This window comes from Aotus nancymaae, unplaced genomic scaffold, assembly GCF_030222135.1.
Source record: "Aotus nancymaae isolate 86718 unplaced genomic scaffold, 86718_ANA_hifiasm-v0.15.2.pri h1tg000022l_1, whole genome shotgun sequence".
Lineage (NCBI taxonomy): Eukaryota > Metazoa > Chordata > Mammalia > Primates > Aotidae > Aotus > Aotus nancymaae.
This window is the reverse complement of record NW_026988435.1, coordinates 19,211,123-19,355,301: the sequence shown is the minus strand read 5'-3', so window position 1 is coordinate 19,355,301 and position 144,179 is coordinate 19,211,123. Positions and strand designations below refer to the sequence as shown.

The 144,179-nt window shown below is 35.2% G+C and overlaps 2 protein-coding genes across 5 annotated transcripts; one reads left to right on the top strand and one right to left on the bottom strand.

Annotated features, from left to right (window-relative positions):
- Positions 1 to 26,036: 26,036 nt before the first annotated feature.
- Positions 26,037 to 39,921, bottom strand: RBM11 (RNA binding motif protein 11). Its single transcript, XM_012444776.2, has 5 exons — positions 39,792 to 39,921; positions 36,075 to 36,237; positions 34,326 to 34,398; positions 29,641 to 29,737; positions 26,037 to 27,412 (listed from the first exon to the last, which is right to left on the bottom strand). The coding sequence occupies exons 1-5, from the start codon at positions 39,885 to 39,887 to the stop codon at positions 27,125 to 27,127; spliced, it is 717 nt and encodes a 238-aa protein (XP_012300199.1). The 5' UTR covers positions 39,888 to 39,921; the 3' UTR covers positions 26,037 to 27,124.
- Positions 39,922 to 50,071: 10,150 nt separating this feature from the next.
- LIPI (lipase I) lies at positions 50,072 to 97,913 on the top strand. 4 transcript variants are annotated; one of them, XM_012444737.2, is made up of 9 exons: positions 50,072 to 50,383; positions 51,422 to 51,530; positions 53,651 to 53,752; positions 59,991 to 60,080; positions 61,183 to 61,245; positions 62,947 to 63,051; positions 71,798 to 71,909; positions 80,054 to 80,230; positions 97,792 to 97,879. In XM_012444737.2, the coding sequence occupies exons 1-9, from the start codon at positions 50,087 to 50,089 to the stop codon at positions 97,877 to 97,879; spliced, it is 1,143 nt and encodes a 380-aa protein (XP_012300160.2). In that variant the 5' UTR covers positions 50,072 to 50,086. The 4 variants fall into 4 exon arrangements, with proteins under 4 accessions (XP_012300160.2, XP_012300158.2, XP_012300157.2 ...); XM_012444735.2 differs by having other exon boundaries at positions 61,078 to 61,245; positions 62,947 to 63,033; XM_012444734.2 differs by having other exon boundaries at positions 61,078 to 61,245.
- Positions 97,914 to 144,179: the final 46,266 nt, after the last annotated feature.

The window sequence follows — 144,179 nt, the reverse complement described above, 5'->3', positions numbered from 1 at the left end:
TGCAGGGAGAGAATCTGTAATGAAAGCAATCAAGACATCAATGATAGACTGTGTAAAGAAAATGTGGCACATATACACCATGGAATACTATGCAGCCACAAAAAAAAACATGAGTTCGTGTCCTTTGCAGGGACATGGATGAAGCTGGAAACCATCATTCTCAGCAAACTAACCCAAGAACAGAAAACCAAACGCTGCATGGTCTCATAAGTGGGAGTTGAACAATGTGAACACATGGACACAGGGAGGGAAATATCATACACCAGGGACTGTTGGGCGGTGCAGGGCTAGGGGAGGGATAGCATTAGGAGAAATACCTAATATAGAAGGCAGGGTGATGGATGCAGCCAACCACCGTGGCATATGTATATCTATGTAACAAACCTGCATGTTCTGCACATGTACCTCAGAACTTAAAAGTACAATAAAAAAATTAAAAATAAAAGCAATCAGGAATGACCCAGTGAGGGACATGAAGCTGCACCACCCATACCACCTTCAAGGAAGGATTTGCCACCCAGTTGGTGGGATAGGCACCAGCAGAGAGCCTTTAGTTGCCAAGTCCTCCCAAGCTTGCCTCAGCTGCTGAGAGCAGCCTGGCCCAAGGCCACACACTTCAGTGGTAGCCTACTGTAAATGACTGGTAGAGTTGGGGTATGAAGACCAGACCATTTCAGTCCAAAACAGGATAGCTCCGATTGTGAGGAGGAAGTGGTCTCTTCACTTTTCCCTCTGTCCATTGCTGCTCACATCTCTTCCTTGTCACTGGTGTTGATCCCAAGAGCATTCTCTAGGAAATAGCCTACACACTGAACTCCATCATAGAGTCTACTTCCTGTAGAAACTGACCTGTGATACACACCTTAAAGAGTGAGAGAGCAATACCAAAGGGTTGTATAAAGTATGGGCAAATGTGACGGTGGAAGGATAATAAGATCAGTAGTGTATTCATCCGTGTTCTCTGGAGAAATAGAATCAATAGGATATATGTGTACGAATATAAATCTACTATGTAATTATTAAATGTCTATTTATTAACATATTTATATTTACTTATGTAAATCTACTATGATATAAATTATTAGGTAAATCTAATATAATATAAATTTATATATATTTATGTTATAAATTATATTATACAAATTTAATGTAATATAAATCTACATAAATATAAATCTACTATGTAGATTTAATTATATATAGTATAAATAAATATAAATAAATTTATATCTATTAATATAAATTCTGAACAAAAAGCTCACAAATCACCAGTAAAGAACTAACTCATATAACCAAATGCCACCCATTCCCCCAAAAACTTATGGAAATAAAAAAAAATTTTTTTAATCCCTTTTGAGACATCCACAGAGTAGAAACATGAGCAGAGGGACCAACATATTCCTTGTAACATCTCTAGGCCTTGTGTTCTCTTAACCCACTGTGCTTAACCATTAGTTCAGTGGCCAAATAGGAACAAGATAGTCCCCTTGAGAGGAAGAGATCAGCACTGTCTCAGGGTGAATAGCTTCCACCTTTAAAAGCAAATTCCTCCAAAACCAAACACTACTCTTGGATTTCCTCCTAATCCTATTGGTAACCAGTTTATATTTTCTTCCCAGGAAGCCATAAAATGGGACAGAATGCTGAAGCAAGATGCCATGAACCCAAAAGTGAGTTTCAAGGTGACAGAGAATTGCCCCAACTCTGAGAGACAGACTTCCTATTTCCAAGGAAGTTCTCTAAGGGAAAGCACAAAGTATCACCCAAGTGCTTTGTGGTATACTGACTTCCCTAACTTACAAGGGAAGTTAGCAACCCTTTAGATATGTTAGAAATTTTGTAAGGTGAAGACTACAGCAATCAAAACAGCATGGTACTGGTGCAGAAACAGACACATAGACCAATGGAACAGGATAGAGAACTCAGAAATAAGACCAAATACCTACAACCATCTGAGCTTCAACAAACCTGGAAAAAAAAAACAAACAAGCATTTGGGAAATAATTTTCTATTTATTAAGTGGTGTTGAGATAACTGGCTAACACCAGTTGAAAAACTGAAACTGTATCCCTTCCTTACACATTATACAAAAATTACAAGATAGATTAAAGACTGAAATGTAAAATCCAAAATCACAAAAACCCTAAAAGAAAACCTATGCAATAGGCAATACCATTCAGGACATAGTCATGGGCAAAAATTTTAAGATGTAAATGCCAAAAGTGATTGTAACAAAAGCAAAAATTGAAAATTGGATCTAATTAAACTAGAAAGCGTCTTCACAGCTAAAGAAACTATCATCAGAGTGAACAGACAGCCTTCAGAATAAGAGGAAATTTTAGTAATCTATCCATCTGACAAAGTTCTAGTATCCAGAGTCTACAAGGAACTTAAACAAATTTACAAGAAAAAAAAAACTTCATTAAAAAGCGAGCAAAGGACATGAACAGACACTTCTCAAAAGAAGACATTCATGCAACCAACAAACATGAAAAAAAGCTCAACATCGATTGTTAGAGAAATGCAAATCAAAACCACAATGAGATACAGTCTCATGCCAGTCAAAATGACAATTATTAAAAAGTCAAGAAACAACAGATGCTGACAATATTGTGGAGAAAAAGGAACACCTTTACACTGTTGATGGGAATGTAAACTAGTTCAGCCATTGTGGAAGACAGTGTGGCAATTCCTCAAAGATCTAGAAGCAGAAATACCATTTGACCCAGCAAACTCATTACTGGATATATATACCCAAAGGAATATAAATCAATCTGTTATAAAGATACATGCAAGCTTATGTTCACTGCAGCACTATTCACAATAGCAAAGACATGGAATCAACCTAAATGCCCATCAATGATAGACTGGATAAAGAAAATGTGGTACATATACCATGGAATACTATGGAGCCATAAAAAGGAATGAGATCATGTCCTTTGCTGGAACATGGGTGGAGCTGGAAGCCATTATCCTCAGCAAACTAATGCAGGAACATAAAATCACACACAGCATGGTTTCACTTACAAGTGAGAGCTGAAAGATGTGAATATATGGACGCATGGCGGGGAACAACACACACTAGGGTCTGTCTGGGGTGAATGAAGGGAGGGAGAGCATGAGGGAGAATAGCTAATGAATGCTAGGCTTAATACCTAGTCATCTAAAGACGGGTTGTTCTGTGCAGCAAACGTCCATGGCACATGTTTACCTATGTAACAAACCTGCACATCCTCTGCATGTACCCTGGAAATTAAAATAAAAGTTAAAGAAAAAAAATTGATGTTAGACTTCATCAAATTCAAAACTTCTGCTCTTCAGATAACATGTTAAGAGAGTGAAAAGACAAGCCACAACTAGGAGAAAATACCTGCAAATTACACATCTTACAGAGGACTTATATCCAGAATATAAAAAGAATTATCTCAAAATCCAATACTAAGAATACAAACAACACATTTTTTTAAAAAAAGTCACAAAAGAGTTTAACAGACCCATGAAAATATTCAGTTGGCAAAAAAGCCATGAAAAGATGTTCAACATCATTAATCATTAAGAAAATGTAAATTGAAACCACAGTAAGATACCAGTACGTACGTATTAAGATGACTGACTTAAAATTTAAAAAAAAGATATTTTATGAGATGAAACTGTTTTGGTTATATTTATCTGGTCCACATCAGAAATAGTAACAATATTGATATGTAAGTAGTATAGCTTTCTTTCTATCACAAAGTGTAAATATAAATGAAATAGAAACAACGAACACTTGCTAAAGTCATTGGTAGGTGTGATGCACTTGTGGCAGATCCACTTGGGAGTCAGAGCCTTGGTGCTGCTGCCCACAGGAGATGGGCAGGGTCTATGGTATTCAGGAGAGTCACATGCTGTACAGGGTGGTAGTCTAGGAACAATAAGCTATACCATATAGCCTAGGTGTGTAGTTAGTCAAAGTCTAGGTTTGTGCCAATACACTCTATAATGTTGGTACAACAACTAAATCACCTAATTACACATTTCTCAGAATGCATCCCCATGATTAAGTGACTACGATTGTATTTTTGAAAAAAAGCATCCTGAGAGAAGAGCAAAAGGGTCAAGGAGAGCTGTTGATCAGTCCTAACATATACCGAATGCCCTTGACTCTATACCTTTTGCTAGAAGCTTGATGACTACAGCTGCTTGAATTAAGGCTGTCAGAGTGAAGTTTGCTTACTATATAGTTAACTGGTTGTTACTCTCTACTGGATTTGATAAATCAAAGAAAAATCTGCATACAAGAATTAGCTGGATTAATAGCTGAACCCTGTTTTTAAGCATTTTGTTTGTTTGTTTTTGTTTTCTTCTTTTAGAAAATCTCAAAGGAAGCACTTATGGTTAGAATGCAAAATAAGGAGTCATTTTTTCTGGGATTAGTGTTTCATTTGCCTTTATAGTTCTCAGGTCTGAAATAATTTTCTTAGCCTCCTGAAAGCTGCTTAGAAGGATTGATAATTCTGTATAATGATTCCGTATTTATCAACTGCTATTTGTCTTTCAGAAAGCTGCAGAATTATAATATTATAATTCTCAGACACATGTAAAACATTTATTTTTCTTTTCTATTTCTTGCTGCACAAATGAATTTTGTAAAGTATTTTAAACATTGGTGTCTCCACGGTAGCAGAGGAGATGGTGAGTCAGAACATGAACCTTTTCTTTGCGTAGAGAAAACTGTAGAATAAAGTAAGATGTTCTGTTGAACACTGAATATCTAGTCATGTCCATCATCACTGCACTCTGGGATATGAAGATAGCTGGCTTGGATTTGCTAGGAAGAATTTTAACTCACTGTTCTTGCTGTATCACATTGCAGCAATGTATCCTCTACAATGTAAATGTGTTAGTTAGATAATAAATTTTAAAAATGAGGAAATAAGATATATTCCTCTTAATGTTTTCTACAGGGAAAAGAAATACTAAAATATATTCTTGCACAGATGACTTGAAGGAGGCTATCAATTAACTGATTCAATGGATAAACACAGACACAGAGCTATGAAGAGCTGAACATACTGTAGCATGTCCTTTTGTTAACATTGCAAGCTGTTAAACCATGCTGCTGTATTGAGTGTTTTCTCATTCTTTGGGAACAGAGCTTTGCTTTTCAGTGTTTGTGCTGACAGAATGTTGGTGTATTTCCATCTACCCTCTCATAAGTACAAATAGAACTCTTGAAATAAATATGGCATAATTTTTGTGGCCTAGAGGGAAAATCATATTTACTAAGCATTTACAAGGTACTTAGGACAATCTTAGTACTTTAGCTTCAAGGTAGAAATAAATCATTATTTCCCACTTTGCATATAAAATTGTGCAAATTTCTTTGGCCCATGATTCTATACTTAATATGGGATGGATATAAATTTCAGGTATTCCATTTCTTGAAGAAATATTAAAGGACCTGTTACTTAGGGAATTTAGGACTACTAGTATATGGTAATTTCTGAAAATGTTCTAAGTAACCATAAAAGTCAAATTAAATGCATATGTGCCTGCAATCAGATTATCATTACACACTTGACTTAAGTATTAATAAACAATAAATATTCAGGTGAGTGTTAAAGATAATTAATACCCAGTTTACTTTATTTAATTAACTGGGCATCATGGTACCTGCCTGTAATCCTAGCTACTCAGGAGGCTGAGGCAGGATAACTGCTTGAACCCGGGAGGTGGAGGTTGCAGTGAGCCGAGATTGAACCACTGCACTCCAGCCTGGGTAACAGAGGGAGACTTAAAAAAAAAAAAAGCTATAGTGACAGAAAAGATGAGTTTACTTTCAGGATATTAGGCTGCCATTAAGAGAAGTCATCATCACTAATGTGATTTTTATGAGATGTTGATTTTTTATGTTTAAATTAATTGTGCCCTAGCATGTCTTTATATGATTTTCCTAGTTAAAAATGTGAAAATGACAGAAAATATCAATATTTTAAATTTACTTTTGGGATAACTTGAAAACAAAATCAGTCTTTGTATATTTTTCCTTCACCTGCTTGGTTTGATTTTTGCTTATTTTGCATCTCATGAATAAGATTATAATAATGTTGATGGGAGTGTAAATTAATTCAACCATTGTGGAAGACAGTGTGTTATTTAATAACCTCTTGTCGTTTTAAGAAAATGACTGTAATTAATTTACTTCACTCAGCTTCTAAGATAACCAGTAGTAGAAACAAAAAAATAAAACTCACAACAGCCATGATAGTAATCTTGTCTGGGTCTGGGAGAATTTTCCGCAGACTACCTGGCTGATGGAATTGAGAGGCCAATGAGTCCAGCTGTGGGAAGCAGCAAGCCATCCTCTCTTGATTTTCTGCTACTTTCTTCCTGTTTCTAAATTCAAATATCTTTATCGAATAGTAACAACCTTGACAACTATTTCTCTACTGCCTAGACGCTACTTTGTCATGTTAACATCTAAATTTCAAGTGAACTTTTGCTACATTAAATTAGAGACCGAAATTCCTATCATACAATAGGATGGAACCAAGGGCGATCCAAAACCAAACTTGTGGTGGTAGCTACTATTTTTTGCAAGATGTAATGTCTACAAGTGAGAAACAGGAATGGGGTCAGGAAGACCTTCTGTCATGGTGCACAGTGGGGATTTTACAGATCCATGTGTGTTATCTGGTAAGAATGTTAAAAAGTCAGGGGTGAATATAGAAAGAGCTCATTTCATTTCTGCAGGACCCAAATAGATAAAAGCCTTTTCAGCAATGAAAGAGCATATGAACTCAGCCAATGGTCCACACATAGCCTTCTGAATACAGGAAAGAATAGGATTTGTACCTCAGTTGAAATGCAATGGGCATAAACTCATTCCTCATTTCATGTAATTGGGTAAACACTGCATCTGGGAGAGTTCTCCTCATTTAGGAATGAGTGTACTTATAAAAGAGGGAATATTTTTCCCATTCTGTTGGTTGCCCGTTCAATGTATTGATAGTTTCTTTCGCTGTGCAGAAGCTCTTTAGTTTAATTAGATCCCATTTGTCTGTTTTGGCTTTTGTTGCCATTGCTTTTGGTGTTTTAGTCATGAAGTCCTTGCCTATGCCTATGTCCTGAATGGTATTGCCTAGGTTTTCTTCTAGAGTTTTTATGGTGTTAGGCCTCATGTTAAAATCATTAAAATAAAAAAAAAAATTTTTTTTGCAATCTACTCATCTGGCAAGGGGCAAATATCCAGAATCAAAGGGAACTTAAACAAATTTACAAGAACAAAACAAACAGCCCCATCAGAAAGTGGGCAAAGGATATGAACAGACACTTTTCAAAAGAAGAAATTTATGCAGCCAACAAACATGAAAAAAGCCTCATCATCACTGGTCATTAGAGAAATGCAAATCAAAACCACATTGAGATAGCACCTCACCCTAGTTAGAATGGCAATCATTAAAAAATTTGGAGACAACAGATGCTGGAGAGAAGGTGGAGAAACACGAATGCTTTTACACTGTTGGTGGGAGTGTAAATTAATTCAACCTTTGTGGAAGACAGTGTGGTGATTCCTCAAGGATCTAGAAATAGAAATACCATTTGACCCAGCAATCCCATTACTAGGTATATACCCAAAGGATCATAAATCATTCTGCTATAAAGGCACATTTACATGTATGTTCATTGCAGCACTGTTCACAATAGCAAAGACTTGAACCAACCCAAATGCCCATCAATGATAGACTGGATAAAGAAAATATGACACACACACACACCATGAAATACTATGCAGCCATAAAAAAGGATGAGTTCATGTCCTTTGCAGGGACATAGATGAATCTGGAAACCATCATTTTCAGCAAACTGACACAAGAAAAGAAAACCAAATACTGCATGTTCTCACTCATAAGTGGGTGTTGAACAATGAGAACCCATGGACACAGGGAGGGGAACATCACACACCGGGACCTGGGGGGTGGAGGGCTAGGGGGAGAATAGCAGGGGGTGAGAGGATTGAGGAGGGATAGCATTAGGAGAAATACCTAATGTAGATGACAGGGCAACGGATGCTGCAAACGACCACCAAGGCACGTGTATACCTGCACAATCTGCAAATGTACCCCAGAACCTAAAGTATAACAAATTAAAAAAGAGGGAATATTAAAATGTATGATACAGCATCAGAGAACAAATCATGATGTTTCAGAGAAGAGGCAAACTCCAAAAATATTTACTTAAAGAAATGTAGTGACGAGCATGTTTATTATTCTCTTCAGGACACAAGATGCTTCAACATTAATTAAATATGAGAAGAAGGCTACAAGAAAAGAATAAGTTGGTATGAAAGTGAGTAAGATGTAATTTAAAACGGGAAAAATTAGAAAAAGAATGTTTTTGTATATTCCGTAAGTAGGAAAAAAGCCAATTTAGAAAAATGGAATGTATTTCAGTGAGAAGAATGTCGCATTTTAAATATTTTATAAATGAGATGGCAATCGTATTGATAGGGTTTGGATTTTCGTCCCAGCCTAAATCTCAGGTTGAATTGTAAACCCCAGTGTTGGAGGTGGAGGCTGGTGGAAGGCAACTGGATCACAGGGGTGGTTTCTCCTGAATGGTTTTGCACCATCCCCCCTTGGTATTCTATAGTGAGTACTCAGGAGATCTGATTGTTTTAAAGTGTGTAGTACCTCCCCCTTCACTATCTTTTTCTTCTGCTCCCACCATTGGTGCTGGCTCCTGCTTCGCCTTCTGACATGATTGTAAGTTTCCTAAGGCCTCCCCAGAAGCTGACCAGGTGCCGGCATCCTGCTTTCTGTACAGCCTTTGAAACCATTAGCCAATTAAACCTCTTATCTTTATAAATTACCCAGTCCCAGCTACTTATTTGTAACAGTGTGAGGAAAAACTAATGCAAGTATTGAGAAAAATTCTAAAATTATGAAGGTAGAATTATTAATTTGATACAAAGAATAAAAGAATATTCATACTGGCATCAGACTTCATCTTTGGGATTTTTTTCCTTGTATGGATATACATTGATAGTTTTTTTTTCTTTTGTGACTCACTGGTTAATGTTAGCTGTTATTTTTAAAGCTAAAGCACATAGACACAGGGAGGGGAGCATCACACACTGGGATCTGTTGCGGGGGATAGGGGAGGGACAGTGGGGGGTAGGGAGGTTGGGGAGAGATAACAGGGGGAGAAATGCCAGATATAGGTGACGGGGGGATGGAGACAGCAAACCACATTACCATGTATGTACTTATGCAACAATCCTGCATGTTTTGCACATGTACCCCAGAACCTAAAGTGCAATTAAAACTAAACTAAGCTAAACTAAACTAAAAGCTTTTACTTACTTAACTGACTTGTACATGCTGGTTCTTACTTAAAAGTCCAAACAGTACTGAATTATAGAGAGGAAAAATAAGTTTTTTATCTCTATAGCACTTATCATAATTATAACTCTTTAGATTCAAGTAAATCACTTTCAAATAATATACTAGGAGTACTAAAATGGATCCTTCTGAATCCATTAACTCTTGGAGACATACGTTATTATATAATACATATACCAATTAACAATTTGTACAAAGTTGTCTAACATAGTACTATCTATAGAGGTGAAAAATATTCAAATTTCTGAAAATAAAGCAAAAAACAATTTTATGAAATGTGGTTTATTTAGACTGCCTTAGCCAAGGGTTTAAAACCTGATCACATGAGCTCTCATAATCTCCATCTTGTTCTTGTCCATATCTGTTAACGGAAAAATAGGAGGTGGTCAGGGAAGAGTGGGATTAATGAAATTTAAATATAGAGAAGTTGCATTTTTTTGTTGATTGGGTCAAGTTTTACATACAATGACAAAAGTGAATGTATTAGGATAAGACTTGAAATCATTAGAGAAAAGTTTAGGAAATCAAAGGCCCAGTGATTTGGAAGAATCAACTAGGTCTTTTACTTGAAATCACTGAGAATTTTGGCAGGAATGGTGTTGAAAAGACTGACAGTGAGCCAGGAGTTAAATTCAATACATGAGAGCACTATGAATGGTGCAATGAGGAGGCATGGCAGGTGTTATTAATATATTTCAATGTCAGGGAAGAAGGAGCATGATCTGGAAGTAGTAATGTTGAGCAAAGAGGCAACTATCCCTCCTCCAGGCTGAGTTGTATGAGGGGGATACTAGAGAAAGCAACCACTACTGAAGAAAGCTACAAGGGAACCAATGTCTTTAGGAGAGAATCTAGTTTCACTCTAGGAAGGTAAGAAAGTAAGTTAAGGACATATAGGATTTTATGTTGAATGACTGTGAGTTCTTAAAACACAGCAGAAATGCTCCAATATGGAAAGGGGTGAGGTATGAATCCGAGTTAGGATGTTCACATACCCAATGATGCCTATGGTATGAGAGATGAGGGATGACCTACGTTTTTAGTAGTAGTTGAGGTAAATAAAGACATACACTGTAATAAGATTGATCTTAATGGCGTTAAGGGAAACAGTGAGGAAGAAGCTTTAAGTACAGGGGTTGGAATTGGAAGAAGAGAGTGGGGAGTCTCTTACCAGATCACAGAGATATGGAGCTCTACTTGACCCCTGCCGAAGAAAGCATGGAGACTGAAGAAAGGGATGTCTTGTCATTACACATCTGTCCCTTTTGAAGGCACTCCCAAGTGCTCTGGTCTACTGAGGGATTTATAACTCTGATTTTAAAAAAAGCTATAGATTCTTGGGACCAACTTGGACTCTTTGATGATTTTAGAAAATACTGGGGTGCCTAATATAGCTAAATATTTGGAATTAGAAAGCCTGAGAACACCAGGCTGGATCTGTGTGAATCACTGTGAATAAACATGGTGGGTTTAGAATAAAATGGGAAGAAACTATTTCATCTCCCTGAATAAAATATAAAAAAATATGAAAGGTGTTTAGTGAGATAAACAGTTCTTTTGAGGCTAGGCATAGCAGCTCATGCCTGTAATCCCAACACTTTGGGAGGCTGAGGCAGATGAATCATTTGATGTCAGGAGTTCAAGACCAGCATGGCCAACATGGTGAAATGCTGTCTCTACTAAGAACACAAAAATTAGGTGGGAACGGTGGTGGGCACCTGTAATCCCTACTACTCAGGAGGTTGAGGCAGGAGAATCACTTGAATCCAGGAGATGGAGGTTGCAATGAGCCAAGATTGTGCTACTGCACTCCAGCCTGGGTGATAGATTGAGATGTGGCTTGTCGTAGCTGGAGCGTAGGTGTGAGGGAAGAAGTCCAAGAAATAGCTACCCAGATGGCCAACTCTGAGAGAAAATCAAAAACCAACAATAAGCAGAATTTGCAAATTCTTAGAACAGCTTTAATGTAAATTATTTCCTATGAGTTTTTCAGACTAAGTTTTAAACATATTGATTTATGTATATAGTGTATGATTAAATGGAATTTTTATGTTTAAAATTAAATGATTGGTAAATAAATTTACAGAATAAGCATTAAGGCTCTATAATTTCACTCCCCCTTTATATATAGGGAGGGACCAGTGTCTATGTAGATATAAACCTCCCAGTTAACAGATATGTATCAAAGAGATGAAAGGCAGATCAATTCACAGAAATGCATTTAAATTGTTTAGGGAGCCTATGGAAAGTTATTAGAGTTGATTAATGAACCTTGGAAAATAAATCAGATCTCTCCTTTCATCTTACTGGTTTTTAAAAGCAAATCAAACCAATCTGATTGCATTAAAATTCGGAATGTTGAGTTGGCAGAAATACTACACATTGATGAAGTTTAGAAAGGGGTGAAGAAAATACTCTTTTCCCTACTCCCATATCTACCTGAATTCTGAAGGTAAGAGAAATAAAACAAAAGAGTGGTAGATGGAGGCCAAAACACAATTATTACTGACAAAGCTTGGGAGGGGAATGTATTGGAGTATGAGACCCAAATGGCTTCCAGTTATTGGATCCCAAAGTTTAAAAAGCTTACTAACACCATAAGAATGGTAATGGTAAGATTTACAGTATGGGGAACAAAGAATACCTACACCTTGAGACCAACTCACTGCCAGGATGGCCAAGAATAGAGGAAATCCTTCTCCTTTGCCATAATAAAATAAGGATGCCTTTTTTTCCATGTCCTAGCAGCTGAAGCCTGGATGTCTCACATTGAAATACAATTTCAGTTATCTATTTCAGTGTAGTAAATTACCCCAAACGTTAGTGGCTAAAAACAACAAAATTTATTGTATTTCATAATTTGCTCCCTGTGATGTTGATGGGGATCATGTGGTAACGTTCAGCTGGTGGGCTAATTCAGAGGTCCAAAATGTGTTCACTCACATACGTAGCCATAGCAGGGATCATTGGAAGGTTGGGTTCATCTGGGCTCTTTTCCCTGTCCATGTAGTCTTAGTACTTCTCCACATGGTCCTTCCAGCAAGATAATTGCATTTCCTATGTGAAGGCTCAAGACTACAAAGGCAAGTATTCCAAGACACAAAATAAAAATATTCATCTCTTAAGGCCTGGGCTCAGGGGCTGACATAACATCATTTTGGCTGAGTTTTATTTGCCAAAGCAGTTGAAGAGCCCATTTGGATTCAAGGTGAAGGCATGTATACCCCTTAACTACATGAGATGAATGTCAAATAATTTATGGTCATCTTTAATGGGCCATTGCCTTCCCTCTGACCACACACAAAATACATTCAACCCTTCCCATAAACCTTGTGAAGTTCTCATTGCATTATAGCACCACGCTCAGGCCAGGTTTCAAGAGGCCATCATCTAATTCAGGTCCAGGTATGGATGAGGTGCATTGACTAATTGGCCATGGTTCTTCTGTATCTGATGAGCTGTGAACTAAAAAGACAAGTTTTTCTACCTCCACACAATGGTGAGATGAAGAAAGGTAAGTGCAGTAGAAACTGCAGTTCAAAAGTGGAGAGGATACAAAGGCATGGCTGTTATTGGTCTTTAGTAATTCTGACATTCAGGGTTGGGAACAGGTCTGCTTCCTGGAAATCATTCCCTTTATTTCTTGCTACTGCCTTCTGGGCTATTGATTCTGACCTCTGGGTCCTTCTCCACGCAGAATGGCCAATTTTTGCAATCGAGTAGCTCAATCGATCAGCTGAGCCACATCCCTGTCACAGGTCCTGTGAGGGGGATCAGGAAACTCTCCCGTTTCATCCTTAAAGTTTTTGAGGTCTCAACAAGAATATTTATAGCAGCCACATGCTTGTGATTTTTATCCTGACTTTCATTTAGTGTGCTGTATTTTATATTTGCTGAAGCTGTTTCTTTTCTTTTTGAGAATCTTTTGCTTGCAAAAACTGGCGATGAAAAAACATTTTCTTTTCAACCCAGAAATCTCTGGATCCTTTATATTTCTTCTAAATTCTTAAAATATAAATTAAAATGGAACAGTTTCTTTTCTAGCCTCTCTCCGCCCACCAATGTTGTATTTAATTACAGGAAGCTAGAAAAAGCCTGGTGGCATTTTTCTCATTCAGTCCACAAAGCTCTCCAGCTAAATCAAAAAGTTTGCTGGATATCTTATTTAATGTCCATATTACAACAGGGAACTGTGTGGCCAAACTTTCCAGTAAAATTATCCTCAATGTTTTCAGGATCCTTATTGTCTCTTGAAGCCCCTTCCAGCTTTAATAGTCTTTTCGAGTCCCTTTCATCTTCTTCTTGCTATCTTATCCCAGAGTCGATGTGTTTCAGGTTTTTATTGTGGTAACACCTTTATTCCAGGCACCCAACTTTATAGGTTACAACCAAGGAAGAAGACTTATCATGAGTGATAAGGAATCGGGATTTATTATAGGGTAGACAAATCAATAGGAGAATGTTACCACTGCATTTGGTGGTCAGACTGAAGTTGCTATAGATCAATAAGGCCAGAAGTGGAAAAAAAAAACAAACCACAAATGTGAAGTGAAGTCTGAAAAGTGTAGCACCAGCCTAGCTATATTCACACAGTACAAAATGACTGAAATGTATATGATTTCTTAGAGGAGGGTTAACTCATCCCCAAGTCTAAATTTTTTACTGTTCTTCTTTAAAAAGCATATACATTTATGGGGTGCAACATGATATTTTGATATATGTATACATTGCGGAATGATTAAATCAAGCCGTGTGACATATCCATCACATGTATCTATTTCTTTGTGCGTGTGATGACATTTAAAATAGACTCTGTAAGCAATTTTCAAATATTCCATACGTCCTTATTAACTGTAGTTATCGTGTTGTACAATAGATCTTGAGAATTTATTCCTCTTAACTGAAATTTTCTACAATTTGATCAGTGTTTTTCCATTTCTCCCCTAAACCCCTAACACCTTGACACCTGGTAACCCCCATCCTACTCTTCATTTTCATGAGTTTAACTTTTAGATTCCACATAGAAGTGAGGTCATGCAGTATTTTTCTTTCTGTGCCTGGCTTATTTCATTTAGTTTAATATCTTCCAGATTCATCCATGTTGTTTTAAATGACGTTTCCTTCTATTTCATGGTTGAATAATATTTTGTGTGTGTGTGTGTGTGTGTGTGTGTACACATATACTATATTTTCTTTGTTCATTCATCCACTCATGGACACTTAGGTTGATTCTATATTTTGGCAACCTTTTTGTTTTCAAATATTAGGAGCTAATAAGATGCTCATGAATCTCACAGCACTGACCAGCCAATTTAGTCAAAAGCCAATTCCTAGTTGTGAGGGCTGTTATTACAGAACCCAGCATTTAGCACTGCCAAGTCTATTGCAAGAAACTTAGTTGGAAATGAGTGAAAATGAGTAGATGGAAAGTAACCTGGTTTCAGCTCTGAAAGAATGTTAGGGCTGTTTGTTTAATGCCAGCCTATCAGTGCTCATTGTGTATATATATAAATTGCAAATTTAAACTCATTTAAGGATGTTTCCTAGTAGAAAAATTATTCTGATGACCATATTTACCATATTTTTTGGGGAAAATTCACCTAAACATATTCTTTTCTTTTTCTGCAAGTGTCATTTGAAACACTGCTACTATCTTATAAAGACTAGACATTTGCAAAAATGTGTATCTATCTTTGCAATCCAGAAAGTGCTCTTAATTTTCATTTTCTGAAATTTCATTGCTGCACTAAAGGAGAGCTTTGTTAAGGAATGTTGCTTCCACAGGTCGAAAAGGATTTTTAGCTTCCTGCCTCTACCCTTTGTTATAGATTTGCTTAGGCCTTATGTTAGTCAGTTCAAGCTGCTATAACAAATATACCACAGTCTGGCTGGCTTAAACAGTAAGCATTTACTTCTTACAGTTCTGAAGGCTGGGAAGTCCAAGATCAAGGTGCTGACAGATCTGGTATCTACAAGGGCCTATTTCCTGGTTTGCAAATGACAGCCTTGTATTTTCACATGAGGAAACAAGCTCTCTTATGTTTCTTCTTATAAGGACAGTCATCTCATTCATGGAAGCCCCATCCTCATGACCTAATTACTTTCCAAAGGTCTCACCTCCAAATACCGTCACAGAGTATTAGGCTTCAACATATGAATTTTGTGGTGAACCAAACATTCAGTCTATAGTAGACCTACAAAACTTTCCTGGCTTCATGTTTGTTTCAGCTAGAAAAAATTTTCTCAGCAGATTTCCCAGTTGAAGCCAGATTGATGCTTCTGGTATTCATAAATCTAGCAGCCTAGAGAGAACAAATCATTCTGCCATGTGCTACAGTTCCTCCTTAATTTTCAAATAACTTTCAAGTACATGTTGACTTAAGACACAATGGTTATATACATGTCAACCTGTAATAATTATACTGCCTTGACTCTCTCCAATAAAACTTGGTATTTCCACTCTAGCCAGAGGTCACATTACATGAAATCCAGAGCAGGTTCTTCCTGATTCCTAGATGCCACAGAGCCACACAATAAAGCTCTCTACATGGTAAAACATTTTTTTAACATAAAGATGTTCAAAGACTATGGGATATTTAGTCCTTTTTTTGAGTATTATGCATCCATACCACTGGATATAGGATTGGCTCATTTTTATAATTGGTAAATAATATGCATATTAAAAATAAATTTTCATGTTACAACAGCTATCAATTAAATAAAGATAAGAGAGAAGAAAAAAGTGAGAAAAGAAAAAGGGAGAGTGATTTAGATTGTTCAGTTTCCCTTATTATTTATTTCTAATGATATATTTATGTAAATGTTCAAAAGTATTGATGCTGTTTTATCCTCTTCACCCTGAAGTCTACTGAAAACTAGCAAAATTGGTAAAAGTGTAAATTATATTGTCACAAGAGTGCAGTCTTTTCACATATATATTTAAAATAAATTGCCAGTTCTGTAGATCTTTTATCTTACATTGGAAAAGAGGGATGGGAATCCAAAGCAAAGTTAACTCTTCAAAGTCATTATTTTGTCAGGTTCTTTATAAAATTATTGGTAAGAAGTTTATTGAATTTAAAATATTTTACATTAATAAAATAAAACAAGCAGAAAAACACATTTTAATTGCAACAAAATTTTATTAGCTTAAATGTTTAATGGAAATTTTAAAAAACGATGAAAATAGTACATTTGGAAGCTAGAGTGATCAAAACAATGCAGTATTGTTGTAAAGCCAGATAGTTGAATGAATTAGAATAAAAAATACAGAAACACAAACAAGTAAGGATTTATTATACAACGGAAGAGTCACTTTAACCAACTGGAGAATAAATGAGGGTAGGCCCTTAACTTGTAACACAGAATAACATTAATTGTTAGTAGATTAAACATTTAAATGTGAAAGATGAAATAACATGCCAGAGGAAAAGCTAGAAATATTCACATAATTTAATAACAAAAAAGGCTTCCTGAGAAAATCACATAAGGAATGCACCGAAGTAGAGAAAATAGACTTAAGGCTTCAGTACACACTGTAAATTCTCCAGCTCAAAGATATTTGAGCAAAATAGAAAGCAAGTGACAAACAGGGAAACTCTATTTGCAAAAATTACAGATGCCAATAATTGTTACTCCTTCTATATAAGGGCCTCTTAAAAAAAATTAAGAAACGGGCACAGTGGCTCAGGCCTGTAATCCCAGAACTTTGGGAGGCCAAGGCAGGCAGATCACCAGAGGTCGGGAGTTCGAGACCAGCCTGGCCAACATGGAGAAACCCCATCTCTACTAAAAATACAAAAATGAACCGGGTGTGATGGCGCATGCCTGTAGTCCCACCTACTCAGGAGGCTGAGTCAGGAGAATTGCTTGAACCCCGGAGGCGGAGGTTGTGGTGAGCCAAGATCGCACCCTTGCACTCCAGCCTAGGCAACAAGAGTGAAACTCCATCTCAAAAAATAATAATAGTAATAATAATTAAGAAAAACATGAGCCCCCAATAGGAAGAATGGACCAAGAACTTAATTCACATAAATCAGGAATTGACTAATAAACAAGAAAAAAAATCAACCTTCGTTTTCTCATAAGTGTTATTTTATAATAAAGCATATGAAAATGCAAATATCAACAAGGTAGCACACTTGGCTTATTAGATTGGTGATTAGCAAATATTAAAGATATTAAATATCTAGTGAGGGTAAAATTGTTGGAAAATATCTCATATGTAGCTGGTAGAAATGTAAATTACCATAATCCTTCTGAAGAGAAAACCCAGACAAGAACTATTAAGCAACTTCCTCTAATTAAAAGATTAGAAGTGACGGAATTCAAATTTTAACAGAGACATCTCTAGGAGCTGGATCTATGATTTTTACTTTACAAAAAAAATTTGTATTAAAGAGTATATTACTTAGAATCCAAAGCAAATACCTAACCAAAAAGAGGGAATGTATTGTAAAACTACTAGGTCTTAGAAAGTCTCAGATGTCTTTATTATTTTCTTTTTTTCTGCGTTCTCTGCATACCACTGTTAATCTATTTTGTAAAGGACTTCATGTTTCACTTATCCACAAGATGAAAACATGGCTACAGACAGCTCTTGGATTTACATTTTCTGAATGTAGCCACTCATTCTCCTTCTCCTTTGTATTTTCCAGCAGAATCAACCAGGATTGGCCCGCTTTGGATTGAGCAGCAATACTGACTTATCACTTTTGGCCAGAAGAGGAAGATTGCAAGGATGACTAGCTTGACATGGGTCACATAAGCTTAGCTACTTCAGACATATGTGACCTAAAGAAGTTGTATCCTTTAATCGAAATGGTTGTTGCAATGTCAATCATGGTAAGAGAGGGATTGGTTTGTAAATGAGATTATTTAATGTGAAGCAATCCATAATAGGTGTCCAAATATTTCTGAACTTCAAAATGAAAGACTAGACACTGAACCATGTTGAATTCAACAATTCCACCTTGTCAGGCATCTTGTCAGGCAGCTGCTATGTTCTCTGTGCAACAATCCTGCCTTATATTGTAGCTTTCTTTCAAATGTCAATACAGTCATGCCCCAATTTCAGATTTCTTCAAGCAAGTTTACTTAAAGTTTGATTCAATGAAAACTGAATCAAGCAAAAACAAAAAAGTGAAGTATTCAAAAATAGTTCGGAAGGTGACATTTCATTTTCATTCATCTTTGTAAAAGGTAGGATATTTTTGCATTCTAAATTTATTTACATTGTTTTGTTTTGCTATGGTACCTCTTTTCTTAAACACACACTCACTTCATTAATTTTTTTTAAATTTTGTTTCTGTATTTTCTTTTCTTTTTTTTTTTTGAGACGGAGTTTCACTCTTGTTACCCAGGCTGGAGTGCAATGGTGCGATCTCGGCTCACCACAGCCTCCACCTACTGGGTTCAGGCAATTCTCCTGCCTCAGCCTCCTGAGTAGCTGGGATTACAGGCACGCGCCACCATGCCCAGCTAATTTTTTGTATTTTTAGTAGAGACGGAGTTTCACCATGTTGACCAGGATGGTCTCGATCTCTTGACCTCGTGATCCACCCGCCTCGGCCTCCCAAAGTGCTGGGATTACAGGCGTGAGTCACCGCGCCCGGCCTTGTTTCTGTATTTTCTAAATAGTGCATATTATATCAATAAAACATATTTTCCAAATAAGGCATATCCTATTTAAACTTGGGGAAATACAGAATTAAAATAGGATGATTTAGGTGGTCAAAGAATATAAAAGCAGTATCATAAAATGGTTCTCTTGCACAGAATATCACAGGAAAGCCTCCATTTCATTTACCTGAAGTAAGTTTAATAGATCTGAAGTTTACACTAAGCTATGGCATAATATTTACAGAGAGCCTCATCCTCAATCTAGTAGGTCCAAGATTATATCTAAGAGACTAGTGACAATGAAAACAGTTCTAGCAAGGGCTAATCATCATTTCTGTTAAGCAAATTTTCATTCAAAATCACTTTCCAGTTACTGTAGATCCTGCAGGTAAACCTTTAGTACCACCAGTATGGTGATAAATATTAAAGTCACTGGAACAAGTCCCACAAGATTTGTATTCTATTTTTTCTTTGTAACTTCCTCATCTCTATGGTGTTATTCTCAAGGCTAATGTTTGGAATGTAATAGTCTAAATAAATAGTAGTTATTGTGATTATTAACCTCTTACAGCTTAGTCCCTTATTCATTCATTCATTCATTCACTTTCCTACTCCCAAAACTGAGTAATGAACATTACTCAATTACTCAGCAGTAAACAAAGAAAGCTTGCTTAATGTTATTTTCATACTATTGCCTGAAAATTTAGTTCTTTGATACAATTCAGTGAATTTATCTTTAATGTTCTTCAAAGAAGTACATTATGGTATCCTACACAAATTTTTTCATGTGGTTCTCAATTACTCCTGGAATACAGTGGATCAGAATGACTGGCTAAGTTCTACTTGGATGGACTTGGTTGAGGGGGAAGAAGCTGGTGGCCGGATGTTCTGTGGGTAGAAGGTGGAAGTAGACCCAATTTGTTAGAAAGACGGGTCTGGAATTTTCATCGAAGTAATGGCCTGTAACTTCCTCTCTTCCATTTTCATGTAAAATTCACAAGCTGATCTTTTGGAGCTTCTTATGTTGTTATTTTCTGAATATGATATTTATTTTAATTTGGCTTTACTTGTATGCATATATTTGAAAGGTGGAAATTGCAGCAAATGGCTGTTCTGATTTGCATCTTTATAAAGAAAAACAAATTATAGTTTCATAGATCCATAGTTTGAAAAAGAGATCCATTAATTTTTTTGTGTCTGTGGTTTCAAACACTTGTTTCTTATAATTCGATGTCTTGTAAGATGGGTCCCTTTGGAAACACCACTTGTCTTACAACAGGACTCGGCATAAATATCTTACCATCCTATAGATGGGCTGAAGAATAGACTTCATTGGAGAAGTTCAGAGCAAGACAAGATAAGGCACAGTTTATCATTCTCCATTTATTTCCTAAGAGAAGCTTGCTGAAGTTGTATGTGGTGGGTTTGTGTGCTGTTGCAGAGGCCACTGCTGCCTTGAACTAGAAGATCCTGGGCACATGTGAAGTTTCAGTCCTTCCTTCTTGTGGGTAGAACTGAGGAAGCCACTTGTCCCATTGGAAATTGGGCTTGGATTTTACCCTTCCAGCTAGGAGAAGTGGGAGAAAATCCTCATTTCTTCTATTTCTTTGTCAAAAGCAGATACCTGGGCCATTTTCAGAAAGTCTAGTTCCTTGCAAAAAGCTGACAATTTACTTTCTAGAGGCACACTCATCTATTTTTTTTTTTAAATTAATGATAACAGCTAAATTTTTGGCATTATTTTAAAGTGTGTCATATTTCTTCAGATTTTTCTGACTCAAATTTTATTTAGTTGGCTTTCACATTTCAAAATATCTTTAACCATATCTTACTTAAATTCTTCCAATTTTATTTTCCATGTTTCAATTATGCCTTTTATTTTCCTACCTCTAAACTGGTCATTTTCCTAGAAAATAATCTCCTTATTCTGGATGTTTCAAAATACCACTAATTCTTCTAAAATTCAAGCTTAATGTGACCACTTGCATAAAACTTATTTTGTTACCTCAGGTGGAAATGGAATCTGCTTCCTTGGAACCCATTACTGGGTGTGCTATGTATTCTATTTAGAAGGCTGGCATCTCATTCTACAAACTCAGCTAAGGTAATGTAACCTTTACTTCAATTTACTTTCTGCTTCAAACTCTTTCCAATGGCTGGGGAGGGAATAAATTAAGTCAGTTGGAATATTCACTCCTTTCATCAGGACTGCATCCTCTGCAGGATTACCTAAAGTCAGAGTATAATTTCTTTTTCTGGTGTAATAAGCCTTCAAACAAACAAATAAACAAACTCAAAATTACTTAAGTTGTACTTTTTAAAATCTAAAGATTTTATCTCTTTATATCATAATATGATAGTTCATGATCCAATATTTATATGCAATATTAAAAGTACTAAAATTGTAAGACAAAACATATTTTTTTCTTAATTTTTGATTTTCGTAAGTTTTCTAAGCATAATTATAAAAAGCCAGAAACCATAAAAAAACTGATGTTTGACTATATATTAATGATATAAAAACTAAACTCTTCTGGAAAGAACACAAAAAGCAAACTGGAAAATTTTGTAAAACATACACAAAAAACAGAGTTAATTTTCTTAAGACCTTAATAAAAATGATTTTTAAAATAAGTGAGTAAGTATTCAGAAGTTCTCTTTAAACATGACATATGAAAACCAGACAGTTTTAATGTCTTTTCCTCTGAAAATCCAATTACAACAAATGTAAAGAATTTAAAAACAAACTATTAAATCACAGAGACTGAAAAAAGAAACCACAAAATTTTAGAACTTCTTTAGGTCTTTCATTAAACAAACCCAACAGAAATCTTTCTTGATCATTTATTTTGAGTTGTGTCCTTTGTCTCTGCACCACTTCACAAGACATTTGAGTAAGTTATCTCTTTTTTGCAATCTTCTCTTATTTCTATTCTCACTTGAAATAACTCCAAACATGCCTTTGTCAGAATCATCCATTCAAAATGTCTTAGATCAAGGATCATGGCTAACTCCAATGATTAATTCTCTCTCTCTCTCTCTATTTTTTTTTTTTTTTTTTTTTTTGAGATGTGGTCTCACTCTCTTGCCTAGCCTGGAGTGCGGTGGCATGATCTCACCTCACTGCAACCTCTACCTCCCAGGTTCAAGTGATTCTCTTGCCTCAGCCTCCCAAGTAGCTGGGGCTACAGGCACTAGCCACCATGCCCAGCTAATTTCTGTATTTTTTTTAGTATAGATGGGGTTTTACCATGTTGGTTAGGCTGGCCTTGAACTCCGGAGCTCAAGTTATCTGCCTGACTCGGCCACTCAAAGTTCTGGGATTACAGGCGTTAGCCACCACGCCTGGCCAATGATTAATTTTGAGTACACACCCTGCCTGACCTGTCAACAGAATTTGACACAACTCATCAGTTCTTCCTCCTTAAAGTATTTCTCTCATTTGTTTTTACAGACATCACATTCTGTTTGTCACTATATCTTGTTGGCTGATCCTCATCTCCTGGAGGGACAAATACTGACTGGTAAGACCCAGGGCAATCCTTGGACTCATTTCCTTTCTATCTTCACTCGCTTCTTAGATGAACTTATCCAGTCTCTAGGTTTTAAGTACCATGAGTACGCCAATGATTCTAATGCCTGTATCTTACAACCTAGACCTCTCCCCTGGGTTCCAGACTTGTGTGTACAAACTCCTATCTTCCATTAGATGTCTAATATGCAAATCAGAATGAACATGTCCAAAATTCTGCTCCTGATTTTTCTCCAAAACTTGCTCCTCCATTGTTTCCTCTATATCAATTGGTAACTTCATTGTTCCAGTTGCTCTGACCAAAAACCTTGGAATCATTGTTGACTCCATTTGTTCTCTTTCCCAATGTTAGGCTCCTTAGTGAACTGTTGGCTCTACATTTAAAACATATCCAGAATATAACAACATCTTACATTTCTGTTTCTACCATTTGATCCAAACAATCATCTTTTCTTGGCTGGCTAACTTCAATATTCTCAATATTTCTATCCTTGTCACACTCTCACTCTTACTCCCATTCACAAAAAAACCTCACTAAGAATATGTGTCAAAGTCCATACAATAACTTCCAAGGTCCCTTAGTTAACTTCCTCCACCACATTGGCTTCCTTTCTTTTCTCCCAGGAATGCTTCCTCCATGGGCCTTGCATCTGCTGTTTACTCTGCTTGGAATGCTCTTCCCTCAGCTATCCACATGGCTTACTCTCTCTCTGGCTTTGGCTCTTTAATATCTAAACCTTTCCCTGCATTTTTTACTCAGCAGTTATCAGTTATTAAAATCTGATTTTATATTTCATTTATCTTAATTATTCTATCTTCCTGATAAATATAAGTTCCATGAAAGCAGGAATTTTAATCTTTTTTTAATTGCCATATCCTGAGCCCCTATATTCTCAGGGGTATGGAGTAAATGGCAAGCTGCCAGCCATTTTACTTGCACAGGCTTAAAACTTGATGCCACCTAAGGAAAGATAAAGTGCAGAGCTGAAAATATGAGAAAGTCTTAGAGTTTGTACAGAAAGCTGTTGAACTCCTAGATCCCCTCCTTTATTCTGTGTAGTCAGATGATTCCCTCTTTTCTTCCCAGGATTTTCTTGAGGAATGAAGCTTGTCTTGCACTCTCATTCTGCTCTGTGTTTACCTATATTATGTGATAGCATTATCCTGATATCATCTGTCTTTCCATCAATACCAGTAGCTTCTGGAATATTGGGACCATACATTTTTAGTAATGTAGCCTCAGCACCAAAATTAATATTTAGAATGGCATTCATTCATTGTTGACTGACTTGCTTAATGGATATTCTAAGCAGGAAATAAAGAGAAACTGAACAAGGTCACAATGAGGAGCTAATGACCTAATAGAAGTGGAGATGGGAAGTTGTCTAGAATAACTCTCAGAATTCTGATTGACAAGTTCTGATTGCAGAATGAGTCTGCAATGTTTTGCTTGTAATTAACCTTGGAGGTTGGAATAAAATCAACAAAGACATAGTCAGCTTGGGGTACGTGTCTGAGGTGAGGGTTATTTTTCTCTCCAGGATGTTACTCTTTTCATATGACAAGAGAAGCAAAAACATTATTAGGATTCAAATGGTGTATTGAGGGTTTGGGCAGTGGGTAAATATACTCATTCCAAATAAGAGAAATTGACCAAAACAAAGAGGCTACAGACCCCACACAAGTCTGAAATTCAGTAGGGCAATTGTTATACCTTAAAGTTCCAAAAGGATCTCCTTTGACTTCATGTCTCACATCCAAGTCATGCTGATGCAAAAGGTGTGCTCCCATGGCCTTGAATAGCTCTGTGCTTGTTGTTTTGTAGGATACAGCCTCCCTCTTGGCTGCTTTCACAGGCTGATGTTGAGTGTCTGCAGCTTTCCAGGTGCATGGTACAAGCTGTCCGTGGACCTACTATTCGAGAGTTTGAAGGACAGTGGTCATCTTCTCATAGCTCCACTATGCAGTGCCCCAGTAGGGACTTGTGTCAGGCTCTGACCCCACATTTCCCTACTTCACTGCCCTAGCAGACATTCTCTATGAGGGCTCTGCCCACGCAGTAAACTGTTGCCTGGACATCCGGGTGTTTCCATACATCCTCTGAAATCTAGAAGGAGGTTCCTGCACCTCAATTCTTGACTTCTGTGCACCCATATGCTCAACACCACATGGAAGCTGCCAAGACTTGGGGTTTACACCCTCTGAAGCAATGGCCTGAGCTGTATGTTGGCCCCTTTTAGCCATGGCTGGAACGTAGGGCACCAAGTCCTGAGACTGCACAAAGCAGCAAGGCCCTGGGCCTGGCCCAAAAAAATATTTTTTCTTCCTAGGCCTCTGGGCCTGTGATGGGAGGGGCTGCCAGGAAGACCTCTGACATCCCCTGGAGACATTTTCCCCATTGCCATGGTGATTAACATTTGACTCATTACTTATGCAAATTTCTGCAGCTAGCTTGGATTTCTCTTCAGAAACTGGGCTTTTCATTTCTATCTTCTTATTAGATTGTAAATTTCCCAAACTTTTATGCTCTACTTCTCTTGTAAACATAAGTCCCAATTCCAAAACACATCTTTGTGAATGCACAAAACTGAATGCTTTTAAGAGCACTCAAGTCAGATTGTGAATGCTTTGCTGCTTAGAAATCTCTTCTGCCAGGCACTCTAAATCATTTCTCTCAAGTTCAAAGTTACACAGATCTCTATCTAGGGCATGGGCTAAATGCTTCCAGTGTCTATGATACAGCATAGCAAGAGTGACCTTTACTCCAGTTTCCAACAAGCTATTCTACAAGTCTCTATGAAGTTCCAAACCTTCCCACATCTACCTGTCTTCTGAGACCTCCAAGTCTCTAAGGAGTTTCAAACTTTCTCACATTTTCCTGTCTTCTTCTGAGAGTTTCAAACTGTTTCAACATCTGCCTGTTACTAGCCAGTTCCAAAGTCTCTTCCACATTTTTCAGTATCCTTATTGCAGTGTCCCATTCCTGGTACCAATTAAGTGTATTAGTCCATTCTCATACTGCTAAGAAGAAATACCTGAGGCTGGGTAATTAATAAAGGAAATAGGTTTAGTTGACTCCCAATTCTGCACTGCTGGGGAGGCCTTCAGGAAATCTATAATCATGGTAGAAGGCAAAGGAGAAGCAGGTACCTTCTTCACAAGGCAACAGGACAAAGTGAGTGCCAACAGGGAAAATGCCAGATGCTTACGAAACCATCAGACCTCATGAGACTCACTCATTATCACAAGAACAGCAGCATGTGGGAAGCCACTCCCATAATCCAATTACCTCCACCTGGTCCCGCCCCTGACATGTGGGGATAATGGGGATTATAAGTCAAGGTCAGATTTGTGTGCAGACAGAGTCAAACCATATCAGCTACATAAAGCAAAATTTAGTTTTTCATGTTGACTAGATATAGACTAATATTTAGGTTTCAAACTTTACTGTATTATATATTTATAACTAAGAGTAAAATTCAGTTACTCTTTTTGTTAAAAACATATCTTTATTTCTTTAAATAATAAATATTTATAAAGTGCTAGGCAACATGAAAAAGAAACATCCAAGCATGGCTTTTACTATTGAATTGGGTGGTTAATTCCCAACTGAGTTGCAAGACTCTTTCAATTAGCTTTAGTAAATATATAGTTTCATCACTCTAGTTTGTAATGAGTTATACAATAAACAAAACGCACAAATAAACAATTAGTTTTACACATATTCTATTTTTCTTCTAAAATAAATGAACCAAAAATAGGAAACTTGATTTAGACAATAAGCATTACATATCATACATTAATAAATTATTTTATTTACTTGCTCATTTTCAAGATTTAAATATGTAAATATATGATCTCAAACTTTGCTAGCAAGAGGTGGATAATACACACTGACATAGTCAACTGATTTTCATGACATACAATTAATGAGTGAGAAGAAGCAGGTATCTCTATAAATACACAAATGTATTAAAAAAATGATCCAAAAGTTGGTTTCATGATAATTATCTTTCCTTTGGTATCATTATCGTATGTCCTCACTTTATAAAATAAACCTGAAGAAGAGTATGGCTCAGAAACAACATACTTAGATACTAAAAGAAAGGGGTACTAATGCCTATTTATTACATCCTCATTAGGAACAATATGCAATCCTTAAATAGCTGCACTACTTTCTTTCAGGAAATCCACCATTCCACATAGAATCCCAGCCTATTTGTAGTTGAGTGTTGGTTATAGGTGATAATCAAAGGAAGCATGGTGCTTTATCAATGTGTTCAATAAGTGATTTTTGATTAATAGTTTAGTGAAATTTCATCATTGGTACTAATAAAATGACAAAAGTATATATTGCCAATGGATCAAAAATATCATGACAAATACAAAATTAGTACATTATATTATTTTTAAAAAGCTTTTGTCATTCAAGGCAAAAATTGAATAGCAAACTAGAGATAAGTCATATTACTATACATTTCAAAAGACAAGATAGCCACGAAATTGGTTATTTGATGGAATAAGATCTTATATTTTTCAAAAGACAACTAAAATCAGTGTAGGTAAGTTTCATTTGTAGGTAATACTAGTATCTTTTCTTCTTCTTAGACTTTCGGAACTTTTGGTTACATTCGTTACCTCTGTTGTTGTCTGTGCTACTATCACTATCACTTGTTTGCTTTTGTCTCTTTCGTTTATTCATCTGATAAAGGTCAGAATCACTTGGTTGTTGATGAGTCCATTTAGATGAGCTGGGTCCAGCCTCAAGATCTGGAACATGATTCAGTGAGGAAGACACAGATGCACTATTAGGAAGAGGAGCTGTCATCTCATAGTAAGGAAGCTGCAGCACTGGGTTATATGCATGCCACTGCTGTGAAGAAAAGGACATTCATCTACCAAAACTAATCCAAAAGGTTAAGGAAAAAAGTTAACAGTTTATGTGTATTACACAAATAGCCATGAGTAAACTAAACTATGTTTTGGTATAAGAAAGACAGTGAACTCTCATAGAAATGTAGGTGTTTTATTAAAGGGTCAATATAGTCAAGGGTGTGTATAGCTCTACTAATCTACAATGTAGATTAGTGCTATCTAACAAATAGTTTTTGTTTTTGTTTTGAGATGGGGTCTCACTTTGTTGCCCAGGCTGGACTGCAGTGGTGCGATCTGGGCTCACTGCAACCTCCACCTCCTGGGTTCAAACAATTCTCCTGTCTCAGCTCCTGAGTAAATGGAACTTCATGATGCCTAGCTTGTTTTTGTATTTTTAGTAGAGACAGCATTTCACCCTATTAGTCAGGCTGGTCTTGAACACCTGACCTCAGGTGATCCACCTGCCTCAGCCTCGTAAAGTGCTGGGATTATAGGCATGAGCCACCACACCCAGCCCATATGTAGTTTTAAATCTAGTAACTGGAATACAAAAGTAAAAAGAAACAGGTGAAATTAAACAATGTATTTTATTTATCCCACTATATCAATTTAAAATGTTATAATTTTAACATTCAAATGATACAAAATTAATGAGATACTTCACTTTTTCTTTATATAAAGTCTCCAAAATATGGGGTATATTTTATAATTATGGCATATCTCAATCTGAATGCTAAATTTTTATTGAAAATACCTGATCTGAATTTAGATTACATCAAATTTAGAGTTGCAAAAATAGTCACATGCCCAAATTGTTTCAAATATACTTCAAAGTTTTCTGACAACTGAATCAAGTATCGGTTGTAAATTTTAATTTAAATTAATTGAAATTAAATAAAATTTTAAAACTCAGCTGCCTATGTGCATATGTAGCTAATTGTACATATTGTATAGCACAGTTATTTACTTTTTATATAGTGAGGAGAGATGCTTCCTTTAAAAACAAACAAGCTCTTAACTCAAATTTATATTTAAAGCAGATTAAAGATGAATAGAGATACCATGAACTTGTGTCTCTCTCCTACTCCATCTCTACCAAAAGATAAAAAATGCTGGGATGAAAACATTTATAGTTTCAGATGAGAACTGATTGTTTACCATATTTTACAGTAATTAAGAAAAGGTGTTTTTTTTGTTGTTGTTGTTGTTCAAGCATTATTTTCCAGGAAAATTTTTTTCTGTTTAAAAATTGAAAATGGATATTTAAAAAATCTAAAGCTCACATATATGTTGGGTATTTGCAGAAATAACAGTCTGTGAATCAGAAGACCCAGATTAGTCCTACACCTGCACTAGCAAGCTGCAAAATCCTGGGCCTGTTGATTGACAACCTTGGACCTCAATTTCTTATTTATGAGGAATAGAAAAAAAAATTAAGTTCCCCTTTAACAATGAAGTCCATAATTAAGATTTCTAAGTCAAAATCAATTTTTGATTGTCTCTGGAAATAATTTAGTTTACCTGACCAATTGAGAACCTTCATAATACTTTTGTCTTCAATTAAAAAGAGCAATTTACATTAAAAATACATGTCCAAAAACAATCTAAGTGAAATGATTCAATTCCACAGACATTTTCTTTTTTTTTGAGACAGAGTCTTGCTCTATTGGCCAGGCTGGAGTTGTAGTGGCACAATCTGTTTACTGCAACCTCCATTTATGTGTTCAAGCAATTCTTATGTCTCAGCCTCCCGAGTAGGTGGGGTTACAGGTGTGTACCACCATGCCCCATTAATTTTTTCCATTTTTATGACAGACAGTGTTCGACTGTGTTGGCCAGGCTGGTCTCAAACTCTTGGCCTCAACTGATCCTGCACTGGCCTCCCAAAGTGCTGCGATTACAGGTGTGAACCACCATGTCCAGCCACTGCAAACGTTTTTTAAAACAGTCATTTACATTAGAACTCTCTACTCAAATTTCACTTGGACTGCAGCGTATCATCACTGCCATCCACCCCTTTTCGTTGACATCCTGGCCATTTGCTAAGGCATTACAAGTGAAATTTAGGATGATGGCGTTAGGGCAGAAGACCACTGGAGGACAGTGCTGGGACATCTTGTGTTTTCATCCCAGTTTAAATTTGGGCACCATATGTTACAAATAGTTTTCATGGTCTTCATAGTTTGTATCATATTATATGCTTAATAAAATGCATATTAAACTTACCGTCTTCTGAAAGAGAAAATATTCTTGAGGTAAAGAAGTATTATTAATTGGGAAACACTGCATGGGGAAAGAAGATCTGCCCACCATTTCTTCATTCCTTTGAGGAGATGAAAGAAGAAACAATAAAATCTTAAAATTTCTATGTACAAATGTCATTTTCTCTTAAGAAAAACATAAGCTCTTTATAATTACAAAGACAGAGAAAGCAAGCTTCTCTGACAGCATTCAGTTAAAGAGTAATTAATTACCTTAAACACATACACAAATAATCAATTATTACTGATAATATAGTGACATAGCAATAAATTAATTAATTATGAGATATTGGAAGTCTCGATACTGAGAGTCAAATTTGGCTTTCTGATAGAACACTGTTGGATAGTACTCTATTCATATAAAGACAAATAACACTTAGCTATTGAAAGAGTAAAGCAAGTTGTTAGTATTCACTAAGGGTATACTTCAATCTTTTCCAGATATAAAAAAAAATCAAGAAGTTAGACATTTTCATCAAATTAAAAAAAAAGTTTTTATTTTACTTTAAGTTCTGGGATACATGTGCAGAACGTACAGGTTTGTTGCACAGGTATATGTGTGCCATGGTGGTTTGCTGCACCTATTGAGCTGTCCTCTAAGTTCTCTTCCCTTACTCCAACTTACTTTTAAAGACACCTTTACTGCTGAACTGTAAAAATTATGCTCTTTCCTAAACTAATTGCTGATGCTAAGATGAACACATTTGCTGGCATCCTCCACACATTAATTAATAAAATACCTAATTTTAAAACTGTACCATTTATACATTTATGAATGTAATATGTGCTTCTATGGAGAGGTTACAAATGCTAGCCAGATTCTATAGCTTCTATAGCTACTCTTCAATAGTCTACATGTTCATGTTAATGCTAATATTATTAATTCTTAGGAGAGGGAGTGTACCATGAAGAAGGCTAAAATCAGCACAGGAAGGTGAAGACAAAGATGAGTCAAGAAGAATGACAGGAAGCAGTCAGATGGCTAGGCAGAACCCCATTTATAAGTGGTGAGAGCACTATTACAGAAGTCAGCAGAAGCAGAATTTCCATTAAGAAAAGAATTAGGTGTCAGAGTAAACTGGATATAGCACTGAGTCTTCTGAACTGCTGGTCACTTTCAACTATCAATTTATCAATTTTTGATAACTTTCAAAAAGAGCAGCTTCTATACAACAATGAGTTTGAGGCAAGAATGGGAAGAAAAGAATGTGAGGGATGAAAGAGTTTTCAGTGACAGAGAAAAATATAACAACCGGTTAAGGAGACAGTGCTCAGGAAGTCCAGAATGGATGTGGAGAAAGTGATGGCAAGGAACAAGATGAAAGGTGGAATGAGGTTACCCAGTGGGGAAGATATGACTCAGCAGCAGAAGCAGTGAGATTAGCACCACCATGAAAACAGCTGCAGATTCTTTAAAACCACTATCTTTCTTCAGGGCATGCAAAGTTGTCTGCGTAGAGGAACCACATGTAAATTGGGAACTGTGATGGGCTGACATATCTCCCCAAAATTCAGCTGTTAAAGTCCTAAACCCTAGAATTCCAGAATGTTCTCGTATTTGGAAAAAGTGTCATTACAGATGCCATAAGTTAAGATGAGGTCATATGAAAACAGGATGAGTCCCTAATCCAATATGAGTGGTATCTTGCTAAAAAGGGGAAATTTGAAGACAGACTGTTTTAGTCCATTTTCTGTTGTTATAACATAACACCTGTTTGGTTGTAACAAACAGGTATTATAATAAACAGGTATTGTGCTTCCTATGAAGAAAAGAGATTTATTCTGGCTCATGGTTCTTTAGGCCGGAGAGTCCAAGATCAGGTGGCTAGATATGGTTAGCTTCTGGTGAGGGCTTCATACTGTGCTACAAAATGATAGAAGTCATCACAGGCAGAAGGAGCTCACGAGAGACGGTCAAACTGGCTTTTACAACAGAACCTACTTGTGATAACAAACTCATTTCTTCAACAACCAATTAATCCAATAATCCATAAATGCATTAAAATATACATGAGGGCAGAGCCTTCATGACCCAATCACCTCCAAAAGGTCCCACATCTCAACACTTCTGCACTGGGGACCAAAATTTCAACACATGAACTTTTGAGGGACACATTCAAACTACAGCACAAATACCCACAGGAAGAACACCATGTGAAGATAAAGGTAGAGATCTTGGTAATGCTTCTACAAGCTGAAAAATACCAAAGATTGACATCAAACCACCAGAAGCTAGAGGAGAGGCATAAAACAAATTATTTCTGATAGCTCTCATAAAGAAGCCATCCTGCTGACACCTTATCTTGGATGTCTAGCCTTCAGAACTGTGAGATAATGAGTATCTATTGCTTAAGCACTCTGTTTGTGTTACTTTGGTACAGTAGCCCTAGCAAACTCATACAGGAAATATTCATTAAAAGTGGAAGGTACATGAAACAAGAAGCATAAAAAAACAGTTCTGAGGAAGACCAAAGACTAGATTGTTACATAAGCATCATTTTTCTCTGCAAATCGCTTTTGGGACATGATAACCCATTTTTATACTTTCTTTATAATATCAGAAATACTAGAACAATAAAGTACTATCAAGGAAATGTCATAGCCAAAATATACACATACCTCAGGTTGTCTACTCCAGAATTTATGATGACTTAGAGTCAGTGTATCAAACTTAACTAGAAAATACCAGAGTTTTAGTGCTATATTCTAGTGCCCATCCAGTCTTTTCTCTTCCATCTAAATCCTAGCAATAGCTTGTTCCTTCCTAACTCCTGAGGAAGAAGAGATATCTTTTCCCACTTGGTATCAGTAGAAAAAAGGAGCTCTTACATTATATACATGGCTCGATCCATGAGACTATATAGTGTTTCCTCCTCCAAAGTAGTAAATCCCTCTTTATGCTAACATTTGCAGAACGCCGTATGCTCAGTATTTAAGCACCTTGTGTTAATTACAAAATTCAATCTCACAGTAACCTTGTAAAGTTTTATCCTCATTTTAGAGATGGGGTACAGAGTGGTGAAATAACGTAGCTAGTTCTTGTCTGAATCTGTGCCTTGCCTCTGCTACTTTATTAACAGTGTTAATTGACAGTTAATAAAGTGGCAGAGCCAAGATGCAAATTCAGGCAATCTAATTTCACCACTTCCTTTCCTAACTTCTGATTTCACTGATGTTGAAATGCTGGGGTGAATGAAGGTGAGGATCACACTGTTTTATCTGGGGTGCAATACTGCTCCTAAAGATAAACCTGGATATTTGACAGCCCAAGGGGCCACTCCCCTATGTTCAGAGGGTTGATATAACTAAAAGGGATAGGAGGGTCAGCTATTATTAGTTTACTTGAGAATATTCAGTTCTGCTACAGAAGACAAGAAAAAGAGAATTATGGATGACACTCAAACTGTTAACATTTCTAGTGTTTATCATAGACTGTAAGCAAGCTAGCAGAGCAATACTTCTGTCTCTCTATATACATATATAGATAGTGCAGCAATACTTCTCTCTCTCTCTCTATATATATATATGTATATACACACACACACACTCTGAATAGAGTATATCTGTTGCTCCCCTCTATATATAGATATAGATATCTATCTATATATACATCATTGACACATGATGTATCAGAACATAATATACCCTGACCTATTCTACCAGCCTGTAAGTTAAACCGACAGTACCAGAGAGCATGACAAAGCCAGAAATATAAAAAAAGAAGAAATGCAAAGAGAAGGCAAAGCAAAGCACTTTCCCTTTGCAAGAAAGCATTGTTTTGGTTATTCACATTTGTGTTTAATACAGCAAGAGAAATGAAAAAAACCAACAGGTGATATATCAACAAGCCTGAACCACTTAGAGGAGGCTGCCGAAGTACTGCAGCCAGCAGGGGAGGCCGATACAACAGAGAGAAACAAGACATGTGGATATCAGTGTAACCAGCAATCAGCTAGTTGGTCCTTCTGCCCACTTGGATCTTATCCTAAGTGTGGTAAGTTATCCAATATCTTTCTTCTTGCTTTTCACTGTTTAAAAAATGGATTTAATAAAAGGTGTAACTTGAACATTTTCATTTGGTGTGGGAGCCTTTTAGTTTCATGACCTCTGGGATGACTTGCCAGATAGTGTACATGGAGGCTACCATTGCATCAGAAATCAGGCTATATAAAATTCTAGAACAGTTTGAAAATTAACACAGAAAAGTTATTTCAAAAAGTAAAATAATTAATTGAATGGCTTAATGCCAGAAGGCTTAGTTTCAAAGCTAGCACTTTATTATCCTGCGACCTTGAGAACTAGTTGACTTCTGCAACTCCAGTTACTCAAATACAAAATATAAATAACAGAATCTCTATGATTGATGATGAAACCTTGTATGCTTAAATGATTTAACAGCTATGAGAAGCATGTGGGAAACTACAAAAAAACAACAAATGTAAGTCTCTACCCCCTACTACAGAAAATATTAAGACTAAACTTTAAATGAAAATATTTTCTATCACTTTCATGGCTCAGAACAAAAGGATTCCTTAATTTTATTCTATGCCTAAAAAGTAAAGTTTTACAATAGCCCAAAATATATTAAAACTCCTCTTAGTATAAGAACATATTTGCTTTACCTTTAATAAGAAACATTTTTATAGTTACCTGTAGCTGTGTGAATTTATCTTAACACAGCTCTCAAAACCTTGGTTAGCTGGTTCAGAAGAGCGAGAACTCCCTTTCAAAGAAACACAGTTAACAGGTTACTTTATGGTGCATTTTTTTGGAGTTCTAATATTAAGCCATAAAATAACTCAAAATATTTTAAGACATAGTAGTGATTTAAAAATTCTATACTCAGATAAGATATATGCATATCTATCTGACCTCTCAAATCATATTTACAGATTGTTTACAGTACTATAAATCAATGAATTAAAATCAAGCTTTGTCTAAAACAATGACTATACATAAGAATTACATTGACATGGGACTTTTTTTTTTTTCTTTTTTTTTGAGGTGGAGTTTCGCTCTTGTTACCCAGGCTGGAGTGCAATGGCGCGATCTCGGCTCACCGCAACCTCCGCCTCCTGGGTTCAGGCAATTCTCCTGCCTCAGCCTCCTGAGTAGCTGGGATTACAGGCACGCACCACCGTACCCAGCTAATGTTTTGTATTTTTAGTAGAGACAGGGTTTCACCATGTTGACCGGGATGGTCTCGATCTCTTGACCTCATGATCCACCTGCCTCGGCCTCCCAAAGTGCTGGGATTACAGGCGTGAGCCACCGCGCCCGGCCGACATGGGACTTTGTAAGATACACGATGGTTTGTTCTAGATACCTGTAAACTGAAAACAGCAAATAAACAAGTGTTATTTGCCTCCAGTGTACAAGGCAGGAGTTCTCTAACCTGCATGGACAAAAGCCAATTCAACCTTGTACATGATGTGCCAGAACATAATATACCCTGGCCTAGTCTACAGACATTAAAAGCAATGGCAAAACCGCAATTGTTGTTGCACCAACCTAATCCCAGACTAGGTATTAGGTTAACCAGAAAGTACTGGAGAACATGATGCAACCATGTATTTAAAAAAAGAAAGGAAGAAAAGAAGAAATGCAAAGAGGCACACTTTCCCTTTTCAATAAAGCGTTATTTTTGTTATTAGTATTTGTTTTTAGTACAGCAAGAGGAATTTAAAAACCAACAAGTGATACATCAGTAAGCCTGAATCACTTAAAGGAGGCTGCATACATATTGCAAGAATTACTACATGGCCTCTATTCGTCTCCTGAAACAAGGAAGGGCTAGTGTAATGGTATAGGGTTCTCTGGGCAGCTAATCATGAATGATTTGTTCCTGACATGTGTGCAGGAGAAAGTGTTGAGGCCATTCATGTCAGGAGGCTTTTTCCACCACTAGTAAGGGTAATTCTACAGTTGCCTTTGGTCACTTTGCTCTTACAGGGGCTTAACATCCTGGGAAGCATGTATAGAAAGGTTTCCCCGGAAGGACAAATGTCCCCTATCTTCCAAAGAGCATGTATTAAATACCATACATTAGCAGTGACAAGATTAGTAAATACTCTTGCTATATAAATGCTACAGTTGTGTGACCCCAGTTTATTTAGATTTGCTCAATTTATAAGGGTCAATAGCAACCATCATAGCCACTTGCTGGCTGATATTAAAATTATTATCTTACATTTTATTTTTAGAAAAGAGGCTATAGGTTTGGCAAGACTAACCATATAACATTATGAATTAGACATGTGTTCTGAGAAAATGTAACAATTACCAGAGAGATATTTTTTCTTCTTTGATGTTACACTGTATAGGAAACAAACTGCTTACACCTCTAAGAATAGTACCAACCACAAAACACTTTGAAGATTAATCAGTGACAGGACCTACCAAATCGATACTGCACATTAATTGGTCTTCCATATAAACGAATTCCATTTAGCAAAGCTATGGCATAAGACACCGATTCTGGATGCTTAAAGCACACAAATCCAAAAGACTTCGGCTTTCCTTCTCTGTCTTTGCATATAGTCACTTTGGTTAGTGGCCCCGCCTATAAGAAACTTAAAAATTATTTTCTCATAAATCCAAAGATTTTTTTATACTCAAACAAGTAAATTCAGCTTTAGACTAAAGAAATGTGTTAGCAATATTTTTATGTAACTCTGCTAATAATGCATCTTTCTAATAATAAACATTACACTTCCTCACACTTTCTTTGTATTTTCTGGCTCACTGGGGAAACACATATAGTGTTAAGAACAGGAAATTCTAGGTACTAGTTTCAAACTGTAAAAGAAATGGTAGACTATTCTTCTGTTAGGCTTAAGAAACCAACTTTGAAAACACATAAATCTAAGATTAAAATACTACTTCGCCTCCATACATACAGGCAGTACTGAATTACAAAATTAACTGAAATGAGAAACTCAATATTGGTTGAGTTATCCTCAAAAAAGGTGGCAATGTTATGTAATCGTTTAAATGTTCTGTCATGAAGATTAAACATCTTTACAAGAAGAAATAAATATATCATGCATTTTGATTTGGAAACTCCATTTGGTAAATTTCCAAAGGAAAAATGTCTAAATATGTTTAAGACTTTTAAATATATTGCATCATTTATAAGTTTGAGAATTTAGAGAGGCTCTAAATCTAACTGAAGATATTATTCCATGGCACATTATTAAAATGCAATAAAATATAAATTATATTCAGATTATATTGATAGAAAAACCTATAATATGCAATGAAGATTTAAAAATACAGAGCCAAATATCATAGAAAAGTGTTAATTGCCACTAACAAAAAAATTACATCACAGCCATAATAATGATTACAGGAGGCGCTTACAAACACAAACAACTGATTTAATGTCGAATGGTTCAGACTTTAATAATTGATGATTTTTCTCTGTAGAGTTGCATAAATACAAAAACTGCTTTTACTCTAAATAAAAATACTCATGATCATCTTTAAAATAATTCTGTGGCCGGGCGCGGTGGCTCAAGCCTGTAATCCCAGCACTTTGGGAGGCCAAGGTGGGTGGATCACGAGGTCAAGAGATCGAGACCATCCTGGTCAACATGGTGAAACCCCGTCTCTACTAAAAATACAAAAAATTAGCTGGGCATGGTGGCGCATGCCTGTAATCCCAGCTACTCTGGAGGCTGAGGCAGGAGAATTGCCTGAACCTAGGAGGCGGAGGTTGCAGTGAGCCGAGATCGCGCCATTGCACTCCAGCCTGGGTAACAAGAGCGAAACTCCATCTCAAAATAAAAATAAAAATAAAAATAATTCTGTGTGCTAAGATTTAGTCTTTTCCTTTCATTCTCTGTGCTCTCCCAGGGACTAGCTTTCCTTCTCTTCTGGCTTCAAGGACCACCTCATCAACAAATCTACTTTTCCCACCATGTCTCTTCCATGGAGACATCTTCTGGAGACCTCTATGTTTTTGTACTTCAAACTCAATGTATTTGAAACTGAATTCATTATATTTTCTTCTCTAAATCTCAGTATTAAAAGTATAATGATGGTAACATTCATCAATGTGACTGATTTTTATGATATCATCAAATGACTGACTTTCTCACTTCCAAGTATAATCAGAAATTTGAAAGAAAACAGCAAAAGGATAAATATACAGTAATATAAATAAAACCAATTAAATTGGTGATTTTTATACTGATATTAAATACATGTAATCACTGGGACAGAATATGATTACATGATTTTAATTTCGACATAAATACATTTAGATAATCCAAAGCATTTTTAAAGATAAAATTCAACATGAAGACTTACATGTAGCAACAATCACATCATCTTATAGTATTTTTTAAACCACAATGAAATACATCGTGTGACAGTTGTCAAGTTTTACTGGGTGTTGAAGTCTAAAGTGGAAAAGAAACTCCACTTTAGCGATTCCTTTCAGTACCTAGACAAAAATAAGAACTTATGCTTCTTACCTGATCTACTAAATAAAATTTACGATTTGCTTAGGTGGAAGAAGGAAATTATAAATAATGAGAAGATAAAATACATAATCTGGTGGATCCACACAATTGATACTGATGGAGTCCTGATTGACTAAACATGTGTTTGTATTGGATAATGCAATCCCACTCTAGTCTTCCTCTCTCCTTTTTTTTGGAGGCTCAAAGTCAAAGAAGTCTTCTGGAGAAAAATAGTTTCAAATGATACGGAATGAAAAAACAGACATGGATCAGAGGTGATAAAAAGGGGGCAAGTTTAAAAAGATGATGAATTAAAAGAATGAACATAAGTCTTAAAATCAACAATATTTTTCAAATAATAAAAAAGTTTTATGTCCAGGAAAGGAGACTGTATTCCTGGACAGAACCCTCTCGACCAAACTGTGTGTATCTATAACTTAAAGAGGGTTTCTTTAGTTTAGAGACAAAAGTAAGTCCTTTCACAAACAAATAAAGAACCCCTTTCACCCATTCAATCCGAAAATTTAGTTCTGCAATTGTCTTTCTCCGAACTTTCCCTTATTCTTATAGGAGAAAGTAACTGTAGATTTCTCTTGATGTTATTATGAATACTAACAGCAGTATCACTAGCAGTAGTAGCGGTAGCAAAGAGTAAGTGTTGACTCAGCTCTAGCCATTTTACCATTAGGTCATATATTCCGACAGCCACATTATATTATAGATACTATTACTCTCTTTTGACATATAAAGAAACTGAGGCATTGAGGTATTCATTGACAGGCTCAGAGTCACACTGCTGACCTCAGAGCTCACACTGGGAACCACTTTTCTACGTCCCTTTCCTTATAAATTATCCTAAACATTGTAATTTTAAGTTCTTCCTTTTAGGCAGATGAAAAGGTCTCTTCAATTTGTATTCCCAGCATCTTCCTTGCTGTTTGCCCTGGAATTCCGGATTATTACACGGTTAGGGGAATGGCTGAATGAGGGTATCTCTTTGGCAAGTGAGACCTAGCTGTATAGGGCAACACGATACGTGAGGGTGTTTACAGGACACAACAGGCTTAATCCTAGAGGTACCAGGTCTCAAAGTTCCAGAAGGTCTTCTTGGTATGAATTAAACGGCCTTGGCCTGGGAATCAACTGGTCACAGTCACGGTAAGTTGGCTGCTGAATCATCTCAAATCTCACTTATGATGCTGGAATAAAAATACTCTCCGCATAAGAGGCTTGAAGTAAGGAGCAAGGTGTAAAAGGAAACATTATAAAAGCGACCCCTCTCCTTTTGCGGGATGTTGGACGTGCTTATTTCCTCACGGAGTACAGTGACCTGCCTGTTTTCGATTCTGCCCGAGAACACCCGAGGCCCAGGCAGCCTCTGGGAAGCCCTTACTCAGAAACGGGGGGCGGGGGAACCCCATCCCTGCCCACCCCCAGGACTCTGAAGCAGGGATGGGGAAGTGGGATCACTCCATCACTACACTCCCCAGCCGCTCACCTGGAGACAGGTGCGCCAAGGCGAAACTAAATTAAAAGCCTTGCTCAGGATGGGGCGGAAGGGGGCGGGGCTCTGGGTGGTCCAGGTGAGCGCTGTGCTTCCGGCCCGACGCGCTCCGCCCCTCCACCGCCCCTTCCCAGAGGACGGTACCTGAAGGAACAGCTCGTACAGAATCTCTTCCCGAACTCGGGCCTCTAAATTCCCCACAAACACCGTCCTGTCGGCCTCCTCCTGAGCAGGGAACATCCTCCGGTCTTGGAGGTAGGATGAAGTAGGAGACGAGACACCGCCCCTTCTCCGGCTTTACTGCGCCGCCCGGATGAGGGGGCGGGTCCGGCGCCGGGAACGCGCGCCGGGTGCGGGGCGAGGCTTCAGGGCCACGCCCCCAGCGCCCGTGGGGAACCGCCCACTGCACCAACCCCCTTGCCGAGGGTAGGGCTGGGCGGTGGGAGAGTGGGTGAGAGTAAGAAAGATGAATGCAGAAAGGGCTTTACTAACCTTTAGCTCGTGGGGTGGCTTCCTTTTGTTCTGGCACATTAATTGATTTTGGATTTATTCAATCAACATTTTAAATAAAATGACTGTAGAGATGTAGTAACTTCATTGCTCCCAGGCTAATGCGAGGAGATTCATTTCTTTGTGTCCGAAGAATAAATGAACAAATCATTAAGATATTAAATTATTCATAAATAACTTTTGAAAGAATCGATGCTTGCATGGATGTGGATACAACAGAATACTAGAATTAAAGGTTATTTTCTTAGAAAGTGCTCCCTGGATGAGTTTTTGAAACTGGCCACAGAGGTTTTATGTGGACTCCAAAAGGAACTTGAACTTGAGAAAGCCAATACTAAGGGATATACTGGTGAAAGTAGAGCAAGATTTGGGTCTAAGCCAGAATTTTTAAGGATGACAACTGGGGGTTTGTGACAGGATCAAATGGCTGTACTTTGTTTCAGGGCTATACTTTGTATATGGTATACTATGTTAAAGGCTTAGTTCTTTCTTGGGGATAATTTTTGTTTTTAATAAAAATCTTAAAAACAATAAAGTTACAAGAAAGGAGAAAGAAAACTTAGAATCTCAGTACTTTGATAAATTAACTGTCAACTGTTAACTTAGCTTCTTTTCTGAAGCTACCATATGTCTACATAGGACCTTGAGATCATCTCGTGAATATCATATAGGTAATCAGAGCATTATTTGGCCTTTAGTTTGGCAGAAATTTCATTTTGAATTGAGGAGGTGTGCTTTTATCTGGATGATGTACCAAACAAACAAACAAATAATCTTTTCTAATGAAAAGGTACACAATTTAGGAAGTCCTAATTTCTAATTGAACTCTGACATTACATAGTTTTATGACTTTGAACAAGTAATTTCTGTTTGGAATTTGGATTCTGTTTCTTAAGGAATGGATTGGACTAAATATAGTTACTTCATTTAATAGGTACTTTCTAAATGCTTAATTCTTGGAAAACAAGTATAAAAATCTGACCTCCTAAAGCTTATATTATGGGAGAGACAGCCTTTCATCCTCACAAATACAATATAAGGTAGTTACCTTCAATAACTACTGAATACTAAAGGTGTCAGTAGTTACCTTCAACTGATAGATCATGAAGGCATATATCATGTCTCCATTTTTTTTTCTTTTTCTTTCCTCTATCATCAGTATAGTTGTGGTACAGTAGGAGGGAGTTAAGGAAACACATTGTAGGCAAAAAAATATATGTTGATCAAATGAATGGATACTTGCAAGTCTCTGTTATGTGTAGACCTCTTGATATATTTGTAGTCATTTACTTCATAAATCTTATCAAACCAATATACTTCCTCCTTAAATTCCCCTCAGACACTACTTATATAGAAGCTATATCTTCTGGTTTCACTTTAAACCATTGCATGTATATGGTTGTGTATGCTTTAAACCTTTAACTACACTTCTAATTAATGTTTGTATTATATTGTTCTATTGAAATTTGCATCCTTTGTCCACAAATGTGCATAATTTTGGTGTAATAATATCCTCTTTTGGCTGTACATGAGTTTATAGTGCTTATAATTATAGAGTACTTAGTCGATATTATAAACTCTGAAAGTCAGCCCCTGTAGTTAGAAATATTTTCAGAATTTGATCTCAATATACCATTTATCTAATGTAAGCATACTGTGTTTCTTAACTCATATTGAATGCATGCATGGTAATAAATCTAGTGAGTTAAAAATAATTCACTTCAAACTTTCAGCATTTACTGGGCCATTAGTCATATGCAAGTTTTAATGGATTAAATACATGTAGCATTCTATAAAGAATTAGCCTTTCTTCATATCAGGATATCTGACGTCCCTAGATGAATGAACATATAATAAATGAAAATTTCAGTACCTAGGACAATCTCTGGCACACCTGTGGGTATATAAGAAATAGTTGTTGAAATAATAAAAATTGAATAAATAAATGTCTTAATACGTAATACTTTGTGTCCCCAACAACAAAATCTGTGCCTGGAAATCAATAGGTGCTTAATAAAAGTTCCAAAATGAATGAACAACTGAATGAATGAATGAGTGAATGGGGGAACTTGGCCAATTACTGTTAAGGGATTTTCATGGATGCTTTTTTTAATTGAACTCTCTTTGGTCTTCACTTTTTTTAACCCCCATTTTGTCTTTATTCTGATTTTTCCTAACCATATTTTTGTCAAGTAAATACAGTTTTTTAGTTGTTTTACATGTTTATTGTAAATATTGTAAATAAATATTTTTAAAATTTAAGGAAGTAAGAAAGTAAAAATTACTGACAAATTTATCAGGCAGAGATAACTGTTTTAGAGGAAATCCTTCCAGACTTTGACCTATGGCACATATATATGCATATATATTTCACACTTTAGGAAAATAAACCATGCTACATAATACTGTTTTTCAGCTCTCCCTCTGCCCTCTAAAACTGTAATGAAGACCTTTTACACCAATAAATACTGATCTATCTATATCATTAATTTTAATCCACAGTAGGTACCTAGTTAGATTAATCTCTCATTGTTAGATTCTATATTGCTTTAAATTTTTGACTATCATTGGAATGCTGAGATGAACGTCTTTGCTCATATATTTGTGCACATGTGGGCCATTTGCCACATATAAGACCTTGGATATGTCTGTAGAAAAGTGTTTTGGATTTCTGTAGGAAGTATCTTTGATGCTTAATTGCTGAGTCAAAAGGTAAGATTGTTAAACATTTTTACACATTGACAAATTAATAAAAGGTTGTCACAAAATATATTGTGATAAACAATGATTTTCCATCTCAATAAACACTAATTAACTACCTATTGTAATTACTTGTAAAGTGCTTGAAGAACACCTGATGCATAGGGCTCAATAACTTGTAAATCTTCTTCATTATTATTATCATCACATCATCATAAGGAACATCACCTTTGAGTTACTGTTTACATCGTAAGCTACTTACAATCATTTTTTATATACAAGGAGGACTAAAGTGCTTAAGTAGATTATGTCTTACTAAATTGCTGGCATTTTATAACTTTGTCATCCCCCAATATTTTGCTATTTAATGCAATAAACATTAATAACCTCATCTTTCTCATATTGGCAGTATGTAAAATACATGTTAATGAAGAACCATAATTTTAAATTTGGAACCTCTGTATTATACTGATATGCCAGTATTTTTCAGTATGAACTCTTCAGCGTTGTAAAGATGAAAGTAAATGTCCAAGAGTCATATTATAATGCTGCATTGAAAGCACAAAGAAAAAAGGAAATTATAAGTGAAGGAGGAAAGATTTGTATTTTAATTTATTAAGTAGAACTTGCTAGGAAAAATTTGTTTTAAGATGTATGACACATTATCTTTCTTCCCACATTCTGAAATGATGTGGTTTATTTATATCTTTGTTAGAGAGGTATAGTTCTTACAGCTAAGTGCTGTGGAAAGACCTAGATTATTTTTTGGTCTCCAAACAAATTGTAGTGGTGGCATTGTTTTAAAAATGGAAGTCTCACGTAAAACACGCAGAGATCAAATAGGTCAAAATAATGATGGAATTTCCTCAGAAGATAAATGTTCGTGATTTTTTAAAAACTAATATCTCATTTTGTTTGTGGATTTTCTCAAATACTTTCCCAGACCTCAGATTAGTTTCTGTGGATATATGACATATATTAAACACTTCTGTTCTTACTGTATTTTTGGAACTTTACAGAGACTTGAATTTTTTAAAAACAAATTTACTTTTTAACCTTATAATTCATGTACTTAGAACAACTCTCAATTTTTCTTGCTTACTAAAGTTCACGGCTGGTAGGAAAAGAAGATAATTAAGTAAACATGTAAAAAGAAAAAGTATGCTAATTTTAAAATTGTTGTCATAATTAAAGACAATTTAAAAAATTCACCTTTTAGCCTCAAGAGATAAGCCAAAATTTTGAATTTTAAAATAGCCTCTGCTTTGAGGATGTAAAATATGAAAAGCTCGTATTTTATACTTGACAGAGCTTGATGGATGTAGATTTCATTATTGATTTATGTATATAAAGACATCTCAGTTTGTAATCAAAATGAATATAAACCACAACTTTTTCTGACACTTTCCATTTCCAGCATTTTCTAACATCACATTGGCGTATTTTCCCTGACCACTTCTGAAATCCTGAGGTTAAAAAGGAATACAGAAAGATGTAATTAGATTTATCATTCCCTTAAATTCAACTTGTGTAGCTGAAGGTTTGTTTGTGACTTATTACAGAGCCTGTGACTTAAAAATCCTTCCCACAACCACAAGCTAAAATGGGAGAAAACAAACTACCTCACCTTTTTCAAGCAAGAGGGAGGAGCAAAAATCAGTGAATTTTTACAGTAGAACCTGGCAGCCCGTGATGATCCTACCAAAGAGAAACCTCAGTGAGTTACAGAATTTCCTTTCTGGTGAATTGAGTGCCGCTTTTGCTTTTCTCAGATTCCAAATGAGAGTATACATTTTTCTTTGTTTGATGTGCTGGGTAAGATCTGGTAAGATACTTATTAACAATGTGATTATCTTTAAAAAATTGCACATACAATAGTGTAGTCTGTATTCCTGGATAAAAATATTATGACATAGTAGAACAAAAAGATGCTATGACTATTGGTAGTAATTATAACATACATATTACTATGAAGAAAACTTCTGTGTGTGTATGTGTGTGTGTCCATGTATTTAGTAAGTTGACATTTTGCATTTTATTTACTTGCCAGTTAATTGGTAACTAGGAAAGCTTTTTTTTTTAAAAAAAAAAAAAGAAAAAAAAGAGAAAAAAGATAGAGAATAAGCAGAAACACTCAAGAGAAAGAATAATTCGGTAAGAAATTATTTTGGTATTTGAAATTACTCTTTAAATAGCTTGTTTCAGTTTTATTTAACTAGCTCCACTTTTGAAGCAAATTCTTACTTGGGTAAATTATCAATGGCAAAACAGACAAAATCATCAGATTCTACTATTGCTCTCATTGAGTATAACAAAAAGCAAAGCTGGTTTATGGTAGTAACTTTATTCTCCTGCTCTATTGGTGTACGGTGATAAAGTTTATCAATATTAATAGTATCATTTTCTGCTTTATGATAAAGTAGAATTACTTGTTGGACTTGGTAAGTAGAACAATTTGTTCTACTTTATGGTAATAACAGTTGCAAATTTAAAATTCAAGATGAATAGTTTTCCGTAGGGGTTTTATGAAAGCAGATAATTTCCTTTGTGTTTTAAACTTACTTGAAATTTGTTAACGCATGCTCAAATAACTTTAAAATTAACTAGAAATTAACATTATTGTGTTTTCAATTGGCTATTTGAGATAATCGTAAATTCTGGAAATGTTTGAATTTTATATTTAAGTATAGAATCTCGATACTGATATGCAGTTTATAATTTATATTATGACTCTGAAGTTTCTTGATAGGGATTTTATGTTATTATAATGTCTAACAGTGGCAACTTAAGTTGAAAGTCAGAGAAATTTGAAGTCTAGGCCCCTAATTATAATTTTTAATACAGTTATAATCATTTAAATATCATCATTTATATTGAAAACGTATTTGGCAGACTTTCTGATATTATTGTTTTGGTTAGTATTTACTTAGTCAGTTGCCTAAATTTTCAGTTGGAAAAATTGAAGCATAGTTGCTTTGTATGTTTCTCTCTGCATAGAGAGTTTAATTCTTGTATATGATGATTAAAATAAAATAGTATAACTTTTAGATATTAACAGTAGAAGTAGAAAATAAATGATTTAAAAATTGTACTGATCCTCAAAATCATTTTTAACCCCATGTAGACTCTTTATGCTTTCTTTCATTTTCTTTGAATCTCTACTTGATTAAAAATTTTTGTTGGATTTCAGTAGTTTATTTCATATAAGTGTGTTTTATTTATTATACATGCTCCTTTATTCTCCGCTAGCGATTCTGATATATACCTCCAGGAGTGGTGTGTTTCATACTTGTCAACATGAAAATCATTGATTACATCTGCCTTTGATTACAGAAAGTAGATTAGTCAGGTTTTTTTAAAAATTGTAAGTAGAATAAAATGGGAGAGGAGCGATAGCTCAAAAAACTTTATACAAATATGCAGTACATCTATGTATCTATATATTCAAATTATATGCATATATGCATATTTATTCTTAGTACAGTTGCCAACTTACAGTAACTATTTAAACTGAAATTTTTGTTGTTGCTATTACTATATTGCAAGGGTCATGAATTTTTTTTTTAATTTAGACAGGGTCTCATTCTGTCACCCAGACTGGAGTATAGTGGGGAGATCTCGGCTCACTGCAGTCTCGACCTCCTATATTCAAACAATCCTCTGGCTTCAGCTTCCAGGGTAGCTGGGACTACAGGCACACACCACTATGCCCAGCTAATTTTGTAATTTTTGGAGAGACAGCATTTCACCATGTTACCCAGGCTGGTCTTCAAGTCTTGGGTTCAAGTGATCCACCCGTCTCAACCTCTCAAAGTGTTGGGATTACAGACGTGAGCCACTGAGGCAGCCAGGAAATAATTTTGTAAACTACCAGATAGTAAATATTTTAGATTTTGTGGACTATACAGTCTTTTTTGCATCTACTAAGCTTTGTCACCAAAGCAAGAAAGCAGCAGTAGAGAATACATAAACAAGTGAGTGTGCGTGTGTACTAATACAACTTTACTTATGGACACTAACATTTGAATTTGTTATAACTTTCACATCACCAAATATTATAATTTTGATTTTTCCCAACCATTTAAACATGTAAAAAACATTCTTATCTTGTCACCAGACTGGGCCACAGGATATAGTTTCCCACTCCTGTGTGCCTTGGAAGAGATGTTAAAGATAGGTTTCTGATTTCACAGTTGAGGAAAGTGAAATACAGAATAAAATGGACTTATTTTTGTAAAATGGAGTTATTTTTGTAAAGTTATTTTGTAGTATGTGATATAGGACATCTAGGAATCATGTTAAAATGTGAATTTTTATCCATAGGGTAGAGGTGAAGCCCAAGATTAGCAATTCTACTAAGCTCTCAGGTGATGCCTATAGGTACACAGACCACTTTGGAGTAATAAGGGGGTAGGAAGTTATAGAGCCTTAGAAGCCTGTTTGTAGGGCTGTAATCTTTCTAGAACACATGGGATTCTGAGATGACTGCCTCAATAAAATAACTATTTTTCTCTAAATTGTATTAGTATTTTTCTGACATGATCCACGATTAATTTCCCTTGACTTACTAAAATCAGATGCCCTCAAAGGATTTCAATTTATTGTACCAAAATCTCTTTAAACAAGGGTCAGGTGAAAGAACATGAAATTTGAAATTAAAAGATCCAAATTCATGTCCTGGTGGCACGTTATCTTGTGCCAAATCACTTATCCTCTATGAACCTCATTTCCTCTTTTCTAAATGCAGTTAATATCTGTAATACTATCTCGCTCCATTGCAAAGCTCAAAGAAGGTAACATAAATGTGGATTTGGTCGCATATAAAGCAACAAAAATTAGATTAGAATAACCCACTATGTTTTCTTTCATGTTAATTTTCCCTTTAATTCTTTTAGATAATTTCCAGATATAAGACTTCTCCATGTGTGGTTCATGAACTAACGTATCAGAATCCCCAAGGTTACCCCATTAAAAATGCAGATATATCTACAAAATCAGAATCTCTGGGGATGGCCCCAGGAAACTACATTCTGAAAATTCGTACATTCCCAGTCATTTTTTTATATCTATTTTAAAAATCATATTTGGGAATTCCTGGTTTAAAGATTTGTTAGATACATACTTTATTTTGCTTGTGTAGTCAGATTCATTTTCAACAGCTTTTCAACCATTGGCATAAATGAGTTACTGACTGAATATCTTGTTTTTCATTAAAAATTAATTGACATAATTGTGCATATTATTTCTATACACAGTAATGTGTTGATAGATATAATACATAGTGATCAGATCAGTGTAATTAGCATATTGATATCTCAAACAGTTATCATTTCTTTGTGCTGGGAACACTCAATATCCTCCTTCTAGCCATTTGAAACTATATATTATTGTTAACTATAGTCATTTTACAGTGATGTAGAATATATTAAGCCATTCTATGGCGATATAGAAAATATATTAAGAATATTTTCTCTTAATGATCCCCTGCTCAGGTTTTTGAGATACAATTTTTCTTGCAATCTAATAAGAAAGATTTTTATATCTGTTAATAGATATCTTTGCTGATTATATTGGGTGATGATTTCTTTCTCTTATATTTATCACCAGGATCCTACTGGTTTATTCCTCATTACTCATTCTAGGGCCAGGTAAAATTGATCTTACCTGGAGTAGACCAGCACTTTGGATATATTGATTAGTATTGATATGTATTAAATTCTTGTCAGAATTCCAGGTGGTAGGAAGGTGCATGTATAGATTTCCCACACGATTTGCACAGGGTAGCATGCATTCATATTGTATTGTGTTTCAGTATATTTCTCTTCTACACTTCCTCACTCTCTGATATTTACAACAAATGAAATAACTTTTCCAAGTATCTTTCAGCTGTTAATGTAGGAATGGAATGCAAGTCTTGCTTTTCCTTCATTGCCTTCCTTCTTTTTCTTTATCTAAACAATTGTGACAATATTGTGTATATACTTGAAAACTAGGATTATTGTAAGAAATAGACATGATCTCAGTATTAAAACAATACTTGTTAACTCTTTTTTTGCTATGTTTTTCTTGGAATAGATTCTTTAAAGTGGAATTACTGGCATAAAGTGTACTTTATGTTAATTTTTGGTATGGATTGAAAAATTATTTCCTAAGTATTCTTATGAAATTAAAGTGCTAGAAGCAGTATGAACATCACTATCACCTGGGATAGGGGAACACTGTGGGGATTATTTGCTTATTGTGAAAAAATTAGAATCACAAAAATCTCTGAAAAAGAAAATAAAAGGCAGCCATCATATCATTGTCTAGGAATTACTATTGCTATTAATCTGGTTTAGTTATTTTATTTTCTGCCGTAGTTCATTCTTGTGCAGATAGATAGTCATGTAGAACAATGTATAAATAGATAGTTAATAGTGACAGAATGCACACATGGATGAAAATACTATAAGAATGAGATTTAAGATGTTTTACCTTTTTGTCCCATTATACATAACCCAGAGATTAATGTCTTTACATTTAAAACAAATGGTTTATAAGTCCTAGAAAGAAAATTAAGAAAAAGATTTGTTAAGTTTATATGTAGTGTAAACACATACACATGCAAAATTTCAAAAGAATGTTGTATCAACTTACGATCTCAACATTCATGTTATATAAATATTTATTATTAATTTTTAAAAGTATTTTAAATGTTATAGGGAAAATATTACTTGATTGTTTTGATTTGTATTGATGACTAGTCAGGTTAAATATTTTTTTTCTAATGCTTATTATATGGGGACTATTTTGTAAAACTTTTGTTAAAGTTTTTAATCAACTTATCTACTTTGATTAGTACCCATTGCACTTTCTTTATTAACAGTATTATTGCTTTCACTCACACCCATTGCTATTATATTTTGTACAGATAAAAAAGTCTTCTTAATTTTTGAACAAATCACATTTATATTTTCCACTGTAATTGTTATCTTTGGTTTGGAAAGTCTTTTTACATAATTAATGCATTACTTTATTGTAGTTGCTCAGTAAATTATGTTGAAGGACTAATGAAATCCTTTCTACCCTCCACTTTCAATTCTGTTGTTTGCAATAAATACTATCCCAGTATTCAGCTTGACTGACATTTTCTTATTTCAGAGAATAAAAGACCATGCCTTGAATTCTCTCAGCTAAGTGTAAAGGATTCCTTCAGAGATTTATTTATTCCGAGAATAGAGACAATTCTGATGATGTATTCACGGAACAACCTAAATTGTGCTGAGCCACTGTTTGAACACAATAACTCACTTAACATTAATTTCGACACACAAAAGAAAACAGTCTGGCTTATTCATGGATATAGACCAGTGGGCTCCATCCCATCATGGCTTCAGAACTTCCTAAGGATTTTGCTGAATGAAGAAGATATGAATGTAATTGTAGTAGACTGGAACCGGGGTGCTACAACTTTTATTTATAGTAGAGCAGTTAAAAACACCAGAAAAGTTGCTGCAAGTTTGAGTGGGCACATTAAAAATCTTTTGGTAAGTCTGGGAATTTAATGTATTATACATGCTATATAATATACAGTGTGTTACATTTAATACCACAAGGTTATAATAAGCTAAATACTTTTCTCCATAAGCATTAACAATTACTGATTTTATATACTAATGTATGTAGCCATCTTTTCTTTGTCAGGTTCAATGAATAATTCTATACCTAGACATACGCTATCTTATTTTTTAAAAATTATATTAAAATTTAGTAAATATTATGCTATATTTCACAAACTTCTGAGATTTATTTTAACTCTACCTATACCAACTTCAGAATAAAATAGTGATTCTATGTGGGCAGGGAATACAAACGTTCAAATTATTACATTCTTTAGTTATCTTTTAAAATATATGGCCAAAACATTTGTAGATAATCAAGTGTGAATTAGTAAAAGTAAAGAAAAGTAATTTTTTGGGGGGACAGGGTCTCACTTTGTTGCCCACCTTGAGGATTATGCATTTTAGGGAGATCCAAACTTTCAAACTACAGCAGCTTGGATTCCATCTTTTCCTCTTATGAATCAATGTGGCTTTGGGCAAGTCGTTATTTCTGACAGTATTTCCTTAATAAAATGAGAATTGATCCAATGTTTTTTATTTCGCATTTAATAGGTACAATAGGATAAAAATGAATAACTCATAACGAAATTCAGAGTATTAAATATAAACATTGTAAGACACATATTGAGGTAGCTAGCAGAAAGTAAGCACCTAATAATGTTTATTATTATAAAACACTTTGCTAATTAATTGTATTTTGTATATACTGTCCTGCATGAGGTGATACAATTTTAAAATAAGAAAATGATATTAAAAATGAATAAAGAAAAATCAAATATTTTATGGCAAAAGTTGAACAAATATATAGTTGTTTTGAAATTATAAAGTCTCTTTCCCTATAACTGCAAAATGAATTAAGCCAGAAAAAAATAATGAATTTTAAAATGTTGCTATATGTGGGAGGCATGATTTGTGATTACTTGAAATAAGTACTGTTTGTTAACACTGCCTCTTTAATTGCAGAAGCATGGTGCATCTCTTGACAATTTTCATTTCATAGGTGTGAGCTTAGGGGCTCATATCAGTGGATTTGTTGGAAAAATATTTCATGGTCAACTTGGAAGAATAACAGGTAAAATTATTTTTATAAAATTACTGTTTTAGCATATGTTTAAGCATCAGAAGTTACTTTGCTATTTTTTTTTTTTTTCTTTTTTGAGATGGAGTCTCACTCTGTTGTCCAGGCTGAAGTTTCAGTGGTGCGATCTCAGCTCACTGCAACCTCCACCTACTGGGCTCAAGCGATTCTCCTGCCTCAGCCTCTCAAATAACTGGGATTACAGGCACATGCTACCATGCTTCGCTAATTTTTGTGTTTTTAGTAGAGAGAGGGTTTCACCATGTTGCTCAGACTGGTCCCAAACTTCTGACGTCAAGTAATCTTCCCGCCTCAGCCTCCCAAAGTACTTGGATTACCGGTGTGAACCACTGCACCCGGGCACTTTGCTTAAAATTTAATGGGTACAATAATTAAGCAGTAGAAATTATGTACAAACATTTATTTTTTATTATGTTATATTCAAATATTGGTTTTATTTTAGTTAGACTCTAAAGTCTTGTTAAGTTCTCAGCAGAGCTTTAAGTTACCGAAAAGGAAATGGGAGAAAAATGTATGTTTCTGCAGTCCCAGCTAAATTTTAAGGACATATTATCATAAGAATACAAAAGTAAATATGACCCATCAAATAAAAATACTTTATGTATTAACTAAGAATATAACTGTGTACTTAATTATCACAAACTTTGATGCATTTCAGCTCTCTAAAAATTTTTACTTGAATACTACAAAAGAATTAGGAGTTGTATCCAATTTAAGGGGCTCTGGGTCCCCATTCAAATTTCCATAACAAAGTTACTGCAACCAGAAAGCTTAGTCAGTTAATAAGGATGACATGGATTTTCATTCTTTCCTGTATGAGTGGTAGTGATTTTAGGAATAGGAGGATAATATTCCTTTCAACCAATTTACCTTTTTATTGAGGGGGGTTGGGGAGGAAACAATTATTTTTATCTATGTCCATAGAATATTTATAAAAATGTTAAGTGTTGATATAAGGTAATAGTGTCTTTAGCTAAATTTCAAAAAAGGGGGAGAGAGGTGAGAAACATATAGATAGTTAACTTTACAAACCTTAAGCGTACCCTTACTCTGATCAGTTTTAATATTATCAAACGTGTGAAAACAAATTAACTGAATGAATGTAGGAGGGTCAAGAAGTAACAGTTTAGCCAGGATTTATTTATACAAAGTTCCCTAGTACTTAAGGCCTATTCTCTTTCAAGAACCACACTTGTTCAATTTATACTTTAAATTGTATTTGCACTTACTAGTCTAGTTTAAATGGATCCAAATACCAGGCAACCATCAGGGACTAAAAGGCCACCAAATGTGGAGGTTCTACATCAGAATAATTTATAGGAAGAAAGACGTTTCTGTCTCTTTCAGTCAAGTGGGTTAAATAAAATGGAGATAATAGAAGTGTTTGAGATGAGAGACATTATATTTCACCTTCAAATATCTTTTTAAGATGATTGTTTCTTCATTGTATAGATGTTCTTAAGAAGCTGAATCTTATCTTCTCTCTCCTCTTTTTGACACTCCCCAGAAAGTCATGAGTCTAGAATTTTTATTTAGAATTTAAAATACCGTAGAAATAGTATTCATACTCCATGGAATTTAAAATATATTTTTCTTTTCTTAAGATTGTGTGAGAAAGTCTTATGAAAAATGAATCAAATATGATTTATCCCGTATCCCAAATCATACTTGGCATCTAAAAAAGCTTTACAGGTCTATCTACAGATAAATCCAGAGTGAACTAGCAAGGTACAGAGTTCAAGAGAGGATCAGATGGTATTCATTATTTTTTTCCTTCAGGAGAAGTAGTAGTTATTATTCAATATAAACTACTGTATTACTCCTAATTCGTTCTTACATTACAATTCTCCAAAAATTCCTACAGTATTTTGTTGTGGCTTAATTTGAAAAGCTCTGAAGGTTACTGTTATTATTCAAATAATGAAGATACCTGCTATTCATCCACTTTCATTTGTTTTTAAATATGTTTTTGGATAGGTTTAAACTAAAAATATAAATGCTTTTTATGTATACAATGTAATAATAATGGAACTATTCAATATAATGAGCTCTGTAAACTTGATTAGACTGATGATTTCTGTCTTGCTTTTTAGGTCTTGACCCTGCTGGGCCAAGGTTCTCCAGAAAACCACCATATAGCAGATTAGATTACACTGATGCAAAGTTTGTGGATGTCATCCATTCTGACTCCAATGGTAACAAATCAGGATTTATCACCTAATTATTTGAAAATGAAGAGGGAAATGTAGACCCTGGGCAAGAGGAGAGCATAAGAAGAAAAAAACATCATGGATAAAACGATTTTAACCCTAATTATAGAATGATACTATTTCCCAAGCAATGGTTCTTAGAGTTAGTGATTTCCTGCACTGTCAAATGGCACTCTTTGACTTCAGCTTGCTTCCTTCAGGTTTCAAGATGTATCATGTCATTCTAAAAGACTGAAATAGATAACTAAGAGTGCATTCTTTTCATGCTGTTGACAGTTTTATTGATTTGATCACATTTCCCCCTATGTTTAATGTTCCTGATGTATTTAGATTACCATTCTCCCCACTTATTTTCTTGCTGCAATATATGTCAACTAGAACTGAACACAGCATTTCAGTCACAAATAGAGAATAGTATTCCCTAAATGTAAGGAAATACTTTTTCTATTTTTTTTTTAAATTATGTTAGCTGAAAATCTCTAACAGGGTATTCGACTTTTGGCCAGAGTGCGTTGAACAGTTTTAAAAAACAGATTGTCCTCATGATCTTCCTGATTTGAATTTGTTAATACTAATATTTATCAAGCACTTCCTATATATTTAGGCAGTGTTTTGAGTGCTTGTATGAATTAATTAGTGAATTCTACTAAATTTCCATTACATAGATAAGAACTATCATTCCCTTTACAGTTGGGGAAACCAGAATAAAGGTCATAAGGTCAGTAGGTGGTAGAGTCATAATTTGAAATCATATGTTTTGATTCCAGATGATGCATTTAACTAACATATTATTCTTATAAACTGAATCAGCAGAGGGTTTGGTGCTAAGATAGAGACAAGGGCAGTGACACTAAGACCACCCCTAATTCCCTATTTCTGGAGGCTTTATTTCTCTTCATCCAGGTAATATCATTGCCCCCATATTACCCTGAATTTATCTTGTGGTGATCTATACTACCATACTAGTATTATTAGTATTGTTATTGTTATTGTTGTTGTTGTTTTGGTGAGATACGTAAATGCCATAGACACAATTTTTCAACCCCCATGACTGCATGTCAATAGATTGAGACTCCAATGGTAACAATTTTGCTCCTTATTTGAAATTTAGGTTCACCTACTTCTATAAGCAGTCAAAGCCTTGGGAGTCATAGTTTTAGTGTGATATCCAAACATTTCATGTCTTTATTATCTCTAACTCTTTACATCAACTTGGCACATCCACACACAACATACCTATTGGCCAATTAATCATCCATAGTCTCTTGTCTGAATTCTTTCTGAAACTCTAACTTCAATTCTGCCTATGGATTTTTGACTTAGCTCTTCATACTTTTTATTATTTTTGTTTTCAATTTTTACTTATCCTAATGAACTGTCTTGGATTGTCTTATATTCTTAGCATCTTTTGATGACGCCACCTATCAGAACTAACCTGCCACTGGAGGCCACATAGTTGGACCCTTTGACTGATCTTTTGATTGATCTTTTTATGACTATCACAAATAAGAAACAGATTTTTGATGCTGCATATGTACCTGTCCTGAGAAATTTTTGAACGAGATATGTGGACTCAGCACATACCTGGTAGACTGCCTTTTCCTTGAATGCTAGACAATGATCCCATTTTCTACTTGTCAATAATCCTTATTTTTATTCAGTTGTTGGTGTTCAAAAAGTCATGTGACCTTACAGATTTGTGGATTAGGTAATTTGGGCAAACATTCTTGCTGAGATGTTGGGGAAAATGATCAGTCCAATACCAAAAAGATAGATGCTTTTGAAATCCTCATATTGGGTTTGCAAAACATCTCATCTGTTATTCTTGTTTGGAACCCCAAAGGACATTATAGGAGCTTGGGTAAAGCTGAACAAACCAGCCTCCTTATGGTCTGTAGCAAGCTTCTAGTCATCTGAGTTGCCCCTTCAAAAGCACATTTACTGAGTTTTTGTTTAAGTAGATTCTGAATTGTTAGAGCTCCTAGTTATCTGACAGAAGCAAACAGTAGCCTTCTTTGTAGGAAATTCACATAATTCAGTCTCAAATTATCTTTATGAAAACATTTTTAAATAAATGTTTAGCATCCAAGATAACCAGGCAGACTTGGAGCAACACAGCCTGAATGAGAACCAGCAGAAACAACAGTCAATAAACAAGAACTATAGGCCTCCAAATACTGAAATTATTATACACTGGCTATAAAGAAAATGTGCTTATTAGTAGGTTGGTGCAAAAGTAATTGTGGTTTTTGTATTAATATTTTTTTAAAGGTAGACGATAAGACTAAAAATTTTAACAGAAAATAAGTATAAACATTATTAATTATATTTGAAAAATGAAAATTCTTACCCTAAAAAGTAAAATAATTGACATCCATTGAATCGATTTAACAGAAAATTAGAAATAGATAAAGAGAGAGTGAGTGAGTGAACTAAAAAGTAGATGAAAAGTAAATTTCTAGGCTGAAGCAAATAGGTACCAAAGAATGGACAATATAGATTGACAGTTAAGAGATGTATAGGATATGCAATGAGAAGGTAAATTATGTTGTATTAGAATTCCAGAATAAAAGGGCAGAAAAATGAAACAGAAGCAATATTTAAAGAGATATTATCTCATAATTTTCCCAAACTAATAGAATCACTCTACAAATTCAAAATGCCCAATTAATTCCATTCAATCAGAAAAATAATAAAGATTAATCTCCATTGAGATGAATAATAATGAATTACAGAAAAAGCCATCATCAAAGCATACACATTTATTTAAATAAGATGAATAAATTTGACCATAGTTATAACAGAGTTCTCAACAGAAACAATGGAATCTAGGAAACAAGAGAATGATTGCTGCCATATGGTGAATAGAAACAACTGCTAAGATAGTATCCCAATCTGTTTCAACAATACATGTATTTTGTTTCAGACAAATTTAAACTGGAGAGAAACTGTTATGAGCAGAAAGGTTATTCTTCAGACAGTCATGAGCAGAAAGGTATTCTTCAGGCAGAAAGAAAATTATTCTTAGATCGTGCCTATTTTGGAGGGAAGAACAATGAACTAGTTAAGTCTAAACTTATGCTGATAGCATAAAAACTGTTAATAATGTTTTCTGGGACTTTAAATATATAGATAATTAAAATAAGTTAAAAAGAGCATATGATTTCAGGTGGTAATTGAATTTCAAGCTTTCTCTGTTTCATTGTATAGAAGAAGGTAAAAATGACCTTCAATATTTGATGTTCATAAGTTCAGTATTCATGTTGCATCTCTAGGGTATCTAGTAAGAAAATAATGAAAGAGTACTTTCAAGCTAATCAAGGACAGAAATTGAATCTACTTTTTATGAAGCCTAAAAGAAGGCAAGGAAAGAGAGAAAGAATACATACAACGGGTGAAACAAATAGAAGGTAGATAATAAGATGGTAAAATTAAACACAACCATACAGTTAAGATAAATAGCCTTGTGCTTGAATTAAAATATTGTGGTTGTCTCACTTTATTAAAAAGTTAAAATCCCACTCTTATTTAGTAAAGGCATATATAAAAGCAAGGAAGCTGAATATTTGAAAGTAGAATGGTGATAAAAAATATATGCAAATATTATCCTCCAAATGGTGGTCAATCTATATTAGACAAAATTAATTTTGTCACATAAACTACTAAAAATGTGGACAGACTTCAAAGTAATAAAACTTCGAATTCACAAGGAAGATATAACAATTCCAGTTTGTATGTACCTGGAATGCTTCAAAATATGTAATGCAATATTGACAGTAACACATTGCTAAAAGGCAACTGCACAATCATAGTGAATAATTTTAATTAAAACAATTGATATAATATTAATAGAACATTACACCTGAGAACTGAAGAATTTACAGTCTTCTGAAACACACAGGGCTATTTTACCCAAAATTCAGCATATACTGAACCTTAAATCTGTTCTCAAATATTTCAAAGTATAGAAATCATAATCTTCTCTGTCTTTAGTTTACTTAATACAAATAAATAACAAATATATAACTAAAATCAATATAGTTTTGAAAGTGAAAAAAACATTTTAAAATAACTAATGAATACTATAATAAATAATAATGGAAATACAAAATATTTTGAATTGAATAATTGAATAACTAAGGGGTTCTGTTTCGGTCAACTGGATTCTGAGGTTGAAAAAAACCTTAAACTCATGTGAAACACAAAAATACTTTCCTTGTGGTGTGCATAAATGTGAAAGGAAAATAAATGGTTTATGAGGTATTATTTTTGAAACCTTTATAACACTGGAATAATGAATAATATTTTCCTAAAATACACAAAAACCTCTAACCCAAATGACAAGATTAAAATGTCAGATCATATTGAGAACGTCATAAAGACTTTAAGAATGTGAACAGCAAGCCATTAAAAAAAAAAAAAAGCAGGAAAAGAGATAAAAACCCACTATCAGCCAATAATAAAGATGAATATAACCTAGTTAAGAAAAAGTCAGGACATTATGAAAGAGACATTCCAAATAGGCAATAAACATATAAGAAGTTCTTAAAGTCAGTAAGAAAAAAATATAAATGAAAACCCAAATAAGAAGCCACATTCCTAAAATTAAAAAGCTTGACAGGACCGTTTATTACCAAAGATGTGGTACAACTGAATCAAGGGCTGCTTGTAAGTTAATGACAAATGTCTTTTGCTCCCCCCGGATTCCTAAGCAGTTCTATTGGTTTGCGTCTCCTTCAGTGGCAGGTTGGAGAAAATGATGGTTCCAAACTGGAAACCACTAGTCTTGGAACTCCATGTCAAGTTCATACATGAGGACATTTCACAGATCTCTAACACTGTTAATTTTTTATCTTGTTTTAATAACTTTTTGGTTATTTGGGAAGCATGCCTTTCCTTGCTTAAATTCCACAAGCTAAGAGGATGATGGGATGTTAAGACAGACTGTCTAGCATATCCTCACCATTGTCCCAATCAAGTCATACATATGCTTCCCTGGATTCTAGAAGGGGACTTGTCATGAGGTCATCTAGGTTGTCCTTTGTCTTTCATTAGGCATTAAGCAGTGCTCCTCTCCCCTCTCCCCAACTCAGTGTACATGCCCAGTGTTCTCATGTCCTTCTAACAGCTCACTAGAGGTTCTGTTAACATCCTAGAACTAAGTCAAGTTGTGGCATCTAAACCCTTTTTGTCAGACCCATGTGTTTATCTTTGTTTTATGCTAAATCTACTACTGATCTCTTTCGTGAGTTCACTATGTTGTAGGAAATATTTTGTGCCCCAGAGTAAAGCATTGTAATCTTATTTGGTGATACAATTTTATATCAAATCACAGTCCTGAGTATTCTGGGCTTGCTAGTCCTTTTCATTGTTAAGGCTTCTCTGAGTTATGTGCTGGTAATAGGCTCAGAATCCGTACATTCACCAGTGCTCTAAGGATCTACAGGGTTACGTAGGCCCTTGAATCAAAGCTATGTGTTTCATGTCACTCTGACTTAAACTGCTCCGGCTGAGGCAGCTTAGTTTTTAGATTTTTTCCAGTTAGTGAATCCAGCACCAGCAGGTCTTAGGAATTATGACCCAAAATGAAAGCAAATCATCACACTGATGGAAAAGGCCCTGTAGGACTTGGCTTCGTTTGCTCCAAAGCTTTGTCTTACAGATTAAGCTTTAGCCATGCTGGCTTCTATGAATACCCCAAGCATGCTCACACAAATATCCCTGGGCTCACTGCCTCACATCCTCCACATTTTTGCTCCACTCCAACTTCTTCAAGTGGCAAATTCCTTTAACCAAATAACTTAAACATGAAAATACCACCCTCACTAGACCCTTCCTGTCCTCTTGTTCTACTTAACTGTTCTCCATAGCACTTATTATTACTTGACATACTGTGTTTTTACTTGCTTATTATGGTTTCCTTCCAATAAAAAGGTATTTTCCACTGCAAGGAATTTTACTCTATTTCTTTTTTCACTTACACGTTCATTGTACAAAAAACTGTGACTGACCCATAGTAAACTGGTGGCTGTTTACTGTTTATATACTTTTCATGAAGAATTTATAGCAGAAAAATTTATCTTTATAAAAATAGTGCTTATTTTATTTTCAGTTCTAATATTTAAAGAGTAACTTTCAGTGGATTTTATAGGATATTTCGTTTTATGCAAGCTGCTCAGCTGATTATATACACATTATGACTCTTGGGTGCTTTTCTTCTCAGGTTTAGGCATTCGAGAGCCCTTGGGACACATAGATTTTTATCCAAATGGAGGAAATAAACAACCCGGCTGTCCTAAATCAATTTTCTCAGGTATACTGACAGTTACTGACAGTATTTTTGAATGAATTACATAATATTTCAAATAACGAAAGAAAATAGCTTACTTTTCTCCTCTTAATCTGTAGGCAGTGTTTTGATTTCATCACCATTTCCCATGACTCAGGAGAGTTATTAGTTAACAGTGGTTTGATTTTATTGTGCTTAGTTCATAAAGATTACCAGTAGACATCCCATTTGGTCATGGATAAGACCTCTTACATTGTATTTTTAATAATTTTAGTTCATCATTTTAAACATTAGGAGAAGTCGCAAGTCATTGAGGAAGCACACGTAGCTAAAGTATCATATAATACATTTTTGATCTCAGGATTTAATCTTAACCATCACAGTATTACTGTACAAAGACAAATTTAAAAACTCTTGATACTTGGTTGTTCTGTCCATAAAGACAGCTGAGCACTTTCCCCATGGTGTGGAATTTGGCTCACATCAGACCCATTGCAAGAAATGCTTTTAGGTCCATAATGGCAACTGGTCAAATAACACGTGACCAAAGACCACTGTAGTGGAAGAAGTTTGGTGAAAAGGATGAGGATGTGCAAAGTTAGAAAAGTGGTTGGCAAAGAAAAGGATGGTAATAAAGTTTTAATGTCCTCTGGTTTCATAGGCATCTTTGTCATTAGGTGAAAATGTTATGAGTGAAGGATTAGAAGGAAAAGATATGTACGCTAGTTATTAAGTACAGATGCACTGTGTAGGGCTTGTGAAACACTGAAATTAAACCTTTCTGCTGTGTTAATTATTACTTTAAAAATTTATTATAAATATCATGCAAAATATCTGCTAAATTTAAGTTTTCATTGGTACTATGTTTAGTGATTTGAGATAAAACTGTATTATAGTCAGCGATATTCCTATGATACATAGTATTTAATAAAACTTCATCTTTACTTTGCTTTTAAATGTACATGAACATGGCTTAATACATCTATGTTCTTTTGCTTTTTTTTTTTTTTTAACCCATAAGGAATTGAATTCATTAAATGCGACCACCAGAGAGCAGTTCACTTGTTCATGGCATCTTTGGAAACAAACTGCAATTTTATTTCATTTCCTTGTCGATCATACAAAGATTATAAGACTAGCTTATGTGTGGACTGTGGCAGTTTTAAGGATAAATCATGTCCTTGGCTGGGTAAGAGAGACTGTTATAGTTACTATCATTCTTTTTTAATATGTGTAACATAATTGTTAGTATTTTCTGCTGGAAGCTAAACTGTGCACTCTATTGTTAATACATGACCATTTTCTGGAAAAAATTATCTGTAGAGATGTAGTACAGAGTAAATATTTCATTCCCTACTAAACATTTTTAATATATTGAATTAGAGGAACTTGACAAACTTCTTTTTTATGTCCAGTGCCATAGGCAAATTGGGTGGCTTTATAATGATGCTTGTTCTTGATATACAAAAACATCTATCATCCAACTATATTTTCACTTAAAGAATGAAACTTGCACAGTCTTGGTAACACTAAGGTTTGTTTGTTATTTTTTTAATGGAAGATCTAAGGAGCAAGTGAAGAGGTGTGAGCCATGGTTAGCTTCTCATTTGCTATCAGCAAGTAGACATGAATCATACATTGTTCACACCTTCTAAATGGATAAAGCTTGGTAACAGCAGTTAAGTATTGCTACTTCTGATGACTAAAACCTGCCATTAGGAAATTACAGAGAAAAAAGAATCCACATAAACATATAATATTAGAATTGGAAAAAATTTCAGAGGCTGTTTGCTCAGGGATTTTCAGAGAGTACTAGACCCAAGCATGCCATGAACATGTAAACATCTGATCAGTATCATGGCAGGATTTTCCAGAAATGTTTCCAAAGCCAAAGGGGTTCCAGGAATGGGTAGTGATTATATAGGCTAAATTAAATCATGCACTGAAGCAGGATTAACACACATGGAGAACATCCTGGGAGGGGTATGCACTGTGCAGGCTTTGCCAATTTGATTTTTCTTTTAGACCTCTTCTGTCTATAAGATATCATGTGGGATTAGCTTTCTTCAGACCTCCTGTTGTGGATTGCTTCTCTGGTTCCAGGCTTCTTCCATATAATCAGAAAATTGTAACCCAGAGTTAATATATAGATTATATGAAGGCATTAGTTAGAACTTGAGTAAAACCTCTGAATTCTTAATTTACTATTTTTCTACCATATTCAAATCTCAAATTTGGAGGTAGCAATGTGGGAACAAAGAAATACATGAAGCATATGAAATATACATTAATATAAAGTTTATTTTATAATTTTTATCAATATATCAATATATTATATATAATAAATATTCTGTATGTACACATAGTATATGTATCTGAAATATGTATATCGTATGTACAATATAAGTACATGTAAAATACGTCTATAATACATATATAGAGTATAAATAACATATATACATGCATACCATATCTGTATGTATTATATGTATGGGAGAACTAGGGAGCTATACTCATGGAGCTATACTCTAAGTTTTATGCAGTCAATTTACTCTGCTCTATTTATTATAAAGAATTACAAGTAAAATTCTAAATTTATAATAGTAAAACTTCTACAAATGGACTATAGCCATATGGAGTATGCCAAGCTTTGATAAGTTTGTTCAGGAAGCAGATTTATTTGTGAATACTGAAATTAAGAGTTTTTACTGTAATTAAAATAACTAGAATGCTACATTATTTGAAAACAATTCTTTTTAAGTTATCAAAATCCATGATGATCATCATGATGGTTATATGTACGGATCCTTTAGTTACTTTAGTGATTTGACATTTTTGTATGTTATTTAATGGAAGTCCAATTTCTCATGTTTTATTTCTCAAATCTCAGGTTATCAAGCCAAGCTATTTAAAGATGTTTTAAAAGAAAGGATGGAAGAAAGACCACTTAGAACCACTGTGTTTTTGGATACTAGTGGCACATATCCATTCTGTAGTAAGTACACTTTTAACACATAAACAAATTATTGTTTTTTTGTACTAATTTGCATTTGATTCAAAGTGTTCTTTGCACCCACTCAAATTCCATTGTGTTCTTTCAGGCAAATTTAAAATTTGCTATAGCCAATTGGACAAATTCTACTAAGTACTTGATATTTTAGATAAAATGGACAGATGCTTGGGTAGTATTTTCCCAAAGAAACAATCAAGGTTGTACTCCCTCATCCCAAATTTGCATATTACTCTTTTCAGCTCTAGAGTTATTTTGGCATCTAAAATGATAAGTTATTTTGGCATCTATATACAGTATCAACACTCATTTGGAAACCAAAACTACATTATTAATATGTAAATATAAATAAGATCAAGAAAGCAGTAATCTTCATAATGCATTTAGATTTAGACCAGAGGAAAAAACTTGTAGAACAAGAGAGACTCTCATAGAAATATAATAAATAATTAGATTTATGAGGAGGTATTAAAAACACAAAATTATTCTGTTTGGAAATGAAAAACTGGAAGTGGTTTGTAAATAAAATGAGTCTTTTTTATGTGAAGAATTTTATGGAGGAAGTTTTGAATTTCTGTCATTGATTTTGATTACTGAGAGATAAATACTTAAAATAGATTCTCATAAAATATTTTGGGTCATTCACTGTTAATGTTTTCCGGTCACAGTCACTACCAACTTCAATATATTTTTCTTCAAACATTAGTGATGTGTCCTATCAAACAGAATTGGGGCTGTCCATTTTTCAAATTAAACATTTTATTGAGTTAATTTTAGATTTACATGTAGATGTAAGAAATAATACAAAGATACTATGAATACTTTAGTTTCCTTAAATGGAAACATTTTGCAATGCCATAGTTTAGTATCACTAGAATGATATTGACATTGATAAAATCCACCCATCTAAATCAGATATCCCTACACACTTGCCTGTGTGTGTGGCTATATGCATATTTGGCTCCATACAAAATAATCACATTTATAGGGCTGTGTATCCGCCACCACAATGAAGATGCTAAACAGTTCATCACCATAAGGAATCCTTGTATTGTGCTTTTATAACTACCTACACCATCTCCCCACCTGTTGGTTTCCAATTCCTGCTATCCATTCACACATTTCTAGAACTTTGTTATTTCAAGAATGTTATATAAAGGGAACTATCCAGCATGTGACCTTTCTAACTGGCTTACTTTTTCATTCAGCATAATTTCCTGGAGGAGGTTCATCCATGTAGCATGTATCAATGATTCATTATACTTTCAGTTGCTGAGTAGTATTCCATAGTAATATACCTCTATCTCTATTGTTAGATAGATATATCAATATATATTGGTATCTATATAATGTATATCTATATTATGTAACTCTTTATATAGAGAGACATATATCTCTATATCTATTGATAGATATATCTATATATTGATTTTGATATTATATATGTCTACATTATATATCTCTATCTATATGTAGATATTACATATGGAATATACATAAACATTTACATAGATATAGGATGTACCACCATTTGTTTAACCAATTACCTGTTAAAGAGCATCTGGGATGTTTTTAGGGTTTGGCTATGACAAATTTGCTATGAATATTGTATATAAGTTTTTGTGTGAATATGTCTTCATTTATCTGTCTTAAATCCCCAGGAGTGCTATTGCTGGGACAGAAAGTAATTGCACATTTTAGCTTTGAAAATATTTGACATTTTTTTGTGGAGTGACTGTACCACGTTACTAAATTCTCCCAATTAAAATATAACTGATTTTTTTTTCAGAATGTGGTGTTGTCATTATTTTTAAAAACTCTTATGCATTTTGACATGCATACAGTGATACTTCAGTGGTTTTAATATTTGTTGCCTTGATGGCTGATTACAATTTCTTCTTATCATCTTTGGCGAAATGTATATTCATGTTTTTTGGACATTTTTCAGCTGTATTTTTTTTTTTAAGCTGTTGACTTTTGTTAATTCTTTATATAGTTTTTTTTTTTTTGAGATGGAGTTTCACTGTTGTTACCCAGACTGGAGTGCAATGGCACGATCTCGGCTCACCGCAAACTCCGCCTCCTGGGTTCAAGCAATTCTCCTGCCTCAGCCTCCCAAGTAGCTGAGACTACAGGTGCGCACCACCATGCCCAGCTAATTTTTGTATTTTTAGTAGAGACAGGGTTTCACCTTGTTGACCAGGATGGTCTTGATCTCTTGACCTCGTGATCCACCCGCCTCGGCCTCCCAAAGTGCTGGGATTATAGGCGTGAGCCACCGCGCCCGGCCAACTATATATAGTTCTACAGATATTTTCTTACAGTCTGTAAATTGTCTTTTTATCTGTTTCACAAAAGCATTGCCAGAGAAAAAGTGATTAGTTCTGATGCGGAGTAATTGATCGTTAGTTCCTTTTAGAAATGTATCCTGCTTTAGGCATCACGTCTAAGAACTCTTTGTTGAGCCCTAAGTCCTGAGGGTTTTCTCCTGTAATATTTTTTCTAAACTTATATAGTTCTGTGTGTTACATTGACATCTGAAATCCATTTATATTTAGTTTTTGTATCGCTCCAGAACCATTTGTTGAAAGGTTATCCTTTATTAAGTGCTTTTGCATCTTTATCAATGATCAGTTAAATATATGTTTTGTACCTATTTGTGTTGGGTTTATATTTTGATCTCTATACTTTTCACTTACTTTTGTGTTCATCCCTTTTTCTAGTACCACATAGCATTTAATTAATATATCTATATAGTACCTCTTTATTCTTCCATTATTTTAAATCTTCTACTGTATGTGCATTTCAATATAAATTTTAGCATAAGGTTTTTTATATCTACAAAAATTTATCTGAGGTTTCAACAGAAATTGCATTAAACATATATTTCAATTTGGGGAGAGCTTATATTTTTACCATGCTAAATATTCTAATTCATGAATATAGTGTGTCTTTCAATATACTTTGATTCTTTGATTTCCTCAATAAGCATTTTATGATTTTCAGCATACAGATACTGTGCATCTTTTGTTATGTGTATACAACATATTCATTTTGGGTGATAATTATAAAATGTATTGCTAAATTTTGGTATCTCCACATTCATTGTTAGTATATAGAAATGAGATTGCATCTTTTATGTTGAAAATGTTTCCTGGGACTTGCTGAATTCATTTATTATTTCTAGGTTAAAAAAATAGATTCATTGGAATTTTCTATGTAAGCAATTATGTTTCTGCAAGTAAGAATGTTTTTATTTCTTCTATTACAATCTTTATGCACTTAATATTTTTTTGAATCTACTTATTGCAATGGCTAGAACTTCCAGTGCTATGTTGAATAATAGTGGTAAACCCAGACACCTTTGCCTTAGAGGAACCAACATCCAATCTTTTGCCATTAAAGTGTGATGTTACTCATAGTTTTGTTTTGCTTTGTTTTGTAGATACTCTATAAAATTGAGTTAGTTCCCCTCTATTCCTAACTTGCTAAGTATTCTACCTCATAAATATGTGTTAGATCTTGTCATATGCTTTTTATGCATAATTGATATGATCATGTAATTGTTTTCTTTGTTGATATGTTGAACTAAATTAATTGATTCTAGAATGTTGAACTAGCTTTGCATTTCAGTAGTAAATTCCACTTGGCCTTAGGGAATATTTTTAAATATATTGTTGAATTTGATTTGTTAATATTTTGTTGAAGATTTTTTCTAAATTCTTAGTAGTGTTCCTTTTTTATCATTTTTGTCTGGTTTTGGCATAAGAGTAATAGTGTATTCATACTATATTAACACAGTGTCATAAAAGGAGTGGGCAAATTTTCCCTTCTCTATTATCTTTTCTGGAAGAGATCATGCAAGATTTGTGTTAATTCTTTAAATGTTTGGAAGAATTTTCCAGTGAAAGCATTTGGGTCTGGAGACTTTCTTGGGAGGAAGTTTTTTTTCTGAAAATTTAGTTTATTTAAAATTTTAAGACTACTTGGATTATCTGTTTCAGCTTGGTTGAGGTTTTGTAGTTTGTGGTTTTGAGGAATTGGTCAGTAAGTTGTTTGCACTGTTTTTAAAAATTTTTTTTAGGATTGCAGTGTCTGTAGTAATGCCTTTTGTTTCGTTCCTGATAGTGATTTATCTCATTTCTTTTTATTTTGTCTGTCTTGCTAGACAAAGTGGTTTATCAATTTTATTGTTTTTTATTCAAGAACCAGATTTTTGTTTAATTAATTTTCTATTATGTTATTTTATTAAATTTCATTAATTTCTGGTTTGTTCTGTCCTCTATGTATATATTTACACACACACATATTTTGTTCTACTCTATATGGGTTTATTTTGTTCTTTTTCTATTTTTTTTGAGACAGGAACTTAAATTGTTGGCCTCAGATATTTCTTCATTTCTAATGGAATCATTTAGTGCTATGAACTTCTCTCTCAGTACTTCTTGAACTGTATTCCTTGTGTTTTGATATATTGTATTTTTTTATTCTGTTCTATGTATTTTTTAGAAAACTCTTCTTTGACCATGGGTTAATTGTTAGCATGCTGTTTAATTTCCACTATTTGGAAATTTTCCTGTTGTCTTTCTGTTACTGATTTTTAGTTTAATTTTAATTATTGCTAGAAATTAAACTCTGTATCATTTTTTAACAATGTGCTGAGGTATTTTTAGTAGTCGAGGAATGATCTCTTCAGGTGCATACTTCGAGGGTACTTGCAATACATGTGTGTTCTGCTTTTTTGGGTATAAAATAATATTTTGTTGGCTGATCTCAGGCATCATTAAGCCATTATGGCATCAACTTAAAGTAAAAAAATTTCCTCTAAACCCAACAGATACAAAGTTCCAAATTATCTAATTCATCTAAATCAGATTTTGCTAAAGCTCTGGTTATAAGTGCTTGGACATAATTTTTCTTCATCTGTGGTGAATCTCAGGAATCCAGTTACCTCAAATAAAATGACAACATAGACATAGGATACCAGTTATAGGTATTCTTGTTCAAAGAGAAAAAAATTGGAAGAAAAATAGAATCAACTGTCCCATGCAGCTTTTATATTCAGCAAGGCAAACTCCATTTGATTTTAAGGCCTGGGAATAGTTTCGTATGGTTCATGGCTCTGCTCCCTGGGTTCATGGTACGTTGGTCTCTTAGAGTCCTTCTCTTTCTCTTTCTTTCCTTTCTTTAGATTTATAAATGGTAGCATATGTTTGCATCTGAGTAGTTTTTTCATCTTGTTTCTTGTTTGTAGAATTCTTGCAGTCCTCAAAACTTTCTGTCATTTTATACTCTGTTGCCTTTTAGTCTATGTTGGCAGTATTTATACCACTATAACATTCTCCAAAGCCTGGTGGATCTCCGTACATGTCACAGAGAGTTATTCCATTAGAAAAGAGACTCCTCCATATCATTTCTAGAAAATCCTGCCTCTATCATTGGCCACTGCTGAGATGGCTAAAGGAATCTGTGAGTCACCTGCTTATTATTTTCAAAGACCCTTTTGTGTGACTAAATACTCTGATTTCTAAAATCTTTCTGAGGGAAAAGGTTGTTCCAGCTACACCCTCAGCTTTTTCTCTAGATCCTCATTTCCCATGGTAAATTTCTTAATTTGGGCATCTTTAGTAAACTTGCTAGGCTGTTGATTTCCCAAATCAGCCAGTCAGGACTCTTTTTAATTTAACAGTTTCATTTCAATTTCTGTCTTTCCTCTCAGGATTCACGATGAGCACCAAGGAGAAATCTGGTCCCACTTTCAAGCCCTGACTTATAAATCCCCTTAGCTAAATTTCGGATTTCTTCATTTACAATTTCTGCTTTCCACATAAATTGCAGGATATAATTCCACTAAGCTACCTGCCACTATGTAGCAAGGATTCTTTTTCTACCAGTTTCCAATAACTTTTTTTTTTTGAGATGGAATCTCCCTCTGTTGTTCAGACTGGAGTGCAGTGGCACAATCTCTGCTCACTGCACCCTCCACCTCCTGGGTTCAAGTGATTATCCTGCCTCAGCCTCATGAGTAGCTGGGACTACAGGTGCCTGCCACCAGGCCAGGCTAATTTTTGTATTTTTAGTAGAGACAGGGTTTCACCATGTTGGCCAGACTAGTCTTGAACTCGATCTTGTGATCTGCCCACCTCAGCCTCCCAAAGTGCTGGGATTACAGGCATGAGCCACTGCGCCTGGCCACCAATAACATATTTCTAATTTCTGTCTGAGTCCTCAACAACAGCAAGATTAACATTCTTATTCACTTCATTAGACATCCATATTTCTCACCAACAGTCTTTTTGCAATGTGTGTTTTCTTTGCCGTGTTCTTTATTTCCTCCTGCGTCCTTACTAGCACATTTCTAATAACAATTTATTCAAGGTAATCTAGGTTTTCCTATTATGTTCCTGAAAATTCTCCCAGCTTCTGCTCATTTCTAATTTAGAAGCCACTTTTTCACTTGCATATGTTTGTTATAGCACTATCCCATTCTTTGTATCAAAATGAATATTGCTTTTCTATCAGTACTATAACAAATTACTGCAAATTTGGTGGCTTAAAACAGCACAAATGTATTATCTTAAAGTTCGGTAGTCCAGAAGTCTAATGCAGATGTCACTGTGCTAAAGTCAAGGTGTTAGCAGGTGCATTCCTTTCTTTCTTAACTTTTTTAACTCCTGAGGTTGTTCACATTGCTTGACTTGTGTCCTTTTCCTTCACATTGGTGGACTGAGTCCTCTTATTATATAATTTTGAACCTTCTTCTGCGCCACATCTCTTTTTTTGATTCTCCTTTTTTGTCTTCCTCTTCCTCTTTTAAGGTGACATTAGTTCCACCTGGATAATTTAATATAATGTAACTACTTAAGAACAGCTGCTTAGAAATTCTAATTTTATTTGCTATCTTAATTATCCTTTGCTATATAAGATAACAACATACTTGTAGGTTCCAGGGACTAGGACAAGGACATGTTTGGGGAGGCCTACAACAGTTACAATATGCAGACATTATTTATCACTGTTTAGTGATTCCAACATTTAACCACTTCAAGTAAGATGTGGAAACCTCACATCCATGTAGGTCCTTTTACATTCCCCACTTTTCCTGATCTTGATTTTGAATATCAGATTTTGTAATAATTTTTGTTTCAATCCTCAAATAACATTTATAAAATCAATGAGAAAAAAAGATAATCTGTTGTAGGTACCCATATTTATTCTTTTCCTGTTGTTCATTCTTTCTTCATAATGGTTCTTGATTATTTCATCAATTCCTTTATGTTTGAAGAAATTACTCCTGACAATCTCTAAGGATAAGTCTGGTAATAAGATTTTTTTTTTTTACTTTTTTTTTTTTTTCTGAGAATATCTCTATTTCCCCTTCATTCTCAAAGGACAGTTTTGTTGGATGTTAAGATTTGATGTTGACAGTATTTTCTTTCAACACTTGAAAAATGTAATATTTTCTTTTGGCCTCCATGGCTTCCAGATGTGAAATCCAATATGATTCAAATTGGTGTTTCCCTGTAGGTAATGCATCGTTTGTTTTTGGCTGCTTTCAAGATTTTTATTTCTTTGATTTTACTTTTGCATTTTATTATGATGTGTCTTGGTGAGAATTTCATGAGGTTTATTGTATTTCAGATTCACTTAGCTTTTTCAATCTGTGTTTTTTTTTTTTTTTGTTTTTGTTTTGCCAAATTTAGAATGTTTTCAGCCATCATGTCTTTGAATATTCTTAACGGCCCCACATTCTTTTCTCTTTCTGACACTCTAATAGCACAAATATTCTTCTGGCCTTGGCTTTCATTTCTCTTTATTTCTGTCTTCTGATACCTACCCTTCCTTCTTCCCAGCTTGGTTGCATATTGAAACGTGGATTGTACACCTAGCATTTCCAAGTACTTATAGTGGGAGGGTGGCTTAATCTGTAACATCTCAATATTCTATGCTGCCAGAAATCGTCTGAGCAAGTCTGAATGCCCATTTTTATGGTCAAAATGAATCAAAGTAATTTTTCTGAGGCTGTGAAGTAACTTCAAAGTAAGAAGTGCTCCTTTGTATCTATTGTGTCAGAGATGGGAAAAATCCAATTACAAATTCATTGTCTTTTAGGGCTTGGGGTAATTCTCAGAAAGTCAGGATTTCCTGCACAGGCCTGCCAATATATAGGAGTGAGTTCAGCATCCTTGCATGTGAAAGACATACTCTACCAAAGTTCAGTAAAGGCAATTTGAATAAGAACTACTATGAACTTACCTTATACAGGATTATTTAATCTCACAGTCATTCTTGAACAGCCAGTGAAATTAGGAATTATGTTTGCCAAACAAACAGCTGGTACTATTAATCAGATAATTAAGAAATCTTATCGTATTTACCTTAGATGTGCTATTGAAAAGTACAAGTTGCTTAACTGGCCTAATTTCTGAAATGTCTTGGTTTCAGACTAGTTAGTATTTAGAAGCTATTTGTTTGACACTCTACCATACCCATTACTAGCTGGCAGGCTTTTTCATTCCTCATGTTTAAGAGTAGTCAAAAATTGACAAACAGAAGGTAAAATATATTATCCATTTACCAAATGAGTTCTCTCAATAATATTGTTTGCATATGTAATAAGAGTGTAGATTACGTATCTATCTATACATGTACATACATATGTATTTGAATATATACCAAAACCAAAAAATTAAAAAATAACGTGATTTGCATTCCATATTTTTATTTTTAGCCTATTATTTTGTTCTCAGTATAATTGTTCTGGATAAAACTATGACGGATGGCTCTTTTTCATTTAAATTATTAAACCAACTTGGAATGATTGAAGAACCAAGGCTTTATGAGTAAGTAAAATGTAGTATTTTCTTCTCTTCTAAATTCAATGTTTGCTTTCTTCAGGATCCCATCTAACAGATAATTTAAATAGTATAGTTTATTTTTAATCCAGAGAGTCTTAAAATGTTAAATATTAAAAGGATCTCATTTGTTATATTCTAAATCTTTTATTTTACAGAGAAAAGTAACATATTTAAAGAGGTTCTTTTACTTTAAGCAATTAGAGACTTTAAAAGTTATAAGTATATCAGGAGATCGAGACCATTGTGGCTAACATGCTGAAACCTCGTCTCTACTAAAAATACAAAAAATTAGCCAGGCCTGGTGGCATGCGCCTGTAGTACCAGTTACTTGGGAGGCTGAGTCAGGAGAATCCCTTGAACCCAGGAGGCTGAGGTTGCAGCAAGCCAAGATGGAGCCACTGCACTTCAGCCTGGGCGACAGAACGAGACTCTGTCTCAAAAAACAAACACACAAAAAAGTTATAAGAGTTAAAGATGGCTTTGTTTCTTTTTCTCTCTCTTGATTCTCATTGCAGTCTTACTCCTAACCACCTTGCCTTCCAATTTCTCCAGTTTTTAGGCAGTATCATGTTCACAGTGATGTGAATAAATGTTTAGTGACTTCTGTAAATAGAGTGACACAATTTTAGGATTTCAGAGAGCGATTCCCACCTACAACGCTCCCAAATAACAGGAGAGCGTTTTGTTTCTCAGTCTTCTGTTTAACTTTGTACGTATGTATGTGAACATGTGTATACATATTTTTAAGGTTGTATAATTATATAAAAGAATGTTCTTGGCTTGAGCTTGTTGAATATATATTTCTGTGTTTAATAAATTCTTAAACTATAAAATTTTTTTTTCTTAGAAGAATGATATAAAGGGGCACACTACTATACAATCGTGGTTTCCAACTTGCTGTGCTAGACTTCTAAATAGCCATTACATAGTGAAATGGTTTTCAAAAGACTCACAGGCACAGTATCTAGTGATTAGAAGAAATATAAAGGTTTGTTCTGTTGTGGATAAACAGAGCAATTTGGCTACAGTTTTGACTGGTTATTGAACAGATTAGGATTTCAGGAAGCATAGCTGATATTTCCAACATTTACTGCTGTACAGTTTAGGTAGTTACAGTATATAAGTTAATTAATTAACTAATTTAATGTGTGATGGGCCTTAGACTTGAGTACATAGAGATATCCAAATTCTGTAAGCCAGGAGAAAGTCCCTGACTAGTTATTTATTTGCACATTCACAAACAATGGAAGTGAAAATGTTTAATGTTACGGTGTTATTAACAGTTAAGTAAAATATGAAACAATATTAAAATATAAAAAGTAGCCATAGCTCGTAATAATAAACTTTTCAAACCTTGGAATCCACAAAGAAAATAATGATAAATTCACCATAACGAAAATATGAAATACCTGTGTACTGAGGTAACGTAAAGACCATTACATCATGGGATGCCATGATCATCCTTAGAGATAATATCCTGGGTTACAAGTCCGCAAAATTTTTAAAATTTTGAACGTATTTTAAATATTTTATTATTAGATTGTATAAATTTAATTTTCTTAAAGTTCATAAAGACATTTCAGATAATTTAACAGTTGGATAGGATTGGTAGTGAACGAGTAACAATTATCCTTGTTCTTTTCCCTTTTTAAACTAACCTTCCATCACCCAAAGAAGATAAAAGAAATTAAACAAAAATTCTGGCCAGGAGCCATGGCTCATGTCTGCAATCCCAGCATGTTGGGAGGCTAAGGTGGGTGGTTAATGAGGTCAGGAGTTCGAGACCAGCCTGACCAACATGGTGAAACCCCATCTCTACTAAAAATACAGAGAAACAAAAGCAAAAACTAAAACATTAGCTGGGCATGGTGGCACACCCCTGTTATCCCAGCTACTCAGGAGGCTGAAGCAGGAGAATCACTTGAACCTGGGAGGTGGAGGTTGCAGTGAGCCAAGATTGTGCCATTGTACTCCAGACTGGGCAATAGAGCGAGACTTCATCTTAAAAAAATAATTCCAATCCAAATTCTTGACTTTCATCGGAACCCATCTTTTATTGAGCAAAACTTTTTGGCCCTTTTCACCTAATTTTGAACACTGAATGTTTTAAAATAATAACTAATATTATTCCATAATTGTTCATTGCTTTAAATTGCTTACAGTTGTATATATGAATGTATATACATATGCATTCACACATGATCTATTATTTATTCCTGTCAGAAACATGAGTTTTGGCTATTAAATTGATTCAAATCATTCAGCATCAAACTTATTCGGGCATTTTTCAAAATAATGGGGATCCAAACTGACACAGACAGTATTTTGTTCTTAGGGAAGTCACAGAATAATGGAGACTCATGCATAATTGTAGCTTTTAATAAACTGTTTTATAAAAGAAGATCACTTAATGTATGGTTCAAGCAGAGAGAAGAAACAAAGAAGCATATGAAAGCAAGGCAATACAGCCAGAGAAAAGAAAGAATGTATCAAAAACCTAGAGATAGGAGAGTACCTGAAGGGGTTTGGCTCTTTTTCCCCACCCAAATCTCACCTTGAATTGTAGTAATCCCCACGTGTCAAGGATGAACCCAGGTTGAGATAGTTGAATCATAGGCGTGGTTTCCCCCATACTATTCTCCTTGGTCCTGCAGGTGTGCAGAAGACAAGAATTGAGGTCTGGGAACCTCCACCTAGATTTCAGAGGATGTATGAAAATGCCTGAGTATCCAAGCAGAAATCTGCTGCAAGGGCAGAGTCCTTATGGAGAACCTTTGCTAGGGCAGTGTGGAAGGGAAATGTGGGACTGGAGCCCTACACAGAGTTCTCACTGGGACACTGCCTCATGGAGCTGTGAAAAGAGGGCTACCATTCTCCAGACCCCAGAATGGTAGATCCACTGACAGCTTACACTGTGCACCAGGAAAAGCTGCAGACACTCAATGCTAGCCATGAAAACAGCTGGAAGAGGGGCTGTACCCTGCAAAGCCACAGGGGTGAGCTGCCAAGGCCATGGGAGCCCACCTCTTGCATCAGCATGCCCTGGAAGTGAGACATGGAGTTAAAGGAGATCATTTTGGAACTTTAAGGTTTTTAGGTTTTTTTTCTTTTTTCTTTTTAAGGTTTAATGACTGCCCTATTGGATTTTGGACTTGCATGGGGCTTGTAGCCCCTTTGTTTTGGCCAATTTATCTCATTTGGAATGGGCGTATTTATCCAATGCCTGTACCAGCATTGTACTTGGGAAGTAACTAACTTGTTTTTGATTTTACAGGCTCATAGGTGGAAGGGACTTGTCTCAGATGAGACTTTGGACTTGGACTTTTGGATTAATGTTGGAAGGAGTTAATTCTTTGGGGGACTGTTAGAAGGGCATAACTGTGTTTTGAAATGTGAGAACACGAGATTTCAGAGGGTCAGGGGTAGAATAATACGGTTTAGCTTTGTGTCTCCACGCAATTCTCACCGTGAATTGTAATAATCCCCACATGTCCAAGGCAGGACCAGGTGGAGATAATTGAATCACGGGGCTGGTTTCCCCCATAATATTCTCTTGATAGTAAGTTCTCAAGAGATCTGATGGTTTTATAAGGGGTTTTCCCCTTTGCTCGATTCTCATTCTTCTCTCTCCTGCCACCATATAACACAGGACATGTTGCTTTCTTTTCTGCCATGATTGTAAGTTTCTTGAGGCCTCCCCAGCAATGCAGAACTGTCAGTTAAACCTCTTTTCTTTATAAATTACCAAGTCTTGGATATTTCTACATAGCAGCATGAGAATAATACAGTATCTAAATTCAAAAATTGCACACAACCACCACCCTAAAACAGTTGTTTCAAATTTGTTCAGAAGGCAAAGAAACTGTTAGTCTTGAGCTAATTTACAAACATATTCTATGTGGAACAGAATGAAATAGTGATAGTTTTATTCACATACTTGGATTAGTGCATTTTCCTGAAGGAATATAAAATATGGGAATATATACACATATGTTATAACCTGTCCACCTAATCTTAGATAATGACTTTACTGTTTTTTTATTAATATTATTTTCTAATACAGTCATGCATCACTTAACAATGGGAATATCCTCTAAGAAATGCATGCTTAAGTAATTTTTCATTGTTTGGACATTATAGAGTGTATTTACACAAACCTAGGTGGTATAGCCTGCTACACACATACACTATATGGAGTGTAACATAGGTTCGTAACCTAGAAGCAATATATTACAAACCTGTACAGCATGCTACGGTACTGAATACTGGAGGCAATTGTAACATAATCATGAATATTTGTGTATGTAAAAACATCTAAGCATACAAAAGGGTAGAGTAAAAATATGGTGTTACAATCTTATGGGATCACTGTCATATATGCAGTCCTTTGTTGACCAAAACATCATTATGTGGCACATGAGTATCCATTTAATTATGTTTTGGGATTTAAATTGTCTTAGATACCACAGGAGTCAAAGAATTTTAAATGATCTTTTATTTTCCTTTTCAAAATGGAGATAGGAATATTTATTCACTGTAGAAAATATATGAGTATATAATAGAAAATAAGGATCACCTATAATTATACCATCCAGAAATATCTGCGCTTTGCATTTGGTTTATAATTATTCCTCCTCCTCCTTCTTATACATGCTCTTATGTACAGACACATTCTTTTTCTTTCTTTTTTTTTTATTATACTTTAAGTTCTGGGGTCCATGTGCAGATCATGCAGGATTGTTACATAGGTTATATACATGACATGGTGGTTTGCTGCATACCCCATCATCTATATTAGGTATTTCTCCTAATGCTATCCCTCCCTAATCTCCCAACCCCTGATACCCCTCCCTTAGCTCCCCCACCCCCCAACAGGTCCCAGTGTGTGATGTTCCCCTCCCTGTGTCCATGTGTTCTCATTGTTCAACACCCACTTATGAGTGAGTACATGCGGTGATTGGTTTTCTGTTCTTGTGTCAGTTTGCTGAGAATGATGGTTTCCACCTTTATCCATGCCCCTGCAAAGGACATGAATTCATCCTTTTTTATGGCTGCATAGTATTCCATGGTGTATCTGTGTCACATTTTCTTTATCCAGTCTATCATTGATGGGTATTTTTTTATTTAGCAAAATTAGGATCTGATTGAAATGGGTTCCGCATCCTGATTTTTGTACTGAATGTTATTTTTTCTATGCCACTAATGATTCCTTGGACCAGGTGTATTAATATGCTAATATAGGATGTTAAATGGAAAATATCAACATTGGGTATTCAGAATAGAAGAATGGCCCAGACATATGAGTAATGGGGAGATTAGAGGGAACAAGACCAGAGACAGGAGGCTACAGTAGTTACTCTGATAATTCATGTGAAAGATAATGTGAGCCTGGGTCTAAGTCAGTGGAAATGAAAAAACAGGATAAGGGAGATTCTAGAGGTTTTGGGCTTTAGAATAGGTATGTTATGTGTTTGCATGGTTAATTGAATAAGTGAAAGTTAAGGAAAGAAACCAATCTAGAGTGACTTCAAGTTTCGAGCTTTGTGACTATTTAAATAATGCCATTCTACACTGAGCTAAAAGATACATGGAGAGAATCCAATTCAGTCCATTCATTAAAAATTATTGAGTTCTTCTATAGACTGGGACCTGTGCTAGGAATAGGGGATACAATTCTGGGTAGGTTAGATGTTCTGCTCTTATATAAATTAGATGTCTGCAGCAGATAGATTTTAATAATAAAAATGAAACAATGATGTCCATCATTCCTCAATTCAAACAACTTTTAATGAGCATCTACATTGAGCCAGGCACTGTGTTAGCTGCTGGGCATACTGTAATGAGAAAATCAGTCATGGTCCTAACTTCATTAAGTTTGTAGCATAATGAGACATAATAAGGATAGACAAAGAATTATAAAACTATATAAGTAAAATCTGTTCATGAAAAATTGTCTTGACACAAATTGTAGTGTATATGGAAAATTAAAATAGGGGATGTAAATTAGTGGGGTGAGTGAAAGCTTCTCCATGATACTACGTTAATTGAGTCCTAAATGATGAACAGGAGTCACTGCCCTGCTGCATTCCAGGCTGAAAGACCAATAAATACAGAATATCTGAAGCAAGGAGAAGCATGGCCCTCCCACTTCAAGAGGTGAAGGGAGTTTAGTGTGTTTAAGAGTAGAGACTGGGAAAGCCAAAGAAAGAGGGGAAATGTAGAGAACACTTAGATATTTTGTAGAAATTAGAACTCATAGGCCATGTTCCAGAATTTATATTTTATTAACTGGGCACATAAAACCACTGAAATATTTTAGTTGTGGCAGTCAGGTTGAGGCCATAATTGGATTTTTCTTTTGGAAAAACAATTTGAACGCAGTGGATTGGAGAGAAACAAAGCAAGATGCCATTGCAGGAATATGGCATGACACAATGGTGTCCTGGATTTGAAGGTTTATAGTTGAGATGGAAAAATGAGGGATTCAAATCAGTTTTGATATTTCAGAGGTAACGTCAGCAGAAATTTCTGATAGATTTAATGTGGCAGTTGAAAGAAGGGTGCTATCAAAGATGAATCCTAGTTGTTTGACTTGGGTATTAGGTGGTGGTGCCATTTAATACTCTGAGAAAATCTAAGTTTTAGTTTTAGTATTTTTTTTTTTTTTTGGTTGGAGAGAGTGTTGGGGAAGAGGAGTCCTTTAGATTTGAACCTAGTGAGTTTCAGGCATCCTTGAGGTATCCAAATTGACATGTTGAATGACATGTATCTAAAACTTAGCATACAGGCCTTAGCTGAAGGTAGAGATTTTGAGGTCATGAGCAAACTGCTGGTAATTGAAGCCACTTCCATGGCTGGGAATTTGTATGGGAAGATAATGCATACCTATCTGGCTATGTTGAATTTGAATCATCTCTGAAAAATTTAGATAAGTTCATGCAAAGACATTAGAGATATATCTAATGACATTATAGTCTGTGAAAGAGGAGATGATAACCCTGCAAGGAGGTAGCAGAGATGGACTTTGAGTAAATAATCGTGACCTTTTTTTGGTTTCTAACTGTTGCAAGGAATCGAAAACAGAGCAGAAAAAAATGTGAGATGGCAGGAAGGGCTGGGTGCCCCACTGGTTGCTCTTCAGCTGTTCTCTGTGTGATTGTCACCTTTGATTAACCAAGTTGTTGTTGGCTCAAAAGAGAAAGTTCTTTAAACTGATTTTTCAAAAAAACTTTTCTTCCCTTCACTTCTGTCCTCTTCTTTAGTCCCTTCCCTTTCTTCTCCTCCTCCACCTTTTACTTCTCTTTCTCTCCTTTTATCTCCTCCTCCTACACCTCTTCTTCCTCCTTCTCCTTCTCTTTGCCATCAGTTTTATCTAGTGAGAAAAAGTGCAACAGAGTAGCTGGAGTTCCTCTTGGGTCAGGAAAGCCCTAATTGACATAAATGGCTCTCCAGGGACCCACATTTCTGGCACATAGCGGGGAGAAATTGAGCAGAGCAGTGAAGAGTGTTATTAGCTGTGTGGCTTTGGGAAAGACACTTACGTGCTCTGATGTTGTTTTCTTATCTGTAAAATGGTAATACTCATAGTACCTAATAAAAGGAGTTGTTCAGATAGTTAAATAAGATTAAGTATGTAAAGCTTAATTACATTGTAAATGCATGGAAAATTGTACTTATTAAAAACTATATTTCTGTTTTGAATCTCAGGCCTTTGAAAGTGATTCCTTTCGGTCAGAAATATTTGATAAAATATTTTTAAGTTATCCCTTGAACATCTAGTCTATTGAAGGAACTGTGATAATTAAAAAATCTAAAAAATATATACAGGATGACTTCTCTAATTTTAGACAAATGTACAAACTAGACATCTACTCAGAAAGACATGTCACTTTTTACCTAAAAAAAGCATTTTCAAAACAGTTATATGATGGAATGCATTTATTATTATTATTTTGTTCTCTTATAAATTACTGTTTTAATTATTTTAATAAATACTCCAATAATATTTTGTTTGGTCTTTTCCCTATAATATTTTTCCCTGTGGCCTCCCTTATTAGGATTATATTGATTTTAGAATTTAATTATGTTTCAAATTATTAATATGCTGAACATATCAAATTTCTCTCTAGAAAGAACAAACCATTTTATAAACTTCAAGAAGTCAAGATTCTCGCTCAATTTTACAATGACTTCGTAAATATTTCAAGCATTGGTTTGACATATTTCCAGAGCTCAAATCTGCGATGTTCCACATGCACATACAAGATCCAGAGTCTCATGTTAAAATCACTTACATATCCAGAAAGGTAAGAAAATTAAATTTTGATTTCAACATGTTATCTTTTAAACTTGAAAATATTAGTTTGTTAAGTAATGGTTTAAGAATTCATGTATTCAGATATCTGTTGTGTATTTCAGTCTGTATTTTACACAAATACTAGAATCTCAAAATGGTGTAAAGTTATTTTTTTTCTTGCTTGAATGAAATTTATTTGGTAATCCCATTGTGTAATCAAAGAAAAAAACACACACAATCATTTCAAAGACACAATAAAGATGAAAAAAGTAACAACAATGTCTGCCTTAGAAGTTTACCAGTAATTTCTGCCACAAACATACATATTTACAGAGTGGTGAGAGTCCTTTTCTGCAATTTTTTGGATGAGGTCCAAGGATGAAAACTCTCTAAGGAAATACAGGGTCACAGAAGATATACTTTATCATGACATCCAGCATTATCTTCTTTTTCTCAACTTCACTGCTGTTCAATTGGGAAGACAGGAAAGTCCATTTTCATCTGCTGTACCTAAGATCCTATAGATCCCTTGAGATTCAACCCTAAGAATACACTGACAGGAGTGAGAGTCTCAGATATGTACTATAACAGCATGAGGAGAAGCTGACACTTTACATTGCAGTTTTATAGCCATCTGTCTTGATTTGTCAGCATATCACAAATATCTCCATTCCCATTAAAATGTAACACAATCCTTACTGTGTGGGCACAATTTTCCTGAAGATGACATGCTCTAAAAGTGTTTTTCTTATTCCATTTAATATACTTTTCACAGTTTTATGTCCTCACAATCACAGAGGTTTTCCCACTATCCTTGTTTCACATGGTATCAGTGTACATGTTTGCTATAAAAGAATCCATATTTCCATTGACAACACCTTGTGAAATCCTTAAGAACCATTAAAAATCTCTTTTATAAGTTAGGTCATCTGTCAATTTGCATATGTGAGTTGTCCAAACAGTAAGCATCAGGTGACAGCCAGTAGAAATGGGTGTGTACATTGCTGGAAATCTCTCTTCTTTAGTTGACTGTGGTGCTTCCTCTTTATTTCCCAATTATCTTCCTGTCAGTGTTAAACATAGTACACAAGAACCTGTGGAGTGTAAAAATAAAAATAATAAATGTTAAGAATATACATTTAGATGAGGTCTATTTCAGCAGAAGAGAGTTGGGAAGTCATTTTGTAACTTTTGGTGTGATATTATTTAGTAACTGAAAAGTCAATAAATCAGATGTCACTATAATGGCAGAAATCTAGGAGTAGTTTTGTTGTTCCTCGCCTATGTCTGAAATTCTTACAAAAACACCAAAATATCTGAACATTTTCAGCAGGGACATTAGCAACATCATTCACTATGAAAGTGCACGGTGGGGAGGGAATAATGCCTTGAAGGACTAGAGCTGCAAGATTTTCAATCTGCTACTAATCTTTGCATCTATTATTATTATTATTATTATTATTATTATTTTGCTTCTGATTACTCTCTCTGTTCCAAAACAACTCGTACTTTTAGTGGTACAAGGCTACTGTATTTGGGGATTCCATTATCTGGTCATTAGAACAGCATATGCGGTTATGGAGAGGTATATGTCACTGGGTTTTTCTAGGGTTTCTATAAAACACTCTTCCAGAGCAATTTTTACTCTATGATTCTGATTAAAATTCAAGTAGCATTCTGATTAAAATTCACGTCTCAGGGAACTTGATGTCAGGAAGGTACTTCCTAGGACAGATAATGCAAATAATTGAGTTGATAGATATTGAAAATATATATCAAATATAAGTGTAAGTTAATATACTAATTACAGTATAAATATAAAATCTAAATTATAAATATATAAATCGGCCAAGCGTGGTGGCTCATGCCTGTAATCCCAGCATTTTTGGAGGCCAAGTCAGGAGGATCGCATGAAGCCAGGAGTTTGAAACCAGCCTGCAGCAAAGCGAAATTCTGCCTCTAAAAAAAAATTTAAAAATTAGCCAGGCATGATGGTGTGTGCCTGTAGTCCTGGTTACTAAGGAGGCTGAGGTGGGAAAATCACTTGAGCCTGGAGGTTGAGGCTGCAGTGAGCCATGATTGTGCTACTGCACTCCAGCCTGAGCAACAGAGCAGGACCCTGTTCCCCACCCCCCCAAAAAATTTAATCTATTATCTATAATCTATAACTATAATTATGTAATAATTATAAAAAATGTATAATTGCATATACATTTAATATATATTAAATATATATATTATTATATTAAATATATATTTATATATTAAATAAATATATTTAATCTATTATCTATAATCTATAACTATATATAATATATAACTATAACTATATTAATTATAGTTATAGATAATAGATTAAATAGAAGATGGCTGATGATTAGCAGCTCAGGCACATACCTCCCAGTGAAAGCGCAAAGAACGAGAGGACGCCACACTTTCAGACGAATATTAGTTGCTCACGGACCAGGAGATTCCCAGTGGAGGAGCTCCACGGGTCGCCAGGGCGACTCTTGTGGCCGGCATGGCGGTTTTGCTGGTGCCTTAGCACTCCAGTTTTTGGTGCAGAGTCCGGAGATTCCCGGGCAGAAAAGCACCATCAATCTTAACACCGCTGTTTTGGCCGGCTCAGTGGATTGCTCAGATTTCGGCGCAGGGAATCAACAAGTTGGACGTCAGAGACCCAGTTAGAAAGTCGGTAATTATGAAGACGACAGATGGACAAATATATAATGAAGGGAAGAAACCAGCGTAAAAAGGCAGAGAATACTCAAAATCAGAATGCCTCTCCCTCTACAGGGGATTGCAATTCCTCATCAGTAACGGAACAAGGCTTAATAGATTACACGTGTGTTCCAATAACAGAAGCAGGTTTCCAAACGTGGGTGATAAGAAACTTCTGTGAATTAAAAGAACTTGTTCTCACCCAATGCAAAGAAACTAAGAACCTTGAAAAAAGGTTTGACGAAATGTTAACGAGAATGGACAATTTAGAGAAGAATATAAGTGAATTGATGGAGCTGAAAAACACAACACGAGAACTTCGTGAAGCATGCACAAGTTTAAACAGTCGAATTGATCAAGCAGAAGGAAGGATATCAGAAGTCGAGGACCAGCTCAGTGAAATGAAATGAGAAGACAAGAATGCAGAAAAAAGGATGAAAAGGAATGAGCAAAGTCTCCAGGAAATATGAGACTATGTGAAAAGACCTAATTTACGTTTGATAGGTGTACCTGAATGTGATGAAGAGAATGAATCCAAGTTGGAAAATACTCTTCAGGATATCATTCAGGAAAATTTTCCCAACCTGGCAAGGCAGGGTAATATTCAATTCCAGGTAATACAGAGAACACCACAAAGATATTCTTCAAGAAGACCAACCCCAAGGCACATAATCGCCAGATTTATTAGGGTTGAAATGAAGGAGAAAATACTAAGGGCAGCCAGAGAGAAAGGTCAGGTTACCCATAAAGGGAAACCTATCAGACTTACAGCAGATCTCTCAGCAGAAACACTACAAGCCAGAAAAGAGTGGGGACCAATATTTAACATCCTTAAAGAAAAGAACTTTCAACCCAGAATTTCCTATCCAGCCAAACTAAGCTTTATGAGTGAAGGAAAAATTAAATCTTTTGCGAACAAACAAGTACTTAGAGAGTTCACCACCACCAGGCCTGCTTTACAAGAGCTTCTGAAAGAAGCACTATACATATAAAGGAACAACCAATATCAGCCTTTCCAAAAATATATCAAAAAGCAAAGAACTTTAACACAATAAAAAATCTACATCAACTAATGGGCAAAACAGCCAGCTAGCATCAAACGCCGGTATTAAACTTATATATATTTTAATTGGATAAAAAGCTAAAACCCATCAGTATGCTGCATCCGGGCCCATCTTACATGCAACAATACACAAAGATTCAGAGAGAAGGAGGAAGATTTACCAATCAAACAGAGAGTAAAAATAAACAAATAAACAAAAAGCAGGAGATGCAATTCTCGCCTCTGATAAAGTAGACTTTAAAGCAACAAAGATCAAAAGAGGCGAGGAATGACATTACATAATGGCAAAAGGATCAATGCAACAAGAAGAGCTAACGATTCTATAGATCAACGAGATAGAAAATTAACAAGGATATTCAGAACTTGAACTCAGACCCGGAACAAGTAAACTTAATAAACATTTATAGAACTCTCCACTTCAAATACACAAAACATACATTACCACCTCACACCTATTCCAAAGGTGACTATATAATTGGAAGTAAATCACTCCTCAGTAATCGCATAGCATTTCATAGGTTTAAATTAAATATTGGTTGGCTGTTTGTTTGTTATCTTCTTCCCTTATTCCTTCCTGACTACATCATTAAGTATAATTATCAGTATAAAAGAGGTTTTCAATACCCATTACTAAATTCCATTCTAGCCTGGGCAAGAAAGCAATACTCCCATTCTCTCTCCCTCTTTCTTTTCCTTCTCCCTCCTCCCCATTCTCTCTCTCTCTTTCTCTTCCTTTTTCCTCCTTCCTATTCTCTCTCAAAAAAAAAAAAAAGATTAAATATATTTATTTAATATATATTAATATATATTTAATATAATAATATATATATTTAATATATATTAAATGTATATGTAGTACATAATTATAATCTATAATTAGGCCTTTGGGCTAATACGCTGACATTTTTGTTTATTTCCTTTAAGTAAGTTTATGTATTCATTTATTTATTGAATGTTATTTCAAATTATTCTTTTTTTTAAATTATACTTTAAGTTCTGGGATACATGTACAGAAGAACGTGCAGGTTTGTTACATAGGTATACATGTGCCATGGTGGTTTGCTGCACCCATCAACCCGTCATCTACATTAGGTATTTCTCCTAATGCTATTCCTCCTCTAGCCGCCCCCACTTCCCGACTATTATTTTGAAGATGCAAAGCCTCCACTAAACATAAGAATAGAAATGATATCTGTAGGCCTCTAACGCTAGGCTGTAAAGGGCCAGTATTGTCACACCATCGTAACAGGGGTTATTGTCCCCTAGTTGCCTTACACCTTCTAAATGTAAAGTTGGAGTATAAACAGAGATGGCTAGAAGTTGTAGTGCATGCTCTGCTCCTGGGATTTAAATTTAAAGAGTTTTTATTATCCAGGAACAAAGTTTTCTCCCTATCATAAATACAAAGAGAATTTCCTCCTCAATCCAGAGGCAGCACACAATATAAATCTTGGCCAGTCATTAGAAATTTAGCTAGAATATTTGCATATAAAACAACACACAAGCTCAAGATGAGAAAGAGAAATTTAGTTCCATTCATGTGGACAGTAAAAAGAATCAAGGACAATTCACCCTCTGTGTACATGGGCAAATGCCAGGGCAGATACTCTTTTCATTATTTAAGTAGTATTAGACAGGAAAAACATACAAAAAACAACCAAATGAGGGCTAATTCAGGATAGCAATGCAAGGAGAAAAGGCATAACAATTAAGGTTTAGAAATAAGGTTGACTTTTTAAAAGATAACAGGAAATAGAAGAAATTTCCATAAAGCATTGGTCAGTGTTCTCAATGGTATTTAAATGCAGAAATCCATGGAAGAATAGGTGAAGAGTGAGGTGATGAGACAACTGATTGCAGTTAAAAGAAAGTTGGCTGAGTTAAAAAAAAAAAAAACCTAAAGTTATTTGGCATCAACATTAAAAGAGTAAAAAATAGATTTGACCAATAATGTGAAAAATACATTTATTGATAATGTACAGCATAAAGAGATAAAAAAATAAAGAAAATAGGATATTATTTAGGGAAAAATAATTGAAATGCAATATTTGGATACCTAATGTTGCTGAAGAGGAGACATGACAGAAGAACTAACCTCAGATGTAATAAAATAAAATCCCCTTCAACTGAGGAAAAGAAGATACAGATCTCAAATGGAAAGGATGAACTGAAAACCAGGATCTAAAAGAATGAAAAGAAAAAACATTTAGACCCATTTGTATAAATTTTATTTTAAAATTTTGATGCTGAAGAGAATTCTGCAAATATTCAAAAAATTATCCATGGAGTGGAAGATTCAATGCTGTAGCAATAGCAATTCTTATTAAATGCACCTGTAAGATTAACACGAGTCTGTCAAAATCTAAGGTAGATATTGCTTGGTTCTTCCTAATCAATTTGGAATTACAAACAATAAGATGAACCAAAAGGTCTCAATAATTAATGTAATGTTTACAACTTTATGAAACAATAATATTCCAAAACAACAATAAAGATATTTGATACTTGTGGAAGAATATGATGGAATAAATGGAAAATTCCCAAATAGAATTTTGTAGATGATAAGAATAGCATTAAAGAAAATGATGCTGGAATGAATGACAAGTGAAAAAGACTTTGATATATTTTGTGTCATATGTAAAGATTAATTTATATATGATAAAGTATTAATTGTCAAGCAGATTTAACCCAAAGACTACCTCAAGGCAGAAAGCCAAGACAGAAAACTGAAAGAAAAGTGCTACAGTTGCCTTAAAGTATGCGAAATAAAAACTGTATGTCACAAACAGAATTAACAAAAGTAAACTGAGAAAACTTTTGTAATGTATATGACATAGATGGATTTAAATTATTTATATATAAATAACTTTGACAAAAATATTTTAAAAATACATTCTGGTTGAAACATGGAAAGAAGTATGCTTCCAGTTGTTTAAGCCAAGAAAGCTGGGTTCATCATAAACTGGACTTTTTCCTCTCACTTGTCTGTCATCCAATCATGAAATCTCTTTGTTCTTACCTTCTGAAAACATCCAGAATTCTTTACCACCTTTATTACTATAAACTCACTAAGTTATATTACCTCTCCTTGAATACTTAAAATAGCCTCCTAAGTGTTCTCTTCTTTTAGCTTTGTGTTCTATAATTTGTTCTCAGTATCCTGTCCAGAGTGACCCTTTTAAAAGTTAGTTATGTCACACCTCTGTTCAACAATCTCAAGTCTTGCACACCCCAAATAAAAGCCAAAGTCCTCCTGGCTTTCATTATTGTGCAAATATAAATATTTGCATAGATTTTCTTCCATTTTTTTGTTGACGTTCTATAACTTTCTTGTACTTGGATAGTGGTATCTTTCTCTAGGTTTGGGAAGTTTTCTGTTATTATCCCTTTGAATAAACTTTCTACCCCTATCTCTTTCTCTACCTCCTTTTTAAGGTGAATGAATCTTCTATTTCCCCTTTTCTGAACTCCCTTTCTGTGTTATTTTGAATTTCTTTTAGTTTCCTTGACACCACTATTTTGAGTTCTTTGTCTAAAAGTTCACTTAGTTCTGTTTCTTCAGGATTGGTCACTGGCGCCTTATTTAGTTCATTTGTTGATATCACGTTTTCCTGGATGGTGTTGATGCTAGTAGATGTTCTTCAGTGTCTGAGTATTGAAGAGTTAGGTGTTTATTGTAGTCCTCACTTTCTGGGCTTATTGCTGGCCATCCTTCTTGGGAGCGCATTCCAGATACTTTAAAGGACTTGGGTCACAGCTTGGGTGTTGTGCTCTAATCTAATTCTGCTTTAATGGGCACCCTAGGTCCAGTAATGCTGTGGTTCTTGGAGACTCAGAGGTACCACCTTGATGGTCTTGGACAAGATCCAGGAGAATTCTCTTGATTACCAGCACAGACTCTTGTTCTCTTTCCTTACTTTTTCCCATACATACAGAGTCTTTCTCTCTCTCTGCTCTGAGCCACCTAAAGCTGGGGGTGGAGTGACACAAGCACCCCTGTGGTCACCACCACTATGACTGTGTCGGGTTAGACCTGAAGCCAGTACAGCACTGGGTCTTGCCTAAGACCTACTGTAACCAGTCCCTGGAAACTGCCTATGTTCACTCAAGGCCCTGGGGTTTTACAACCAGCAGGTGGCCAAGCCAGTCAGGCCTGTGTTTTTCCTTTCAGGGAGGTGAGGTCCCCCAGGCCCTGAGTGGGTCCAGAAGAACTGTCCAGGAGTCAGAGACTAGAGTCAAAAACCTTAGAAGTCTACCTGGTATTCTACCGTATTGCAGTTGAGCTGGCACTTAAACCACAAGACACAGTGCTCCCCCTTTTCCCTCCCCTTTCCAAAGACAAGGGAGGCTCACTCCATAGGCACCACCACTCTTGGATAGAAGAAGTACTGCCAGACTACCACTGATTTTTCCTGAAGTCCCAATGTCTCTTAAGTCAGCTGCTGGTGAATGCTAACTAGGGACTCACCCTTCAGGGCAGTGGGCTCCCTTCTGGATCAGGGCAGGTCCAGAAATGCCTTTCAAGAGTCAAGTCCTGGAATTGTAAACCCCAAGAGCCTACTTGGTGTTCTACCGTCCTGTGGCAGTTTTTGCAGTTTTGGTTCCTGAAGCCAGCAAATTTCTGAGGCTCACCAAGTTTCTCTATGCAGTACCTGGGTATCGCTGTTGGTTATTCAGTGCCCAAGGGCTCTTCAGTTAGCAGATGATGAATGCTGGCAGGACTGGGTTCTTTCCTCAAAGGCAGTGGATTCCCTTCTGGGCCAGGGTGTGTCTAGAAATGTCTTGGAGCTAGGGCCTGGAACAGGGGAAAGGGGAACTGAGGACTCTGACTGTTGCCCTATTCTGTCGTGTGCTATCCTAGATGCAAGAAAGTCCTCCCCACCCTTACCTCTCCTCTCCTCAGGTGGGAGGAAGGGGTCTCCTTTTGGAACCATGAGTTGTGCAGCCTGGGGTTAGGGAAGGGGTAATGCCAGCACTCCCTCAGCTACCCCAGCTGATGTCTCAGTAGGTCATGTGGCCCCTCAATGTATTGCCTTTGGGCCTAGTTCAGCCCTAGGACTCGCCTACAAGTTGCAGTCCTGATGGCCTAGACTGCCTTTCAAGTTTACTTAGAGATGAAAAGTACTTTGGCCTTCAGTGGTGAGGTTCCTTGGCACTCAAGTTTAGATGACTGGATTGCTGATTCCCCTCTGGCAGGCCTGGCTTAAATGCTCCCTCTGTAGGCTGTTGTCAACTGAGTTTGGTCTGGTTTTCCTTTTTGCTCTAACAGAACAGCACATAATTCAGTGCATCTCAATTGCTGTGTCCTCCTTCCCCCCAGCACCCAGAGAGGGTCTCTGCACCAGGCTGCCACACCGGGGGATGGGGTAGGGGTGGTGTCAGCAACTCAGGACTGATTTTCTATCTCCTCAATGCTTCTTTTAGTGATGTTAAAGCTAGGTACTATGAGTGCTCACCCAATTTTTTGGTTATAAAGGTGTTTTTTCTGAGTAGATAGTTGTTAACTTGGTGTCCTTGCAATTGGGAATGGTGGAGCTTTCTATTCCACAATCTTGTCCTGCCTCCCAAAATCCCATTGTGCTTTTAATTTGCATTTCTCTGATGATTAGTGATGTTGAGTGTTTTCTCATACATTTCTTGGTTGCTTGTCTGTCTTCTTTACAAAAATGTATGTTCATGTCCTCGCCCACTTTTTAATTAGATGATTATTATTCTTATTTTATTGTTGAGCTGTTGGAGTTCTTTATAGATTTGGGGTATTAGCCCTTGGTCAGGTGCATAGTTTGCATATAATTTTTTCCCATCTTGTAAGTTGTCTGTTTACTCTGTTGTTTCTTTTTCTGTGTAGAAGCTTTTTAGTTTAATTCTCATTTTTCTATTTTCGTTTCTGTTGCATATGCTTTTGAGGATTTGATTATATATTCTTTGCCAATGGCCAAAAGAGTTTTTCCTAGGTTTTCTTCTACAATTTTTTATAGTTTCAGGTCTTATGTTTAGGTGTCTTAGGTTAATTCAATGTATCTTGAATTAACTTTTGTATACAGCGGGAGACAGGGGTCTAGTTTCATAATTCTGCCTATCACTACTCAATTTCCCTACTACTATTTATTAAATTGGGTGTCCTTTTATCAGTGTATAGTTTTGTTGACTTTGCTGGAGATCAGTTGGTTGTAGGGGTATGGCTTTGTTACTGTGTTCTCTGTTATGTTCCAATAATCTACGTGTCTATTTTATACGAGTACCATGCTGTTTTGGCTACTCTAGCCTTGTAGTACAATTTGAAGTCAGGTAATGTGATGCCTCCAACTTTGTTCATTTTACTTAGGATTGCTTTGATTATTTGGGCTCTCTTTTGATTCCATATAAATTTTAGATTTTTTTTCTAATCCTATAAAAAATGACTTTGGCAATCCAACAGAAATTGTATTTAAATGGCCAGATGTGGTGGCTCAATGAGATGTAAAAGAAAACTGAAAACTCATACAAAGGTATCAGAAAATCAATTCAGGATATTAATGAGAAATTTATCAAGTTTCTTAAAAGAAAAACAAAAGCACAAATTCTAAAAGTAAAAATTTCATTGAAAGAAATACAAAATACATCCAAAACTTCAATAAGCTTCAATAAAAAATTAGATCAAGAAGAAGAAAGAATCTCACAACTCAAAGACAGGTTTTATATCTCATTGAGCTTCTTTAAAATCAATATTTTGAATTATTTAACTGGAATTTTGAGGATTCCTTCTACTTGGGATCTATTGCTTGCGTACTGTTGTGGTCCCTTGGTGGTGTCATATTTCCCTGCTTTTTCATTTTTCCTGTGTCCTTCCACTGATATTTACACAACTGGTATGGCCAGCACTTGTTTCAGTTTTTTGAAGTTGTTTTCATAGGGGCACATTTTTTTCCTGAAGATTTGTAGATTGTTGGTTGAGTAGGAAACATTGGTTTTGATTTTGGGTGCCTGTGATAGTATAATTCTGTATGACTTCTTCAGCAGTACACAGAGTCGGTATCAACTGTGATTTCCTCAGTGACTTAAGGTACAGTTATTATTTGATGTTGTGGCAAAGTTTTGTTGGGGACTTGGATGCTAACTGAACCAGGCTTCAGACCCCAGTGGTGGCAGAGTAGGGTAAATGTGCCTGTTTTTAGGCCCCAGAAGAGATTATACTGGCTTCAGTGTTAGTTGGTCCTGGAGGGCTGATTTGGGGGTCTCCAAGTAGCTTGTTTAGAAGTTAGTAGTGGGAGTGGTGAGCCAGGTGTGTGGGAAGGTTCTCAGACCTCTGGGTAGCATGTGGTTGACAGTAGTGGTGGTGGAGCAACCCACTGGGACACAATGGTCCATGTTGATGTTCCTGGTAGCTGTGATGGGTGAGACAGGCTAGACCTCAATTCCACAGCTTCTGGTGGTAGAGCAGTAGTTATTGTCTTAAGTGTGCTTAGAAGAGCTTGGTCTCTCCATCTCTCCTCTGGCTGGTTGGCAGCTGCAGCTGAATCCCCTCAAACTTGGCCCAAGGGTAAGGCATAGCACATCATTAAACTCTCCAGCTGGTGCTAGGTATAGGCTTGTGACCAGAGAAGATGGAGCTCTACTCGTGTGCAGAATGACCAAGAAAATGTGGGCAGTGCAGTCTGCTCGAGTCTTGGTCTCTCAGCAGCCCATAGCATGGTAGCGGGTATTATCCTAGATATACAGAGCACAGAGAGCCTGGTTTCCTCATTCCTCCTTGGCTAGGTGGTGGCTGTAGCCGTGTCAACTTGAACTTGGTCCAAGGGCAGGGCACAGATGCTAAAATCTTTCATATTTCACTTTTGTCTCTGTCTTTCTCTCTCTCTCTTTTTTTTTTTTTTATTTTCTGAAACAGAGTCTAGTCCTGTCACCCAGGCTGGAGTGCAGTGGCATGATCTTGGCTCACCGCAACCTCTGCCTCCCAGGTTCAAGTAACTCTGCTGCCTCAGCCTCCCAAGTAGCTGGGATTACAGGCTCCTGCCACCACACCCAGCTAATTTTTGTATTTTTAGTAGAGATGGGGTTTCACTGTGTTGGTCAGGCTGGTCTCTAACCTCTGACCTCCTGATCCACCCACTTCAGCCTCCCAAAGTGCTGGGATTACAAGCATAAGCCATCGAGCCCAGCCACCCAGGAGAGTTGTTAAGGATATAGGAAGGCTGGAGCACAGTTGACTAAGAAAGTTAGAAAATGAAATTTGCATTGATTGCAATTTTATCTCCTAAAGTAGAATTTATCTTTAGAGCTATCTGCCCCAAAGTGAATTTAATCATTTCCTATAGAGAACTAATACATAAGGAAGGGATTTTTAGTTTTCTCCAAGATGCATGCTTTGGATGACACACATGATTTAAGATATGTTGTGTACCTAAGATTGATGATTTCTTTGACTATTTAGGCATCTTTAAGGAAATATCCTTGATAATTATTTTATATTAGTAAACTGCTTTCTAGATGAGTAATAGTGTAAAAATTTAATTAGTGTCTACTACATTACAAATGCTATTTTTGCTGTCCTTGCAACAAATCTATGAGGTATCCTCTTTATTAGTTTAAGAAACAGAAATCCAGAGTTAATATATAGAATATATAAGGTTTCTCAGCTCAGAAGCACCTTTGTAATGATTTTAAATAAAATCTTTCTTGGAATTTTTAATTTGTCCTTGTTTTATTTATCTCTTGTTTTTAGTTATTGCTATTTTTACAATAACATACCTTTTTCACTAATTAATATAGTCAATTATTCCCATTGTGGAAAATTTGGAAAACTTAATTCATATGTAATTCTACAACTAAGAGATATCAATTGTTAATATTTTGTTATACTTACTCATAAGTGCATATATTACAGTGGAAGCATGCATTTAATGTTTTACATTATCTGACACAGTCTTTGTGTACATCCATTATTCAACATAGACTGCGGTACCCTCAAGGCTCATTATTCACATAGAAAACAATGTGAACACAATGTTATTGGTTCTATGTTATATCATGAACTGGGTTGTAAACATTTTTTTCTAACTTAATGGCTGTGTCGTATTCTATCTTTTGTGGATTATTAAATGTAATTAGTCTTTTATTATTGGAGCCATCATTTTCCCTAAAGTTTGTCTTACCATAAATAGTTAATATCTATGCATATGTAACTATCTTCATTTTAGACAATTTCATTGTTATATATGTATAGAAGAGACATCAAGGAGGAAGAACGCTTTTAAATCTTCTATCTTGGGTTATGATGTTTACACCTTGGTACAGAATGTTGGTGAGCACACAATCATTGTTCTTTGCATACATTTCTTTTTCTTAGCCACTTATTATAAAGAGAAAGGAAAGAGAAAAGGCAAACAGATGCGTCCACTATTTTATTTGTCTCGCTATCTTCTTAATCATTTTAACATAGATATATATTATATTTTACTTATTCATACATTAAGTAAAAAAATAGGGTGAAGTCACTGGGTTATGCTACAGAGCAATAGACAAAAGAACAAGTATGTAATTTTAATTTTTATGTAAAGTCTAAATATGGATGAACTATGGAAATTTATTAAATTTGTGAAATCTGGAGCAGTTGTTTCTACTCTGGGGAAAATATATGAAAATACATTTCATGGGTGTATTGAGAAAAACGCTACATTCCCTGCTGGCTGGAGATGTTAACAGATGCTTGGATGAATATACGCTTTAACTTTAATTACTTAGATAATTGCTGAAACCATCTATTTGCTTTTCCCATTTAGATCTGTCCATACAGATAATGTGCAATTAGTGAGAATTAGTACTGCCAAATTATTGGGAATGTGAGTTATAAAAATGTGATGCCTTATGGTCCATATTAAACTATGCATGCACTCAAGTAATTATCTCTTCTTAACAAACTGTGATAGAGACCACAGCAGAGCTCTCCTTCTAGGCGCTTCCAGTGGAGTAGGACCTCAGAACTTAGGGATGAGAGGAATATGACAGAGGTGACCTGAGATGACAGCTAGAAAATGTTGGGCTAAAGCTGCTTTCAAAAATTTTATGTAACAGTAAAATTTACTCTTTTGTTGTATAGTTCCATGGATTTTCATAAATACAGAGAGTCATATAATCACCACTGCAATCAAAACTTACATTTCCTTCAATCACAAAAACTTCCTGATGCTGCTTTTTGGGTTTCAAGTCCACCTGCTGGCAACCACTGTGGCCAATTTTGACTTCTCCAGACTTATACATGGAATTAGTTTCTCCTTGGTTTCTGTGGCAGATTGTTTTCAGGAACCCTGTGCATATAAACATCCACAGATATTCAAGTCCTTATATAAAATCATGTACTATTTGCATATAGTTTATGCACATGAATTTAAATTATCTGGAGATTATTTACAATACCTAATACAATATAAATGCTATTTAAATAGTTCCTCTACTAAATTATTTAGGGGATAATGACAAGGGAAAAAAGTCTGTACATATTCAATACAGGCACAGCCATCTATTTTTTCCCCCAGATATTTTTGATCTGCTATTGATTGAATCCATGGATGTGGAATCCATGGATACAGAGGGTTGACTGTATATAGCATGAGGTCTTTTAAATATTGTTTCATTCACTTAACCACATACATATAAAATTTATCTACATTGTTACTTGCGTCAATGACATGTTATTAATGAATAGTATTCTATTGTATAGATATACCACAGTTTGTTTACCCAGTCACCAGTAAGAAGACATATGGTTTGCTTGCATTTTTTGATGTCTATAAATAAAGCTGCTGTAAATATTGGGCATACAGGTTTTTATGTGAACATATGTTTTCATTTGTCTTAGATAGATATTTAGAATTTGGATATCTGGGTCATATGGTAAGTGTGTGTTGAACTTTATAAGAAACTGCCAGACTATTTTTTAAAGTGAATGCACATTTTGCATTCATACCAGCAAAATACAAGAACTCTATGGACTCCTAAACCCAAACTGCATCTTCACCAGCTTTTTTTTTCTTAACGTTTGGTTTTCATTTTAGTTTTTCTGATAGGTGTGTAGAGGTACCTCATTTTTCTTAAAATTTGCATGTCTCAAATGAAAAATGATGATGATCCCTGACATTTAATTTAAGGTATTTACATCTTTTAATTTAATGTCATTATTGATATTGTTGGGTTTAAAACTATCTTCTTGGCTGGGTGCAGTGGCTTATGCCTGTTATCCCAGCACTTTGGGAGGCCGAAGCAGGCAGATCAAGAGGTCAGGAGATAGACACCATCCTGGATAATATGGTGAAACCCATTCTCTACTAAAAATACAAAAAATTACCCAGGCATGGTGGCATGCACCTGTAGTCCCAGCTACTTGGGAGGCTGAGGCAGGAGAATCTCTTGAACCCAGGAGGTGGAGGTTGCAGTGAGCCAAGTTTGCACCACTGCACTTCAGCTTGGGCGACAGAGTGAAACTCCACCTCAAAACAAACAAACAAACAAACAACTGTATCATCTTGCCCTTCCATTTTCTATTTGATCCATCTGTCCTTTGTTCTGTTTTTTTTTTTCATTCTCTGCCTTTTTGGGTGAATCAAGTAGTTTCGTGATTCAATTTTATCTCTTTTGTCAATTTGCTAATTATTATTCGTTTTATTACTTTAATGATTTATTTAGAGTTTATAACTGTTACTTTATCACAGTCTAACTTCATGTGAGTTTTAGCACTTCACATATAAAATGAGAACAGTAGTATACTTATATTTCTCTCTTGCCAGGTTTTGTGCTACTTTATTTAAGAGATATAAATAATTAAGTAAAAGCTTATTTATTTACCCACAGGATTACCATTTCTAGTGCTTTTCAAACTCTTATGTACATGTGTATTTTCATCTGATATAATTTATATATATGTAATTATATATAATTATATCTATAAATATAATTTTTATATATAAATATAATTTATATATATAAATTATATATATAGAGAGAGAGAAAGAGAAATGATAAAGATAGGTAGATAGAAAGAGAGATAGAAATTGGAGTGCTATTCAGACATAATAAAGAAGGAAATCTCATCATTGGCAATGACATGTGAATGAACCTAAAGGACATTATATTAAGTATAATAAACCAGGTACACAAAGAGAAATACTGTAGGATTTCACTCATATGTGGAATCTAAAAGACTTGATCTCATAGAAGCAGAGAGTAGAATTGTGGTTACCAAAGCCTGGCCAGTAGGGAGGGGTAGGTGTTAAGGAGATGTTGGTCAAAGGATAGAAAATTACAATTAGATAGAATGAATGAGTTCAATAGATTTGTTGTGCAGCCTGATGACCACAGTTAATATCAAAATATTATATTCCTGAAAAATGCAGAGTGGATGCTGCATGCTCTTGCTGCAAAATAACTATGTGAGGTAATATGTATTTTAATTAACTATATTTAACCATTCCTCAATGTATTTATTCTTCAAAACATAATATACATAATGAATACATTGAATTTTATGAATTTAAAATAAGCAAATAAATAAAAAATGAAGTCAAATTTAGAGGCCTCTATATTAATGGCAAAAGAAAAGGAATATTAAATGGATAGATGTGGTGATAGGTTGAGCAAAAGCCTTAAGGAGATTTGTCAAGCAAAGCAGCTTATATATTTTTTGTGCTTTGGTATAATAATACATATGGATTAAAATACAAAACTAGATTGTATTTGAATTTTAAAGATTTTTTAATCACTAGATTTCTTTTTTATTATTTTAGATCAATCTTACACTTTACCAATGTATTGCATTCATTTTGGTAATGTGTGGTAAGCACAGCAGTAGAAGTACAATATTCAGTATGCTTTTTGAAATTAAAAAGATAAATACATAATATTCTTCTCCCTTGGTAATTCCAAATATATCACAAAATTACTTCCAAATTATAGTGCTTTTATTTTTTATTGCCTGGAGAGAAGGAACTATTAAACATAAGATAAAAAAGATATCCAAATTCATGACAGTGATATTAGATAAACTTTTACAACATAAAAGGAGAGCAAATTAATTTTTCTCAAAGGCTTTGGTAAAATTTAACATTGATAGGCATTGTGAACCTGCCTAAACTGTTTTGTAATGCTTGTAGAGGCTTTGTAAAATATAGATTTTTTAAAAATCATGTATTTCCTACATATGTACCAATAGAATGTAATTCAATGCTATGCTAATAGGGTCATGAGCTTTTAGTCGATTGTAGAAAACACACTTGTCTTACTGTTTTATTTTACATATGTGAACAGTGCTTCAGTGACTTGACTTCTCAGAAAGCTTGAAATATTAAATATAAAATCTGTCCAAGATATAGAATACCTTAGGCTTTAATATTTCCATTTTAGTAGGTGGCATGAGAGGACTGATTAAATCGCTTTGGCAAAATTTGTCTATGTGGTTCACCCTGATTCTCTTCTGGTGGCCATGATGATGGAAGGAATGGCCTGGTCACTGAGTTGAGTTCAAGTTTCAGGTGTATCAGTGTATAACTGTATCTCGCATACAATTAAGTGTTCCAATAAAGCAGCAAGAAAAGACGTGAAACAGATTTTTTCTTTCTCATAAGGATTATGTCTGTTTCATCCCTGCACAGCAAAATGGGATAGAGTGGAAATGATCCTATAGATTTGTTCCAACTCCCTACATTTAGAGAACTAGTTAGTTACAGGCATGGACTATTCTAATATTTACAAGAGAAGGAAATAAACTGTTGTTTTACTAATAGTTATTTTATTGTTCTCTCTCTTTTTTTCTTTCACAGACCACCACTTTGCAGGTATAATATTGAACTTAAAGAAAGAGAGGAAGTATTTCTTAGTCCAAACACATGTACACCAAAGAAAACATAAAATGCTGTCTTCCATCAAATGCATTTGTTTGTGAATTAATGGACTTGTAAATGAAACAATGCAATCAGTCTTTCTTTTATAATGCACTGTTCAATTTGAGATTCAGATATTTCTATTTCTTGAAAAAAATTTTAAGAATCAAAAATAAAGAATAAAAAAAGCATACAGTTAAACATTCTGAATATATTATGAAAGTTGTTCATTTTTGTTTAATTTTTCTGCTTCCTCAATTTCATACTTATCATTGACTGTTTACCTATTAAGGTAAATTACTTATTATTAATGAAAAAATGTCTTTTGAAAAGTAGAGAAGTTTAGTGAATACTTAAATTGACTGTTTTGAAAAGAACCATTCTACACCTTTCAGATCTCTTAGTAAAAGAAATGAATACATTATTTTATTTGTAATTTTCATTTGTAGAAGTCACTTGTATTAATGTGAACCTGGTAAACATATACACTTATTTAATAATCTGCTTGGCAGCTTTTTGGTTTTTTGTAGATAATGGCTTTGTTTCTATGGAGTACAATAAATAACCTATGGATCAAATACTGGTTCCATTGCTTACTAACGGTGTGATCTTGAGTAAGTTAATTTACTTCACCATGTCTCAGTTGCCCAAAGAATTTTTGTGAAAATTGCTTTTAGTAAAATATTTTGAGCAGTGTCTGTTCATAATGACAATAATAAAATGATAGCTAAATCTTATATGTATCACTGTATTCCTGGAACCATTTAAATTCTTTATACATATTCATTCATGTAACCCTTACGAAAACCACATATAGTTAGCCCTATTATCTCCACAGTAGAAGAAGCCAAGAGATAGAGGCTAAGTAACTTACCCAGAATCATGCACAGCACCAGAATTCAAAACTAAGACATCTGGGTCCATGTTCTTAACCCTTACGTTAAGTGAATCTCCAAAGCTCAGTATGTGTTATCTGTTAATAACTAGATTTACAAGTGATAACATACAAAATCATAATCTAAATGTTCTTAGCATTCTCCAATTAACCTGTTCAGTTCAGGAATTTCTAGTGCTGCACTCTCTCTAACATATGTCTGAATGCCCCCAAGGATTTATGTGTGTTTCTAACGCACTCTGCCAAACGCAGTCACAACCTCTGTGCCCTTGATTGCCTGCTGAATTAGTTTGCTTGAGCTGCCATAACAAAATACCACAAACTAGGTGGCTTAAGCGCAAAATTTTCTCACAGTTCTAGAGGCAAGAAGTCCAAGTCAAGGTGTCAGCAGGCTTGGTTTCTTATTCATGTGGTTTGCATTGTAGTCCCCATGTGTCAAGGGAGGAACCTGGGGAGGTGATTGGATTACGGGGACCATTTTCCCCATACCGTTCTTGTGATGATGAGTGAATCTCATGAGAACCGATGGTTTTAAAAGTGAGTTTTCCTGTGCTCACACTTCACACTTCTGTCTCCTGCCACCTGCAGAAAAGGTGCCTGCTTCCTCTCCCACCATGATTATAAGTTTCCTGAGACCTCCCCATGTGAGTCAATTAGACCTCTTTCCTTTATAAATCACCCAGTCTTGGGTATTGCTTTATAGCAGTGTGATAATGGACTAACACTCTTATGAAACCCTTCTTTTTGCCTTGCAGATGGCTGCCCTCTTGCTGTCACCTCACATGGTCTTTCCACTGTACATGCATATCCCTGGTGTCTCAATGTGGCTTAAATTTCCTCTTCTTTATTTATTTATTTATTTTTGAAACGAAGTCCCGCTCTGTCGCCAGGCTGGAGTGCAGTGGCACAATCTCCGCTCACTGCAACCTCCATCTCCTGGGTTCAAGGGATTCTCCTGCATCAGCCTCCCGAGTAGCTGGGACTACAGGTGTGCACCACCATGCCCAGCTAATATTTGTATTTTTAGTAGAAACAGGGTTTCACCATGTTGGCCAGGATGGTCTCAATTTATTGACTTCGTGGTTTGCGCACCTCAGTCTCCCAAAGTGCTGGGATTACAGGCGTGAGCCACTGCACCTGGCTAATTTCGTCTTCTTTTTAGGGGACCAGTCAGATTAGATTAGGTCCCAATCTAGCAGTCTCATTTTAAGTTAATCACCCGTTGGGAGGCCCTTTCTCCAAGTATAGTCACTGAGGAGCTAGGGGTTAGGGTTTCAAAATATGAATTTGTGTAGGGACACAGCTTATAACACGTGCCATGACCTGTTAGTATCATAATGATGTACTTTGATAATAATCCACTTGAGAGTGAATTGGGGCCATTGTTGATGCTCACCTGGTAGTAGGTGAAGGTGCTTGAGGTATTAGATACATGTTCTAGGCCAAAACATAAACACTCCACTTTTTCTCTAGGGATTTAAGCAGTGCTGCTTGCATCTCTACTGTCTGACAGACCTTGATTAAAACAGTTCCTTCAGTTTCCCTTGCAGCCCTTCCCTCCACAGTCCTCTGCAGCCCACAGAGATGCTGTTTCTCTCTTCTCCACCACTTGGGCATCTGCTCACAGTCTTCATACATTCTTTAAAATACATACATGCACGCACACACATACACACACACACTCATGCAATTTTGCTTTTCTAATGCTCCCCCATTAATTTTCCATATATTCCCAGAAGCTTTTCAATCAGTCTATGACATTAATGACATTTAAATGAAATGCACTGCAAATATGTTACCAAGAGCAGAAATTTTGTTCCTGTCTTCCTGATTGTTCAGGACCTTGGGTTAACAGACAAGGCCTTCCTTGCCAGAGGTGATAACAGTCTTCCAGAATAACTTAAAGACATAAACTTGTGAAATGTGTCCATGTTGCCATACTGCAATATCTTCTCCAGTATCCCAATTCCTTCCATCTTTTTTCAAGGTAAAAGTAAGATGGAAAGGAAGGCTTTGGAGCTTGTCTTGATGGTGGTGAGGAAAGTACACTCTTCTGACCTTCAATTTAATTGTCCTCAACCAATCTTTTTAATTGTATTTGACTTTCCAAATTTGTGAAAACTACAGATCAAGAACAAGAGCAAAAATTGCACTTTTAAGGGGCCAGTAATGAGGCCCAGGTATTCTACAGCAATTACTGGAACAACAAAAGAACAAGTAGGCATTATGTACAAAATATGTTACACCAGGCTGCCTTGAAGACGTGATGTTCTTGATCAGATATGGCAGGAGGCAGAAGAACTAGGTGTTTTAAATTTTTATTCTTCAGGATGTCTACTTCACACAGGTCAGATAATCTGACTGAACATTGCTTTTCAAAGCGCCCCCTCAATGAGGTAGTTTTATTACTTATAGGTTACTTTTTAAAACTTAATTAATTTATTCATCTAATTGAGTAAGTTGTGACCTATGTTACTGATGTGCCTCCTTGGATTTCCACTGAATTATAAACATTACATTAAAATAATTAATCACCAACAAACCAACAAACAATACCTTTGTTACCCATCATGGTAGACTGCAGTTTCAAGTGAACACAATTTGGCCAACTGAATTTTTTTAAATAAACTACTTTGTTTTTTTTTTTTTAAAGGGCCAGGTGTAGTGGCTACTTGAGAAGCTGAGGCAGGAGGATTACATGAGGTCAGGATTTAGAGACCAGCTTGGTCAACATAGTAAGATTTGGGCTTGAAAAATAAAATAATAAATTGTATTGTCTAAATAGGCTGTAACAATGTTCTAATTTACTAGATAATTGTTTAAGTGTGTGTGTGTGTATGTGTTGCTAATATAGATGAGGCACAACTATGTAAGGGTGTTTACAATTAGGTATATTCATAAAAGTGTTGTTTCAGGTCATAACATATGGCTTAAGCATTAATCCTACTTTTATATATTATTGCAATAATAATAGCAAATATGTAATGAGTATTTACTAAGTGCCAGTCTTGTTAGGGGTAGAAGGTATCCAAGTCTCATAGAACCCAATATGTTACCAGTAAACAGTATGTGAGTTACCAGCAGTGAATCCATACAGGTCTGCAGCAGCCTCATTTTATCTTTTGAAGAGGCAACGTGATAATTGCTGAACCATCACCTGAGATTCCTAAGTGGGTGAGGGAAGAGCCCTCTCCTGCCCCGCTTGTGCCTGTCTAACTGCATGTAACAGTCTGTGACTTAAGTCTTTTACTTGCAATATATTAGTTATCCTTCCAAATGCCCTATGTTATGTACTTTTATCATCCTCATCACATGAAGGAAAAAAGAAAAAAAAATATTTGGACAATTAATATTGGAAAGACATATTTTATTGCATTTTGAGTATTATCTACTGAGTAAACAATAGACATTATGTAAATGTGAATGAATGGATGGATGAATGGATAAACAGGAAATAAAATCCACTGGGAAAGAGGCATAGGACAATAGGAGGGGGCTGCCTCTGAGGAACTATGATGTGGCCCAGGAGTGCCTGCAGGTGACACAGATCTTGCTAAATGCGAATGTCACGGCAAATTGATAGACACACCTGCTGGTTTTCACATGGCATGTGCTTTTAGATTCTTAGGATTTTAAAAAAAACTGCTAAAAATGACCAAATACTTAAAAAAAAAAAAGACCAAATACTGGACAAATATAACCTGCTTCTCCAGGTGGCACAAGCAATATTGTTAGAGAACACTAGAGGCTAATTTTGGAGCTATGAAATGTAGGACTTCAAAGCATTTACCATTTTCATTCATAATTTTTCTTTTCTCTGTGAATATGCAGTACTTGAAAAAAAAAAAGAAGAAAATCTGGGAGGTGAACAGCTGGTTATACAGATGGTGTTGATGAATTGAATTTGGATTTCTGTATCATAGCTTAAGTTTCTGGAAGGCAAGGCTCTTGGCTAGAGGTAGAGTTATATCTCACAGGGACATGGAAAAATGTGTTTGCATGCATGCTAGCAGTCATGATTAAACTGCTTTAAATGGAATGTAATTTTGCAGAAAGTGTATTAAGATTCAAAGCAACAGATTATTCACCCACATTCACTTGGACCCAAGTGAGTACTCTTCCAGGTTTCCCGGTTTGATCCTCATCAGCACCTTCTGGTTCTTAGCTCAGATTTGCCCACATGTCTTTCTTCTCACTTGGGCCGTTTCTTGGCCTTTTCTATGGTTAACTTGCTATCTGTCTCAAGCACATGCCTAACCTTGCCTTTGCCTCCTCCTGTGTTTCCTAAAATGTGATTCCATGTCTCTGTTGTTGCACGGGGGACTGTTACTCTTCGTTTACTTGTCTGTGTCCATCACCATAATGTGAACTTCCTGACAGGAGGAAATTTCATACTATACATCTTTATATTTTCAGTGTCTAGATGAATGCCTGTTCAATTTCAAAGCCTCCATAAATATTTGTTGAATGATAAATGCAAAATTAAATAAATGAAGCAGTGAACCTCAGCTTAATGGGGCAAGAGTGGGCAGAGATCAGGGGTTGTAGGTTATTCAGAAGAACACAATGTTACAAGCAGCTCTGTTCCAGTTAGAGATCAGATCAAAGTTTGGATTATCTGTTTTAAACTCTTTTCCATGTATACAATAAAGCTAGATTTTAATATTATTTTAGTTAAGACAAATGTAGTATTTAAAAATAATTTTCATCTAGAACAGGATCTTAAAAGATTCTGGGCACATATTGGTAAAATATTAAATCATTAATTAACACTTCAAACACATAGAATAATAATAAATTCCCATCTTTCCTTAATAATTCTAAAGGGAAAGAGACTAATTGAAGGCAAAAACACACTCTACTTCAGATACAGATTCTGAAATTACTGGACCTTTATCAGCTGAACTTCTCATAGTTTTCAAAAGACTTTTTATTCTCCAATACTTGGAGTATTGTGTTACTCTTCAAGACGATATAAGACAAGTTTAATTGGGAAAACACCTGTGGAAAAAACTTTTAAGATGAGAGTTGTCAAAGTAAATGAAGAATGAGGAACTAGAAAGTTGGCTTACTCTCAGTAGAAAACTTTTGTGTTTTTTTTTGAGACAGAGTGTTAGTCTGTTGCCCAGGCTGGAGTTGAGCAGTGGCATGATCTTGGCTTATGGCAACCTCGGCCTTCTGTGTTCAAGTGATTCTCCTGCCTCAAGCTCCCAAGTAGCTGGGATTACAGGCATGTGCCACCACACATGGCTAATTTTTGTATTTTTAGTAGAGGTGGGGGTTTTGCCATGTTGGCCAGGCTGGTCTTGAACTCCTGCCCTTTCAGGGGATCCGCCAGCCTCAGCCTCCCAAAGTGTTAAGATTACAGGTGTGAGCCACTGTGCCCCACCAGAAAACTCTTTATGTATGTGGAGGGTTATGGGGGGAAAAGAGAGAGAGGAGAGATTATTAGAATTTAGTAAAAATACATTTTATTTAAATCATCAAAGTAAATGTATTAATGTATTCTCAGAACCATGTGATGCAGGACAATGCACTCAGCTCCCAAAAAAACTCTCATGATCAAAGACAAGAGGCAGTTTATATTAAATAATAAGTTACTGTACACAGGGACTACTTTATTTCAGCCCTATTTTCCCAAAACCTGTACCAAAAAATAACACTTGATCAATATTTGTAGATTTGAATGTAGACTCAGTATTTATTATAACATAAAGAAAAATTATTTGGAAGCCACCCCAGGATGATGAGGCAAATCAAGGGTGCCAAAAGCATTCTTACGTCCTATATGCAACATCTCTATATGCGACATCAATTGACATAAATTAAAGTACATTCGGGACAAGAGAGTTTCCTTAAATATTAACTTCATTATTCAAAATAATCACAAAAGTAGCCATCGTAGGAAAATTTGTGAGGATTCAAATATAGGGAAACACTTTTTATTTCTAAGACATAATTCTGTAAACAAATTCACCTTAATTTGAATGTTTATGGGAAAATCTCCTTATTCACCAATATTCTATATTCACTCTGTTTTCTTCCCGCATAGACCGGCCAGTTCACTATTATTCTCCCAATGATGCATGCCTCTCCAGCATCCAGGCTATCTGCATACCCAATTTTCCCCACAGATTAATTACTGTTTTGAATTTCACTGACTTCAATTCAAAGACATGCCATTTATAAAGAGTGCAAATATATACTACACGAGAAATCTTAGAAATCATATACATGCCTCTATCCATAAACTCATATGAGTATGCAATGTCAATTTTCTTCATATTTTTTAAATCAATTTAAATTCTATTTTAAGCCAGCATTTGCCCTTGCTGTTAGCCTCAGACCATTTTAAGATGCTCCCACCTGAGTACTGTCATAGTGATAGAGAGTTCACCAGTCACGTGTCCTAGGAAGCCGACTCTGAGATGGAGATTTGAATGCCGGGAAGTTGAAAGGGATATTTCCAACACCTGTGGTTGAGTGACAGCAATACGATTGCGCAGAGCAGGAAGTTGGCTGCAATGCAATCACTATCATGGCCGCAGCCCACCCTACACGGATATTGGTGGGTCTACCTAAGGACCTCAAATTGGAGCAAGGAAGTCGGGCCATTTTATTTTTGTACCAAGCAGTACTCGGATGTGGGATGCCCTAGGAAGCGACTGTGAGCTTGGATGAAGAAGCTTCACTGTGCTGTGAGTATTGTTGCCAGGAGTCAGCTGTAAACAATCCCAGGAGCTGGGAAATGATGCTTCAGTCACTGACGAGGCAACTAGTGCCAGACTATGGAGTAGATAAAAATGTAAAGATAGTGCCAGGCCACAGCCTTGTTAAACAGAGTCAGGATTTGGAGGATGGACGTCAGGTTTAAGATCTGGGGCTTGACTTCTTGTCCCCATAAGCTACTGCTGCCCTCTGTTCATTTCTGTGTGTCCTGTTTAGGCTCACCAGCTTTCTGCTGCTTCTTTACCATATTTGGAATGCAAAGGTCTTCTCGTAATTTGGCCCACGGTCCCTTCTGCTTAGACATATCCTTGTAGCTACTTTTTAAAAAAAAAAAAAAAAAAGATTATTATGCCTTCTAGAATATTTCTAAGAAACTGCCTAAGTCCCCACTTCTCATCAAGAGGCCTTTGCTTTCTCCTCTTCTTAACCATTTAAAGGAAGGTAGGAGTGTATGGAATGGATTTATCTAACCTGGAAAAAAAAATCCCCTTTTAACTGTGTATAATTTTTCTTAGCAAATCCCTTCTTTGCACTTATTCCACAATCTTTTAAAATTATCTGAAATGCTCAAACATTTAGAAAACAAAAGACAGAAATAATAGGTTATTGTTTTTTCCGTCAAACCCTTTCTTTCTGTTTCTTTACATCAATACGCTTAGAATAATTCTGCTCCTGGAAGTGCGAAAGGGACTTGGGAAAAGAAAGAAAAAAACTCTCAAAAGTTAACATTACAAAACATTACGGTCACCGTATTTTTACTAGGGAGTGGATAAAAATGTAAAGAAGGGAACGGTTTCAAGACATCTGAAAGATGGAAAATCCACAGAACATTGTAGGTCTTATAACATTGTGATCAAATTATTTACAGTTATGGTTTCCGTGTTGTACCTTAGTTCCTTAAAGATAGGGAATAAGTATTTTCCTTAGTATATCCTCAGCATGTAAGAAATACTTAGCACATATTAAAATCCTGTGTGCCTTATTGAAATGTGGAGAGTGGCTCCAATATTAACTTTCTCCTAGTCCATTTAACTGGTCCTCCAAAGCAAAGCTAAGTACTTTCTCTTAGATGCTTCTGCGTATAGCATATGTGCGTGTATTATAACATTTGCAATTTGCCTTGTAATTTTTACATCATGTATTTCCTATTTTAGACAAGAGCTTGTAAAAGCCAGAAGACAGATACTATTTATAGTTCAATTAGAGATGTTTACTGATAAAACGGATTCTTCAATCTGAGGGTGGCATTTGTAGTTACGGTAATGTAGATGGCAATCTAAGTTATGTTGTATAAACTCTGTCACTGATATCTCAATCTACAGCTAACTTTAATTTTTTAAAAGCAGAGAAGTGGGTTATATATGTTTAGAAATACATCCATTAAACTAGTTAAGTGAGTTAGATTCAAACCTTCAACTCACTGGAATATTTACTCAAGTTGACTATTCATTATCTAAAGGTGCCATATAAGCAAGGTACTTTTTAAAATTCAAAACTGTATAAGGTTTCATTTCCTTTTTATGCTGTTATGAGTTGGACTGTAGGGGTTATAAGGTAAAAAACAAGATTACTTTTACAGTAAAACATACAACACATTGTCACAAGAGGGCAGCCTTTTAACATGAATTGCTTCTCAAGCATTTGAAATTTTGAGTCAGTTACTTTAATTCACACAACTAAATAATAAAATACTACAGAGCATCTAAGCAGACACTTTGCCTTATGTGTGTTGTTACTTTTTTATTGCTAATGGAAAATGTAATCTATAAGGAAAGCAAAGACTGAATTTGGTTTATGTAAAAAAATAAATTTCTTTGGGTTGTAGCTTTCAAACATCAAGATAGTACATCAATGTCTAGATGAATGTATCAAATTCTCACACTAGCACATGTGAATCCACCTCTGGTCTACCCCAAATTCTGAACAAGCAAAGGCAAGTTGGAAGAACCAGACAAATGTAAGAGCCTAGGATACATAAATGCCATTGGATTTTATGTTTCTAATTTTTAGCCTCCCAAGTGTCACTAGGAGACATGTTATTTGGGGATGTTGGTAAAGTGTAATTGCAAGATGTTTCTGTGTATGGCTGGTCTGGACCTCTCTCTGTCCCGTGATTGCCCTCAATGGATTAGAGCCACCTCTCTAAAGATCATGCTTGTGTCCCAGGAGCAGTCAACAGCACTATAAATGTCTGATCTCTGCCTTGTTCTAATTAAGATTTCTGTACTTACTGAATTGGAAAACATACAGGTGTTGCTTGGTCACTTATGGTTTTACAACACTCCCCCACCACCACCACTGCGCCAGGTGATTTTGATCCTAACTAAAGTTTGAGAACTACTGGCAGCTGCTGGCAGAGAGCAACAAAGATTGAAATCCTCTGTATCTGGTTTTCAGCCATATTGCCTTCACCTTCTCACAGCCGAGTCCACTCCTCCTCCCCCACCACGTGTAGGCTATGCTTTCCTGCGTGTGCCCAGGATTAGTCCTGATGTAAGGGAGATGGGGTTTAAGGAGCTCTCTCTTCAGTCTTATTTATGCACCATCTCTGATAGATGTATTCTAATTCTAATCATGAGGCTACCTTATTTTGTTTCCAGTCTGAGCTCTTTTTCTCTATCACAGTCTACCGTATAATAACCTAAGTCTTCTGGTGGGCAAGCTTCTTCCTCAATCAAATTCGTATTTATGAGTTCCTGCTTTGGGGATTGGTTTAGTAATCTAGGTATTGCTACTGTCTAGAATGCTCAGACTGCATCCTTCTGTCTGGACTTCTTTGGAGTTTCTGGATCATAAACCTTATTAGGGCCCTATTTTTCCTAGAATTGGATCACTACTTTCTTTTTGCTACTTTTAGTTCACCCAGAGAGGCACCATCTCTGCCTGAATTTCAAAGTGTTGGTTAGTTTAGGTATTCTTTTGTGGAACTTTGTCTTCCTGTGGGGTGATTTTTTTCATCTTACATACCACTGTTAATCCTCTTATCTTGAATATAATTGAAATAGTTTTAATCTGTGTTACCAGCACCAAGAACCCCTTTCATGAGATGGGGAAGGCAGGCTAGTCTCATAACACGTGTCTCCTTCCATGTGTTGACTTCATCCCAGAGCCAGACTCTTTCCTATTTGATTTCTCCGACCAAATTCCAGTGTTTCTGTCCCAGGAGGTGCCCAATAAATTATAGAGTTGATACAAGCTGTAATTTTAGAGAAATTAAGTTGCTGAATTTAATTTCTCTAAAATTAAGCCCAAAGCAAGTAGAATTAGATTGTATATAACCTAATCACCTTTTTTTTTTTTTCTTTTTCTGAGGATGACCAGGATTTGGGCTTCAGTGACTATAGTTGCCTCCTAAATATTCATGCTCAAAATCTGGGATCACCAGTACAATGTTGAATAGAGGTAACGATTACACACATCCTTTTCTTGTCCTGATGTATATGGTTTAAACATTCAGGCTTTCATCAATAAATATAATATTATTTATATGTTTTGTTGATGCTATCTGTGACCTTGAGGAAATTTATTTTTCTAATATGCTGAGAAGTATTTTTTTTAAATCAACAACAGACATTTCTCCAAAGAAAATATCCAAATGACCAAAATGTATATGAAAAGATGCTCAACATCACTCATCATCAGAGAAATGCAAATCAAAACCACAATGAGCTGTTGCCTCAAACTTGTTAGACTGGCTATATTAAAAGAAAAAGATAATATGCGTTTACAATGATGTGGAGAAATTGGAACACTTGTACAAATTTCTGGGAATGTAAAATTGTGCAGCCTCTGAGGATAATGATTTGGTGGTTCCTCAAAAAAAATTAAAGTAGAACTGCCATATGATCTAGCAATCTCATTTCCGATTATTTATTTGAAAGAATTGAAATTAGTCACTCTCAGGCTCATTGCAGCATTATTTACACTAGTCAAAATGTGGAAATAAGGTCAATGTCCGTTGGGAGATGAATAAGTAAAGAAATACAATGGAATATTATTCAGCCTTAAAGAGTAAAAAGCCCTGCAATATGCAACATGGATAAACCTAGAGGACATTAATGCTAAGTAAAGCCAATCAGTCACAGAAGGAAAAACTGTATGATTACACTTGTATAAGTTATCTAAGATAGCCAAATTCATTAGAATCACAGATTAGAATGGTGATAGCTCTTTAAGTTGAAATCTGTGTTGCATTCCTGGGTTTTGTAAAGTTTTGGTATCAGGATTCTGACTCATAAAACAAGTTTGGAATTTCTCATTTATTTCTAAAAGATTTTAAAAATTTTATTATTTTCTTAAATGTTTGAAAGACTTCCACTAGCAAAACACTTTGGATCTGGAGTTTGCTCATTTGTTTATTAATTTTTTTAGTTTTATGTTTTTATATGCAGGTATTTGACAATTTAATCACTTTAATAAGTGCCGATGACTTCAAATGTTCCATTTAATCATGTGAATTTTTGTAAGTTTTTTTTCAAAGAATTGACCCTTTCATCCAAGTGATGAAAATTCGTATAAAATGTTTTACAATATTCCATTATCTTGTTATTGTCTCTTATGTCTACAACTGTACAATCTCATTAACCCCTGATATTTCTAATTTGTGTTTCTTTCTCACAGAACTAACTTTTGGCCATGTTAATTTTCTCTTGTGTCTGTTTTCTGTTTCATTGATTTCTGATTTCTGTTTTATTTCCTTTCTTTTACTTGTTTTGGGCTTAATTTGCTCTTGTGTTAGATTTTCTTTTTAAGGTAGAAAATTGGTTCACTTGTTTTCAAATTCTCTTTTTAAGAATAAGCATTTATGTAAAAATTTACTCTGGGTCCGCTTAATTTTATCCTGCATTTTGATATAGCATATTTTTATTTGTATTCAGTTCAATGTATTTTAAGGTGTTTCTTACGATTTCTGCTTTGAGCTCTAGGGCGTTTTAAGGTATATTTAAATCTTCCAAAAGTGTAGGCTTTTCTGGATAGCTTGTTTTTACTCATTTCAAATCATTTTCATTATGGTCAGAAAGCATCAGTTCTATGATTTCAGTGTTTTGAAACTTCTCGAGAAATATTTTGTGGTCTAGTTACGGTCTATTGATAAATTTTCATGTGTAGTATAATAGAACATACATTCTATATTCTTGGCCAATATTGATTAGGTCAAGGTGTTGTCAAAATTATTTTATCTTAATATTCTTTAGTTATTCTATTGGTTAGCAATATGGCATTTTGTCTTCATGATTACATTTTATCATTGTGAAATAGCTTTCTATTGTAATATTGCTTGTTTGGAGATCTGCTTTTTCTTATATTAATATAGTCACATAAGATTTCTTATGTTTGTTGTTTCTATGGTATATTTGCAAATGATTTTATTCTCTATCTGTATCACAATATTTGGCATGCAACTATTATAGGGACTTTTATTATCTAGTCAAAGAATCTGTGTTTTATTTGGAGTGTTTAATTTATATTTGAAGTAATTGCTGATAAGGTTGGATTTAGGCCTGCTATTTTGCTCTTTATGTTCTATCTGTTCTATCATTTTCCTCCTCTGTTCTTTCTTTTATGCTTTTTTATATTAACTGAACGATATTCAATGTTCCATTTTAATTCCTTTGTTGGCATTTTAGCAGAATATCTTCATATAAGATAGTGTTTCTCTAGGGATTATAATAAGCATCCTGGACTTTTCGAAGTCCACTTAGTGTTAATAGTCAGCATTTTCATGTAACATAAAGAAATGTCGAAGCAAAATTATTGCATTTAGTCTCCTGTTAGAGCTATTAATTTAGAATATTTTACTCTACATACATTACCAGTGGTACACTTAATTTTTTATTTAAACCATCAGCTGTTTGTTATAAAAAGAAAAGAAAAAACCCTGTGTTTTTAATATTTATACACATGCCATTCCTAGAGCTTCTCACTTCCTGTAGGTCAGAATTTTCCTCTGTTGTTATCTTTCTTTAGCCTCAAGTACTTCCGTTTGCATTTCTTGTATTTAAGTCTGCTAATGACAAATGTTCTAAACTTTCTTTTATCTGAATAAATCTTTATTTTGTCAAGAATTACTTTTTCTAGTTATAGAATTTGGGGTTGACAGGCTGTGCTTTTATTTTGAAGATGTAGTTTCATTGCTTTTAAACTTTGTCATTTTTGATGAATGGTCATCAGTCTATTTGTTTCCATGTATGTAAATTACTTTCTCACTCCCTTTAGATACTTTCAAGATTTACTCTTTTGCCCAGTGGTTTCACTACGGTATGTCTACATTTGGTTCTCTTTATTTTTATTCTATTCTTCTAATTTCTTGAATCTAAGTTGATATATGCTGACATTTTGGAAAACTTTTGGTCTTTTTCAAATAGCTTTTTCTATTTCATTTTCTCCTTCTCTACTCTTTCTAGGACTCCAATTATATTAGGTCTAGATTGGCCTGATTTTTATTATTTTTCTTCCTCTTTATTCATAATACTGTATTGGGAAATTGTTCTTGATCTGTTTTTAAGTGCACTGATAGTTTTTTTCTGCCATTTTTAATTTACTGTTATGTACCTATAATGACACTTTTATATAAGATATTCTGTCAGTTGTAAAATTTGTTCTATTATTTCCTTTTAGTTTTTACTTCTCTGTTGAGATTCTCCATATATTCACCCTTGTGATCCTCTATTCCATTCCTTACATCCTTCAAGATGCTTTTAATAGCCAATTTTACATTATTATTATTTTTATTCTTCTTCTCCTTTTTTTTTTTCTTGAAAGTATTTTGTTCTTGTTGCCCAGGCTGGAATACAATGGCACAATCTCGGCTCAACACAACCTCTGTCTCCTGGATTCAGGAGATTCTCCTGCTTCAGTCTCCCAAGTAGCTGGGATTACAGGCATGTGCCACCATGCCCAGCTAATTTTTGTATTTTTAGTGGAGACAGGGTTTCTCCATGTTGGTCAGCCTGGTTTTGACTTATCTTCTAATCCCAGCATGTGGGCCATTTCAATGTCTTAATCCATTGTTTATTTTTTTTCTTATATGTCATATTTTCCTGATTTTATGTCTAGGCATGTTAAATTATATGTTGGATTATGTGGATGATATTTTGTAGAGATAGGTTCTTTTATTTTCCTTTGAAGAGTGACTCTTCTCTAACATTACTCTTCTTTCTGTAGTCAAACACTAAACTTTCACTCCTGAGCTATATGCAATGATTGAAATCTCTGCTCTGTACTAGCAATTTATCTGTTGTTTTCTGCTGGATTCTATGGAGTCTCTTTTTATGAATGTGCAGTGTATCAGCCATCCATATATCTAAATGAAGTATATGTGCTGATTTTAGATCTTTATTCTTTGTGGTGACATTCTTCTCTGTGACTTTGATTTGTGTAAGATTTCCTCTCAGATCACCCAAGCTCTTCTTTTCCCAGCTCTTCTTTTCTGTCAGCCTGGAATTCTGTACTCTTATTCCTGAAGCTAGTAAAATACCACTTTACTCGTAGACATCCAGTATTGCACCAGACCAGAGAGTGTCCTTAGGTGTAAAGTTGCATTAATGCAAATTTAAACCATTGCAGTTTTCTTCTTTCAGTGGTCAAATACTCTGTCAATGGTTTACTTGTAATTCAAATTTTTTGTCTAACAACATTAAAAAAAACTTTATTTGGAGGGAATTCTAAAAGTTCTAAATACTCTGCAAACATTAGAATCAGGGCTCAAATTCCTAGTTTCCTTTGTAGCCAGATGTGCATATGAAAAACATAGCCTCAGCTAATTAAACATACCTACATATTTAAAAGTAAGAAAAGTGTTAAGAGGCACAGTAGATATCATTTTAGTTGATGCAAGAATGGAAAAAAAAAAATTCACTAGTGTTTTTGTCTTCAATTACTGTTTTCCTGTGGGTAAGTGGCTAATTTTCTGGTATAGAGGTGGAATTGGTGTGGTGGTAACAATTGATTTGATGATAATCTGCTTTTGTCTTTTAAAAAATGCAAATCCACCATTGTTTCTGGTCCTGTTTCATACATATGCAGTGTATAAACTCTCATGCACAATTTAGTTCTTCCTTTGTTTCCCAACATAAACTGTATTTTGATGAGCAGTTTTCACCTTCAAATAAAAGAAATGGCTTTGGTTGATAGTAGACAAAAATAACAACAAAAGTGAATTAAAGAAATATGTCATCTTGTAATATTACATAAATGAAAATTTGAAAATTCAACAATTCTGTTTTATAAAATAGAAAGTTTTGACTGTTTTTCATTATTTTCAGAGCTATATCATTAAATGAAATTTCTGCCCCATGGAAGATTTTTAGAATAATGTAATATTTAATAACATACAGATCATTAGGAGAGAAATGGATGAAAGACTGAAAGAAGTAAGCACTGTGTGGCAATGTAGATGGTGCACAGTTGTGTGCATGAAGCCCTAATACTTTTTTACCATGGAATTTATACAATAAATGTTATATTCCTGTGAACCTGCTAATTAATATGACTTTCACAGACATTTCATTAACCTAAACGGTTTAGGTTTCCTGTAGATAAACTGCACGTATTCTCATCTTTAACCTTTCCATAATGTTCCCTAATTACAGATGTCATTGGTTCTTAATAGCAAAAGAACAGCAGTAGTTTATATAGTTATATTATTTGTTTTTTACTAATACGTGAATTGATTTTGCCTTTCATTTCACCTCTAAAGCTAATTATGTATTCTAGGTTAACAAAAATTCTGGATCATGCCATCATTAGTTTAAACTTTACAGTGAACTCATTATTTCCATTTATATCAAGCCTGCATTACGGCAATATTTAGCTAATGAATTCTCAAAATATTTCTTGAAAGGTGAAGGAGTACCTCAAGTAAATGGTGTGATTAATTTATCAGAATTTTAAATTAAGTGTTATTTTTAATTTCAAAGGGTTACCAATGAAGTTAAGGTGTAAGGACTCCCTGGTTAATAAAATGGCAAGAATTAAAAAGGATTATTACAATTCTTTTTCCTCATACTCTGATGGCTATACTTTTTTAAAACAGTAGAAATGTTAAATTTTTAAAGGCTGCTAGTGTCTATTTAATTCAAAGATGTGATCTCTTCAATTCAACTTGTTTGAAATTTGAACAGCTTTTCTTGCTCTTGTTCAATACACTTACTGAACAGTACAGGCAGGCCTCCAGAGTTACATATATGGATGTGGCTGTGTGTGTATATACACATAGAAGCACTATGCAATACAAATAGCATATAATCGATTTACATAAGACTTTTGTTTTTGAAGAAAATTCTTCTAAAAGTGAATATAAATTAATAGCATGTGGAGCCTACAAAAATTGTCTAATAGCAAGTAGGCCAACGTAATCTGTAAACAAAAAGTTTGCTAAAACATGCGTTTTTTTCTACATGTAAAACTTTATGTTGAAAGGTTTCCAGAAATATATAATGTTATATATAGGGCACTTATCCTGAGATACACGAAGGAGACAAGGGATAGAGCTAGGATGAAAGTGAAAATAAAGGACAATTAGAGATAGATACTTAAGTGGAAATGTTTTTATAACAAAATAATCAAACAGGTGGTAATTTTAAACCATGACTTTTCTAGGCAGCATATTTTCTGAATGTATCACAAAAGAAGATAAATCATGTGTCTATGTAGATCATGCCAATGAAATAAACAATGAAGGTTATTTATTAGAATATTGAAAGTGTTTGTTAATAAATGCATTATTTATAGCAAAAGCAATAAACTTGATTTTTAGGGGGTTCAATGACTTCCTGAACATATCCCGACCCCCACAGATTTTCTCAGAGTGTCTCGTTGGCAAAAGCACAGTTCCAAATAGCTATTTCTATCAACGTCTACAGCACATTTACAGTTTGATTTCCAAAAGTTTCCATTTCTACTGACCTTACAAATTTGTAAAATGAATGCCTACCAGGACAGAATTTTAAATGGTAAAATGAATTGGATCCTACAAGTGAAAATCTAACCCAGAAAAATCTTCTTCCTTCTTAATGAATGATTTTCATGTGTCTTCATTCATGTCCTTCTGGGTAGAGCAACACCCTGGAGATCTTCTTCTGAGGCATTTCCCCACCAGTAGAAGTGTGATGTATGACTAATTAGTCCACCCACAGGGGTCTGGTGAAATTAAATTGGAAGTTATTTCCTGCCATATCTTGGAATAAAATTAATAACAGCTTTCATAAGAGAGTATCAGCTTAAAAGACAACACGTTTCATTCAACTTTACCAAACAGGAAGTGCAAATTTAGGTCTCCAATTGTGAAGTTTGGTTGTGTGTAGATTGCACAGTGAAAGTACCGATGGACAACAGTTGCTCATCAAGTAAGTTTATATAAAAGCATTGGGACAAGTCCAACTCTAGATAAAATTATAAAGCACTTTACGTTTGTGTTCAGAGTTCCTTTCTCTCCCTCCAAGTAACCCACTTATCAAAGAACATATGGGTGGTGGGTAGAACTTCCTAAAATTGCTGGTGGGAAATGTGCTGTACATAAACATACTTCACTAGCTTGAATTTTCTATTAGTCTCACAGGCAATAGTTTCAACCCTGCATGTTGTTCTATCTCCACACACTCCTGAACATGGAAAGACCAAGTAACATACCTGGTCAAGGTGTGTACAGGTTATAAGACATGTCTAAATAGATTCATCAGGAGGTTTATTATTTTCACTGTGACATTCAGTAGATCAGTTATCTGTGTAGCAATAATCAAGGAATAAGGGTCTTAACTCTACTTTGTCAAATTTTGGAGTCAATCCCAAGTTATATCACTGAAACACATAACTATAGATAATGTCACTCAAAGGCACAAATCAGTTATAAATATTCAGTAGTATTTTATAGGCATTTAGCAATTTGAGTGTTGGAAAGCGTAGCCCAGAAAATCAATAGACATGGAACTATTAAAGAGCCATGCATGGCACCTGCACTTTGAATCTCTTCAGGCTCAGGTTAAACATGAGACAAGGTAGCCCATGTATACTGCAATAACCCTTCCTCATTGCCTTTTTATCTATGACCTTGCCCTTTACAATGTTATCTAGATGCCTGAAGGTATGAATACCCTTGATCTTGGTGAAAAACGGTACCACCCATCAGCAAAATTTCACTGATCAGTGTCTCTGTTACCTCACTGAGTTAGCCTTTTGCCTTGTTGTTGCTCAGGATGACAATTTGACATAATCCGAAGCAGTAGTTGGAAAGTTAATGTTGGATGCTTCTGTGACGACGCAATGTCCTGAAATCAAATGTAGGAAGTGGAGATTCAGGAATGGTATTCAGACACTTAGTGATCTGTGGAAATATTAAATGAAATATCTGGAAGAGGTTGTAGTCTTGCAACTATGCTTTTATGTGGTTTTTGACGTAAACGGTTTCTATTTATGATGAAGTTGCAGTGTTCATTTCCCACTAAGTTCCCATAGTGTTAACTGATACAGTCATGTGTCACTTAATCACAGGGATATGCCTGAGAAATGCATTGCTGGACAGTTTTATTGTGTGAACACCACAGAGTGTACTTACACAAACCTAGATGGTATAGCTGATTACATATCTAGGCTATATGGTATAGCCTATTACTCCTAGGCTATAAACCTATACAGTATGTTACTATACTGAATACTGTAGGCAATTATAACACAACAGTTCAGTATATCTATACTTACTTATATCTATACATATCTAAACATAGAGGAAGTACAGTAAAAATACAGTGTTATAATTGTATTGGACCACTCATATATGTACACCATCCTTGACCAAAATGTTGTAATGTGGTGCATGATTGTAAGGAAAGAATTAATTAAAAGTTAATATTGAAGTGCCTATTGAGATTTCAATGAAGAAAGGAAGATTTGTAAATTCTGATTACCTTAAGTGGGAATTGACTTTCTTCCTGTTTCCATGGCTGTTCTTGTGAACTGTTGTAGCTTTCCAAAGACCTGAAATCTCTGACAAATCTTGGAATTCTCTATTGCCTGCATTATGAGTGTCACCTGACATCAAATGAAGCAAAATGGTAGATTATAAAGACCTATACTTTCTTGTCAGTTCCTAAACATAGCAAGCATTGGTCTGTCTTGAACATTTCTGCAGTTATAAACTAACCTCGGGTCATAAATTTCTGCCTATCTATCATAGACAAGATTTAATTTAGATGTCCTTTTAATGTGTGATGTTAACAGTAAGTGCCATTTATAAAGGCCTATCTTCTTCCAGCCATTTTAATTGTCAAATCTGTCCAATCAAGATGCATTGTTGAGGCTTCACTGATGTCAGCATCTGTTTGTGTGTGTGCGTGTGTGTGTGTACATATGATTGAGCAGGATGTAATGTAAGTTAAAACAGTCTCAAATTTGTTAGGACAATACAGATTCCTTGGCCATTCCCTTGGAGCTCTAGGTTGAAGAGCTGGTGATGTGTATTTCTTTTGCATGTTCTCCACATTATCCCTATGCAGACGTTCCCTGAGCTTGGTTTTGGAACAAGTGATGAGGAATATCATTAGAACTGCTATGCTCAAAAAGATTCCTCCATTCTTCTATATAAGCAATGGCAATTTTCCCTTTTTCTGCTATTACACCCATCTCATTCCATAATTTATTTCTTTTTATTTCTCTCTCTATTTTTTATACTTTTGGGCATGGCTCATGTATCACCACTTTCAAAGATTTTTTTTTTTTTTTTCCTGATATTCCCAGCTTGAATTAGGTACATCCTAATCAGTTTCCTTAGATCTACCACTCTGCATATTATTTGTTTGCAATCTGTCTTAGGCTGAGAATTAGCTACTTGTAGGCAGGGGCGAGGATTTATTTATTCTTACGTCCATAATGCCTGAAACAGGGTCTGTTGTCATATTTCTACTTTTGAAATGGTAAATTTTGAATATTAACTGGTTAGTATAATCCTATAAAATAACAAAGTTTGAGTCCTGTGAACTGTGTTTTAGGCTAAAGTTGTGTTTATGCTAAATCATCATTTACTCTTTGTATAATCATTTGTTTTCTAAGATTAAGGGCAAAATCAAAGCTGCTCCCCTATATCACATTCATGAATCAGGATGATTAAAGCAAACTATTCATTTATTAGAAACACATACTCCAAATTTAGCATCTAAGACATGACAGCCTTTGAAAAGACATCAATTTACATTTTAGTACCCATAGCTATATGTTTATTCATGTTATTGGTATCCATAATATTTCATTAAATATTCTGGGTAAATTGATAAATGAAAATAATGTATAAGTGAAGGAAAACAGCCCAGGAACCCTGGAGGGCCCCTTACAACTCAGCTGGTGTCAGCAGAAATGCCAGGGTGTAATAGTGAGAAACCACCTTTCAAAAGTGTTGAGCAATTTTTCTGGCAGAGGAGTATGTATGCCAATCCAGTGAGCTAGATAAGTAGAGATCTGTTAAAAGATCAGGTATGTGATTACAAGTTTTTCTTAGGTTTCTACTGAGAGGAAATATAACACAAAGTGATTATTTTCTACTTGTATCTCTAGGCTATTTTTTCTCAACCTTTTATGTAAGCTACTACCAACCGCTGGTTATCCAGGATCTATGGGTCGTATTCAATATTTGCTTTTCCCTCAACTCCTAACACGTTTGATTCCCTTTGTAACTTTCTCCCCCATTTCTCCTTTAACCTGTTTTCTCCAACTACATTGAGTGAATGAGCCTCCCTATATACTCTCATATTCTCTCTCATCTCTAAGCTCTCCTGACCTAAAGAGATTTCCTTTTTCTACTATTACACCCATCTCATTCCCTAATTTTTTTATTTCTCTTTATATTTTTTATTCTTTTGGGCACAGCTCATATATCACCACTTTCAAAACATTTTTTTCTGATATTCCAAGCTTGAATTATGTACATCCTAATTAGTTTTCTTAGATTTACCACTCTGCATACAATTTGCCTGCAATCTGTCTTAGGCTGAGAATTAGCTCCTTGTAGGCAGGGGCCAGGATTTATTTATTCTTATGTCCATAATGCCTGACACAGGGTCTATTGTCATATGCAAATTGTAGGACCATAATTCCTAAGAACTTATGTGTATGGCAGGGACTCATAAAGGTTTGAAATAAATTTAAAAAATGATGCATTGGAGAGGTCAATGAACTTGGCATCTCAGTAGAAGAAAAGCAAGGGCAGATAAATAAGTTATGCAGGATACCTGAAATACCAGGAGAGTTTAGTCAGAGAGCAAGACATTAATCCTAGATTTTTAGATGTGAAGCACTTCTGAGAACTATTTGAATACATGGCTCTGGGAATGAGTGCATAACAGAGACCAGTAGCCAGAGTCAGAGCTTTTAAGAGTGAAGAAATTGCATTGCAGGAGGAAAGGCTGTTGTATACTAAACAGAAATTGTCATTAAATGGAATACTAAGCAAGAGGCTGATGATCTGTGGATGACAGACCCAAAAAGGTGAGGAGATAGAGGTAGATGCCATAATCTTCAAAGAAGATATTTTTGTACCAGGAAGAAAGAATATGTCTAGAATGTAATAAAAGATAAATAGGTAACTACACTGTAATGTGATCTGAGAACTCACTGAAGGCATAGGCATTGATACCCACCTCCACTTTGCTTTCAGACAAAAGATTTTAAATATCTTAAACATTGCATTTGATACTGTATGATTCATCGAGACGGAAAGTAAAGCGGTAGTTGCCCTGGGAGGGCGGGGCTTGGGAGTCTTTTTTTTTTTTGAAACGGAGTTTCTCTCTTCTTACCCAGGCTGGAGTGCAACGGCGCGATCTCGGCTCACCGCAACCTCTGCCTCCTGGGTTCAGGCAGTTCTCCTGCCTCAGCCTCCTGAGTAGCTGGGATTACAGGCGCGCGCCACCATGCCCAGCTAATTTTTTGTATTTTTAATAGAGACGAGGTTTCACCATGTTGACCAGGATGGTCTCGTTCTCTTGACCTCGTGATCCACCCGCTTCGGCCTCCCAAAGTGCTGGGAGTCATTTTTTAATGGGTACAGGAGTTCAATTTTACAAGACAAAAAGAATTAGGGAGGCCGGGCGCGGTGGCTCACGCCTATAATCCCAGCACATTGGGAGGCCGAGGCGGGTGGATCACGAGGTCAAGAGATCGAGACCATCCTGGTCAACAAAGTGAAACCCCGTCTCCACTAAAAATACAAAAGTTAGCTGGGCATGGTGGTGCACGCCTGTAATCCCAGCTACTCGGGAGGCTGAGGCAGGAGAATTGCTTGAACCCAGGAGGCAGAGGTTGCGGTGAGCCGAGATCGTGCCATTGCTCTCCAGCCTGGGTAACAAAAGCGAAACTCCATCTCAAAAAAAAAGAATTAAGGAGATGGGAGGTGGTCGTGATGCTTGCACAGCATAGTGAATATATTTAATAAGACTGAACTGTACATTTAAAAGTGGTTAAGATGGCAAATTTTGTTGAGTGTATTTTGCCACAATAAAAAAATGGAAAACAATAGCATTTGAAGACATAGGCCATTTCATCTGATAGCTAGCTGTGTATGCCTGCTCAGCTGTGGATAGATATTTATGATCTCTCTGAACTGGAGGTTATTGATATTCTCTAAGGTATAGGAACATTGATCTTATGTGGCCAACTGAGGTAGATATAGTTGTATCAGTCAGACCGTAGTGAAATTAAAATCATAATGATATTTTGCATTTAACACAATTTACATGTGTCATCCTTTAGAAAGCACTTCATAGATACTATTACTTAATACCATTTTCCCCTTAACATATTTGTCTCTCCTGTCTCTGCTGACTTCAAAAAATGTCTCTTCCACAACACCACTCAATCATCTCCTTATCATTGTCAAAACTTTAAGTCTCAGAGTCTCCAAAAAAAAATTCCAGACAAGTCTCATCAGCTTCCAGTCATTGATTCACCGATATCCTTAGAGACTTTCCCTTCCCCTTCTCCATTTAACATAGCTTCCAAATACACTTTCCAGTAAAACAAAGTTGTTTATATGGTTTTGTATTTCTTCCTGTTGAATTATGGACATTTATTCATATTGACATTGATCTCCATCTGGCCTTGAAATACTCAAGGTGAAGAAAATGATACAAAATGGTTAATATTTATCAAGAGCCAGGTACTGTTTTAAGTGTCCTAGAAGCATAAACTAGTGTGATTCTCACGAGTTCATATGAGAGGCAAAAATGGGTGAAATTATAAAATCAAGTCACAGAATTTAGGGAAATTTTCCAAGAACACACAGCCACTAAAGATACGAACTACATTTTGACTTCAGGCTATTTGCCCCAGAGCCTGTGCTTTCAACCATCATTTGTACTGCTTCCCGAAATTATACTTGACTAGACTGGGACATCAAATCTCACCTATGACACTGATTATCTGGGGAACTTTGAAACTTCCTCTGTATATGACTCAGTTTCCTTTTCTGTAAAGCGATAAAGTCAGTAGATAGCTCATAGATCCAGCATAAGGATTATATGAAATGATACATGAGAAGGCTTTAAAAGAAACTTGGAAAGCAATAAGCTTTTATAATCTTAATAATTTTTCAATAGGTTATCAGTGTCATAGATGGTTTATGCAAATTAAGTTTGAGCTCAGTAACTGAAATGTTGATGCTTAATAGTGTGTTTAATACATTATTAATATAATATTAATAGATGTTGTTATTGTTGGGTAATAGTTATTTTGCTTTTCAGTGATTTTCTTTTCCAGTGTTTTAGTCAGAGACTTCTTAAGCTTCCTTAAGAGTGTACACATTTCTTAAATTTGGTGGAAAGTACCAAATTTAAGATACTTTGCATTTTTTCCTTCCTTAGTAAACACTAAATTCCATCATGCAGCAGAAAAAGGTCTCTGTTATTGTTGGTACAATGGTTTAATATTCACTTTTATTCCCTGTGTGGTGGTTCTGATTTAATTGCTGTTTAGAATAAAACTTGCTACTTATTATATGCTTTCATAATTACAAAATTTGAGTTTTAATGCCTTCTACACATATACTGTGCTTTCTTTATTTCCTTATATCTTTTACTGTTTTATAATAATGACATTTGAAATCTCATTAAATGTTATTTCGAGATTTGCTGGGAATGTCATCTACATAGTAATGTCTCAAGTTTGTAGCATCTTTAAAACATAATACGAGATAGAATTCATAACAGAGTAATCAGCCTCCCTCTGTAGGCAATGTATTTGTGATTGGTATGACTTTGTTTCCAGAGGGCAGTTAGTAACACAAGATTATGGTTATATGTATAAGAAAAACAATTTTTAAAATCTCCTTTTAAAATAAAATGATGCCCCAGCCTGACCACTATCATGCACAGAATCTATTTCCACCTCTTCTTATGGAAGTATCTCTGGGTGGACAGCTGGAAAATTGGATAAATATTTATCACACATAATCTGCAAAGGAAGAAGGTTTATAAGAAAGTGCTAAATTTGATCCATAGGAAAGCCCAATAAAAAAATCAGTGAACTTTCCATTTGTAATTTTCCCTATGGACTCTACTCTCAAGATGGCCTAAATGCATTAGAATCCAACGAGTAGTCAAAAGTGTGTGTTAGTGACATGAAAGCAAGGTAAATGTTCCTGCTCTCTGAGTTCAAGCACAGGGGCACCTGGTTTCCTTTGGAAGAATATCATAAAGGCAATGTTGATGAGTAATCCCTAGTTGTCTTTTCTTCTGTAGCATTCAATGGTATGTACCATACTTTAGAAACGAAAACTACTTAAAGACCACTTGTTAAGTTTCATGTTTCAGATTCTCAGATCCTGAATGTTTAAATATGCCTATATGTCTTCATGAAAAAAACCATGATCTTTGCCAAGTTAGGAAAAGAAAAAGTCATATTCCCATTTTTAACTAAATGTAGTCAGAAATTTGGACAGTTTTTAGCATTCAATACATTATGTAATTTGGGTAATAGGTGGAATAAAAGTAAGATTTCAGTTAAATTCAGAGAGAAGCTAGTAATGGTTTCTAAGATTCAAATGTATAGAATGGATCTCTGATATTAAGGATAAGACCTCAAAAGTGAACCAAAATATGTAATTGTGGGATTATTTGGTGGCGGAATCATCATAGAGTCTTACTGCTATAACTAAGGTCAAATGTCAGATAAATATACTCCACTAAAAAGTTTTCTAGGAATGATGTTGGAACCAATGTTGGTAATTTTGAGAGTCATGGAGAGGATTTCAGATGATAGAAGTTGGGCAACCATCCCAGGTTTAATAAAGAAGCAAATGGTGAATTCCAAAAATGCTGTATCAATGAACCTTATATTGATCTTGAGAACAATTTCAGGAAGGTCCATTAAATGGGTGTTTTGAGAGCACTTAGGTTAAAAGGCTGGCAGCAGGGATTCACTAAGAGCAATGGTGCCAAGCTTGCCTCTTTGACATTGTTATCTGACTGATAAGGGTAGGTTTTAGCCGTACATGATATGGATATTTCTAGGGCAAAGCTGTTGAGCTGCTGTAATTGTCCTTGCCTCTTCCCTAGCTTCTCCTATAGATGACTCCCAAGGAAGAGATAGTTGACCTTTAATCCAGAAATTTATGTTAATTGGCAAAAACAAACAAACAAAACTGTAAACTATCCTTTAGACTTCTCTCTTCTCAGTTATTGGATCATGTGAATGTGCCCTTAGGAAATACAGAAGGCCCACACTATTATAGAGACAAATTTCTTACATTCTCTGCTGTTTAATGCTCTTCAAAAGACTTAACATACTTCACCAATTTGACTGCCAACTATTTGAACACAGGGACCAAAGTACTTATTAAAACTTTTGCATATTATGGGGGCATTAACTTTTAAGTATTTGTTAAGACAGCACATAGTATTCTATACCATAGAAGGCACACTTATTACCTCCCTAAGAAGCAGTCTCTATTTCTCTGGTTCATAGAATTCCTACTTCATACAGGGATTAGACATCTGTGTCTTCAGTTGGCCCTCTTCAGCCCTGATTAGATAGTGATTAATCTAAGCCAATGGCATTCATCTCTGTCTGAAATGCCTCTACTTCATAAGAAATTATTGAATGACCCCTCCACTCTTCTAAACTATTAGTGAAAACACAATGTATGCATTCAAGTTGTTGAAAATATTAATGTTACGCTGCAGCTAACAAAGGAGAAATAATTTAACATAAATATCTAATCCAAAGTGTATATAATTGTGCCAGAACATTTACCTATCACATACAGTAGAACATAATGAAATTTTTATATCTGCATCCATCAAACGTTGAATCATTGTAGAAAAAACAAAAGCTACAAATATAGTTTCATTGGATAACCAAATGCCAAAACTGCCATTTCTGTTGTTGACATGATTGATCTGCATTGGTACATGTGATAGATATTTTGTTTGTCCCTTGGTCCCCAGCTATACTCCCCTATTTTCTGGCTTTTGTCCAAGTGAAATGGTTCATATTGAATATCTCAATAGGTTCCCTTGCTCTTTCCTTCTATGCATGTTTATGAGATTAAAGGAAAGGAGGAAATGGGATTGGGGATTATTGCCTAAACTCCCTCTCTGCTAGGTTTCCTTGATCTTTCTTTTTAATAAGAAAATCAGTGTTTCCTTGCGTGATCAGGGCAGTTTGCTCCCCAGAACTCTGTCTGCTGCTACTAACCCATTAGTTATTGTTATTGTGGGGTGTGATTCCTGTGATTCCTTGACCTTTCTCCACTGTCATTTTCATAAGTAAACTCTTTGAAAATTAACCCATGTTAAATTATCTTAGTTTGAGTGTGTTCTCTTTTTCCTATTGAGACTATGAAATGAGTATCTAAATGAAAAAATCTACCATCTTTTCTCATGTACATAATAGTTTCATTTCTGGAAAATTTATGGCATATTAAAACTATGCAAAAGTACTTGGCAGTTAGGCAGTTACATTTGGGTTTACATAATTAAACAAAACAGGTTATTCACCTTCATTATGTTAGAGTCATTCAGGACATATAGCAGTCCTTGATTAGGAGAGGTTATCCCATTTTACAGGACATTTGGCATCTCTGTTTTCAAATCCTTAAAATTCTTCCTCAAAGTTCTAAAATGCCCTCACTTATCCTCTCCTGCTATGGGATTTTATCACATTAAGTTGTAAGGCTGAGAATGCTATACCCATCTTGAAAATGTAAGAGAAGTGTATCATGTTGAATTAACTAACCCTTAATACGATATATTTATTGTGCAATTTGGTAAAAGCTGCTCCTTGTTTTTTTCTACAATTAGTTGACTATTCTGTTACTTAAAAGAAATAACTTTTTTTTTTTTTTTAAGACAGAGTCTCGCTCTGTTGCCCAAGCTGGAGTGCATTGGCATGATCTTGGCTCACTGAAACCTCTGCTTGCCTAGTTCAAGCAATCCTCCCACCTCAGCATCCCAGGTAGCTGGGATTGCAGGCACCCGCTATCATGCCCACCTAATTTTTGTATTTTTAGTAGAGATGGGGTTTCACCATGTTTGCCAGGCTGGTCTCAAACTCCTAACCTCAAGTGATGCACCCACCTCAGTCCAAAGTGCTGGGATTACAGGTGTGAGCCACCACGCGTGGCCAAAAATCATTTTAACCAATAGCAAAGTACATTATTTCATTTTATTGTTTCAAAAGTTGCCAGTAATTTCAATTAAAAATATTATATAACCTGCTTAATACAATACACATGCTTTTCAATGTACAATGGGTTTGTCTTGATAAACTGATCGTAAATTGAAAATACTGTAAGTTAAAAATGTGTTTAATATACCTAACATACTGAACATCACAGTGTAGCCTGGCATACCTTTAATGTGCTCAGGACACTTACGTCATCCTATAGTTGGGCAAAATAATTGAATTCAAAATCTATTTTATAATAAAGTATTGGAAATTTTATGTAATTTGTTGACTATTGTACTGAAAGTGAAAAGCAGAATAGTTATATTCTACAGAAACCTATCACTTTTGTTTCATCATAAAGTCGACAAATCATAAATTGAACCATTATAAGTTGGTGACCATCTGTGTATGTGTGTGTGTATGTATATAAATATTAATGTTTACATTTGTGTGCATATACTCGTGTGTATGTGTATGAAATTATAGGAAAGTAAAATTTCTTACCTTGTAGATATAGCTGCCTATCCTTCTAAGATGTAAAATTTTACATGGATAGATGTGTGCATTTGAAGTTATACACAAAAGAGAAACATATTTTGTATGCTCCTTGTTTTTCTGCATTTTCATTCAACACTATCTGGTTTATATGGATGATTATATAATGATAGGATGAAGGTTCTGCTCTATAACTTTGAAATTTTCTTGATTATCAGCCCTTGGTATAATCTTAGAATAGGATTTCATTTTAGAATTAGGATCCTGGTTTCTGAAGTCTAGGCTGTTAACATACAGAGCCAATAATTACTCAGAATGGTTGGGTTAGTTCACATTCCCACAAATGGGACATCAAGTGTCCAGGCTGCACAGCCTCATTAACACATTCTGGACATTTTATTTAGTATTTCATCTGATATAAAGAGTAGAATTATAATTTAATTATGGTTTTTAATTTATTATTTTGTAGTTATTATGAAAATGACTGTAATTTCATGAATTAAAGTCCTTTTTTAAGGAAATACTTCAGAAATATTTGTGATACTTAGTTTTTCAAAATTCATTCTAAAAGACACCTGAAAAATCTCTTTAATGAAATAGGACATAAATCTGGTCACATTACTGAAAAGTATGTGTTTAAAATCTCTGCAGCAATCCTATAAGCATTACTAATTTTTTAAAGAATGACATAATCAAAATATAAATGTTACAAGCTTATAATCAGTTAAATATGTCTTTATTAAAATAGCATAAATATATCTAAATAAATTTGAAGACTTAGAATTTCAGGTACAATATATTTTTTTTTCTATACTGTGATTTGTCATTTAGGATTTTGTAATTTAAGCAGAAATATTTTGACTTAACCACATCTGTATTCTCTTACCTAAAAATGATATTTCATGAAAAATTGTTTTAATGGTCAGTTTGGATGTTTGTAAAGCATCTTGTACAACATCACATAATATATTGCATATTTGATTATATTGTTTTAACTATGTAAATATGGTAGAAATCTATGATCTTCTTTAGTGCTGATTATGATGCAAAACAAATTATCTGCATAAAAGGCTCTTGTTAATTTTTTAACTTTGAAAAGATTAGATATATTTACCCTCTTCTGAATTTTACTTCTTGATGTAAAGATTATAAAATCTCAAGAGGATAATGAATCAGCATCTGATTATATTCTGGAATCATGATTTGATCACCCATCCAAGAATATGTATTACCTTTCCTTTACATTGTATACATGCATAATACCATGATGAGTGATGTTGGAAAAGGTGAGTCTTCAGTAATGCCTTCATGAAATTACCGTCTCACTACACTGAGATATTTTCTTTTTAACCTTTTCTTTCTCTTCTGCCATGGTAAGTGCCTTCTAAGAGATGAACAAGTGGGAAAAACTGGAAAAGAACCTTCATCTAATTCAGTAACTAGCTTTTGTATCGTCTAAGAATTTTCATCTCTAAAAATCTCAAATTTCCATTCCTTTACAAGCTTCTTCTCTCTTCTTTTCAACACCAGACTTTGCTCTGTTTGTTTTCTCTACCTTTTTAGAGACACCTACAATTTAAAAAAACCAAAAAAACCAAAAAACTATGACATACTCAATACCTCCGAAATTGTTGCATTGCCATGGATAAGAATGAATTATCTATTTATAAAGAAAAAAACAATAAAAAAATGAACCAAGAAAGCACAGAAGGTAGTAACCACATTTAGATGTCTATCATGGAATCATCTTTATAATCCATCTGTTACAATTCCACAGAGCAATTATAAGTAATTGTGAAGTTTCCCCTCATTTTATAGGTTTGGCCTTGTAAGGCATACAACACAAATGTTATTTTCTTTTCTTTTTGGTATTTGGATTGTAATTTGGTTAAGTGGCCACGGGGTAGGTGACAGAGACTCTTGGGACATACAGTCTTTTTCTAGTTTTGTTGATGTAAATATTACTGTATATTTTTCAGTGACTTATTTTACAAAGTATGCTTCGTTATAAATATGTCAGTATCACATTGACAAAACACGTAATTTTAAAGGTACAAGGAAAAACCAATTTGTTTTACACATTCCAGTGTAAAATTAGTCACACTCTTACTAGTTTTCCACTATTTTTATTCTGTTTCAATGCAAGTCTAGTTTTATCTCAGGTGTGTGACCTTGATATTACACATTTTAAACTTAGAAAAAAATGAACTCTATTGGAAATTTCCTACAGATCAGCTTTTCTAGATGCCAAGCGCCTTATTTTAGCCACGGTGATGACAGCACATTGGGTCCTCAGGGACTCTAGCCTCTGGCGTCATCTCAGTTGTTTATAATTGAAGTTGGCTCTGATGAGCACTCAGCTTAGATGCCTGGTTGGTCTGCTGGGCTTAAGGTTGCCCTTCTGGGAGGTTGCCTTGAGGTGTGACTAGGCAAAGAAAGGACATTGGGTAAAATTATCAACAATTTTCAACTATGAATTTTTATGAGTAGGGGCTTCCAACACCATCAGATACTCTGAGCTGGAAAAGCAAGGGATGTTGAATTAAATGTTCTGAATTTTACTTCTTGATGTAAAGATTATGTTAGGCTTGATAGTCAGATTAGGGAAGTTTTGGGTAAACCTTTCCCACTCTAGAGTCCTCTCCTTAACTCCGGGCCAACTGGGGATATGGGCTCAATGAAAAAGAATGCGAGGTCAATTAGAAATATCCGTCATGAACATAGGAGGCTGTCATTTCTGGCCAAGGGGTGTTTCTTCCCACTTTGCAATCCAGAGTGTGATTTCTTCTTACTGTCTGTCCCTCCATGAATAAGTGTTGGGCAGACGACAAGCTGGTTACAACTAAGGATGGAAGGAGAGTCTAGCAGAATTGCAAAATGAGCTGAGAGCCACCAAAGTGTCCCTCTGTGAACTAGGAGAGAAAGCTGTGGAAGGCAAAGGAAGAGGGGCCAAAGGCCAGATAACATCCCTGCTTCCCCTACCTTGTGAGAGTGAAATTGTCAGCAACCCATATCAATATTTAATCAGAGGCTTTTTGGAGAGTAAGACTTCTAATAGATACCTCACTAGCTGAAGTCACTCTTCAGTACTACATATAACCTGTGGACAGATTTTCATCATTATTAATTCATTTATTCAACACATAGATATTAAATTCAAGGCAAAATTCTAAACTATGCTATCAATTACAAGAAAAAAAACAAAAAAACAAAAAAAGAAGGCCATTAGCTCTGCCTGATAGGATGGTAGCACTCTATCTGCTAACTGAGACAAATAGGGTTCCCGCATCATGTGCCTGGGCTCCTGTTATAACCTGGACTCTGCTTCTGATGACTTGTCTTGTTTCTGTTCTGGTAAGCCCATCATTTGGCTTAGACTCTATCCTTGCCATGGTCACCCCCGACTTAAGGTAGACCTCCTTGACTGTAGCTACAGGCATAGACCTTTGATTGTTTCTTTTCAAATGTCTGCTTACTTTAGAGCTGCAATTGAATGTTGTTTGGACCTTAAGACTGAGACTGTGTGTGGTTGAAGCTGTCTTGAGACTCAAAGAGCTATTGAGGAAGGGATTTGGTAGCCAAGCTCTTTTGAAATTTTTCTCTGTCTCTCACACATCTGGGGTTGAATAGCTGAATATATTGTTTAATTTCTACATCAATGATAGTTTAATAGGCATTCATGCAAATCAGTTCTGCTGGGAGTTTATTATCCTACTCCAATAACAAATAATGCATTCCTTAAATTCAGTGTAGGTATAAATTCTACATGGTATGTGAAGCTACCTTTGTGAATTACTGCTATAGAGTATACCAGATTTTGTAGGTTTTAGTACAATCCAAGTAGTTATCAAGCCTTGTAACATTTTCAGGAAAGTGATCTTTTCACTTCAGTTTATGGAACTTGGAAAATTTTCAGTTGCCACCCACTAGATAGATCATAAATTTAATTCTATGTATATAAATTTATTTTTCTATTTATAAATTTACCTGGATGCTTTATCAAAGGTTTCCCAGATTAAAAACATATGGCTTCATAAAATTAAAAAAGAAGTGATAAGAATTGTGTTAAAAAGCAGAATCAGGCCAGGTATGGTGGCTCATGCCTGTAATGCCAGCACTTTGGGAAGGCAAAGCAGGCAGCTCATTTGAGGTCAGGAGTTCAAGACCAGCCTGTTCAATATGGCAAAACTCCATCTCTACTGAAAAATACACAGATTAGCTGGGAGTGGTGGTGGTGAATGCTTTTGTTCCGGGTACTCAGGAGGCTAAGGCAGGAGAGACTCTCTTGAACCTGGGAGGCAGAGGTAGCAGTGAGCCAAGATGGTGCCACAGCACTCCAGCCTGGGTGACAGAGTGAGACCTGTCTCAGAAAAAAAAAAAAAGAAAGAAAGAAAGAAAAGAAAACCAGAATCATACAGTGAGAGAGGTTGTATATTCCTTTCAGGTGTCCATAATAGTCCATAATGAATACATTTCTTTTTCTATGTAATAGTTTATCAGCAGGAAAATTTTTTTGTTTGTAAAATCCAACTGCTTATTTCAGCAGATGTTTCTCCAGAATAAGGCCAAGCCCTACAAATTCTGGATGGTGTCCTCCAAGTTGTGTTTAAGTGATAATTGGTAAATCTATGGTTTAGATACATATGGAATTCCATATAGTTCTATCTTAACTCCAGCCTTTGTGAATAAAAATTGGCAAAAATCATGGGCTTAATGGAGGTATGTGGCTAATTTGAATTTTTAGTACCAAAAGTCTTCTCGTTACTAGGTTTTCAGTGTACCCTAGGATAGTACCCATAACTCATTGTCCACTTGTCTATTTTGATTTCTTTTTTAAAAAGACAATTTTAGGCCGGGCACAGTGGCTTATGCCAGTAATCCCAGCACTTTGGGAGGCTGAGGTAGGTGGATCACCTGAGGTCGGGAGTTCGAGACCAGACTGACCAACATGGAGGAAACCCTTTCTCTACTAAAAATACAAAATTAGCTGGATGTCATTGTGGGTTCCTGTAATCCCAGCTACTTGAGAGGCTGAGGCAGGAGAATCTCTTGAACCTGGGAAGCGGAGATTGCAGTGAGCTGAGATCGTGCCATTGTACTCCAGCCTGGGCAACAAGAGTAAAACTGCATCTTAATTAAAAAAAAATAAAAAGACAATTTTAAACTTAGAGGTTTTGTACCTCAATTCACAAATGTGGCACATTTATAAAATAATCATGCTTTTGCATATTTTTCCTTTGATATCTTAACTATGTGTCCAAGCCATTAATGTTTTTTAATTGCCACAAATATTGTACCTAGGTATAGCACTAGTTACAAAAATGCCTGGTATAACATTTCTTGTTCTTGAAAATTAATTCACGTTTAATATATTCCTATACAATTGTAGGTAACTATAATTATTTCTGCTAGGTATAAATATTTTTGTGGTCAACATTTGTGAATTGTCTTGTAAATAAAAATAGCTTGAGTAGAAGTAGTTTTTTGCAAATATGGCCCTAAATAGAACTACTGATTTTTCTAAGAACTAAAGATCCTCAAAATCTGTCTTCATCTTTCAACTTTGGTTTGTAGGAACATCTCATTACAAACAGCCAAAATCCTATTTGATCATTAATGAGGTAATTTTAGCACTTCCAAATGGCACAGCTAATTTATAATAGGTTTTTGAAGTGCAAATTACATGTTTCTGTTTAATAAGAGTAAAATATGGACACTATTCATACTCTATATACACAACTAATCCCAACTTGTCTCTAGAAGAAAGATTTAATTTTTCAGGTCTCATCCACAAAATGAAGTGTTAATAAGCTATATCTTTATTCTTACTTTAAAGTGATTTCTTTTTAACCATTGTATAACACTACTACAGTTTGTGTGGAGATAGAATAACTCACGGTGAGAAATCCAGTTCTATAAAGAGATCATTTGACCTTCAATCATATTCAGGATATTTATGCTTTTACACTAAGGATGAAAAGTTATAAACATTTGTTAAATTATGAAACTTTTTTTTTAAGATGTTTCAAAATTACATTTACCTTATTATACAACTATTTTTCATGTATTCACAAATGAGATACGTGAGAATTATTAATGCAAAAGCATAGCATCTTGACAAAGTTTATAATATAAATAGTTTGGGAAGAAGGTAATGAGTGAATTATCAAAAATATTTTATTGGTTCCTGGATTTACTATAGAAGAAATAAAGCACCCTTATAAAAATTTCTCAGCACTGAGTCCATTTAAGGTCTATTCTGTATGCCCTGAAGTTCTAAAAAAATGTTATTGCTGATAAAAAGAGAGTGCCTGATAATAAAACCATTCTCTCATATTCTTCTTCCCTCCCTATGTGTGCACAGAGTACTGTCATCGTCTTGATCGGAATACTGTCTCTCTGTCTCAGAGTGTGTATAGTTGTAGAATGATAAAATATTTGTTAATTTTGCTTCCTGTAAGGTAAGGTCTCAATGGTTGAAGGTCAGTTAACAAACTTTTTGTTTGTCTTCATGCTACTGTCTTGGAATTACCTTCTATTCAGATTTTGAATAATGAAAGAAAAGAAGTAGCATAGGTTAGAACTTTCTGTGTTCCAGAAACTTTATTGATACAATTTCTTGTCATTATCAGAATCATTCTTCAAATTAGTATTATTTTTTCCATCTTAAGAAGGTGGGGGCCAGCGGCTTTGCAATGTTGACTAACCCACTGTAGATTTCTTGGCTTGTAAGAGGAAGAAAGCATGGTGGAACTCAGGTTGGTCTGATTCTAAATTCACATCCTTTCATGTCTCCATGAAAAGTAAAAAAGATAAACTGGGCTCTATTTTAAAAAGAGAAACACAATTTTCCATCAGATAAATGAATTATTCTTAAATTTCAAAAATAAAACGTAGCAAAAGCTCAATTCAAGAGTAGACATAAAGGTTGTGACATAGGTAGCAGGGACATATGTCTAGTGACACAGATTTGCTATGATATCTGACCAAAAATCTCCCTCATGATTTTCAAATCAGATGCACAACTGCATTTAATGAGTTTCATGAATGATTAATATCAGGCTCTGAAAACAGAATCATTAAAAATGATTAAGATTTTCAACAACGAAGATCTTATCTAAATAGTAAGGAAGTTATATTAGAGGACTCTATTCCCTGGGCAGTCTAGTTAACAATTTAACTTGTTCAATATTATACAATATGGCAACATAAAAAATTATAAAAATTTTTCTAACTTTGTGCTTAAGGTAGTTGGCCATTCTTCCTCTTGGGAATAAAAAGGACAGATTTTCTGTCAAAGCATTTTGCTATTGCTTTTCATTTTCCATTTATAGGAAATAGATAAAATAGCAATTTTTTAGTTACAAATTAAAAATCAAAATGGAGATAATTTTAAGTAATTTAAAAAAAAAATAGCATTTACAAAATTCTAATCAACCAACTGATTGACAGTTTTTATCCCTGGCTCAATGTAACTCTCTTTGGCATACTGTTGTCTTAATTCTAGTTTATGTCGACAATGTATAATCATAGATGACTCTTTGTCATCTTGATCTCTCAACTCTATGAACACCTCTGATCTAATGGTAATGTTTCCCAACAGTATTGTTTTTACTCACTCTTTTGAGATCAAATTTTTGGATTTAGTGTCACCCCAACCAATTCTCCAACTCTCAGGTCACCAATTGGTGTCTTACAATTCAATTCAATCCTGAGACTATCTATCTGGAGATAGCATCAGATCCCACAAGTTCAGGGTTCAGTCCCACAAGACTGCCTCCCCCATTAGAAACCAGTCATGGGCCTCTCATACTTCTGACCAACTGGCTATAAATTAGAAGTTCCATGGATTGCTTCCCCAGGTCCTATAATTTGCTAGAATGGCTCACAGAACCCAAGAAAGCACTTTGCTTATATTTACTCTCTGATATAAATCAGGAACAGTCAAGTGGAAGAGACACATAGGGCAAGGTATGATGAAAAGTGGCACAGAACTACCATGGCTCCTCTGGGTGTATCACCCTCCCAACACCTCAATGTGTTCATCCACCCAGAAGCTCTCCGAACCCCATCATGGAGAGGATTTTATGGAGGTTTTATTATACATACAGGATGGATTACATCATTGACCATTGGTAATAGTCTCAATCTCTAGTCCCTCCCCTTCCCTCCCCTCCCCTCCTCTCCCCTCCAGTGATGGAGGAGAGGGGTGACTGTTCCAACAGTCTAGTTATGCCTTCATCTTTCTGGTGTCCAGTACTATCCTGAAACTATCTACAGGTCTCCAGACACTAGTCATGTCAATAGCATAAACTCAGGTATGGCTAAAAGGGACTTATGACTAGTAAAGGATGGTCCTCTCATCCCTATCATTCAGGAGATTACAAGAGTTTTAGGAGCTCTGTACCATGAACTGGGGAGGAAGACCAAATAGGTCATAACCTAGACCAGTGGTGCTAACTACTGTGTGCCTCAAAATTGCCTACAGTTATGTTAAAATAAGAGATTGCTGAGTCCTACTCTTGGAATTTCAGATTTGGTAGTTCTAGGGGTGAAGCCTGAGAATATGCAGTTCTAGAAAGTTCCCAGGTGATGCTGATGCTGCTAACACAGTGACCACATTTCCAGAATGACTGAGCAAAGCAGTGTCATTTCTTATAATGGCAACTTCTGTGTAGTCACAATTTCATTCATCCCATTCTCTGAGCTTCTCCTTTAATCGTTCTCTTGTATGTCTTGAAATAAAATCTTTCAATCTCTCTGAGACCTCCAAACTATTATTTTATCATATTCACAGTGACCCTTACCTCCTTGGTGTAATTTTGCGTGTTCTCCTGCCTAAATTCCATGGCCAACCATTCCCAGGAAACTTCAACTTTCTTGTTTCTCTTTCACTTTGCTGAATCTAACCAGGAAAATAACCCTAGTTGGAGCCAAATTTCCACCAAACCACCACATATATTTGAGCAACTAGCTATATGGAGAAAATTGAAAAATATCCCACTTGAAATTTGTAACTGAGAATCTCAGTGCCACCTATCAATCATACTACATATGTTCCAATCTATTCACTCTATTTTACCTAGTTTTGTATCTTATCCTGTCTCTTAAACCTCTAACACTTTCCCGGAAATCCTCATTCTCTTTTGGTTCTGCTTCCCTGAGAACATTGAATCACCGAAAAGACAACTTCCATAGACTCCTGAAACCATTTATACTTATTTTCCCATGTCTACACCCATATACTCTGCTTTCTCACCTATTATTATCTGTGAACTAACTGGCCTCTATCTGTATATTCTCTGTGATGATTTCTATATTACAGATGAAGAAAATGAGAATAGAGTTAGAGCTACTTTCTCTTTATAGCATAGCTTAGAATCAAACCCATGTAGTCCATCACTGGAAGTAGGCTTCCAAATCAGTGTATATGGAGAAGGAGAGCCTAGTAGAAAAACAATGATGAAAAGATCCAGGATGAAGCTTCTTATGGAAGAAAAGAACATTTTTACTATTATAAACCCCTTAAAGTAGACCTCAAGCATTCTCATCTGGACCAATGTCCATTCATTCGCTCCAGTGAGCTGACTAAGTTTGGGGATTTTAAGAGTCAAGGAACAATTATTCCTCATTCAGAAATTAGAGAAAAGGTTTGATATGAACATTATCTTAAAGAAGTATAATTTAAAACATTTTATTTATCTTTGGCAATTGTCTTCTATCCGATCATTAGCAATCCATATGACTTGGGAGGACAGGAGAAATCCAAAACTTAACCAGATGCCTGAAGTTAGGGAACAGGAATATTTTATAACCACCCAGGAAAAAAGAAAAAAGGCTCAAAATGGAAAGTTGAGGACATAGGAAATACATTTCAAACATTTTAACTTTTTGACAAAATGTCAATTCTGTGCAAGAACAACTGATGATTGTGTGAATATAACTTTTGTCATCCACATCTGTCCATGTGTTCAGAAATATGTAACTCAGAAGTTTTTTAATAGTAGTTTGTTAACAGAAAATTTATTCATCGAAGTATCTAAAACAGTCTGAAAATACTAAATTTTCAATTTAAATATTAAGCTAAACAACTTTGTATATATAAATAAGTTCAAACAAATGTGCATGCTCCCCAATAATAACACTGCTGCAGATACTGACTGGGGGTTTTGGTTACGTTTCATTTTATAATGGCAAATCTGGTCGAAACCTAGATTCTGAAGTGAATCTCAGAATAAGAATCTCAAAGCGATCAAAATACATGTGATCTATGCTTAAAGAAACATCTCCAGTTGTTTATTGAAATAGCTCACAAGCTCTGACTTTGGTTATAACCTTAAAAAGTATCTAGATTTATGTGTAGCTTTTGTAAAGTGGAAGCTCAGAATGTCTACTCTGTTCTGGTGCCGCTATAGTATAATTGCTGGAAAATATTTAATAGAAATGGATTGGTCGACAAATGGAAAGTTTGAACTTTGTGCACCTAATTTTTACATTGTATTATCAACTCTTGAAAAATAAGTGTGTATGGTAGAAATGAGACTCATTTGACTATGTCATAATATATTTCAGACTTTTTATCGTGAGCTACAGAATTTCTCCATCCTTTTAATTATGTTAGCAGGTTTAGTTGCCCAGCATTGCTGATCCACTTCTAGTAATTCACGTGCTATTATATTTCCTCAGGGGATGGATTTCCATAGTTTTGCCTTGTTATGAGTTTCCTTCCATTTTTTTTGACTGCCATCCAAATATTTTTGGCTTTATCAGAGATTTTCACTTTATTGTTTGTCACCTCCTCGTTTTTTTAGCATTTCATAATTTACTGTGGTTATATCTGCCCAGGCTTTTGGTTCCTTTACAGATTTGTTTTTAAGGCTTCAAACTTTTTCATTTTATTTTTAGCTCGTGATACTTGCAAAAGTCTGTACCCTTTTAATTTTCACTTGCTTCATCGTCACATTCTTGTGTTTTGTTTTCATTTCAAAATACCAGAAAGTAAAATGTCTCAGCAGTTTGGTGAGTAGAATAGTTTTTTTTTTTTTTTTAATAATTAAAAAAAATCTATACGTTTAGTGACATATCTGCTTATAAGTTAAAATTTTTTGTATAAATTCTTGAAAAAAAATAAATTTCTGGGGGATAAAATGACATTTTAAGAAGCATTCTATATAATGATGGGTACAAAATTTGTATTCCTATACTCAAGAGAAATAATGAACATTTGTTGTTATTAGTTTACTAACACCTAAATGTCAATGTATTCAGTTATACATTATACAATTAAAACACCATTAAGCCTAAGACATGGAAAAGTATAAAACATGTGTATAATTTACCTTTATTCATATGAAACATCTTGTTCTCTCATGAAAAGAAAGATTAACCAATGATGTGCTAGGGGCAGGAGGGGGTGTGTCAGAGGGAGAAGGGCCATGATCTATAGAACTTGCCCATTTCCATGTTGTAAATATTCCCAACCCTGGCCAATTTCAAGCTACCAGCGATTTGATGACTAGCTCAAAACATTTTTGAAAATTTAATAATCAGCTCTCCAAAGCTGATACAGGCCAGGATAAGAGAGCGTCAGCACAAAACTGAAATGGTTATTAATCTTTACTAGCTCCAGACATCTTTGAACGTATATTGAAATTTGTGACTCTTAATGAGATAATGTATGTACAGATTTTGACAAAACTTTGCAGTTCCACTCATGTGGATCCTTGTATAAGAATCCTCTTTCTATGTGTGTTTGTAATTTAAAGAGTTCAGACTTTATGTTTCACAGATGACTATCAATCATTTAATCTCAACACTTTGGTTTTTATAATTTGGGAGACAGGTGTTTCACTGCTGCAGTAGTAACTGCTTCTTCTCAGAGAAACTTAGGAACTAAGACCAGGGAAATGTCCCTTGCTCTGCCACACACTTGGAATCCTTCTGAACACACTATATAAGAAGTAAACTTTCTCTCAAGGTTTATATGACTTTTGCATTTTCAATTACTAGCCAGTTTCTTTTGGAACTGTAGGACTGGGAAAACTTTCCTTCTATCCTCTGAGGGTATGATAACTGACTCTACAAAATAAATGGATAACAGGCATATGAAAAGAATGAAAGGTATACACATTTATGACATGCACAGGGGGGTCACAGGAAAGAAAAGTGGATGCAAAAACAAAACAAACCAAACACCAACAACAAATAAACCAGTGAGATTTGGGATCTTATAGGGAAGGCAGGAGGGACAAAGTAGGAAACTTAGGGGAGAGCAAATGACTTTTGGGAAAGATGATCAGACCCTTAGAGAAGACATGATAGTTTGTGACAGTCTCTCTGGATGGGCGTGGACTCCTAGTGTTCTCTCCTGTGATATAAGGAGCTATTTTTCCCTGGTTGATGAAACTCCTAGGAAGGTGAGGGATGTCTTTGCACTGACAAGGCAGTATCATAAGCTTTGTTTCCCAACTCAGTTCTAAATCTGCAGTCTAGCAAAATTTCCTCATTATGCTTTGGATGTTATGGTAGGTAAATGATATCTTAGCAAAGATACATCCACTGTGGTATTGAAAGTTCCTTTTGAAGAATCTTTAGGAAGATAAAGGGAGTTCAGAGAAAGCATGTCCCATGATTGTTGTTTTTCACATATTTTCAGTTCAATGTAATCAGTATACCAAAGCAATATATTTAGGGATGGCATTTCCTGAACATCTTCAGAACTCTTTTTAATTCCATGTTATTTCTATCAGATCATGTGATTTAAGAACAACTTTTACTTGCCACTTACATATATATTTGAAAAGCAAACATTTCTTTCATAGTAAGTACATTCACAAAAGTTAAATTAAGTGAAATTTTTTGTTCTATTTTTATGAAAAAACAATTCTAAAACTGTCCTTGTAAGAACATCAAAAAGAGAAAAAGATAATTCTCAATTGCTGCTTCAATCATTCTTTGCTTAACAATGTATCTAATTAAAAGGCAAAACTCTCTGTTTCAGGTTTATATGTATCAATTGCTTGATTAGAAAGGAAATTCTCTACCCCATATAATCTGCTATCAAAAAACATATAATAAGATTACTTAGATTTTATTGCTGATAAGTTTGTGAATTTAAATCTCAACTTACAGTGATGAATTTATTTGCTTTGTACTGACAAGACAATATCTTGAAGCTTTGTTTTCCAACTCAGTTCTAAATCTGCAGTGTATCAAAGTCTCCTCATTATGCTTTGGATGTTATGGTAGATAAATGGTATCTTCACAAAGATACATTCATTCTGGTATTGAAAATGCCTACTTAAAATTCTGCACGAACAGTTTTATTGAAAAAATATGTAGACAAGCCATTAATTATACACAGTGACTTGGAACAAATTCTTATAAGAAGCATAGCATGCCTTCCATTAAATATATGCATTTATAAAAAGTTACTGAAAGTCTTCCTGAGGTGAAACAATCTTTTAAATTTAACCACTGTGATCCTTCAAAGAGAATTTTTTCTTTATGACACTCACATAGGGCATACAGTCAGATCTCAGCCTACTTTAAACAAGTAGGCAGTATTTTTAGTGCATTTTTCTGTTTGTTAAAAAGCTAGTTGTTGAGAATAAGTTGCTCAATTATCTTCCTCAATTCCTTTTTGTTTTGTTTTGTAATTATTATCCTATTGTGTTTCTCCTTTAGAATTGTAAAATATCTTGAGTCAGAAATTGCAGAGAATATATAAATAAGTAAGAATGCTCTCTGCAATCAAACTAGATCTAGAAAGTGTCTTGTTATAGTTTATACCTGGAATTCGAAGCGGCATTGTATACAAAGCATTTGAGAAATTTTCCAGCTCACATATTTCATAATAGTACAGAATTTATTGTTCTTTTATTTGCAAGGAGATAGACCAGATAAAGGATCACTTTATTTCTTACAGTGTTGACTTTGATATTCTAAACTCATCAGTTTATACAGATTAAGTCTTTATGAAGTCTCTGTACATGTAAAATTCACTATATGTATTTTTTTTCTGGTTTGAGAGTGGAAATAAATAACTATATATTCAAACAGGTAAAGTAAACATTCACAATAGCTTGACAGAAAAATAAGAAACCCCTTTACATGCCTTAACATTCTTAAACTCTGAGGAACAAATTGGATTCAAAAGAAACATTTCTGGTGGGCAGGGAAAGGGCTAAAAGGCTAAAGTATATGATAAGTAAATTCCTCATTGCTATCAGATATATGATCAGCATGATATTTCAATACATGTTAAGCTTTTCTGAAAAAACTAAGAGAATAGGATTTCAACTTTTTTTTTTTTTTAAGACAAGGTTTCACCATGTTGGTCAGGCTGGTCTTGAACTTCTGACTTCAGGTGATCCGCCCACCTCAGCCTCCCAAAGTGCTGGGATTATAGGCGTGAGCCACTGCACCTGGCTGGATTTCAACTTTTGATTCCACAGATTTCATTCTTGTGACTGGTATGAGGGAATCATCCTCTTCACGTATTAGTGGATCCAAATGAAAAAATCAGGGAGTTTAATCCTTTCCAAGAAGGCTTAGAGCTTGTTGTATGTAAAAATATAAGCCATATTTCTGATTCAAATTTTAATTAGAAAATTCTCTTTATTCCCTCTTCTGCATAAAATTATGCCCTGTCAGTCTGCTCTCCAGACAAGTAAAACTTCTTACCTGCTATCACTTGAGATACCCAAGACTCAGAATATATTATTTCTAGCTGAAGGTCCCAACAAAGCTTCTCAGAACAAAAACAACAAAAAGTTGAATACAAGAGATAGAGTATAAAACAGTGATTACCAGGGGCTGGGGGTGAGGAGAGAAAATGGAAAGAAAGAATTCAAAGGATGCAAAGTTGCAGATACGTAGAATGAACCAGTTGAGGGATCTAACGTACAACATGAGGACTGTAGGTATTAATATTTATTGTATTTGGCATTTTGCTAAAGGAGTGGTTTGTAGGTACTCTTTCCTCATACCCATACACAAAAGAAAGATAACTAAGTGAGATGATGGATATGTTAATTTGCTTGACTATAAAAACCATTTCACTTTGTATATGTGTATCAAAACACCTCAAATATACAATAAAAATGAATGCATTATGACATTAACTTCTCATGTGCTATCATTTTGGATCTAATCTTATAGCCATTTCAGTCTGCTACTGAATAACTAAAGGTATAGAGATATAATAACCAATCACCATATTCTAGGTATTATGGTATATATTGGGAGAGCGGTGATAGGAAGAGTAATCACAGTTATTAACCTCAAGTTGCTTGAAGTTGATCCTATGTGCCCTGTAGCTAAATTTTCATTAATTCATGGGATAATCCCGACTGATATAAACATTGTCCTTCCCAAGTTGCCAATAGTGCCAGCCTTGAAGTGTTGGCCAAACTTTTGATTCTTGGCTGTATATTCATTTGCAGGTTTCAGTTTCTGTTTTATTTTTTATGTAAGTAAATATATGGATGTTGGCTTCTTATTCTTTAAATTGTCTTCTATTACAAGCTTCTGTGATACCATGTTTGCTTGGCTTACTTATGCCTTTAAGGTCTCCCATTTTTGTTCTTTCTAGGCTTCTCTCATCTGCTCTTAAATTCTGGTGCCTCTCAAGAGCTGGCCCTCTATCCTCTGCTCTTATGATCTATACTCTCTTAAAAGTTATTTAATTTGCAACCGTGGTTCCAGAAACATCTGTCATTTTATTCCTCTTGAATCTGTATATTTTCAACATTTCTTTTCTTCTAGAGGCCCAAGTGGGCCTTCCTTCTGGGCCTCCCCAGTGGAAAACCCCATGGTACTCACAAACTCTACATGCTCATTATGGACCTCCACCTCTTCACTTCTTCCATACTTTCTCCTCCAACTTACTCTTCTTTTTGCTTTGCACTGGCAAGTTATAGGGATGCCACACACCTGGTCATCAAAGCCAGATACTCCACCTTTATGTTTACCTCCTGTCCATTCATTTCACCTCCTTCCTCCACTGTATCTGTTATGTCACCAAATCCGCTTAATTTTACCTCTGTTATAGTTCTACTCTGTCTAGCCTCATATTCCCTGCTATCATCTCCTCTCACTTGGACTATATTTTTTAAACTGGTCTTTTCCCCATTTTCATTTTTTCTCCTTCACAGTCCATCTTTTTGACACCACTGTGGCACTCAAATCTTCAGAATACAACAAAATTGTTTTTTTCGAGAAGCTTTTCAGGGTTTAGAGACCACAAACATCATTTGGTCGATATTCAAAATATCTGGGTAAATTTTTAAAAACACAGGCTCATAGGCCACATTCCCCGAAATTCTGATTTAATTGGTCTGGGATAGGGTCTAGGCATAAATAAGTGTTTCTACAAAAAAACAAGGCATGGAAATATGTAGTAAGAGTTGAGCAACTCAGATTCAGCCCTCTTACCTTTCTCATCTGCCCTCCTCTACTCAGGTCAGATGACAACTTTCCTTTAGCCTGATGAATCACTTTGGGACCTAAATAACCCTCCGTCATTTGCTCAGGCCCCTGAGACTTTGCACACTTGCTTCTCAGCCAAGACATCTTTCATTCTCAGTTATTCTCCCAACTTCTTACTCTTGTACTGTAGAAATCTGCTTCACCTGTACCCAAAACAGCTAAACAGTTGATGAGCACCAACATACTTTCAAATGAAGCTGTAGAATACCTTCAATGTCACACTGTCTTTTTCAATATTGAGGCTACACACATTATTATAATTACTGTAATTTTTATTCTGTCTCCTCTGTTAGGTGGTGTGCTCCTTTAAGAAGGGAATGTGTACTATTTTGCTCTGAACTCCTTACTCTAGCCTATTACCTGGATCAGAGTAGGTATCCATTGAAAGATATAAAAAATTGGGAATTTAAGGTATTATTATACAAGGTAAGATTTTGTGTTTGATGTTATTAGGTTGGGCAATGTCAAAGTAATTCAAAAATCCAATCCATCTCTTACCATTCTTCTGCTTGCCCTGAGTCTGCCATAGATTGTTAACTGATCTCTCATCTTTTAGATTCTTGAGTCTCTACAGTCTTTCCTTCACGCTTTGAGTCTTTAAAAATGAAACATTCCAGTGATTTCCCATCAGGATGGTAGGGTTCTGTTGACCACTTTCCTAGAAGATTCCTCTCATTTACTGAGCTGCAGCCACAGGAGCCTCTTTGACTCATAGTGATACACACTGAGCTCCATTGGCCTTTTTACATTCCTTCCCCACACTTTAGAGTCTTCTCTCTTCTTTGACCTGTGGGATGAACTTTATGATCTAACCACCTGGGATCCTCTGTCCTGTGGCTTTCTCTTGCATTCAGCAAATAGAAAACCAGGGCAGGAGACTGGATGACTGGACCAGAAAGAGCCTGGGGTACCTGTCCCCCTACTCCTCCTACTCAACCTCATCTTGGCATGGCCCATTTCTCTATAGCAGCAGATCCTGGAGGAAACACTTTTAAGCTATTAACTCTCACCAGGTTTCAGTGACATTGCTTTTTTTCTTTTTGTCAATTTAGATTTGGGGATGTTAAATATTCCC

What these genes read in the sequence shown, in the direction of transcription:
- RBM11 (XM_012444776.2), bottom strand. Translation starts at nt 39,887, where the DNA reads ATGTTCCCTGCTCAGGAGGAGGCCGACAGGACGGTGTTTGTGGGGAAT. An exon ending in TAATGTGCAGTATCGATTTG is followed by an intron (nt 34,399 to 36,074) that starts GTAGGTCCTGTC and finishes TTTCTTTGAAAG; the next exon opens with GGAGTTCTCGCTCTTCTGAA. An exon ending in ATTTTCTCTTTCAGAAGACG is followed by an intron (nt 27,413 to 29,640) that starts GTAAGTTTAATA and finishes TTTTCTTCACAG; the next exon opens with CAGTGGCATGCATATAACCC.
- LIPI (XM_012444734.2), top strand. Translation starts at nt 50,087, where the DNA reads ATGATGTATTCACGGAACAACCTAAATTGTGCTGAGCCACTGTTTGAA. An exon ending in GGCACATTAAAAATCTTTTG is followed by an intron (nt 50,384 to 51,421) that starts GTAAGTCTGGGA and finishes CTTTAATTGCAG; the next exon opens with AAGCATGGTGCATCTCTTGA. An exon ending in TAAATCATGTCCTTGGCTGG is followed by an intron (nt 61,246 to 62,946) that starts GTAAGAGAGACT and finishes CTCAAATCTCAG; the next exon opens with GTTATCAAGCCAAGCTATTT.